The sequence below is a fragment of the Labeo rohita genome, chromosome 10 (assembly GCF_022985175.1).
Source record: "Labeo rohita strain BAU-BD-2019 chromosome 10, IGBB_LRoh.1.0, whole genome shotgun sequence".
Lineage (NCBI taxonomy): Eukaryota > Metazoa > Chordata > Actinopteri > Cypriniformes > Cyprinidae > Labeo > Labeo rohita.
The window spans coordinates 14,381,456-14,525,634 of record NC_066878.1 but is presented as its reverse complement, the minus strand read 5'-3'; the positions used below and the strand labels follow the sequence as shown (position 1 = coordinate 14,525,634).

Sequence of the window (144,179 nt, the reverse complement as noted above, 5' to 3'; positions counted from 1 at the left end):
TCAATATACACAGAGCACATGAACACATGAACATAATCTCTAGAACTGCTCTGAGAGTCACTTCGTGGGCATTTTACCATTTCTTTTGCGGAAAACTGTCGTCATGTAATGAAAACCCTAAAGGTCTACACAGCAACCCATCAAAATAAAAGTTCACTTGACAGTCAGAAATATATTAATATATTACTTAATATAAAGATTTTACTATTAATAATAATACACATATTATTAAAAACAATGTTTAAGGAATATTTACTGGAAAAAAATATTTAACAGAATTTATTTGCCAGAAAATTGTGAATTTGTAAAAAAAAAAAAAAAAGAAAGAAAAAGAAAAAGAAAAAAATATCCTATAATAAATTAATTCTTTAGCAAATCTAATTATCCTTTATAAATTCATTAGAAATGCTTTTGATTATTAAAATCACTATTAAAATAAAATAAAATGATTAAAATAGAATCTAGAAAGTTAATGGAAAAATAATAAAACGTATTTCATAAGCCTTAAAAACATGTCATTTTAATAATAATAATAATAATAATAATAATAATAATAAATTGCTGTTAAATTCTGCAAGTTTCATGATTTCAATTAATTAGACATGCTTTTTGATAAATTGGATTTATCTTTTAAGCTAACTTACCAAGATAGCAAAGATCTCTACATACCTGTAGGCTTGGTAGTTGTTCACCATAATCCTGTGTAGTGGCACTGGCATGTGATTAATATTATTTTATTTATTTTTAAAGGGGGGATGAAATGCTTTGTTTTAATAGATAAAACAACTATGGTCTCCATTTGGATCATCTATTATTCATTTACCTTTCCTGTTGTTCTAAGGTTTTTTTTTTTTGTTGTTGTTGTTGTTGAAGTATCGGTTCAGTAGTAGTATCATGGTATTTTAGTCAGGTATCGTATCAAAGTCAAATTTTGGTATCGTGACAATACTATAATGTACATCTTTATGTATTTCTGTTTCTGGCCAATTTAAATAAAACAATTAAATGATAAAAAATTTACATCACAACCAGATTAACCACTTAATTGTAGAAAAAATCTACAATTATTACTTTTTAAGTAATCTACAATTATACATTTTTTAACAGAATATTCACACAAATTTTCTTCCATGTATTAATTTTAACAGTAAAACTCTGTTTGTTTGCCAAAAAAAAAAAAGGGTTTAATTTGATTAACAATAAATAAATGTTTAATGCCTTCATCAGAAAAATTAAAACACAAAAATGTTTTGGAAAAAAAAAAAAAAGAAAGAAAGAAAAATTGTAGGGCCCTATTGTTCAAAATGTTGAAAGTGAGAATTTTGGGCTCTTTTTTTCACTGAAATAAATGTTTTTGTTATTATACAGAGTAAAGTACCGAAAAAAAATACAGTTGGGTACCGGCACCCCTGCCCCATCCATCCCCCTCCCTGTGAACCTAGGGGAAACACTGCACTGACAGCCCCTGCTGGTAGATGCTGTAACTAAACACTCTGGTTCTACAAGCGTCTTTCTTCTTTGACGGCCATTAAAGATGATTTCAGATTTTAAATCACATAAACCTAAAAGTCTTTCACTATCTTAGCAGCTGATGAATGGGAATGCTAACAGATAGCATTCATCTTTTGTGAACGCATCTCTCATGTAACCCCTAATAAATCCTCCTTTTAGGCTTCATTAATCTGAGGTTACATCATATAAGTACCGCATTATGAGAGGTGAAGTTTGTCGACGTTCATTAGCAGTGCTAGCCCAACATCTGCCCACTCCACTCCCACTCAAAACAGCTGCTGACTGGCCGTTCCCTTTCAATATCTCACGTACTGCCCGGAATAACCAGATTTCAGTTTTCTCCTCTCTATTATTCTTCTGTCACACTGATGCTCCCCAATACAATGCTTTAAAATTGTAATTATGCAGCAGATGATTGTAATTACGGAGAGCACAAAGTGAGAGGATTATTGTAGTGGAAATTAGCGAAGACATGCACATATTCAACCCAATCATGCAATGTGAAGGGAAGAGAGCAGGTAATTTGCATAATACATGGCCATAATAGAGAGGAAAGTTATTTTTGCGCATACGTTCCTCCCCATTTGTACTTTCCCGTGTATTGTAAAGACGGATGGTAAATTGCGAAATGACACAGCACATCTCACTGCTATATCCTGTAAGGCAAAAAAACACTCCAAAAAAAAAGCCCAACAAAACCAGGTGCATAAATTACCACCGAAGATTATGAGATAATTTTGGGTGTTAGAAAAACTGTGGTTAAATAGAGTAAATAGGCGTGTGTTTTCTTAGGGGCGCAAAACAAAAAAATTCTCATAAAGATGGAGCAGGAAAGTAGAACCAGAACATCCGTCTTCATTTTCCAGATGGGCATGAATATCAGGGAGATCTAAGCTAATTTCCCCTCTGCCATAGATCAGACAGACGGCTCATGGCATCACATCACTCCCGTTTCCTTTGCCTGAGCTGAGGATTCATGTTTGGACTGACTTCAGTTGACTTCATCCAAAGTGCCCGAAGTCAGCAAGCCTTTAGGCTTTGCATTCGCCACGACTTGTCAGGCGCTCGGCTTGGCTATAACTTAATTTAGCATCCACAAACATGGAGATTTCAAGGTAGCGCTCAGAAAACCGGTGTGTTTTAGTTACAGATGTACCAGTCGGATGAGTTCTTGGCCATGAGGAGTATAGATTTGTTCAATAATTCAAAGAGCGGGAGGTCGTAGGATTCAAACGAGATGCTTGGTGTAGGAAGCACCTCGGTAAAATGTCTTCAAAGCATACTTCAAAAACTAAAAACTATGGAGAGCTGCAGGGAGGATGTATTTTTGTAGGCCAAAACCCAGAAACAAGTATTTTACCACTTCCAATTCTGTCTTCCCGAAGTCATTGGGTTTTTTGAATTGGCTTTTTGTTAAATGCCTTTCATAAGGCTTGTGGTTACATTAAATACATCTGTAAAGCTCCCTTCGGATTTTTTTTTTTTAACTAGTGGCTAAATGGGACTACAGAGGTTAATGGAGGCATCATCACACACTTTTTTTATAATCACACGCCTCCAAACTATTGTAACTCAAACTTTTCAAGAAAATGTTTTTAAGTAAAGACTGAAAAAGCTGTTGAAATCGTAATGCATGATGCCGTTGCTTGATGCTTAATGGTGATGATATTGAAGTCATGTGATGACGGTGTAGTTTATTTATAGCCTGAATTTACCTTTTTACTTCTCACGATTGCATTTAGGCTTCAAAATTCATAAAAGTAGTGTTCATATGTCAAGAATCAACTTTTGTTGATCACAGAGCAATTTTCTGCAGTAATGAAAAAGCCAGTGGAAAAATCCTATTGGGTTTTTGTTTAGAAAACCAGGGTCATTATTTACTCCCCCTCATTTCATTTAAAACCTATTAAACACTTTTTTTTCTTGTAATAAAAGGCAATGAGGTCCAATGACATTGTGTTGTACCCCATTGACTTTCGAGTGAAACCAGTTGAAATTTTCAAAAACACTTGAAAGATCCTTCAAAATGTCTTCATTCATATGTTCCACAGAAGAAAGAAAGTCATACAGGCTTGGAAAGACATGAGGGTGCTGATATTTTTTTTTTTTTTTTAAATCTGGGTATAAAACCTGGAGAAAAAACAAATAAACATTTGTGATCAGAGCTGGCAAAATGAATCAAAATGGGCAAATTTTTCAAAAATGATTTATTGTAATCTTCACGTTCTCTATTATTAAAAAAACCTTCAAAATGATGTATGATTTGTTGGAATCAGACCAAAAAAATAACTGAGCTACACCTGTTTGAAATCAATCAGCAAAGTCAATTTTAAGAAAATCCAGTTTTCTGAAGTTTCCAAAACAAAATTGCTTAACAACCGTACTTTAAAATCTCTGGCAACATTCGGCACTGCAAGTCAAAACCCATATCTACAGGAAAAATGTATGTTCAAACATATGTTATGTTTTTTCTCCATGCTACCACAATGCACAGTGCGTTTTGACCAATCAAAGAAGACATTTTTGACCAACTTGCCTCAAATTGACCCTTTGCAAACAGTTTATTGAACTGACCAGGCAATACAGTGATCTGTCAGACAAACAAATCAGACACAAGAGCTTCAGTGGACTTAAACTTGAAAACAAATGTTATTTATTGTTTGATGTTTATTTTTTTTAAATGACAACATTTATAAACAAAATGTTATTTATTGTTTGATTTTTTTTAAATGACAACATTTATAAACTGTGACCTCGTTTCATACCCGAAGTAACCTGTTCTCTCGTCTGTCAGAGTGTTGTCAGTTTCTCGTGGCATGGTTTCTCATACATGGCAACAGCAGCTAATGAGGGCGGGATTTTGTGAAGGGTGAATTCAGTTCGATTATGATTGAGAGGGTAACAATTTAATTATAAGTCATTTTTGATGCATCATGATGTATATTTTCCTCTAATTGTTTTGTTAATAATAATACTATATTAACTCTTTCCCTACCAGTGTTTTTTGAAAAAAGTTGCCAGCCACTGCCAGCATTTTTAATAATTTTCACAAAAAATTCATGGCTTCCAGAATATTTTGATGTATGAATACCTGAACATGCAATAGACTAATTTGAAGTAGACGTCACTTGAAGCTGCGCGCGCATTGTGGTTGCAGAACAAGTGGAGGTAAATGGGTAAAATCCATGGAATAAAAGGAAAAAAAACCATATATCACATCAAAGACGCCATTTGAAGCTAAACACAGACGTTTAAACAGACATACTATAGATAAAAGCTGCTATGATTACTCTACTTTCAAAGCATAAATTTAATTTCAACAATAGGTCTACGTACAGCCTCTACTTAAAAAAAAAAAATAATAATAATAATAATAATAATAAAACTGTTTTGTTCTACTTTAAGCATTCTTTATTAATTGATATTTGAATATAGGTAGGCCTAAGTTTTATTTAAAAAGCAACATTTTATGTGAGCAAAAAGGTGTGAATATCACATTTTTATCAAATACACCTGGATCATATTCAGTACGATGATCAAAGCAAAGATGCAGTTTACTTCCATTAGCACTCCTAAAGCTTGCACAGTCCTTTACGACTTCCTGGATCAACATTTCACTCGATATCATTAGGCAGTTTTCATTTATATGCTGTTTATTGTTGATTATTGTTATATATATGTGTAAAAGCGTTGATAACTCATTCCTTCATATTCCTTTTAAAACCAAAACCAAAATGTCAGATGCAGGTGCTTTGCTTTCGATGGACAAATGCAACTTTTTAAAACAAAGAAGGTAGACCTCTCAGAAAATGTACAAATAAAGATCATTTTAGATGCTGGATTACTGTGTGGAGCATTGGGATCACTAGACTAGGGCTTAATAAACTCATTGTTTGTAAAAATCTCAAATTTGACGAAAATTTACATTTTTCACTTGTTGTGCCTGTAGTGTTGGGCAATATGCTCAATTTTCATATCATCCTATCGTCAGCCTGTGAGATCGCCGATACACAATATTATCGTGCTAATTTATTTAATTATTTACTTACTTAGTTTCATTGCTGGCAAATGAACCATCACCAGCATAAGGCTAAAAGCAGCCTAGCGTTTACAATATGATACCCATGGTACAGCAGGAAAGTTCCTTAATTATCACCCCCGAAATGAGAGTATAGTTCCTAGCCATATCGACCTAGAAAGTCGCAACTTTTCATCTTTCGTCCATCTTTGTACACAATGTAACTACAGAAGAGTCAAGTTTTAAATAGAAAAATATCGAAACTCCTTGGTCATTTTTGAGCGAGTCCCGAGGGCATCCCGAGTTCGAATCCCAGCTCGTGGACCTTTTCCCAATCCCACCCTTTTCTCTCTCTCTTCCACTTCACTTCCTGTCCACCCACTGTCCTATCTAATTAAAGCCATAAAAATGCCAAAAATAAATCATTAAAAAATAACATGATAACAATTTAATAGAAACATTGTAAGTTTTTCCTTAGTTCAAAAAACTAAATTCAAAAAGCAATAGAAAACAAGCAAAGAAGATTTACGTTATCAAAGAACATCATCACTGAGTAGCCTAGTCTAGTTCAAGTTTAAGCACTTTAAAAAACACTCCCGGTACCATAAGTGAATACAATAGTTTCATCACTGTATGATGAAAAAAAAATTGTACCGCTTATTTACATTGCACACGTCTGCGGCGTGAAGGGGGGCCGTTCCCCCCAAAACCAGTTACTGTGCCCCCCTTTTCCATCCTCTCCCCTCCTTGCTGAACGGGATTGATTTTTCGAAAGTGAAAGTAAAACCGAAAAAACAGCGCACATAAGAAAGCTCGCACGCTTTCGCAAGCATCAGCAACTGCGTGTAATTACAGATTGCATGCTTCCTACCTGAAACACCCCCTTCCACTCACCGTGATTTGTGCCTTTGCATTTATACCAGCCACCTAGTGGCAAGTTTCTGAAGCGCCCCAGAAGCAGCTCTGCATTGCATCACTAAAGTTAGGCGTCTAGTCTATTTTTGACGGATAACATTGTCAAAGGCATCAGCAACAGACGATGTCTCTGACTATCATCGATACACGTTACTATCGTCTATCGGCACAACTCTATTTGCCTGTAGCTTGTAATGATCCCATGCACGTTCCCACTAATTTTGTCAGCACGGGTCACATTTTAGCAGTCAAAAAAGTAGTATTTTCATTAGATTGATTTTAGAAATCAAATTTAAACTATTTTAGCCAAACACAAAGAACACTAATAGATGGCAACTTTTGCACAAGCAAAAACCACAAAATGTAAAAATTTTCAAATAATATTTGAAGCTATATGGGTGAGCTTTTACTACTTAGAAACAGTAATAAAATGAGAAGCTCTGCAATCCCAAAACACACAATGAAAGTGTGTTGACTTTCATTGTGTGAAACCAGTTGAAATATTAAAAAATGGCTGAACAAAAATCCTTTTTCAAAATATCTTCATGTTTCACAGAAGAAAGTAAGTCATACAGGATTGGAATGACATAAGGGTGGGTACATTATGTCAGAATTTCATTTTTGGGTAAACTATCCCTTTAAATCCCCTTCCGTATGACAGCACCCACAGCGTGAGGATTCCTCGCTTTTCAATCCCAGAAACACATTGATTTAGTTGTAATTTCAATGAGGATTGAGTCTTTCCCCCTTGCCCTTTACATAGTGAGGACAGGTTTGAGTGAGACTTGAGAAGATGGAAAAAATTAATTGCGTTGTTACCGCCTGAGGTTAATGAAACTGTATGGGTCTGTTTATGGATGGCGAGAGCTTCAACTGATGTGTGCAGCTGCAGAAGGATGATACTGAGGTATCGGTCAAGATAAGAGATAAGCCATAAAAGGATGGAGGCAACAGCACACACATACACAAGCTTTCTTCTTTTATACTTCAGATACACACACATACACCAAATTGCTTTTCCCTGGGATGGCTCATAGTAACCACACACATGAAAGCTTATTTCAGTTTTTTTTTTTTTTTTTTATAGATTTGGGATTGCAGGTCTTCTCGGCATTTTATTACTCTTTCTAAAAAGAAAACAACAAGAGCTCACCTAGCTTCAAAGATTATTTGAGAACTAAATTTGTAAATTTTGTGGGTTTTGCTTTTGCAAAAGTCGCCGTCCACTGTGTTGTTTGTAGGACTTCCTCCTTTCTTTTGGACTCTAAAATTGTTCTCCTTTATTGTAGAAAACACTGTTGTGATGTTTTGATTAGATCGATTCTGTTACATTTTAAAAGGTAGATATGACTTTCACAATATTTCCACTTACAAAGTGCATTTTTTAGACATTTTGAGCATTTCAAGATTGAATATGATCCCCAGGATTATAACAAACAATCCATATTACAGGAAAAAACCTTTTCTGGCCCTGTGTGCCATTACCATCATGTCCTTCTGTAATTGGACAGAATGTTTTTCTAGTGGCCTGATTGTTACACTCAAGGAATGATTGGTTGAATGATTTTGACCCTGCTGCCCTCGCCTGACTAATTGCGCTGCCACTCTGATAAGCACATCAGAAGCACAATAAGCACTTAATGTTGAGTAGAAATCAGTATTGATTGAATCAAATTATATCTGCTATTAAACTTGCTCATCTAGCCATAGATAAGACATACAATTCTCTCAAAAAAGCCGTTATCTGCTGTTTTGAACGTGCATGGAGGCTGGACAGTATTAACCCTCTGGGGCAGAATTAAACTGTATGCACACTTGAATTATTCTAACAATTATTTTTTTCCAGTAATTTAGAATTGATATCAAATGTCCTTTGTTAGTTTCACATGTCCTTAAAAAGGATAGGAGTGTTGGTGTACGTACATTTCATGGATATAAGAGCTCAAGAGCTTCTGAACCTTTGACCTACTGTGTTTTTATTTATTTATTTTATTTATTTATTTTTTTATTTTTTTATTTTTTTGGTGAGCAAAACACAATTTCACAACATGGGAAAAGAAAACTACAAAGGAAAGAAGGCTGCACAAACAATACAAAACAAAAAAATCATATTACAAAAATAAAACAATGTCAATGTTACAAAAGATAACATTAAAAAGTTTTCTTAAAGAAACATTGTCCATCAGTGAAACCAGCATGTAAAGTTACAGCGGGAGTCCACGTCTCTCTCGCCTCCCCTGAGCCCGTTGAGTTTTAACAGACAACCTATAGCATGCGGGGAGTTTGGTGGGGGGTAATTGAGAATGAATGGTGGTCACACTTAGATATAACCACTTTGTTATGTCAAAATAAGACTTAAATGGCCTGAAAACATGTTTTGCGGGAGTTTTTAGTGAGTAATCAGATTGGTGAAGTTCAGAGATGGGAAGTAGCGAAGTACAAATACTTTGTTACTGTACTTAAGTAGATTTTTCTGGTATCAGTACTTTACTTCACTATTTATTTTTCTAACTACTTTTTACTTTCACTCCTTACATTTTTACACAAATATCTGTACTTTCTACTTCTTATATTTTCAAACCAGGCACGTCAGTTTTAATCAGCATTTGGTGGATCGCCGTTCAATAACAAATGTCTAATAAATCACGGATCGGTTAGTCTTGAGTGGCAACGTGATTCGGCTCGCGCGCGCTCCGCGTCTCTGCCAAACGGTTTCTATCAAAGTAATGCAAGTGACTCGAGAATGGAGTGGAAGCACCCGGGGGATCATAGAGGCAAAACTACTGACCTGTTCAGGACTTCTAGTGCAGGTTAGTTTCATCTGTAAACAGGCTGCTAAGAGTAGTTTAAAGCTTAACTAAGTAAAGAAAGACAAAACTACAGCAGTAGTACTATAAACGAAAATAAACTAAATTACTATTACCTCTCAAAATACTCTATGCTAAAGGACATCATTATTATCTACTGTGAAGTTACAGTAGTAATTTAGCAAACAAATGTTATAAACATCGTTTTGTAATACTTGGAGCTAGGGCAGATAACAATACAACCCTTACGAAATTTAAAACGATAATCCATGGTTACTAGTTAAACCTGGGTAACCAAAAAATGAACCATGGTTTTGTTACACTAACCATAGTCTAACCATGAGATGTGTAGTAAAACTATGGTTGTAGTTAAATTAAAACAGATTGTAATCAATCTGCCAAAAATGACCAAAAAAAAAAAAAAAAAAAACATGGTTATTATACTTTTACTGTAATAAACCATGGTTAATTTTGGTAAGAGAAAAATATGACTTATGATAATGCAAAAAACATGTTCAGTATTAGGATTTTTCTGTAGAGATATTGTCATTATTGTACTAATTTTGACATTTAGGCAATTTAGAAAATATAGTTTTCTTAACTCTATAGTATTTAAGCCATTTTAAGATAAAACAATAACACCTGGTCATAATGTGATACTTTAAACTGAACTTCAATAAAATTATTACTGCAAATAGAATATAATGAAGTGGTTGGTTTGCAACAGGGTGGAGACAGTTCTGCTCATAACAGTAAATGACTGATGGGAAAAGTGACGGGTACAAAACAATTAGTGAAAAAAGCAAACACACAAAAAGTGAGATGCAGAAAGATATCATGGAAAATGAAGAAACTGAAAAGGAAATTGGAAGTGAAGGTGCAGTTCAAGAGAGAGGTTTTAAACATTTGTTTAAATGTGATGGCCATACAAAAAAATAGGGTTGTTCATGGTTTCAGAATTTGTTGTGGGAGTATGGGATGGCCTGGGTGAGTGTGAGATTTGCCGGCCTGAAATGTTGTCCCAGTTCTACATGGTGGTTGTTTAGCCTTGTTACATTCATTAGCTAACAAATTTTAAATGTAAGTTATTTTGTATTAACGTGTCAATATGATGTGAGGTCCAGTAACCAGCATGACACTAAAACAGGTGATGGTGATGTTTAAAATAAGTCTCTGTGACTGTGACCTATATTTACCAGTTTTGATGACTGATGATCCAGTAAAATTCAAAAATAGTTAAAGAGTTATTATTTTGGAATACATGTCAAATCTATGTAAAAACAAATAATAGAACTTTTATATAAGATTTTTTTTTCTTTCTTTCTCTGATAGTGTAAGTAATGTTTATTTAACCAAGAAAATGTGACTGCGACATGAATTTGCATTTAATTAAAAAAAAAAAAAAAAAAAAAAAACCTTTGAGGACTTTACCTCCTCATTTCAGAATACCACCGCATATCATTGATATATAGATATAATAATATATATAATAATACATATAGTTGAAATTATAAATTTAGGCAAAAAAGGTCATATAAAAATTACAAATAAAATATAACAATTAAAATATATTAATGAATTGATATATAGTAAAACATAAATTAAAAAATAATAATAAAAAATAATAAATTATTAGTTTTTACATTTTCAGGTAATATTTTGATGTAAAGTTAAAAAAAAAAGTATACTGGTATTGTAATGTGAGTGCTACTATATATTTCATTTACTTTGAGCAATTTACTTCCAAAATAATTTTAAATTTTATTATTATTGTTGTTATTATTATTTTATTTATTTATTTTCTACAAATATTACAGGACTCATTAAAGGAATTTATATTTCATCATATTATTTTATCAAAGTTATTGTTGGCTAGTTTAAAATGTTTAATGCAAATAATCAATGCATGTTTTTCAGTTTTACAATAAATTACATTTAATAATATTTATGTTGATAAATTATATTTAATATTTTTCATTTATATAGACCACTAACAATAATCAACCATCTTTACCTAAATATATATTAGTACTAAAACTTTTCAGTATGTGTGAACTGCCTAACAAGGACGTTCATGAACATTTTTGAGTAATGAATCAAATAAATCATTGAATCTGAGTTCTGAATCGACCGGTGACTCTAAAGGTGAGTTGATTCAAAACTCTGATTTACTGACTCTCCTGAATCACAAAAATAATCAAACAGCTTTAAAGGTTCATTAACACACAGTATAGGCTAAATGTAATAACTACATTAATAAACAACAAATAACAATGTTCTTTTTATTATAAGCACACAATGTTTTGTCCTCTGCCGCTTTGGCCAGAAGAATCATTTTCTGGTTCTAATTGGCTGTCTGTGTTGGTATCATTCCACAGTTGAAAAAACTCATTCTAGTTTCTATTCTCAGTGTATTAGAAAGATTATTACAACTTATGAGTTATCATAGTAGGTGTGCATTGTCTTTAATGGCACATTTGTTGCATGAAATCGCTAGTGAGATCATCACAAGTGTGTATATGTGACACATTGCTTAGGCCTCGACACAAAACCCACATTTTATTTTATGTCCAGTAGTTTATGCAATATTTCCACACGTACTGTGTATCCAACAGTACACCCAGTCCCCACTTGAACTGAACAGATATTTCTGGATCTCCCCCTCCAGCACGCGCTTTACAGTAGTACTCTTCTTAACATCAGTAAGGGAAGTATGCTTTCTGTCAGCTCGTTGCGCGGCCCCCCTTTCAGGACGACTCTAGCTGACAGAATAGTGTAGAACAACCGGAGGGCTGCTCGGCGCAGCAGTCAAGCAGAGAGGAAGTTGAGAGAGCTAATGATGATGTGTATTTTCCTCCTCACATCTATGGTGCGCTCTTGCTGCCTCACTGTTGGCTGCTTGTGTATACGCTGAGCTTTGTGCTAGCTGACTGAATATGCTAAGCATTATTGAGAGATCCTGCTGATGCCAGCCACCTTCATGTGAGGACTTCTGTTTTCTTTGCTGTCTGTTTAGACAGCGAGTATGGAAGTACAGACGTATCACCAATGTTGCCGAGTCACTAGCCAAAAATAGCAATACCACCAAGCTAAGTAAATTTCCAGTGAACTGACAGTTAACATGAATGTTTATTAAACAGTAGCTTTTCAAGTAACAAGCTACTGTTTTCAGAAAGAAGCAGTGTGATACAATATTAATATTCATATTAGTGTTGGGTGTAATGCATTACTAAATAATTAATTGCTGTAATTTAAGTACAGTATCTTCTGTAATTGCATTAAATGTTGTATAGACTATAGAACAATGTATATATATATATATATATATATATATATATATATGTACGGTATATGTGCTGATATGATTCCTTAAAAAAGATTTTTTATTAAAAATGTTGAAAATTCAAAGGAAGAGAAAGGAAGAGAATTTATTATAATGGAAATCTTTTCTAATAGAAATATGTTTTGCTGTCACTTTTGATCAGTTGTATTCTCACTGAATGAAAATATAAATTTCTTAAAAAAAAAAAATCATTTGACCCATCTAAACTGTTGATTTTTATACATTTTAATCAAATATTAATTGTTATATAATGAATAAAAATATAGAACTTAATAAAATATTTATTTAAAAAAATAAAAATAAATCAGCTGACCCCAACCATCTGAACTGTAAAATTGTATTAATATTATATAGTAAATATTTAGATTTATTTTATTTAACTTATTATTATTATTATTATTATAGCCTTATTATTATAAGTGTTTTATGGCTTTTTGATTATTCTAAAAATGTAACTAAAATCTGACCAAGATTTTCTTCTCTTTCTTTTCTTTTTTTTTAATCATTGGCATTTTTTTAATCTTTTTTTTTTTATTTTGACTTTATTCTTGTAATATTTTGACTTCATTCTTGTAGTATTTCCACTTTGTTCTCGAAATATTTAGACTTTATTCTCATAGCATTTTGACTTTATTCTCGTAATATTTCAACTTTATTCTTGTAGTATTTCCAATTTATTCTCAAAATATTTAGACTTTATTCTCGTAGTATTTTGACTTTATTCTCGTAATATTTTGACTTTATTCTCATAGTATTTTGACTTTATTCTCGTAATATTTTGACTTTATTCTCATAATATTTTGACTTTATTCTTGTAATATTTCGACTTCATTCTTGTAGTATTTCCACTTTATTCTCGTAATATTTTGACTTTATTCTCATAGTATTTTGACTTTATTCTCGTAATATTTTGACTTTATTCTCATAATATTTTGACTTTATTCTTGTAATATTTTGACTTTATTCTTGTAATATTTCCACTTTATTTTCTTTATTCTCGAAATATTTAGACTTTATTCTTTATTCTTAAAACATTTAGACTTTCGAAATATTTAGACTTTATTCTCATAATATTTTGACTTTATTCTCGTAATATTTCAACTTTATTCTTGTAGTATTTCCAATTTATTCTCGAAATATTTAGACTTTATTCTCGTAGTATTTTGACTTTATTCTCGTAATATTTTGACTTTATTCTTGTAGTATTTCCACTTTATTCTTAAAACATTTAGACTTTTTCTCATAGTATTTCCACTTTATTCTCGAAATATTTTGACTTTATTCTTGTAGTATTTCCACTCGAAATATTCAGACTTTATTCTTGTAGTATTTCCACTTTATTCTCATAATATTTCAACTTTATTCTCATAGTATTTTGACTTTATTCTTGTAATATTTTGACTTTATTCTTGTAGTTTTTCCACTTTATTCTCGTAATATTTTGACTTTATTCTCATAATTTCGACTTTATTCTCAAAATATTACGACTTTATCATGTAATCTTAGATTGTTTTTTTTTTTTTTAACGTGGCACTAAAATGCCGTCATACTTTAATCCTTCAATACTCATTGTAGTGTATTATTTTTTGGATGTTTTGCAATGGTATCTTAATGGTAGATGAATACCTTAAAATTATGAGCAGCCAAGCTACAGTTTCAAAGTGTCTTCCCCAACACTGCGTCCCACATTGCTGAAGTGTTGATGTTTGATGAGCCTGTGACTGGAGAGACTCATGCATAAGATAATTCTACAATAGGGTTGAGTTTTTATTCTGCATGGCTCCTTTTTGGAGGGTTTTGATTTAGATGCTACATTTCCAGCATCTGCCCTAGTTTGAAATATGACAAGATAGTGCAGTTCGTTAATTTAGTGTACCTCCTGTAGGGAGCACTTGAGTGTGCGTCACATTATTATACAGTGGCATTTCACATGCCGTAACTGGCATTCAGTAGCGTTGTAAATTATGAGGATCGGCTCCTCACAAAATAGTCACTGAAAATGACATTGTTTTCCAATGTGTGCCATTTAATTTAGAGTGTGGGCCACGATTATGAGTAAATAATTTCTTTCACCAGCTGAAAATTGGAAAATAACAAGCATGGCACAATGAGTTTGGATGATGGATGTGTAGGATGAATCGCTTCTGAAAAGGACACAAGCGGCCCCTCATAGTGGCAGGACAACAATGATAAAAGAAAAGAAAAAAAAAAAGAGGGAGAGAGACTGATCTTGCCACCCCAGTGAAAAAGCATATGGATTTAGATATCAGTGGTTTTGTGTGCATAACAACAGATATTTAATTTACCTTTTTCTAAGAATGAATAATGAAACTGGCAGTTTGTGCATCAGTGCCTTCGGGCACGATGTTTAAAGCTTTGTGCTGTATGAGTCTATATAATATCAGTCCTTCTCGACACATACAGCACCCACACGTCACAGCTCTAAATATAGATCTGACCAATTGATCATACGTTTCCTTCTCTTTCTTTCTTTCTTTTGCAACCTGGTCTCACCTGTGGGAACTTTTTCGCAAGATGCAAAATATGTACCAAAATATGTTCTTTCTCTTTCTTTCTTTTCTTCTTTCTTTCTTTTTTATTTTTTAAGAAACTTATACCACATTTGACCATCACGTTTTCTCTTTCTTTTCTTTCTTTCTTTCTTTCTTTCTTTCTTTCTTTCTTTCTTTCTTTCTTTTTCTTTCTTCTTTCTTTTTTATTTTTTAAGAAACGTATACCACCTTTGACCATCATGTTTTCTTTCTTTCTTTCTTTCTTTCTTTCTTTCTTTCTTTCTTTCTTTCTTTCTTTCTTTTTCTTCTTTCTTTCTTTTTTATTTTTTAAGAAACGTACACCACCCTTGACCATCATGTTTTCTCTTTCTTTTTCTTTCTTTCTTTCTTTCTTTTTATTTTTAAGAAACATATACCACATTTGACCATCATGTTTTCTCTTTCTTTTTCTTTCTTTCTTTCTTTCTTTCTTTCTTTCTTTCTTTCTTTTTATTTTTAAGAAACTTATACCACCTTTGACCATCATGTTTTCTTTCTTTTCTTTCTTTCTTTCTTTTTTATTTTTAAGAAATGTATACCACATTTGACCATCGTTTTCTCTTTCTTTCTTTCTTCCTTCTTTCTTTTATATTTTTTAAGAAACGTACACCACCTTTGGCCATCATGTTTTCTCTTTCTTTTTCTTTCTTTCTTTCTTTCTTTTTTATTTTTAAGAAATGTATACCACATTTGACCATCGTTTTCTCTTTCTTTCTTTCTTCCTTCTTTCTTTTTTATTTTTTAAGAAACGTACACCACCTTTGGCCATCATGTTTTCTCTTTCTTTTTCTTTCTTTCTTTCTTTCTTTCTTTCTTTCTTTCTTTCTTTCTTTCTTTCTTTCTTTCTTCTTTCTTTCTTTTTTATTCTTTAAGAAATGTACACCACCTTTGACCATCATGTTTTCTCTTTCTTTTTCTTTCTTTCTTTCTTTCTTTTTTATTTTTAAGAAATGTATACCACATTTGACCATCATTTTTTCTTTTTCTTATTCTTTCTTTCTTTCTTTCTTTCTTTTTTTATTTTTTTAAGAAACGTATACCAATGAGAATCGCTAAAAATCTTCAATATACAGTCATGGCCAAAAATATCGGCACCCTTGCAACTCTGTCAGAAAATGCAACACTTCTCTCAGAAATTTGTTCCAATTGCAAATTTTTTGGTATCTACATGCTTATTGTTTCTGTTTGCACTGCAACAACACAAAAAAACAGAGAAGAAAAGAAAAACTTGATAAAATTTCACACAGAAAATGCAAAAAAAATTTAAAATTGTAAGAAATATTTGCTTTTCAAGGATGTAATGCTCTCGTAATTTGTATTTAGACACACCTGTAGCAAGTAACAGGTGTGGGCAATATAGTAATCACACTTGCAACCAGTTAAAATGGAGAACAGTTGACTCAACCTTTGTGTTGTGTGTCACACTGAGCATGGAGAAAAGAAAGAAGTGTAAAGAGTTGTCTGTGGATTTGAGAGAAAAAAATTGTGGAAAAACATGGACAATCTCAAGGCTACAAGTCCATCTCCAGAGATCTTAATGTTTTTGTGTCCACTGTGTGCAATATCATCAAGAGGTTTACAGCTCATGGCACTGTGGCTAACCTCCCTGGACATGGACGGAAGAGCAAAATTAATGAAAAATTACAATAAGTTATTGTTCGAATGGTGGATAAAGAACCCCAATTAACTTCCAAACAAATTCAAGCTGATCTGCAAACACAGGGTACAACAGTGTCAGCTCGAACTCCATCGCCATCTTATTGAAAAGGGACGCTATGGTAGGAGACCCAGGAGGACACCACTGCTGACACAAAGGCATAAAAAAGCAAGACTGGAGTTTGCCAAAAACGTATGTGACAAAACCACAATCCTTCTGGGAGAACGTGCTGTGGACAGACGAGACAAACGTAGAACTTTTTGGTAAAGGGCATCCTGGCACTGTTTACAGAAAAAGAAATGAGGCCTTCAAAGAAAACAACACAGTTCCTGAAGTCAAACATGGTGGAGGTTCAAAGATGTTTTGGGGTTGCTTTGCTGCTTCTGGCACTGAATGCCCTGACTGTGTGAACGATATCATGAAATCTGATGATTACCAAAGAATTTTGGGGCGCAACGTAGTCCACCAGAGGTCATGGGTCTTCCAGCAGGACAATGACTCGAAACACACTTCAAAAAGCACTCAGAAATGGTTACAAACAAAGTGCTGGAGAGTTCTGAAATGGCCAGCAATGAGTCTAGATCTGAATCCCATAGAACACCTGTGGAGAGATGTCAAAACAGCAGTTCAAATCTGAATGACCTGGATCAGTTTGCAAAAGAAGAGTGGTCCAAAATTCCAGTAGAGAGGTGTAAGAAACTCATTCATGCTTACAGGAAGCGATTGATTTCATTTATTTTTTCCAAAGGGAGTGCTATCAAATATGAAGTTAAGGGTGCCAATAATTTTGTCCAGTGCATTTTTTGGGTTCTGTGTGGAATTGTATCAGATTTGACTTCTCCTCTCCGTTTATTTTTTATTTTTTTTGTGTGTGTGTTGTTCCAATGCAACCAAAAAAAATATACATGTGAATACCAAAGCATTTGCAACTGCAACAATTTTCTGAGAGAAGAGTTGCATTCTCTGACAGAATAGCAAGGGTGCCGATATTTTTGGCCATGACTGGTATGGTATTTGGGGTAAAAAGCACCCCTGCTGTTGGGGCTAAAAGGCACAATAATTAAAATGATAATTAATAGAAGACTGACTTTTCCATTTGTTGACATGACATTGTTAGATTCAGATGGTAAATATCGTATATTATGTGGGTGTCCGTCTTAGAGATAATCACCATGTTTAGAATGAAACCATCATATTTAAAAAAATGATATTAATCATATAATAAAATATCATTTGTTGTTACTACTGTAAATCTATATTAAATTACTATGTGATCTCCTTTAATGTTTTCAGAATCTTTACATTTTAAAATGATTTTGTTTCTGCATTTTAAAATCTACAGTTTAATGACAGTACATTTATATACTTATACTTTATACTTATATACTTATATACTTTGCTAAAGTGATTGTTTTGACCAAGTATTACCTTATATATATATATTTTTTTTTTTTAATTAGCCCATTGAAACAATGATTATTTAGAATGAAACTACAATCAAATCATGAGATCAGGTTTCAAAAGAATGATTAGTTGTGCTACAGGTGTGATCAGTTTAAAGTTTTGCACTAAGAGTTTTGAAAATGTAGATGTTACTTATAAAAATAGTACCAAACCAAAAAAAAAACTGTAATATTAATGATTTGTTTTAGGGGGTAAAAACAGAAAATTATGGGTAAAAACAGGAGGTGGAAATGACACGGGCCAGATTTGAACTTTTCGAATAGTAATTTATGTTTATTATTTGACATTTTATTCCAAAGGTGCATTGTTTCACCCTTTTGCTAGTGTTTACGGAAAAAATCAATTCTTTTAATAAAGCTTCTTTCTTGCTCCAGGAACAGAAATGTTCATCTTCACCTCAAAGGAACAGACTTTTGTAACACATTGTTATCTTTAACCTTGAGAGTTGCCGCTTCATCACTTTAAATAAAGGAGCCTCTATATCGAGATGTGCCGGGATGAGAGGGAATAAGATCATTGTTTGAAGTATACATCTGCTGGGTTCAAATCAATTACAACACTCATGGTTTCGCTTACCATTGATAATTATAGGAATAATCGTTTGCAAGTCAACCATGCAGTCAGATGAAATGCGATACGTGAATACATGTGACTCTGCGCCGTCTCTCTCGAGACTGGTTATGGATATCAGTTCTGATGCAGATGTATTTGTGGGTGGCCTGGCGTTTGCGAGCCGTACTTCTCGAAATTTGTGTATATGCGACTCTGTTTGTGTGTTTGTTGCAGACCGCAGAGGAAAGGCACCAGCCAGGCAGCGGTGTACTGCAATCACACATCCAATCATGACCCCCGTGAGGCATGGCATCAGGCATCAGCTGTGTTTGCGCTTGCTGGCGGGGCGGGCGGCGGGCGGCGGGGGCGTGGGCTGGTAGGGATGAGAAAACGAAGGCCAAACATGGGGCTCACGTCACCGGCAGGTCCTGCCGGTGAGTGAAAGGCAATTACAAAAGGGCCCATACCCCAGCTGATAACAGTTTGTTATCTGCCAGAGCTGACATCTAAAAAGAACTGAAACTACAGGGAGGGAAAAGGTGGTTTTGCCAAGCCTGAAGGGGAGCAGGTTTTTCAGAGCTTTCAGAACAATAGAGTAGCATGTTTCCTTCATGCAGTTACTTTTATTTTGCCTTTAATTGAGTTAAATATTTGACAAAAAGGCTATTTATACTTGGACACTTTAATTGTATAGCTGTCCAAACGTAAATAGGTGTAAATGCCCTCTGAAACTAGTGTTCATTTTATTAACAAACACTGTGATGAAAGATATTTGTTGCACGTAACCCAACCCCTGCCCCTAAACCTACACTGTAAAAAACAATTTGTTGAGTCAACTTAAAATAATTTGTAACCTGGCTGCCTTAAAATTTTAAGTTCAGTCAACTCAAAAAAAGTGTATTCAACTTGAAATGTTAAATTATACTAAGTGACAACTTAGATATTTGAGTTGAATCAACTTCACATTTTAAGGCAGCTGGGTTACTTACCCATCTGTTAAGTTTAGCAAACACAAATATCTAAGTTGTTACTTAGTACAACTTAACATTTCAAGTTGAATAAACTTATTTTAGTTGACTGAACTGAGGCAGCAGGGTAACAAATTGTTTTAAGCTGACTCAACAAATTGTGTTTTTTATTTTTTACAGTGTACCATTTGTCAATAAAACACAAGATATAACAGGCAGATACAGCTACAGTCATAGTTTATTCAAAAAAGTATTAATATTCCAAGTCTTCCGAGGCAAAACGATTGATTTCTGAGAGGAATAGACGCAATCTCCGTTCGCCGTAAAGCTCAGTCTGTTTGTGCGTAAATAAATTTAAAAAATGCCGCCTGCCAGAAGAAGCGTTATGTCAGCTTTGGTTGTGAAATACCATTGGCTCTTGTGTGTTTTGTGACCAGTTGTGTCATGCTAATGTTCGGGAGTATCTTTTTGAATGAGATGTGAGTGTGTTAATTTAGGAGGATCATTTTCAGCAATTAAAATCTGTTTTACTCTCTTCTTTACATAAAGATATTGTATGGTTTCAGAAGACTCGACTTGTTTGTAATGCTTTTAAACAGCTTGTTTATGGTCAGTTTCTGCAATAAATACCTGTGACTGATATTTGTATAAACACTGTTACATGTTTTATATTGTTGAGAAGTGGGTAAGTTTAGGGTAAGAGTGGGTTTAGGTGCTCCAATGAAAGTATGCATTTATATAAAATGATTTATATTTCTTACAAATGCATGCAAACCATTAAATTAAGGCAAACAACTGAAATCAACGGAGGACCCTGCACGTCCAAAAGTGACCCTAAAGGGGTACCTTGAGCCTCAAAAAGCGACGCCAAAGAGTCCTGGCCAAACGTCAGTATGTGACGAGTTGGGAGTGAGAACATGTACGCCTACTCAAATTAAAGTGTAATAAACTCTAAACTCGGTCTGTATTCCTTCACATGGTTGTTTGCGACTAGATCTGCTATCAAACTTGCAGTGACTAACTGTAATAAATCCAAAGATTAATGTGGTTAATGAAAAGTGCACTTGCACAACCTCTGTGCCATAATTCATTGTTGTTTTAATAGAAAAACGTGAACATAATTTGGAATTATTGGAATTAATATTAGGATCTCCTTTTTTTACTTTTGAAAAAGCTTTTGAGTTTTACAGAGTTCACAGTATGTTTATTTGTATGACAATATAATAAATTAGGGATCTAGACAAGATAAATAAGAGATTTAGATGAGTTAAAATAAACATTTATGAGTTGACATTCTCTTTATTTGTTCTTAAAGGTTCATTTCTGCCACTAATTAAACTATATAAACTCACAATTGCGAGAAAAAAAACTCAGCATGTGAGCCCCATGTTTGGCTTTCATTTTCTCATCCCTACCAGCCCACGTCCCCGCCACCTGCCCCGCCAGCAAGCGTGAGATTTAAACTTGCAATTCTGACTTTTTTCATAGAATTGCGAGTTTACATCTCACAATTCTCACTTTATAACACACAATTTTGAGTTAAGTCAAAATTGTAATATAAACTCACAATTCTGAGAAAATATCAGTCTTTTTTCTCCTTTTCTCCAAGTTATAATGTAATGTATAGTTACATTATAACTTGATATAAACTTGCAATTGTGAGAAAAATTGTGAGATATCAAACTACAATATCTTGCAATTCTGACTTTATAACTAACAAATGCAAGTTTTTATCACACAATTTTTAAAGAGAAAAAAAGTCAGAATTGTGAATTCAAAAGTCGCAATTATTCTGTTGCGGAAACGGGGTTCCATAGGACTAAGACTATATAAAAAAAACAAAAAACAAACAAAAATTAACACTATGCATAATGCAGTTGAGACAGACTGCAATCCAATCCCACACACCACTTCAGGAGGTGGTTTGAGACACATCTGGTTGTTGAAGCTACTTTTAAAAATACTCCATCCAAAATGGAAAAAGGTGTGAGAAGGTGTCATATTCATAGACTCTCAGTAACCAGATACCACAGCAAATGAAAAAGCTGTTACGTTTTACCATTTATTATAGAGTTCACAGAATGTTAATTTATGATAATTTAATAAATCAGGAATCTAGATGAAATAGATAAGAGATTAGTTAAAATAAATGTGTACAAGTTGACATTCTCTTTATTTGTTCTTATAGTTCTAATAATTCTGTATGAAATTTTTGAAATGACAGCAATCAGTAATCAAAAATTAAAATAATGGTAGTTATCTGAATGTAGTATTATGACTGAAATATGACTAAATAAATTCCTCATTAACTAAAACTTAGTACTACACTCTTAAAAATAAAGGTGCTTTAAAAGGTTTAGAAGAACCATTTTCAGTCAAAATCTCTTTCTTACCATTTTATAATCTGAAGAACCTTCTTTTGCCACAAAGAACCTTTTCTGAAACAGAAAAGTTCTTCAGATGTTAAAGGTTCTTTATGGAACCATTTAGACAAAAACGCTTCTTAAGAGTGTAATTGTGACTTTTCCCTCTGGTTTAACAGGCTTAAGCCTTGTTCCAAACTAAAATGTAAGTCTGAGTTGTTTTAACTGAAAGAGTCTTGCACTAACTGATCTTAAAATATATCACTGTCTTTGTTTTGTCTCAAGATGCACACCAGTAATGTTTTTTTATAAGGCACATTTATAAAAATTACTTAAATCTACTAATAGAACTATGATCTAATCCTGGCTTAGACAAAGCAGTGTCTGTGAAACCAGGCCTTTATCTAGCAATTCTGTCTTTTTTCCTCATAATTTTAAGTTGATATCCCAATTTTGACCTTATAACACACAATTATGAGTTATGAAGTTAAAATTGTGAGATATAAACCTTCAATTCTGAGAAAATATTTTTCCCCCTTAGAAATGGACATTATAAAAAACAAAGTTAGAATTGTGAGATACAAACTCGCAATTCTGACTTTATAACTCACAATTGTGAGTTTGTATCTCACAATTTGGAGGAAAAAAGTCAGAAATGCGAGATACAAACTTGTAATTCTGAGAAAAAAGTTTGTCTCACAATTTGATATAAAAAGTCAGAATTGCAAGATACAAGCTCATATTTCTGAAAAAAAGTTTAGTTTTTTTTTTTTTTTGAGAAAGAAGTCAAAATTACAAGATACAAATTCACAACTGTAAAAAAAAAAAAAACAAAAAAAAAAAAACAGAATTGTGAAATACAAACTCGCAATTCTGACTTTGTTTTTTTTTTTTTTTTTTTTTTTTTTTGTTTATATCTCACAATTAGGAGAAAAAAGTCAGAATTGCAAGATACAAACTCATATTTCTTAGAAAAAGTTTCTATCTCACATATCTCACAGCTATGAGAAAAAAAGTTAAAATTACAAGATATAAACAAAATTGTAAAAAAAAAAAAGTCACAAATGTGAGATACAATCTCACAATTCTGACTTTAAAACTCAAAATTGTGAGTTTATATCTCACAATTTGGAGAATAAAAGTCAGAAATGCAAGATACAAATTACAATTGTAAAAAAAAAAAAGTTTATATATATCGCATTCTGACTTACAGTATGTCTTCCATTTGTCAGTTTATATCTGACAACTGTGAAAAAAATTACAAGATATAAACTCACAAGATACAAAAAAAAAAAAAAAAAAAAAGAGATACAAACTCGCAATTCTGACTTTATAACTCACAATTGTGAGTTTATATCTCACAATTTGGAGGAAAAAAAGTCAGAAATGCAAGATACAAATTCGTAATTCTGAGAAAAAGTTTATATATATCGCATTCTGACTTACAGTATGTCTTCCATTTGCGAGTTTATATCTGACAACTGTGAGAAAAAAATTACAAGATATAAACTCACAATTGTAAAATAAAAAAAAAAATAAAAAAAACTTGCATTTGCAAATTTATATCTCACAATTCTGAGAAAAAAGATCAGAATTTCAAGAAATAAATTCACGGTAACACTTTAGAATAGGGTACACTTATTCACTGTTTACTACGACTTCTCCCTCAATACATTCCTAATTTGCTGCTTATGTTGTGAATTTGTTCCAAATTCACAATTGTGACTTTTTTGTAAATTCTTTGTTCAGTAGCGGAAATGGGTTTCCATAGGAGTAAAACTAAATGTATTTGAGACAGACTGCAATCCAATCACACAAACCACTTCATGAAGTGGTTTGAGACACATCTGCTTGTTGAAGTTATACTTGTAAATTTTACTCCTTCCAAAATGACAGAAAAAGGTGTGAGAACGTGCCATATTCACAGACTCTCAGTAACCAGATACCACAGCACTACTGCAACACGTGTCTCCACAGATAAGGCCCATCACAGATCTCTTCAGTTTTTAGTTAATTAGCATCTCTCTTCAGCAAGCACAAACGAAACTCACCGTTCAGCATCACATCTTGAAGTTCAACACACGGTCATCTTTAAAAACTAGTGAATGCTAATTTCTCCAACCAATGCAAATGACTTTTTCTGACTTCGATCTTGAAATCAGATGATCATAAATAAAATTCAATGCACATCTGCTGCTTTCAGTGACTTGAAGTATGTTGTATTAGCATAGTGTGAGGATTGGATTTATATTCATTTTGTGGTGGCACATTTATGTGCCCAATGTAAATTAAAGAATTTTACATTTACATTTATGCATTTAGCAGATGCTTCTGTCCAAAGTGATCAAAGCAATCAATCAAAGAGCTAACTATCATTGTAGTACATAATGCCATGTTCAAAGCTCTCAGATTTCGTCAAAAATATCTTAATCTGTGTTCCAAAGATGAACGAAGCCTTACGGGTTTGGAACAACATGAGGATGAGTAACAAATTTGGATAGCTAATTGGAAATGCGACTGCAAGGGAAGTCATGGGAGCATGCGTGGAGCGTTGTATTGGTTTTAAGAAATATCTATTTATAATACAAGGCTTTGAGACAATTTGCCTCAGGGTTGGTTAAAACGTCGTTTTAGTCTTCCACAAAGATCTCCTTGGCCTGAGGGGACTATTCCCTCAAGCTTAGCTTAAAGAGTTTTATATTGCACACTATAAGGTCTACCCGAGTTTCCAGGGAGCAGCTCAATGCCTCATTGGCAATCAGATTAGAATTCCAAATGCACACCAAAGCTTGGGAACACACTGCGTTCAGCATTCCATCGCCTCCGGATAAGGACGAGGATGCATTTGGCTTCCTGTCACACATCGAGGTCCCACAGGGAGTGAGGGAAAAGCCCAGAGGAACAGCCTAGGCCGCATCGTGCCTCATTACGGCTTAGGAGTTGCTGACACTGGTCCTCCTCCAGCTAGCCTCTTGCCCTATTTGCCACCTCATTACTGTCCTCTATCATGCATGCATAATCGCTGCCGGGATGAGGTGGATGAGAAATCCCCATTTGGTTTCTTGCATGACTCCACAATCAGAAGACTAGATTCTGTCTTGTTCAGACCCCTCGGTTGGACACAGAAGTTGGCCGGTCAAATAGATGTGACTCCAATTTGATTTAGAAGTTCTCATTAAGGGCTTAATAGCTTTGTAGGTTGAGGGCAGCCATCTGGCGGTGCAGCGTCCTCACTGCATAGTTGGCTTTGAGGCAGGGCTGAGTGTCTGGCAATAAGGGCATGTGAATCAATAGAGGCCTCCCATACGACCTCATTACTTTGCGGAGCGCTGTAACTCAAGGCGATAGACCTATGAAATTTTAAACAACTTTACGAGATCCAGATGCTGTACTTCTGCCAAATAAATTCCCCCAGCAGTAAAAATTGCAGGCCTCACCTTTGCTTAGGATAAACATTTATGGAGAAGAATGGAAAAGCTATTGGAGAAGATGCAGTTTTTAGTTGCACCTGCAGCACCGAGGGGGCCTCGAGCAAGTCTTTTTGATTCATCTTATCTTGAAGAAATCATTTGAGGAATTCTAGGAGAACTCAAAGGAGAACCGTGAAATGCAACAGTGCTTGGGGCTTCAACCCCCATTCGGTTTAATTGACTCGTGTTTCGCCTGTAAACAACCAAAGCAGTTCTCCACCCATTGTAATGTTCTCAGATAGCTCTGATACTGGAAGCTACTCTGGTCGTACTGTCACCCAGTTACAATTTTTCATGTGTCTGGCACAGATTGGATCTTGTTGCATGTGTGTAAACACCAAGGGGTCAGGGCTTGGCCGGTTAACATGGTCCAGTTAGTCCCTGGTGGTAAATACTTTATATATTAACACTATTAGGAAATCTTCAATTATGAATTGCATGTCTGGAAAAATAGTCTTTTATTCAAATGAAAGGCACAAAATGCGAAACAATGCAGGTGCATTTTGAAATGTTTCAACTAATTATCTTGGAATTGAATGTCAGTTCTACTTTCCGAGTACGAATTAACATATGCAGTAAAAAACAGGACAATATGCAAGCGCTGTAAAAGGTTTTGCCTTAAATTCAACTGACTGGCTTCTCTCCTGTATAATTTCAGAGTCTCTTCAGACCTTCTATGTGAACTTCGTTCCACAAATTGAAGGGGATGTCAAGCAATTACAGGTTTAATCGCAAATTAAATGCACATCAATTTTGGGTGAGGAATTACCCCCCAAAAGATCATGAAATGAGTGAAGCATTGGACAGATACTGAAAAAAGTGGCTTTAGAATGAAATATTTTGATCCAACATAGCTTGAATATTCATAATAAGTATTATTGAAAATGTGAAACGATTTAAAACAATAAATGATAATTTACTCACCCCCATGTCATCCAAGATGTTCATGTCTTTCTTCAGTCGAAAAGGAATTAAATTTTCTGAGGAGAACATTTGAGGATTTTTCTATAGTGGATTTCAGTGGGGATCAAGGTGGATGAAGGTCCAAACCACAGTTTCAGTGCAGCTTTCAAGTGCTGTACATGATCCCAGCCAAGAAATAAGGGTCTTATCTAGTAAAAACGATAGGTTACTTTCTTAAAAAAAAAAAAAAAAAAGTAATATACTTTTTGATCACAAATACTGTGATGCGCGTCTACAACTTCACGCATTGTGTAATCACATTGGAAAGGTCACGCACGGTTAGTTCTTCGTCTGTGTACTGCCGTTCAAAAAGGTAGAGTAGAGCAAAAAAACTCCATCTCATTTTCTCCTCCAACTTCAAAAACGTCTGACATTGTTGTTTTAACTTTTTTGGCAACAACCGTTTGACTTTTTTTTTGCACTTTCGCTTTGTAAACATTGGGTCGGTACTTCCGGCTATGTCACGTGTGACATTTCCAACATGACTATGTAATGTGTGAAGTCCAGCTAGTACAAGACAAGCATTTGTGGTTAAAAAGTATATCGCTTCATTTCATCAGGTCTCATTGAAGTCCACTATATGGAGAAAAATCCTGGAATGTTTTCCTCAAAAAACTTACATGTAATTTCTTTTCAACTGAAGAAAGAAAAACATGAACATCTTGGATGACATGGGGTGAGTAAAATAATGTTTTTATAATCCTTTAGTGAGGGAGTCATTTAGAAATTCATTCAGTGATTCGTTCAAATGGCTAAATCATTCACAAATTAAGCAAGTGACTTCCTTTATGAATGAGTCATTGAATCATTGACTCAATATTATATTTGCAATCATACAGATATTCAGAACAAAACAGTGCTCATGTTTGTGTGCTATATCTTATGATATAAATATAATATAAAAACGCATATGGGGGATTTTTTTTGCCTTCATATCTTGAATTTTAGGGGCATATAACTGCATTCTAATAGGCTACAACATGCAGTCAGTCACTGTACTGCATGATTTTTGTCATCAACTGTATTCAGTGTAAGATGATGTATACAGTTGAGGTCAAAAGTTTACATAGACCTTGCAAAATCTACAAAATGTTAATTATTTTACCAAAATAACAGGGGTCATACAAAATGCATGTTCATTTTTATTTAGTACTGACCTAAATAAGATATTTCACACAAAAGACGTTTACATATAGCCTATGTAGGGTAAATAATAGTTAAATTTCTAGAAATTACCCCATTCAAAAGTTTACATACGCTTGAATCTTAATACTGTGTTGTTACCTGGATGGTCCACAGCTGTGTTTTTTTAGTAACACAGTTAAACTGCACACTGTTCTTCAGAAAAATCCTTCAGGTCCCACAAATTCTTTGGTTTTTCAGCATTTTTGTATATTTGAAGCCAACTATGACTGTATGATTTTTTGAGATCTTTTCACACTGAGGACAACTGAGGGACTCATATGCAACTATTACAGAAGGTTCAAATGCTCCAGAAGGAAAATCGATGCATTAAGAGCTGGGGGGTGAAAACTTTTGAACAGAATGAAGATGTGTACATTTTTCTTATATTGCCTAAATATTAGATTTTTTTTTCATTTAGTACTGCCCTCCAAAAGCTACAAACAATACTTACATTTTTCCCAGAAGACAAAATAATTACATTTACCCTAATCTTCAAATTCAAAAAGTTTTCACCCCCGGCTCCTAATGCATTGTTTCCCTCTGATGCATTTAAGCCTTCTGTAATAGTTGAATATGAGTCCCTCAGTTGTCCTCAGTGTCAAAAGATGGATCTCAAAATCATACAATCATAGTTGGAAAGGGTTCAAACACACAAAAAAAGCTAAAAAGCCAAAGAATGTGTGGGACATTAAAGATTTTTCTAAAGAACAGCAGGCAGTTTAACTATTCTGGACAAACAAGGGACTCATGAACAACTAAACAAAAAAAAAATATATATATATATATATATATATATATATATTATTTTTTTTTTTTTTTCTCTTATGGATAATACAAACATCTTTTATGTGAAATATCTTATTTAGGTCAGTGCTAAATAAAAATAACATGCATTTTGTATAATCCCTCTTATTTTGGTAAAATAACGAACATTTTGCAAGTTCTGCAAGATGTATGTAAACTTTTGACCTCAACTGTAGTTCTGTGTGAGGGCAGGGTGCATTAATGCATAATAATTTTAACCTTTATTTTATCATAATCAATCACACAATTCGACAAATTAATTAGTATTTAAAAGGAGTCCTCGATTTAATTCTGAATGGTGCACACTCTTTTTTGTATCTGATCTAATTCAGAATTTTTCATTTACATGACATTTTACATATACAGTTTTTCTTACATGAAAGGACACAGTGTCACTAAATAAAACTGTGCAGTAGCCTACATATCAATGTCAGAGCGTTACTAGAATGATCCAGTGAAGGCATGCAGCATATAAATTTCAGCTGAGTGATTCTTCTCTTTCTGCTGGAGTATTAATGTAAACACAGTCTGTTATGTCTAAGCACATGTAAACAGATGAGGCATAGAATCAGTTGTCAAAATATTTGCAGTCTTGATGTGTAGCTGCAGTCTTTTTCAGCCCAATTTGTTCGTACACCTTTGTTATCTGAGGAAAAAAGTACACAGAGATGTCTAAGGTACAGATACGTTTAAATCTTTGACATGTTTTTTATCTTTCACAAAATGGCAGCTTGGCTCAGTTCATGCCTGTTTATTGTATTGCCAGACAACTGTAGACTCAAGCGGAGACGCTGACAGTTCAGCCGAGTCTGTGCTGTAGCCATTAGCAGAATGTGCGGTTCACACGAAACAGGGGAGTCTTGCTCAATTGTCTCAAAAGGTTGCAGTAAAAAGATGTCTATCTGTCAGTGACTTGCCGGAGCAAAAAGCAGCTATTTGTGCAGGATCTGAAGACAACTGGCAATCTAGTGCTGAGAGAAGCCTCGCAGAGTGTTTGAGCGAAGCATGCTGGCTAGCGCTCTGAGCTAGCCTAATTACCAGAGGATTGGTGAGGCTAGTCAGATGGTTTGATGATCATTTGAATTGTTTATCTGTGTCTCCGAAGACACTGTTCTTCCCCAGAAGAAGATTGCAATCATATTGATGCTTTTGATGACCAATGATAAAGGAAAGAGAAGGGAATTGCGAATGCTTTATAGTGAATTGTTTGAGGCTCATACAAAACAAATCTAAAGCAATCATCATCATTTCTTCTCTACAGGCAAGAGGCTGTCTTAGAAAATCTAAATGATGCTATCGTGTGAATAGTGAAAATTTACAGTGAATAGATTTGCTGGCTTTTCAAACTCAAAGGCTTGGCTTTAGTTTTCAAGACATTCTCTGCTTAGCAAAAAACGGACAAGTCACATAATTTATTCATAGATTGTGGTAGCTTAGAACTCTCAATCAGTTTGATTTTTTAAATTGTGTTAATTATATGAAATGCTGAATAATCACATACAGTAGAGCTATAATTGCTGAGAAAATCTCCCAAATGGTAATAATAAAATGAGTAAATAATTAAATAGATATTTTTAAAATTTATTTTAGAACATTCAATGGCTATCATAACCGTTTTTACAGACCAAGCAGTTCACAATGTCATTTTTTTATGAAATCCAATGTTTTAGATGAGTCTTACAGACAATTTTGAGCTATTTTTCTTCCTCTTGTTTTTTTTTTTTTTTTTTTAAATGATTTAATTATGTTGGTTACTTTTCTTTTTGCATTCATGCTTGTTTTCCAAGGCTGCTTGTGATTTATCCTCCTTCCCACCACTGCCTCACGGCTCTTTTTAGATGGTTTTGTAAAATGTTGAGGTCCTCAGAGCTAATGTTTATCATTATTATTATTATTACTCCCACCCCTTGCACAGATTCACAGATGTTGTACATACTGCACACAACCCTCTTGCAGCTTCTGGTCTGAAGAAAGATGTTGACTTCTGTAGACAGATAGCATCATCTGAACAGATTTGGAAAACGTCTCACCAATGCATCCTCTGCAGAGTCCAAACAGCTGATAAAAACCTAACAAGTAATCCATATGATTAACCTCTTGTGAAATAAATCCATCATCAAGACATTTTTAACTTCAAACTATTGCTTCTGGCTAAAAAACAAATCCTTCAAGTGAGCAAGTCATCTTGTTTGAGATCAGGAGAAAAATATGCACAGATCAAGCACTGTTTATAAGCGAAAACAGCCCTAAATAAATATATTGGTGGATTTTGAGGTGAGAGTACAACAGGGGATGGACTTTTTCACTGGAGGAAGCGTTATTATGTATTTTGACCAGAAGCGAATACATATAACAAAAAAAGTGCAATCTGAAGAGTCTGATGTGAACCCCGTTTTGAGAAGGAAAACATATATATATATATATATATTGTCACGGGGGCGGAGCAAAGCGACAGACACAGTGGGCGTGACGTCAAGCCTCGGAGAGGCTTTTATTAAACAATAAAACAAAGTGTCCAAAAAAGGGGGAAAAAGTGTCCAAAACAAAAGGGGGATCTGGTGTCCTCGAAGTGACGGGGTTCCGTGAAGGAGGGGTAGTGTTCCAAAAGGGAAGGGTCCAGGTAAGGGGCGGAGTCCGGCGGCCGCACGCGCTCCCCGCTCAGGTCCGGGGTGCGAGGGGCGGCGGCTTCTCTAGCGGCATCGTCCTCCTCCACCTACGCGGCGCTTCTGGGGGATAACACGGCCCGGCATCCTGGCCCGTCAGCCGTTACGGGTGCGGTCCGGCAACTCGTCCTGCGGCGCTGGTTCCCTCTTCACCCCTTCCTGGACCCACGAGGACACCAGCGTGCATGCACGGGGAAGAGACCGGTCTCCTGAGGAGAGGCGCGCTCGGCATTTTAACAGCGGCGGTGATGAGGCTTCATTCACATCAGGTGTGCCTCATCACACGCCGCCAGACCTGGATGTTTCGGCGCCCCCTCCTCCCACACGCCCACTCCCGTCGGGAGCCTGGTGAAGGGCGGCGATTACCGACGGGGTGCAGCTGACAATAAGGGGGGGAGGCAGTCGACTCGTCACATCCCCCCCAAGCGACATCCCCGTCATCCGGTCGCCGCCCACGCAGGAGTGCTACCTTCCTCAACCAGGCTCCAGCGGTCGGAGTGGGCGGGGATTCCTCTCCGGGCGACTCCCTCTCGCAACGCCACCGGACCGGGGACAGAGAAACCGGAATTTAGTCGACAGCCTCAACCAACCGCAGGGTAAGTGATATTAAATGAAACAAGTCACTTACCCCTTTAGCGGCTGGGAGGCCGTCACCGTCGTCTCTCCGTCCTCCGGGTCCGAATCGCCATTGACTTCTTTTGCGAGCGAGAGGGGATGACGTCACCAGGTGATTCCCACTGCGCTGCCTAAGCTCCGCCCATGCCCGCATTCTCCACCACTTGTCACGGGGCGGAGCAAAGCGACAGACACAGTGGGCGTGACGTCAGGCCTCGGAGAGGCTTTTATTAAACAATAAAACAAAGTGTCCAAAAAAGGGGGAAAAAGTGTCCAAAACAAAAAGGGGATCTGGTGTCCTCGAAGTGACGGGGTTCCGTGAAGGAGGGGTAGTGTTCCAAAAGGGAAGGGTCCAGGTAAGGGGCGGAGTCCGGCGGCCGCACGCGCTCCCCGCTCAGGTCCGGGGTGCGAGGGGCGGCGGCTTCTCTAGCGGCATCGTCCTCCTCCACCTACGCGGCGCTTCTGGGGGATAACACGGCCCGGCATCCTGGCCCGTCAGCCGTTACGGGTGCGGTCCTCATCCGGACCCGCGGGGTCCGGCAACTCGTCCTGCGGCGCTGGTTCCCTCTTCACCCCTTCCTGGACCCACGAGGACACCAGCGTGCATGCACGGGGAAGAGACCGGTCTCCTGAGGAGAGGCGCGCTCGGCATTTTAACAGCGGCGGTGATGAGGCTTCATTCACATCAGGTGTGCCTCATCACACGCCGCCAGACCTGGATGTTTCGGCGCCCCTCCTCCTCCCACACGCCCACTCCCGTCGGGAGCCTGGTGAAGGGCGGCGATTACCGACGGGGTGCAGCTGACAATAAGGGGGGGAGGCAGTCGACTCGTCACAATATGAAAACCATTTAACTAAAGCAAAAGGTTTCTAGCCCACTGACATGTTATATTTAAATGCTTCAAACCGTAAAATGCGTTGACGCATTGCATTATTTTCATGAAATGTCACCAAGAAAGCCTATTCTATGTTAATAGCCCACCTTTGATGCATTTTACATACGTTTTATGTTTCATTCAAATCCATTTCGTCCATTTAGATTTGAATGTCATCAGCAATGCTATTTTCAAGCCGGTTCCTAATGGACTGGGGTCATGCGGTCCAGAATGGTGCAGCTGATAAAGTGTCACTGTGGAACTTTAGGCTGGTAAAACTTCAGCGGCCTGAGTCACATCGGCTCTGTTATTACTGCTGTCTCGAGTGGGGAGGGTGGGCACAGCGAAAATGGCTTTCGATCTGCTTTAAAACGGCAGCTTGGAAAAGAGTACTATGACTCAATGGATTTTCTTGCTCTTTTGGGAAGAAAAACAGACAGCCTTTGCTTGACACAGTGACGAGCACTGTGACGTTCTGATTGAGCTGTCATTGTTATTCTGGTGTTGATAGCACTGATTTCAGAAGAATGTGAGGAATCTCCTTTTAAAAAAGCAGTGAGGAAACGTTCCAAAAATTCATTTGATTTTAGAGTCGATTGTATAATTTGGTCTTGTGAATCTATTATTTGTTCTAGAGCAGATAGTTTTGGATGAGGGAAAAATTTCATCACGTTATATTTTATAATTTTAATGCTGTGTATCAGAGCGCTGCCTTTGTACTGAATTGCCTAGCAACTTTTATGACTGTTGTTTATTAAATATTATTATTCAATAAATAGTATTTAATATAAATAACAGTAGTATTTAGTATTTCGTGATTTTAGTTACATTATTCTGCCATTAAATGTCGATAAGAGGCTGTTTTTATGAGTGATTCAGCAGTAAAGACTTTTATATTAAATGAGACTGAAACCGGGTTGCAAACACGCCAGTTATTTTTCAACAACACCTTGTAAGATGCAGCCAACAAATGCGCTGAACAGCGTTTGTCATTAGAGATCATCCATAACAGATGAAAGGAAAGTACGACAAAGATATCGCTGTCCCCAGCAGACATTTAAACTAATGTTTTATTGTGAAAATGAGATTGAGCTGAAGAATGAATGCTGTATCAGATGCAGGTAATCACACTCGCTGAGTCGAAATACTCGCAAAAAATACAGTGAGCTTTTAATATAATAAACAGTCTAAAGTGACGTTTTCAAATTAGTAACGGAGGCTTGGGCTCAGTTGTTAAACTATCAAACTGAGATTTTAAGTCATGGTTAAAGTTCCGCACAAAAAATACACTCAGTTGTTGTTTCTTATGTACAGTTGAGGACAAAAATTTACGTACACCTTGCAGAATCTACAAAATGTTAATTATTTTACCAAAAAAGAGGGATCATACAAAATGCAAGTTGTTTTTTTATTTAGTGCTGACCTGAATATTTCACATAACGGATGTTTACATATAATCCACAATTTAAAATAATAGTTGAATTTATAAAAATAAGTCCAATCAAAAGTTTACATATGCTTGATTTTTAATACTGTGTTGTTACCAGAATGATCCACAGCTGTTTGTTTTTCTTTTGTTTGTTTTGTTTGGTAATAGTTGTTTATGAATCCGTTTTTTGTCCTGAACAGTTAAACTGCCTGGTGTTCTTCAAAAAAATCCTTCACGTCCAACAAATTCTTTGGTTTTTCAGCATTTTTGTGTATTTGAACCCTTTTCAACAGTGACTGTTTGATTTTGAGATCCATCTTTTCACACTGAGAACAACTGAGGGACTCATATGCAACTATTACAGAAGATTCAAACGCTCACTGATGCTTCAGAAGAAAAAAATATGCATTAAAAGCTAGGGGATGAAAACGTTTTGAATTTGAAGATTAGGGTAAAATGAAATTCTGTCTTCTGGGAAACATCAAAGTATCTTGTAACTTCTGAAGGGCAGTACTAAATGAAAAAATATTTATATTTAGACAAAATAAGAAAAATGTACACATCTCCTTTCTGTTCAAAAGTTTTCACCCCTGACCCTTAATGCATCATTTTTCCTTCTGGAGCACAAAAATCATTGTCATTCAGTCATTGTTGAAAAGGGTTCAAATACACAAAAATGCTGAAAAGGATTTTTCATGTAAAACTATGACCAAAGAAAAAAAAAGATCTGTAGATCATTCAGGTAACAACAGAGTCAAAAAGAGTCAAGCATATGTAAACCTTTGACCTCAAATGTATTTACATTTGTGATGTTGAATATTTGTATAAACGCAATATCACTGTTACATTCATGTCTGTTTATGTCTTTGGTTTCTCCCTTTGTCTCCCCCCGTCGATCTGTCTGCTTTGGTTTTATCCTCGTTAGCGTCATCCCCTTCACCTGTTTGCAACAATTAGTTAACCTTTATAAGCCTGTTTGTATCTTGAGTTCCCTGTCGGTCTTTATTGTTGATTAGTGTTTCAGTGTGTGTGGATATCGCTCTGTGTTCCTGCCTGTTCCTCTTGAAAGTAATTAAAATAAGATTTGTTCCGTACGTTGTATCCTGTCTTCCATCCAGCACCAGCAACTACGTAACAGAAAGACTGACCTACAACAGTTTAACCGGCGGTATTCCCTTGTGTTTATTTTTTGTCTTGTTTCTCAGTGTTTTCTTTTTTGATTTATTATCATGGATCCTACTGTTCTCCTCATCATCATGAAGCAGGGGGAACGCTCTCTTGAGGACCACACCCATGATTACATCTTCCTGGCAGAACACTCCCACTTCCCGGATAGCAGCCTTTGCACTTTCTACCGTGCAGGACTGAACACCACCACTAAGGGGCTGCTATCCGTGGAGGGTCCTCGAGAGAGCCTGCCGGACTACATCGAGTGGGTGCTGGTGTCCTGTGGATCGTCATGGACTATTGACTTCGTCAAGGAGGACGTCAGCCCCACTCCAGACCCAGAACCCAGCCAACCATCACCCCGACAAGCGGAGTTGGAGCCCGAGCCCACCGCAGATAAAGAGCCAGAGCCAAGAGCGACAGAGCCAGAGCCTGACACGTCTGACCAGGTGCGAGAGCCGGACACTACATCCGCGAAGGTGGAGTGCTGCGTGGAGCAAGAGAGTGCTATGGAGAGCCCTGCCCACTGCACCACCGCTGGGGGTGAGCTTGAGCAAAACTCTGGGGACTTAATTGATTTTTCTATGGAAGTTCTAGAAAATGACTCTGGGGACTTAATAGACTTCTTCTCTGAAGTATCCATCTGTTCTGATCTACCTGTCTGTATGGAATTCCCACCCACCCTCCCTCTTCTGCCTATGTCAACGTATGTTTGCTCACCGCTGTCCCCTGACAGCCCCTCTGCTCACCCTCAGCCCACCACCTGTGCAGTGGGCTCGCCGCGGGTCTGCCAGCTTCCATCGGCGTCAGGGCTGGAGGATCCCTCAGGTCCGCCTCCAGCCTCAGAGTCCAGAACTCCGCCTCGGCCCTCCGACCCTGCGGCTCCACCACGGCTCTCAGCTTCCTCGTCTCCACCGTCGCCCGTCGGCCCACCAGCTCCACCAGGCTCCCTCGTCCCTCCGGCTCCGCCTTGGTCGGTCGTCGTCCCGCCATCGCCTCGGGACTCCACTCCTCCGGCTTTGCCTCGTCGCTCCATCCCACCGGCTCTGCTGGGCTCCTCCCTCCCTCCGGCACAGCCTCCATCCTCTGTCGCTCCGGCTCCGCCGCGGACCTCCGGATCTCCGCCTACGCCTTGGTCGCCAGAGCCTAGGGCTCCGCCTTGGCCCTCCGGATCCTCGGTGTCGCCCTGGATCTTCGGCTCTCCGTCTCCGCCTCGGGCTCCTCCGCCAGCTGCTCCGCCTCTGTCAGTCAGCCCCCTGGAGTCGTCAGCCCTTCCTCCACCATGGCTCCTCCCTCCATCGGCTCCACCGTGGGTCATCATGGCTGCGGTCTGGGTCTCCCTCTGCTTCTCCTGCTCTGGGTCCCTCCTGTTTCCTCCTTGGCTCCTTCCACCTTCGTCACCCCCCTGGACTATGTTATGTTGATTTGAACTGTCTGTCCGGCCATTGCCTCCTGTACCGCCCACCTACTCTCTTGTTTTTTTTGTATTTTGTACGGCGCTAGTCGCGCCTATTCGGAGGGGGGCGTTATGTTACATTCATGTCTGTTTATGTCTTTGGTTTCTCCCTTTGTCTCCCCCCGTCGATCTGTCTGCTTTGGTTTTATCCTTGTTAGCGTCATCCCCTTCACCTGTTTGCAACAATTAGTTAACCTTTATAAGCCTGTTTGTATCTTGAGTTCCCTGTCGGTCTTTATTGTTGATTTAGTGTTTCAGTGTGTGTGGATATCGCTCTGTGTTCCTGCCTGTTCCTCTTGAAAGTAATTAAAATAAGATTTGTTCCATACGTTGTATCCTGTCTTCCATCCAGCACCAGCAACTACGTAACAATCACACTTGTAGCAGTGCTATATGGCTGTATATTGGCACAGTTGTGATTACATACGGCCGAATTACAGCTGTGCTGATATACAGCAATATCGCACTGCTACTCCTATGATGTTACTTATATAACTCTCAAAATACATTTGGACAAAAACGTAGAAAGATTATACTCTTTTCAGAGGAAAACTAATATTAAAATATATATTTTCCTTCTCCATAGAAATATTAACACGCTTTTTCTGCAGCATCTGTTCTATGAAATGGGTTTCAGATGAATTTCCCAGCTCATACCACATTTTTTTATAATTTTGTTCTTCATACTCTTTTTCTTATAGCACTTTTTGATTCGTATTTATTTTTTATTCATTTACTCTTTTATAATGTTCTTCAGCTCACTTTTTTGATTCAGTCTTTTTATTCATTTACACGTTCTGCTATTTGCGTTTTCATGTACAGATGCTGGAACATGAATATATATGACTGCAACATCTATATTCAAAGGGCAGAATGGTGTTCTAGGGATTTTACTATGTATCTGTCAAGTCCTACATATGTTTGGTGAGAAGAATAACTCCCATTCCAATAACAACACAGCAAACAAACACAGCAACAATAAAAACTTCTCAGTCAGCAGTGGATTTCCCAGCCTATAAGGATGAACCGTTTATCTACCTCAACAAACAACATTCATCCCTCTCTTGGTATTCTAGTAGGAGGAAACCACAGCTGTTCCATCCTAGCTGTAATACACCCTCGTATCCTGTCTGCGGTGTGTTTGTGCACGGTGAGGAGAGATTTTAGCATGCTGTAGAGAGCGGCCCGACATTGCCCTGGAGTACAGCAGGGTTATCATGGAGCCCCAGGCACAGGCAGTTGTCTGTCCTTTGTCAATGAGCCTGATGCACACCACGATATGCCTTATTCTGACATTCAACTCTGGTCTTGCGAGTATTTCGCTGTGTCCTAACGCCCTGAGATTCTATATGAAAGAAGACTTTTAACTGATGAAACACACATGAGCATCTGAGTTGTAGAGGCTTTTTCAAGCCTGAATGCGTTTGGGGTCAAACACTAGATAAATTTGTCAGACGCATTGCTAACCCAAGTGCAAAAGACCACATGGCCAGAAAACATGATCTGTGTGAGTTTTTAGTGAGTAATCAGCTTGGTTAAATTTAAAGTAAATTTCTGTGTCTGTGACCAATATTTTGTGAGCTTTGATCTTTATAAAGCATTAAGTTGAGTACTTAGTTTCAGGTTTTTTGTTATTTATTTATGTGAAACTGGCTATTCCAATAAGGTAGATGGTCCAGAATACATTGTGAATGATCTCAGTGAAAAAATAAATAAATCCAAGATTGTGGATGACACGACAGAAATAGTTTAGTCTTATAAAAGTTATCATTTTTAACCCAAGATTGTGTGTGGTGTCTATTTTATGTTAATTAGAGTGTCCTATTAGCTGGTCCAGGTGCGGTGGAATGATATTAAGTTGCTTCATGCATGGTACACTTTCGTAGTGAAATGTCAAGTGAGTGGCATTAAAAGCACATCCAGTTTTATCCGAATCGCACTGTGATACTGGTAATGTTTTATGAAATTGCTTCCTGTGTGTATTGTGGCACTTTGGAAATGAAATGTCCAGTAAATAGCTGTAAGTTAAAGTTCTTTCATTGTCTAAAATAATATACCATCTGCACTAAAACCTAAACCCAACCAATAATTTGAAAAACAAAGATGAGATTTAAAAAAAACATGTTTTTCAAAGTAACCCTGTAATTATAGCTAGTCTTTCAGCTCTTTTGGCGTGACTCATGTTTCATAGGACTTGTACCCGAGTGCTTTACATCAAAAGTGCAGTGCTATATCAGGTGGGATATGGAGCAAGTTTACTTTGGAGCAAGTTTACATACAGGGTACAAATGTCTAAATTTGTTAGGTTATAAATCATGCACTATGGAACTGCATGGAACTGCACAAAAAGTTGTTAATAATCAATAACCTGCTCCTATAATCATATTTGTCTCAAAAATTTGTTTTACTGAGTGTTTAGTTCAAATGGAAACTGCAGTTAATTTTATGTAAATACATTGTTGGAGTTTTGCAAAAATGTAGGTAGAGATGTTTTTCCAGTGAGTCAAAATTGCTATTAGCTTAGCAACATGCTAACATCTGACTATTAGAAATTGGGTGACCGTACATCCACGTTTACCTGGACATGTCCTCTTTTTCGACCTAAAAAAATGAGTCCGGCGGGTTTTCAGAAATCGCCCAAAATGTCCGGGACTTCTGCTTTCTACAGTCGCTACCCAGATAGCGTCTGGGTAGTGTATCATGTATTATGTAGAGTACGTCAGCAAGATGTCTGTTAAAGATCACTTGATCTGGAAAGCATCTGCAGTGGACAAACATCTGACAGACATCTGTAAGATATTAGTTTTACAAACATTCTAAATCGTAAACATCTGATTGGAAACATCCTACAGACGTATTGCAGATGAGTTGATGATCTAAAAAATATGTCTTCCAGATGAAAATGCAGATGTCAAATAAACATCTCCGTGATGTACGTGTGCTATCAGGGTTTTCATTGTGTGCAGTTTTGTATTGAAGCCCTGCACGGGACTGTTTTCTTAATCCCGCTCTTGCTGAATTTCTGACCATTACCGCCTGCTCCCGCAAACATTTTATATATAATTTTCGCACATCAGGGAGCCGTTAGTCTCAGCCTCAGACGTCACACCCACAGACGTTGGCTAAACATCTGATGCGTAAAGTACACTTAGCTGGAAACACTTCAGGAGTTTCAAAGTCGTTATCGGATTAGTTAGATTATACAGGATTTCCGGGAAACATGCGTGTCCCGTTCTTTAAAATTCTGCCTGAAAACAAAAATGCCATAGCGCCAAACCCCCTCATGAAAGAAGAAAGCCGTCGTGTTTACAACTGTGACAACTTATGAGGATCAACTTAAACGCTTGATTTTTTAAAAGCATGTAAAAAATGTAAAGTTTGCACCGTAGAATCTTTAAAACATGAGTTTTACACACCAGTCTGTTATTGTGGCAACATTTCCACGCCCCTAAACATGACGTGGCGCAAAACTAAACGTGATTGGTTGCTTTACCTGTCAGTCATATGGCCTCTTGGGTGGGCCTTGGCCATTCGAAGTGGCCAAAGTTCCCTACGCGAGACTAGGGAGCCGCTATCAATACGTGGAGTATTTAAATCTTTTTGAATGAGCGCAAGGCTCTTGGACTTGATGCTGCAGTTAGAAGCTGGCTGCCTATGCAGGCAGCAAGGCAGCTCACGTTCACATCCCTAAATTTCAGAGACGAGTGTGAGCAAAATGTTACATCTCACAATTCTGACTTTTTTCTCAAAATTGAGAAATTAAGTTATTAAGGCAGAATTGCGATATAAACGCACAATTCTGACTTTTTTTTCTCAGATTTTTTATACTCACGATTGCGAGTTATAAAGTCAGATTAGTGGGATTTAAATTTGCATTTGCAAGAAATAAAGTCAGAAATGTGAGAAAAATGTCATATAAATGAATATAAACTCACAATTCTTTTTTTTTTCATAAATATGAGTTTGTATCTCGCATTTCTGACTTTTTTCTTGCAATTGCAAATTTATATCTCACAAATCTAAAATAAAAAGAATTGTGAATTTAATATCTCACAATTCTGACTTAAGTCGTAGTTGCATGTCATAAAGTCAGAATTGCGAGATATAAACTTGCAATTTTGAAAAAAAAAGTCAGAATTGTGAGTTTATAAAGTCAGTGTTGCATGATATCAACTTGCAATTTCGAGGAAAATGTTGCAATTCTGAGAAATAAAGTCAGACTTGCGACTTTTTTTCTCACGATTGCGAATTTATATCACATAATAATGAGAAAAAGATCAGAACTGCAAGTTTACATCTAGTAATAGTAATACAATCTAGTTTACATCTAGTTGTAGTAATACAACTGCGAGTTTATATCTTACAATTCTGAAAAAAGTCAAAATTCCAAGATGTAAACTCACAATTCCGAGAAAAGTCTGAGTTGTGAGATAAAAAGTTGCAATTACCTTTTTTTTTTTTTTTTTATTCAGTGGCGCAAACGGGCTTCCATAAATTACAGGCAGAATGGACAAAATAAATGAATTAGTATTTAAAACGTCTCAGTTACGTATGTAACCCTCGTTCCCAATTAGTTGGTCAAACCGACATGACGTCGAGAGTGACCGACTGAAAGGAAACACTGGGATTGAGATTTTATGTGAACATCAATCCTCACGAGACAACCACAGTATCAGAAATAATGATATTTTAAGATGGATTCACCCCACCCGCTCCTAGTGAGGATCACAGTTTTAATTTAGGGTGAACTTTTCCTGTCCTTCCATTTCTCTTTTTAGCATAAACCCGAGATGAAGTCATGAATATATTTCTACATGCTCGCTTCTTGGAAATTCAAATATTGACACATAGTGTAACCAGCGCCTTAAGATCAGGTGTGGCATAATTCAATTATCAAGCATAAATTGCAGCCAAACGTGTGCTTGAACCTTGATTTTAATAACACATCCGGTATGCAAGCAGAGAGATGTGATTCCAAGGATGGATACATCATTGCTGTCCTGATTCAGGGTTGCAGGCAGATTGCAAAATGGATTAGGATAATTCTGGTTTACAGATTCACTGCACTATCTCTTAATCTGATTATCACTGTGCGGCTCACTCAGGGGCGACATGCATGACTTACATTTTAAAAAATGCTCATTAAAATACACATAAGAATACAGCATCAAACCCTGTTACTATAGAAATAAAGACTGGAACTAACATCTTTGATCTCGCCCCACATTGTGGCTTTCATTTGGCCGATATACAGCTGGAGGCAAAAGTATGTGAACCCTTAAATTTTGGTGTATACTGCTTGTAAGAGATACAAAAATACACATGTTTGGTTTAATAAATAACACACAAACAATAAGAGTGCAGACTGAGGGGAAAAAATAATTATTGTCAAGATTATCAGGACATTTTTCAGTCCATATGTCCACGAACTGAGGTTTAACAGACGTTTTAGTGATGCAACTGGACAGCAACCCAAAACACTGAAGTAAATGAACAACAAAATGTCTTCAACACAAGAAAATACGCTTCTGGAGTGGCCCAGTCAGAGTCTTGACCTCAATCCGATTGAGATGCTTTGGCACGACCTTAAGAGGGCGATTCACAGCATCTATCCCAAGAATATTGCAGTTTTGTACAGATCCAACAGTTCTCAACATGATAAATCAGCACTTGTCAACATTAAAGCAAACATTGTAGCGACAGCTCTGTGTTAAAACCGTTTTGTCATTGTGTGTTTTGCTAAACAGCCTGTGGAATACGGCTTCACGTGAAGGACTAGCTGTGAATGATCCTTTGGTTAACCTTTTATTTGTTTTTCAGTCATTCGTTTTGAGGTTTAGATGTGTTCCAAGATGTCTTGTTTCAAGGAAGAACAGAATTCTATTTAAGCGCTCCTGTTTAGCCCCTGCGCCCTGCTCCACAAGTCGCTGTCAGGAACGATTCAATGGCTCATCAGTTACGGGCCTGCCACTGTCATGTGGCCCTCGATGAAGTCGTCAGTTCGGTTCACTGTCAGCTCCTTCCTGGCCTGGCCACATGTGATAAAGCCTCAGCGGATCCTGGTCCTCACAAGTTGACACAGAGCAGAGTTGACATGCCGTTCAGTGGCATCTCTGCAAAGCACATTAAACAATTCACACTCCTCACCACCCATCCTCTAGATGTGCAGGTCAGATCACGACCAATCAAAGCTTTAACTGCCTGTCGTCACTTGCAAAGAAAAATAATTGCATAAAAAGTTGCAGTGGAATGAATCAAAGAATTCAGTTGCTTTTAAATTGTCCATACATCAAAAGATCCTATAGAATTATTTTTAAATCCAACATATCAAATAACCTATATCTGCTTGTAAACTGTACATACATCAAAGAATCCTATATAATTCTTTCTAAACTAAACAAACATCAATGAAGTCTGGATGATTAAATTCGACATTCATCAAATGATCCAACTGCTTTTACACTGTACATACATCAAAGGATTCTATAGAATTCTTTCTTAATCCAGTATAAATTAAAGGAATCCATAGCTGCTTTTAAATTGTACATAAATCAAAAGATCCTATATGGAATTCTTTCTTAATCCAGCCTATTAAAGGAACCTATAGCCACTTCTAAATTGTGCATACGTCAAAGGATCCTATGCAATTCTTTCTAAATTCTGCATACATTAAACGATCCTTTAGAATTATTTCTATATCCAGCATATAGCAAAGGAACCTATAGCTGCCTTAAATTGTGCATACATCAAAGGTTCCTATGCAATTGTTTCAAAATTCTACATATATCAAAGGATCCTATAGAATTATTTCTAAATCCAACAAATATAAAAAGTAACCTATAGCTGCTTTTAAATTGCACATACATCAAAAGATCCTATATGGGATTCTTTCTTAATCCAGCATATTAAAGTAACCTATAGCTGCTTCTGAATTGTGCATACGTCAAAGGATCCTGTGCAATTCTTTCTAAATTCTACATACATTAAAGGATCCTATAGAAATATTTCTGTATCCAACATATAATTATTTCTGTATCCAACATATAACAAAGGAACCTATAGCTACTTTAAATTGTGCATACATCAAAGGTTCCTGTGCAGTTGTTTCAAAATTCTACATATATCAAAGGATCCTATAGAATTATTTTTAAATCCAACAAATATAAAAGGAACCATATGTGCTTTTAATTGAAGAATCCTATGGAATTATTTCTAAATCCAGCATATATCAAAGGAACCTATAGCTGCTTTCAAATTGTACATATATCAAAGGATCCTGTGGAATTCTTTCTAAATCCAGCATACGGTCAAGGAACCTATAGCTGCTTCTAAACTGTGCATGTCAAAGGATCCTATGCAATTCTTTCCAAATTTGACATACATCAAAGGATCCAATAGAATTATTTCTAAATCCAACAAACATAAAAGTAACCTATAGCTGCGTTTAACTGAAGAATCCTATGGAATTCTTTCTAAATCCATTATATATGAAAGGAACCTATAGCTCCTTTTAAATTGTACATACATCAAAAAATACTATTCGTTCTAAATTCTGCATACATTAAAGGATCCTATAGAATTATTTCTATGTCCAACATATAACAAATTCTGCATACATTAAAATCCAGCATATATCAAAGGATCCTATAGCTGCTTTTAAATTGTACATACATCAAAAAATCCTATATGGAATTCCTTCTTAATCCAGCATATTAAAGGAGCCTATAGCTGCTTCTAAATTGTGCATACGTCAAAGGATCCTGTACAATTCTTTCTAAATTCTGCATAGATTAAAGGATCCAATAGAATTATTTCTATATCCAAAATATAACAAATGAACCTATAGCTGCCTTAAATTGTGCATAAATTCTATGTACATCAAAGAATCCAATTTCTTTTTAATTCTAAATACATTCAATTATCCTATATAATTATTTTCCAGTGTTGGGCACGTTATGTAAAGTAATTAGTTACTAGTTACTTCTCATAAATAGTAACTGAGTTACATCATTATAAAAGTAACTAATTACCAGGGAAAGTATCTGTTGTACTTAATATATGGAACTATTTCTAAATCCGACATATATCAAAGGAACCTATAGCTGCTTCTAAATTGTGCATGCATCAGAGGATCCCACAGAATTCTTTCTAAATTCTACAAATATCAAAAGATCATTTGGACCTCTTTTGAAATCAACAGATCTTATACAACTGTCTCTAAATTTCTTATATAACTCTTTTTGAAGTATACAAGTTCTCTGAAGTGTACAAGTATACTTGAAGAGTTCAGATTCACAAGCCTCTAAATCCATCTGACGTATTTCTTTAAAATTATCATTTCTTTCTGGCTACTTTGTGTAGGTTTCTTTGTAAGTACTGGTACTTCTGATTGGGCTGAGGCTGGAATTTAGCGAGTTTGAAGTAAAAGTATTTGATGGATGTATACTATGTGTCAGGAGCATTCACTCAGTATCATTATCTCATTTTTGACCAAGATGGCTTTTAGCTGGTTTTGCATCTGAACTCTTCACATTATTTTTCAAACTCGGCATAAATCAAAAGATTCTATGCAGTTGTGTTCACATTCTGCATATATCAAAGGACTCTTTGAAAATGTATCTACATATTTTCTTTAGCATTGTGGAACTTTACTCTACCATCACTATAACATATTATCCCAACATATGCTACAGAGCAGCAAGTATGGGCGAAGGGTCTTTTCTGTTTCACGCGCCACCTGCTAAACTCAGCATCCATTGTCCCTTATGACCTCTCTTTAAATCACGTGGCTGCGGTGTTGTGTCCTCTCCCACTTACTGAAGGTTAAACTGTCAGCATTCCTCTGGAGGTGTAAAGTTGGAAGAGTTATTTCAGACAGAGGGTGGAAGACAAGAAACATCAAGTTCAAACAACATTTTTGTGGAGCTCTTCTACAGACAGATGTCACACAGATAGGTTTGCCACCATCCGATTCACTTAACACCGCTCTGCGATAAACCCTCAGGGTTGTTGTCATATGTACACAGTACATCTGCAACGATCATTGTTATCTGTAAATTTGTAGGCGCATTCAAACGAAAGCAAATGAAACAAACCGGACTTATCTTAGATGCATAAAACATGAATTTATTCACCAGACGATATCATTCATTTCGAATTCCAGGTGTTGATTCAACACAATCATCAGTATCTTATGTCTATCCTGCAGTGAAAATCAATGCGTGTCAGAAGAGAATATGTTGTTTGGTTTATCTTCGATTTTCACACCTCTAAATATATTTCACACCTTCATTTGTAAACTAGCTCTAAGGAAATTGAAGTCAGATTCAATCTAAGCAGCATAGAGGAAGTTATGTATGTGAAGCGAGGCCTAGATACAGTAGTTTGTAATAGTTTGATAGAAATGACTGCAAATGATTTGTGCAGCTAACAAAGCAAATGTTCCCACAATATTAATGCTGAACGCAGTTGCACAGCACAATTTTCCATCTTTAGACTGCCAAATTATTGGCCCTTCTGTAGGTGGACAGGATTCTGAATTTTTGGATTACTGATTAAAGTAATTTTGACATTATGCATCAATGTAAATCTGAGATTAAGTCATGATTATTTAAATTGTAGTTCATTTGCATATTCATTTTAAGTAATCCCACTACAGCTCTTACTGAGTAAATACATTGTGTGTGCACACATTTGTGTACTTGACTGTCCTCTGGTATGCTTCCAACGAAAGCGATAAAAAAACATCCATCATCTCCTCTTCCCCTGGTGTAAAGGAGTAGGATGAGGGTGAACACATAGGCTAATCAGATTACCAACCACCCACAGACTACAGCAGTGTAAGAACGCTACCTGGACGCCTTAGCACTTTCCCACCCAAAACTTGAGTGAGGGAAGGGGAAGTTATATGCTTTTAGCAAGTGCTGAGAAAGCCTGTGTGGAGTCTCATTGTGACATTCACATCCAGGGAAAGCAAGAGAAAAGGCTCATTAAACTTCCAGTTGGTTTCGTTGGCAAGATCCCTCTGAAGCTGTCGGATGACAGGGGTGGAGGAGCTCCTATAGATCTGACTTCTAATTACGGCCACATCTGTGAAGGAACTGAGACGTTTTTGCGAGACTTTAAAGGGATATTTCACCCAAACATGAACATTCTGTCTGTTTATTTGCCCTCATGTCATTCTAAACCTGATTTTTTTTTTACTTCTGAGGAACATAAAAGGAGAATTCCTTGACCACTCTTCTCCATATAATGAAAACGAATTAGGCTGTCAAGCTCCAAAATGACAAAAATATCATAAAAGTGGTTCATATGGCCAATTTCTTTTCAGAATTTTTCGAAGAATAGAAAGTTCTATCCATCTATCTATCCATCTATCTGTCCCTCCATCCATCTGTTCCACCCATCTATACTGTCCGTCCGTCCATCAGTTTTTTTTTCTATCTATCTATCTATCTATCTATCTATCTATCTGTCTGTCTATCTATCTATCTGTCTGTCTGTCCGCCCATCTGTCCGTCTGTCCATCCTTCCATCCATCATCCATCTGTTCCACCCATCTATATTGTCTATCCGTCCATCAGTTTTCTTTCTATCTATCTATCTATCTATCTATCTATCTGTCTGTCTGTCCATCTGTCTATCTATCATTTATCTGTCTGTCTGTCCGCCGTCCGTCCGTCTGTCCATCCTTTCATCTGTCCTTCCATCCATCCTTTCTACCCATCCATTCCACCCACCTATATTGTCCATCAGTCGTCCATCAGTTTTTTTGTTCTGTCTTTCTGTCCGTCTATCAGTCTCTCTGTCTGTCCATCTATTATCTATCTATCTGTCTGTCTGTCTATCTGTCTGTCTGTCTGTCTGTCCGTCTGTATGTCTGTCCATCCTTTCATCCGTCCTTCCATCTGTTCCACCCATCCATTCCAACCATCTATATTGTCCATCTGTCCGTCCATCAGTTTTTTTGTTGTCTTTCTGTCCATCTATCAGTCTCTCTGTCCGTCCATCTATGATCTATCTATCTATCTATCTATCTATCTATCTATCTATCTGTCTGTCTCTCTGTCTGTCTATCATTTATCTGTCTGTCTGTCCGTCGTCCGTCCGTCTGTCCATCCTTCCCATCCTTCCATCTGTCCTTCCATCTGTCCTTCCATCTGTTCCACCCATCCATTTAAACCATCTATATTGTCCATCGTCCATCTATCTATCTATCTATCTATCTGTCTATCTATCATTTATCTGTCTGTCTGTCCTTCGTCCGTCCGTCTGTCCATCCTTCCGTCCATCCTTCCATCTGTTCCACCCATCCATTCCAACCATCTATATTGTCCATCCGTCCATCAGTTTTTTTGTTCTGTCTCTGTCCATCTATGATCTATATCTATCTGTCTGTCTGTCTATCTGTCTGTCTGTCTGACTGTCCACCCGTTCGTCCATCTGTCCATCCTTCCATCCGTCCTTCCATCCATCCATCCATCCATCCATCCATCTGTTCCACCCATCTATATTGTCCGTCCGTCCGTCCATCAGTTTTTTTTTTGGTTCTATCTATCTATCTATCTATCTATCATTCTGTCGTTATATCTGTCCATTTGTCCATCCATCATAAAAGTTGTGTTCATATGACTTGTGTTATATTCCAAGTCTTTTGACTTCAAATAGTAGTTATGTGTAACAAAGTTGATATTCTTGTACTTAATGAGAAAAGTGGCTTATGATTCATGCACTAATCATTCTTTGAGTCAAATCTCCAGTTCTAGAATGATTTGTTGAAAATATTCTAAGGATATTCTTGTGTTCTACAAAGGAATAAGGTTCATATGGGTTCAGGATGATGTGGGGGTGCGTAAATGACAGAAATGTCATTTTTTGGGTGAACTGCTCCTTTAAAGTGGAGATGAATGTTTAGTGTGAGAGCACATGGTGAATTGTACTGACAGACCCTGAGGTACGTAGGACATGCCACATTTGTCCCTAGATGGGGAAAGAGTATGAAGAGAGAGCAAAAAAAAAAAGCACATGCTCTAGAAAATGGCAAGTTAAAAAAAGACACCGGATTCCCGGTGTGGAGCTCATTATCGGGTAATCGTATAATTACAACATATTACATCACCTTGTGTTGAAAGAAGAGTTTTTAAGATGTGTATTCATATTCATATTCATTTTCATGGGTGTCAGCATATGACAAAACAGCACTGAATACAGTTAACAGCTCATGTGTTACAATACTATAATCAATCCAAACTACAGTTAATTAAAAAGGTTGGAGTCGGTAAGATTTAAAAACATGTTTTTAAAAGAAGTCTCTCACAGAGGCTGCATTTATTTGATTAAAAATACAGTAAAACAGTACCATTGTGAAAGATTATTACAATTTAAAATATCTGTTTTCTATTAGATATATTTCGAAATCTAATTTATTCCTGTGACGCAATGCTGAATTTTCAGCAATATTACTCTAGTCTACAATGTCACATGATCCATCAGAAATCATTCTAACTTTTATTTTATTCAGGATTTCATGAAAGAACAGTATTTGTGCATGTATTTAAAAGAAATGCCTTTAATGTCTTTAATATCAGTCTTCTGAATGAAAGTTTACAGCAGGTCAGATAAGTGTTTGCAGTGTTTCCCAGCAGGAGACATTTGATGGCCTGATGGCTCAAGCTCAGAGGTCAACTGCTGAAGCAAACAGTGTCACTGAACACTCTCTGGCCCGTGAACGCGCCCCTCCTTGAAGATCGTGCATCGCATTTTCCTTTGGGCTGTTCTTCCACAGCCCGCTCTCATTTACACTTGCGGTGCTGTCATTCGTCTTATTGAGGCACTGCAATTCGCTAGTTTTAATCACAGAACACAAGACAATTCAAGCATGAATCAAGCAGATTGAAATGATATGTTACAAGCATTTTGGCTTTTCATTTGTGAGGATTTCACAGATGCAGACCAACCACGTGGTGTTATTTTTTCTTTTTTCTGCAGTTACGCAACTGTATTTTCGCCTGACCCAACCCTCTCCAGAGAAAACAGAATATCAAACTTCAAGAAGACTAGTTTTCGTTGCAATGTCTCCGAATGCAGAATCACATCAGAGCAACGGATCTCATTGGTTTCTCTGGAGACTCATATCAAATTGATCATTTCATATTTTACATCTGCAAAACAGTGTTCTGTATTCAGGAGGACTCTCACAAACATCACATGCACTCATTATGAGTTGGGAGAGAGAGACACTGCCCCCTAGTGTCAGACCATCAAAGTCGATATTAAAGGCTGGGGTACAATTGTACTTCCTTATAATCTCAAATTAAAAATGCAGAAGTATGAGGTCCATTTGTTCTCATGAAAGGCTTGAGTCAGACGAAAATAGGGTTTTATGACAGCCATCGATAAAATGAGTGTTGTAGATTAGTGTAAATAGCATGTGTGAGTAATCTTTGCTTAGTGGTACAAGTTTCTTTATTGGTGTCCTCAGTGCAATCTATCTATGTATCTATCTATCTATCTATCTATCTATCTGTCTATCTATCTGTCTATCTATCTATCTATCTATCTATCTATCTGTCTGTCTGTCTGTCTGTCTTTTTATCTTTATTTATTTATTTATTTCGAATGTAAATATAAATGTTATATTATTATATTATATTATTATAACATTTAATCTATCCATCTGTCTTTTTTTTGCAAAGTGATAAATATATAAATATAAATGTTATTTACACATTATGTAATATTATATTAATTATATTATATTATATTATTATTACATTATGTAACAATTATATATAGTATTATTACAGTATTACAATGTATAGCAATCTATCTATCTATCTATCTATCTATCTATCTATCTATCGTTTTAGCTATACTATATTATATTATATTATATTATATTATATTATATTATATTATATTATATTATATTATATTATATTATATTATAACAATCTAGCCAGCTTTATTTTGTCAAATTGATAAGTATATAAATTTAAATGGTATTTGAACATATTATATTATATTATATTATATTATATTATATTATATTATATTATAACAATTAATCTATCTGTCTGCCTATTGATCTATCTGTCTTTTTTTTTGGAAAGTGATAAATATATAAATAAAAATGTTATTTAAACATTATATTATATTATATTATATTATATTATATTATATTATATTATATTATATTATATTATAATTATTACATTATATAACAATTATATATAGTATTATTACAGTATTACAATGTATAACAATTAATCTATCTATCTATCTATCTATCTGTCATTCTTGTTCTGTCTGTTTGTATTTATTTAGTCAAACTGATAAATATATAAATATAAATGTTATAATGTTAGAAATGTTAACAATCTATCTACAACAATATATATATAACATTTTCAATTATTACACATTATAGAATTTTTATATAAATGTTATAATGTTAGAACAATCTATCTATAACAATAACAAAAACTATATATATATATATATATATATATATATGTATACACACACACTGTTCCAAATGATTATGCAACTGACATATCAGTAGGATTTCAGTAAAATAAACATTCAGATTTTAGTTTTTCATTCAAAGTGTTTATTTGTTTTATGTCTCATATATTTTTAGATAGCTGGTATCAGTTTGAGACAAGTTTGTGAAATAGTTTGCCAGGTCTTCTTAGGTAAATAGAAAACCCATTTAAAGAGGTTGTTCCACATTATTAAGCAAGTCACAGTTCTCATGCAATACGGGGAGGAAGAAAGATCTTTCTGAAGATGAAAAGCATCAAGGCATGAAAACAACTAATATTTTGCGAAAACTGAATAGAGATTAAGGTCAAAAGATTTGATCATTTAGAGCACAGAAGATCTCAGTCAGATAGAAGCTTAAAGTTTCTGCCAAACAAATTAATTGTATTAAAAGGGCAGCTACAAAAAAAAGTCACTGTTGAGCAGCAAACAAATATTTAAAGCTGCCACCCCTAACCAAAGCTCACAAACACAACCCTTTACAGTGGGTGTAGAAATACATGAATTTACTTACTAATGCATGTAAATACATATCAGTGACCCCTATCGGAGAAGATGATTGTTTCTGAGCGACTCTTATTTTAATTGCAATGCATTATTGAATACTACTTTTTACAATTGCTTTTATTAACCATCCGTTGATTAAATGAACATACACATTTTTTCGGTAGAGTATAAAATGAATTAAATTAAGGCTCTCCAAACCGCACCCTCATTCTGCACACTACTGGTCCGTTACAGCAGGCGTCCGTCTTAGCCGAGAGAGTGACAGACAGCACTAGATCAATGGGGCGCTGTGACATCTTCATTCACAGGCAGGTCGGGATCCCAATCAGCTTCAAGCCGCAGGTCCCTTCGCACAGTTAATTAAATCAGTCTGCAAGAAAAAGAAGCCCTCCAGTCCAAACCGCTGCCAATGCGTACACCACCAACTGTAATTATTACTGTTCCATTACAGTCAAGCAGATTTCATGAACATTTCTCCAGCTAGCAATCAAAGATTTCCTGGAAGAGGCGCTGGAGTGGAAAACACGATACATGAAATGGCAAGAGAGGTTTTGTTGTTTTTCATCAAGTAAAGAGCATGGCAAATTCCCTAAACCACAGGGTTTCAGCTCTTCCAGACCCAGAGACCCTCATCCAGACTCAAAGCCAACCAAAGTACACAGCGTATAAAAAATATACATTTTCCCATTAAAACTTTATAATAATTTTCCTTAAGAATGGTAACTAGTTTTGCTACATTGTACAATTCCTAAAATCACTACTTTAGTTAATAGTGCAAAAGGAGAAAAGTATATATTATGTTTTATACAACAGTTCTTTCTGGTCATCGAATCTGATTGGCTGAAAGGAGTGTGATATTCTAGTGATATCGAAACTCCAAACATTTTGTGACAATGGCGACACTCATGAACCTGCCGAGAAGAGCTTTACCTCAGTCAGATCTTCTGGAATTTGCCACTGGCTTTGATGATGTAATTCATTTTGGGTAAATCTAATAGGCAGTCTTTGGTCTCGTTAATCTATTATTTGTTCCAGAGCAAATAGTTTTGCCTGAGGGCAAAATGTCATCACGTCATATTTTTATGTAAATTATATTTTACTGTATGTCAAATCGCTGTCTTTGTACTTTTGACTGATTTGCCTAGCAACTTTAATGATGGCTGTTGTTGTTTATTAAAATATTATTATTCAATAAATAGCATAGACAATTTTATATAAATAGTATTTAATAATAGTATTTTGTAATGAGAAATGGTGTGTTTTCATGATGGGGATTTTAGTTTAGGGCTGTTACTAACGATTATTTTTGGTAGTCGAGTAATCTATCGATTATTCTGACGATTAATCGGATAATTAAAATTAATCTTTTTGTAGTAATAAAAATAGACCTAAGTGAACAGTAGTCTGTAAGATGACTTAAAATACACATATAATAGCAATGAGGAAATAATAATTAGTTCAAATAAAGTATCATAAAGCAAAAAATCATATGATTTTATTGAACAAAACTGTTCAAATAGATAAACAACATAGCTATTTTAGATGTTTTAACAAATGACTGCAGAGTGCCAACAGCCTGGCGATTATTTTTATACTTTATTGCGCAATCGAATCCATGTTTAATATTGACTAACAACATTTAATTCAAATGTCCACTTTATTTTTTAATATTTTTTAATATTTGGCTGTTTCTTTATGATAGAAAACCTACAGCCACTGTAATTTCTTGAATATGTGGACATCAAAATGTGTAAACTCAGAGTGAGAGTTTAAAATTTTATTTTGAAATGGTGATGAACAGTTAGCACATTGAGAAAGATAATGATGTATTCAGTGTTTGTGTAGGTTTATAAATGATTGACCTTGCAAATCTAATGAAAACTCACAACAACATGCAGAGATGGAGTTTGAGATGCTCCACATCAATGTAAATGATAATAGTTTGTGTAGTAGCATTTACTGTGAACAGAGATGCTCTGAGACGCACGTCCGTAACCAACACGCATGTAAATAAATTTGTGAGTTCTTAATAGCATTATGTTTTATTATGACTTTGAAATGGGTTTAATATGTGCATTGCACCACTTTGGATATTTTGCCGATTACTCAACACGGGCAAAATGCAATCAAGGATTTTTTTAAAAATGGAATACTCGAATATAATCAAGGAATCATTGCAGCCCTATTTTTGTTACATTAGACAAGAGACTGTTTAAAGTTGAGTGAGTTAGCAGAAAGACTTTTATTTTGAAAGACACTCAAACAAGGTTGTAAACAAGGAAGTTATTTTACTATTTTAACAACACCTTGTAAGAAGCAGCCAACAAATTCACTGAGCAGCGCTGTCATCGGAAATCACCCTTAACAGATGAAAGGATAGTATGACAAAGATATCGTTTTCCTCAGCGGATATTCAAACTAATATTTTATTGTGCAGATTGAGCTGAAAAATGAATGCTGTATCAGATGCAGGTAATCACACTCGCTTAGTCCATAATACTCTACATACTACAATAAGCTTTTAATAAAGAAATTCAACATTTCTTCGTTACTAGTTCTAAAATTGATGTTTTCGATTTAGTAAAAGAGGCCTGGGCTCAGCTGTCAAACTGAGATTTGAATCCATGGTGGACTAAAGTAATTTGCTCAAAAGTGGGTTTTTAAAGACACTCAGTTGTTGTTTCTTATGTAGTTACACAATTGTGCCATCAATCTGTTGTATAAACGCAGTATCTCACTCGTAGCCATGCTATATGGCTGTATATCAGCATGCTGTGATTACTTACACCACTCTGCCGCCGATATACAGCCATATTACACTTATGTGTATATTTAACATATATATATTTGTACACAATTACTCATTAATCCCTCCCTTGAGTTTGATTGTGGAATGAACATGCTATGTTACACTCGCCTTCCCTTTAACCTGAAGTTGTCGTAAGTTGAAAACAACTCATCTGAACTTTGAACGGGGTTGGAGGGGGCAGCCATGGCCTGTGTAGCGCCCATGTCAGGGCTGCAGAAGAAGTCATGCTCGGCTAGGTGGTCGGCCCCATCATGAGCTCTTTGATTAGCCCTGATGACCTCCTCCGGTTCTTCGTACACAGTGCCGACAACCCACTCAGCTCTGGCTTGGAAGTCCTGTGGATCTTCATAAATTACTTCTGCACCGATGTTCTGTAATGCGTCATTAATTGCTAATTGCTGGATGGAATCACCCAACAAGTCAGTCGAATCTTCTGCAGCCTCCATCTCTTCTGCACCCTCTTCCTGGGGGATCGCGAAATCAGACAGCTGCGAAATGTCAGCATCCGTCTTGAAAGGGTCTCTGAGAGATGCAGACTGCTGGACAGCTTTTCTCAGGTTTTGCCAATGCATTTTAGGGTCTGTAGGGGAAGTGGGTTTTTGCTGAGCTTTTGACACTGTGGCGTAAACAGGTTCCTGATTCTCGAGATCGGTGTCGATGTTTATCTCTTGACTTTCACTTTGAGGCTCTATTGCATTCAAAGAAAAGCTTCTCCAAGAAAGGCTAAGCAATTTTGATGACTGCTTAGATGGTTTCTGCATTTTCCCCTCGGGTAAAAAGTCAGACGTTGGACTATCCATGGTGTAGTTGTACGTTTCATCCGTGGCTGTGGTTTCTTGAGCTATACTTTGTTCTACATGGTCAGGGCTGATTGGCTTTCCTGTGGAGGGTCTGGGTAGATTCTGGATGGCTGCACTGACAACATTGAACAGTCTTTCACCCTGATGGGTTGCAAACTCGAAATTCCCCTCGCCGGACTCGCATCTGCGACCAGCCTCAAAGGAAAAAGACAGCTGAGGGAGAGAAAAAAAGAGAAGGGAAAGTTACGAAATCTATTTTCAGAGCAGAGATGTTTGTCCACAATCACTCGAGCGGTGATAAAGACAGGCTGTTTATTTCCCACGAGAAAGGGCATGCAAATAAAATTCAATGCATTTAAAAGAGGAAACCTCACACCTGCACGTTGACAACGCTAATGAGTTGAGAAAAATTACATGAATATTTAACCTAAAGGATCAATGTCAAGCTAAAAAAAAAAGGCAGAAAAATCTTAACAGAATGTTTGTTCAAACTGGTTTCAGATGGTTTTGAAATACTATTTTACACTGTTTGCATGTCTTTAACTTTTGATTTGTGCCCTTAGATATTTATTAATGTAGTTTTGAACTGCACAAAAAAGTTCCAGCTTACCATGTCTTGTCCAAATTTCCTAACGTAACAGTACGGCCATTTAAACAGCACTTTCCTAGTTTTAACGTCCTTCAGGAGTAAGCAGTCCAGCAGTGGAGTGATGATATATTCCCCATACAAACTGCACCGAACAGCAGCCTCTGTGCTCACTGCAATGACCAGATAATCTCGGACTGCAAGACAAAAAAAAAAATGAAAAAGTGAATATCTTGTCTTGTGCTTTGTGAACAGCCCCTAACAACCATAAAATGATTAGTCATTGTTTACACTAACAAACTCTCAAATCTCATCCAGTCTTGTATATTTATTAAAGAGCAGGTCATACTTTTTTTTTTTTTTTAAGTGCCCTAATATTGTGTTGGAGTCCTCTACAACAGGTTTAAATACATCTAAGGTCAGAAAGCATTGTGGTTTTCTCAGAATGTGCATAAATTATACATAAAGTCATTTGCCAATGATTTCAAAATGGTTCTTTGAATCAGTTTTGAGCATAATGTCTGTAAACCCCTTCCTTCCATAAAGCTACTCTGCTCTGATTATACATTAGCTGAGTGCTACCGTGACTAACTGATGAAACAACACAGTCTGTAAACCAAAATATGTCTAAGTTATATTCTTTATTATTAAACGAAGTAATTAGAACAATGATAGTCTACATTACTTAAAACATTCTTAGGAAATAGTGGGTTCACAGCGAATTCTCATTACTATTTCAGCAAGACAGTAATATCGTGGTGTATCTGGAAACCTAAAGGTGCACTAGGTATACATCAAATATTTGCACAAAAAATAAAAGTTTTACATATCAATCGTACTTAGAGGTTGTGGTTTGAAGACACTTGTTGGTCCAAATAAAGAAGATTAGAAGCCAAAGAAGATAAAAGCCAAGATTAGAGAAGCAGTCCTCTGTAAAATGATGAGCATACAACAAAAGTTTTGAATTGCATTGCTGAAAAAAGGATTTTAACCACCGATTCTTTGCATCATCATCTTTCGGCAATGAAAACAAAACAAACTTGCTTTCACAGCACAGAACACATCATCTTCTCAACATGATGTACACACACTAACTAGCAGAAGTGTTTGTGGTCAGGCTAGATTGTTTGTATTACGTGAGCAGGTGGGGATTGTGCAAATATGTTACCCAGTGAGATAGATTAATAACAGTCAGAAGATTCGAAAATATGACGACTCGTTAAAGGGGTCATCGGATGCTAAGTTCACTTTTACATGTTGTTTGAACATTAATGTGTGTTGGCATTGTATGTACACATCTACCCTATAATGATAAAAATCCATGCAGTTGTTTTTAATTAATCTGTAAAAATAATATCCCCTTTTTCAAATCGAGCCATTCTCAGATGCCTCACACTGACAGAGGCCACTCCCACGATAGTTGATTGACATGAACGTCTTACCTCAGATCAGGTGTCTCAGTCCAACCTCCATTGTTTCGATGCCAGAGCAGGGATGTAAGTTAGACAAGAATATCTCCAATTGAGCGATTGAGGTGTCGTGTTGCTGGATGTAATAATGAACATAGTGGTCGTCATTTACTTCCAACATCTGAGCCGCTGAAGATGCAGTAGATCACGTTTGTTTGTGAAGGGAATGTTCCCGATCTACATATATCCGTCTATGTTCACGCAAATCATTGGTGATCCAGCTTCACTTACAGCAGAAGTGAGTATAAGGTTTTTTTTTTTTTTTTATAAATCTTTGCGATCGCCTTTCCTAATAATGTGCTAGTTAGCAAGTTTAGCAGGTAAATGCAGCTACATGCAGCTAAAGTAAACAGGCTTGTCACTCCACAGAGAGAAGAGAGGGGCGGGGCAAGCAGAGCTCATTTGCATTTAAAGAACAATCACTCAGAATGGGATGTTTTTTGCAGAGCTCATTTTGACAAGGTAAAAAGGGTGTTTGTTTTACACAACCATTGAGAATTTTTAACCAAAATATATTATAGACTTTTCATTAAGACCCTAAAGAATCAACTTGTGGAAAATAGGCATCCGATGACCCCTTTAAGGTGATTCTGAGTCACTTTTTTTTTTTTGAGAGACAATATCTTTATGTATAACGCACTTTTTTAATTAACAACTTTGCAGAAGAGGGATAGCTACATTGCAAACTGCAAAAGAGATATTTTTTTAAACAATTTTTTTGGTTTTTGCTTGTTATATGACTAATTATGACATTAAAGGGGTCATCGGATTCCCACTTTCCACAAGTTGATATGTTTCTTTAGGGTCTTAATGAAAAGTCTATAACATGCTTTGGTTAAAATTTCTCAGTGGTATTGTAAAAAACCTTTTTATCTTCTCAAAATCAGCTCTGCAAAAATCAACCTGTTCTGGTGGATGTTGCTTTAAATGTTAATGAGCTCTGCTCGCCCCGCCCCTCTCTTCTCTCTGTGGAGTGACGAGCCTTTTTACTTTAGCTGCATTTAGCTGCGTTTAGCCATGAAACTTGCTAACTAGCACGTAATTAGGAAAGGCAATTGCAAAGATTTATAAAAAACCCTTATACTCACTTCTACTGTAAGCGAAGCTGGATCACGAATGATTTGCGCGAACATAGACTGATTTATGTAGATTGGGAGGCGCATTCCCTTCACAAACAAATGTAATCCACTGCATCTTCAGCGATGTCGGGAGTAAATGATGACCACTATGTTCATTATTACATTTGACAACAGAACACCTCAATCCCTTAGAAGCCATTCTTGTCTACGTCCCTGTTCCAGCATTGACACAATGGTGGTCGGACTGTTACAGCTCATCAGGGCGGGTCTAAGGTAAGACGGCCGTGTCAATCAGTCTATCGTGGGAGCGGTCTCTGTCGGTGTGACGTCACACAGACAAGAAGCTGAGAATGGCTTAATTTGAAAAAGGGGAAATTATTTTTACAGATTAATTAAAAACCACTGGGTGGATTTTTATCATTATAGGGTGTTTGTGTATACACACTGCCAACACACATTTATGTTCAAACAACATGTAAACGTGAACTTGGCCTCTCTTTGGTTAAAATTCCTCAATGGTCATGTAAAATAACACCCTATTTAACTTATCAAAAACAGCTGTATTCACAATGACCTGTTTCGGTGCATGTCTCTTTAAATGATAATGAAACTGCCCACTGACCCCGCCCCTCTCTACCGCTGATTGTGTGGCGCATTAACATCACAAACTAAACTAATCCACTGCGTCCTCTTATGTTCACTTTATTCAAAACAAAATTTCAAAACATTTGAGAAAACAGCGGAGAGCATACAACTGGCTGAAGGCAAAAATATACTAATACGGGACAGTCTGTTAGCGGTCAAGGGCAGGGCTTGACCAATATGATGTTATACCGCTCAGAAAATCAAAATGGCTCGATAGCTGAAGACCGTTTAGGTTTTTGGGGGGATTAAAGAAGGAGTGAATGGATTTGTATGATTGTAGGGTGGTTGTGTCCACACACAGGTAAGACACATTTATATGCGAACACGAAAAGTGAACTAAAAGTGAATTTTGCACTGTAAATCACATCATAATGGGTTAAGTAAATTACTTTAGGATGAGCTATTTGCATCCACTCCCACAAACTTATGAAATTTCTGTAAGAGTGCAGGGACAATATAGCTGAATCACTTTTTTTTAGTCACTGAAACTTAGACTTGCACCCGAAGTCAGCAGGGAACACAACTTATTGCTTTTCCTCTGGAGATAGCTTTGAAATTCAAAATTGGATGTCCACAGGAGCAGGAAGAAGCCAGAGAAGGCAGCCCTGTCTAAGTTCAGCCTTTGTTCCTTCGGTTGATGTTCACAGCTGTCATTTTCTGAGCCTCTTCCTCCTCGCTCTACATCTTCCAGGATGAAACAAGCTCTCAGACTGTTGGCTTGTTGCCCTGTGAGGCCTCACCCGTGACCGTGAATGTCAAATTTGCTTGTTTTTCCTGTTCGCTCTCGTTTGCAGCGCTGCTCAGGGGGAACGTGCGTGGTGCTCATGCTATCCGGAGATACAGATGGCACACGTGTGAAGCACGACTCTGTTAACCTAGATGAGTCACTGGACACATGCTGTAGTTAATGTCAGACTTGAAACTTATGATTTAGCTGAATGATTTTGCACCTTTGTGTGTCTACTTCATTTGATGTTTTACTAACACTGCTCTGATTAGACAACTTATCATTCACAACTGTGCTTATCTGTGCAAGCCATGTTCTTCTGCTGGATTTATAATCGTTCAGTACGCACATGATTTGAGTTAGTTGAGTTTTTTATCAAATGTAGAAAAAAAATTAGAAACCTACTGAACGACAGCTCGTTTAAAAACAGGTTTATGCAAAAATAAGCACATATGCATGCAAAAAAAATTGAATATGTGACCTTGGACCACAAAGTCTTAAGTAGCACGGGTATATTTAGCAATAGCCATAGCCAAAAATATATTGTATGGGTCAAAATGATCAATTTTCCTTTTATGCCAAAAATCATTAGGATATTAAGTAAAGATCATGTTCCATGAAGATATTAATTTATTTAATTTTTTATTAGTAAAATGCATTGCAAAGAACTTCATTTGGACAACTTTAAAGGCAATTTTCTCAATATTTTGATTTTATTTATTTATTTATTTATTGCTATCTCGGATTCCAGATTTCAATTAGTTGTATCTCAGCCAAATATTGTCATATCCTAACAAACACGCATCGCACACATCAACGGAAAGCATATTTATTCAGCTTGCAGATCATGTATAAACACCAATTTTGAAAAACTGACACTTATGACTGGTTTTGTGGTTCAGGGTCACACTTAAGTGTGTATGCAAGCAGTACACTAAGTTCTGAAACAGAGCTGCTGTCTCTTTTTTGTTCAGTACAACACCGTCATCCACTTCAACAGCCTGTATTTTAATAGATTGTCAAGAAGTTTTGTTTAGGTGTCTAAATTGTCATTTTGTGAACAATTCATGCAAACTCTCTGTTGTTATCTTGTTTTCCTCACTTGATTCGTGCAGTGGTGCAAAGCAGGACTTGACAATTGCTTTTATGTGTTCATTTACGGTAAAATGACTCCCGGTGCCCATCTTGATTTCAAGGGTGTCTGATGAGATCTGCCAAGTGTTAATCAGCCTCTGATTGTTGGGTCACTGATTAAAAAGAGTCTTAACAACCCCGGTTCATCAGCGTATTGCACAGATCACAAGAGACGATACATTAATTAGCCACGAATTTTGTGCGGTAGCGTAATTGCGCATGTGTATATATTTATTTGTAGGTTTCCTAAGTGTTATCTGTTTGCTCATTTCAAACAATGCATGATCAAAAACATTTCTGTCACTAATTGGTTGTCTTCTTTTCGTGCTCTAGGCTTTAAACCCACAGACGTATCAAAGGCCCGGCCAAACCACAGCAGCACCGCCGGTATTATTAGAGACCACCACAAGGCCAAGTGTGTGAAGTTCACCTCAATGTGAAACTGCAGCACCTGCATAAATAAGATTCAGGTACCGCACAGAGGATTCAGTAGATGAGTCGGGGGCTTCTCGGAAAGAAAAGGCCCGATAACTGCAATCCCAACTGTGAGTCGCTGATACTGTCTTGACTCTCAAACTATAGATCAGAGAAAAAATACCACTTCCTTCCTATCAAGCCCATGGGTGTTCACACTGAGCATCTATCGCCTAAAATAACAACAGGAACTACAATAGATGGGTTGCTGACCCAAAATCTATCTTAAAAAAATCTTCCTGTTGTCAGTTTTGCTATGCTTAGTGTACCACAATACTATTACTATTGTGCGCAGTGTGTGAATTGTACTTTTTTGCTTAACATTTGCTTAAATGTGTGCACAAGAGTGCATGATATGAAACACTGTATCCCAGAATGCAATACGTCTTGCATTTTCAGAGTGACATGAAATGGAAGTTATTTCAAATTTTACATTTTATTTCTTTTGAGAGTCATTGTTTGAAATATAAATAATCTTATATAATATTTTTTGCATTCATACTATATTATTTTATTGAATTATGTCTTATATACACTACCATTCAGATTTTTTATGTTAGGTCTTTTAGGTCTCTTCTGCTCACCAAGCCTGCATTTATTTCATCCAAAGTACAGCAAAAGGAGTAATATTGTGAAATATTTTTACTGTTTAAAATAACTGCTTTCTATTTGAATATATTTTAAAATGTAATTTATTCATGTGATTTCAAAGCTGAATTTTCAGTATTATTACTCCAATCTTTAGTGTCACATGATCCTTCAGACATCATTCTAATATGATGATCTTCCGGTCAAGAAACATTTTTGATTATTATGATTATTATCAATATTTAAAAGAGTTTTTCAGGATTCTTTGATGAATAGAATCCAAAAGATCCAAAGATCAGCATGTATCTGAAATAAAAAGCTTTTGTAACATTATACATTATAACAAAAGCCTGTCAGTATTATTCATTTATTTATTTAATTATTTATTGTTTTTTGCTTTTTGTTTTTTTGCAAGAAATTATAGAAATTAATGATTTTATTTAGCAAGGAAAAACATAAATATAAAATGATAAATTGATCAAAAATGATTATAAAGACATTTATAATGTTACAAAAGATTTCTATTTCAGATAAATGCTGTTCTTCTGAATTTTCTATTCATCAAAGAAACCTGAAAAATTTTACTCAGCTGTTTTCAACATAATAATAATAATAATAATAATATGTTTTTTTGAGCTGCATATCAGAGCTTTGAAATCACAGAAATAAATTACATTTTAAAATATATTAAAATAGAAAACAGTAAAAAGTAACGACATTTCAAGATTTTATTGTTTTTTCTGTACTTTGCATCAAATAAATGCAGGCTTGGTGAGACTTTAAAAAAAATAAATAAATGATTAAATGACTGGTATAGTGTAATATAAATGATGAATATTCTATCATTTATATTATCACTCATTTATTTTATATAAACATGTCTCATGTTAACCAAGACTGCATTTATTTTTATTTAAAATAACCAAATACAGTGATATTGTGAAATAATATCTATTTTCTATCTCTCTGTTTTCTATTTGCATATATTTAAAAATGTAATTTATTCCTGTGAAACAAAGATGAATTTTCAGCATCATTACTCCAGTTTTCAGTGTCATTGTTGATAATAATAAGAAATATTTCTTGAACAGCAAATCAGCATATTAGTATGATTTCTGAAAGATCACGTAACACTGAAGACTGGAGTAATGATGCTGAAAAATCAGCTTTACATCACAGAAATAAATGACATTTTAAAATACATTAAAATAGAAAAACGTTTGTTTAAATTGTAATAATATTTCACAATTTTACTTTTTTGGCTATATATTTCATCAAATAACTGAGCATAAGCTTTACTGAGCATAAGAGACTTCTTTCAAAAAGACTCACTCATGCAGTCTTCAAAACCAGTCGCAGTCAAATAAATCATTGATGCTGTTTAATGTAAACATAAGGACAGATGGAGAAAATGCTTCATCTGTCTGTTTGCTTCTGTGATTACGAGACTTTCACTCCCTCGTGAAGACGATTTAAACGTTTAGTTTCCTGCTGTTCCCAGTTTTTGTCTTTGATGTGGAGCTTCTATACAAAACATTATACACCACTCACAACCTAGCGACTTGAAACATTCTTGCTCATCCAATCAAATCTATCAGGGGGTGGTTGCAATCCAATTATCCCTAAACTGCTGCAAGCCTGACCTCTAGCATCGTTAAACTTACCATCAGTTTGAACTGAAGAGACTGTCAGCTAGACTGTAAAGCATTTCAGGTCAGTTGACAACTAGATTGAGATCTTTTCCATACAAGGATCTCTTAATTTGTACGCTTTATATGAATAATAGCCGATTTGTGAAATGAACATCAGAGAAAATGAAATATAAGGGACATTAAGAGATAGTTAAGACAAGTGTGATGAACATAATCACTTCATGTTCTGCCAAGTCAAGCATTTTGCTTAGAATTTAAAAGCTATTTGCTCAGTCCTCAACCAAGGACATGGGAAATTGAGATTATGTTCAGAATAGCATACTCTTATTTTTGCCATATACAGTCTGTAAAGTATGTTTTGTACAATGGGAATATGACCAATGTGTGTGGATCTTGTATCCCACAATTATAGAATTAGGTTAAAAATTAGGGCTGTCAGTTTAACGCATTAACTTAATTAATTAGTTATGAAAAATAACGTGATTAAAATACTTTAACGCAGTTAACGCGCTGGCCCCGCCCTAATACCTGCACACCATTTTAGATTTCATACGGTTGACTGCTGACAAATATGAAGCAGGGCAACAACTCCACAAATGCAGTTATGCCTAAAATTCAAGATATTGGTGCAAAAATGCCACTGTATGTTTTTTGTCTTATATTCATATTGTATCACATAGGCAGCAATATGCCACAAGTGTTGATTTTGTCCTGATCTATCTCGAGCTTAAAAGGGTGGTTGACTGGGTTTTTTCTAGGTTTGATTGTGTTTATGGGGTGCAGTCTAACATGTGTTAATGCTTTGTTTTTTAAAAAAACAACATAATTTTTCACATAATTTACCTTTATTCTACACCGCTTTGATAAACGATTGGATGTTTTCCGGGTTTTGTGAAGCCCCTTCCTCAGAAATATGTTCATTAAACGTCACGCCCCTCACATGCTATTCGGTTGTATTGTAAACAATGGCGTCGTCAATATTGCTCATCAATTTGAGCCCGAACGAGACCCAGAAAATATTAGTAAAGAGGATCGCGCAGAACCTGTGCAAGCACGGCTCTTACAGGACGTTTCAGAATGGAATGTGTTTTTGTTTGTTGTTGTACAGTATTATACTTTTAGATATGCTGTGATTTGTAAATGCTACTGCTTATGTTAACTTTTAATATAACTGTTACGGTTTAATCTTGATTAAAGCTTTAATACAGCAGAATACATGATTGCGTTGTAGCAGTTTTGTAAAGTAATTGTTTATTTTGTAACAGTAAGAAGTGTTTGCCAGCAAGTATTGCTCGCTACACCGGCAACTGCATGTGCGTCCATGTTTAACGCTTCTCGTAGCTATGTGGAAAATATCTGTCTGTCTGTACACAATCGCAGGTCCCCCTTGGCAGAAATCGTGAACCCGGGGCACCTAGATCAGACCGAAAGGGCAGTTTAGTCAGAGAGCAAAGGGGCAGGAGGGCTCGAGCGGGGTGTGTGAGAGAGCAACGTGATCTCATGATAATTTGTATGTATTTTACATAAAATGTGGTTCCACAAAATGTACGTTATGTTTTTACAGCAACTAAAATGTACAATACTGACTTATTTTCAGCATCTAAACATACAAAATTATGACCTATGCTCTCAATTTCAAATGCTAAAACATTAATTCATGCATTTATGACCTCAAGATTAGATTATTGTAATGCTTTATTGGGTGGTTGTTCTGCTCGCTTAATAAACAAACTCCAGCTGGTCCAAAATGCAGCAGCTAGAGTTCTTACTAGAACCAAAAAGTATGATCATATTAGCCCCATTCTGTCAACACTGCACTGGCTCCCTATTAAACATCGTATCGATTTTAAAATCTTGCTAATTACTTATAAAGCCCTAAATGGTTTAGCTCCTCAGTACCTGAGCGAGCTCTTATCACATTATAGTCCCTCACGTCCGCTGCGTTCTCAAAACTCTGGCAATTACCTAGAATATCAAAATCAACCGCGGGCGGCAGATCATTTTCTTATCTAGCGCGCAAACTCTGGAACGATCTGCCCAACACTGTTCGGAGGCAGAAACACTCTGTCAGTTTAAATCTAGATTAAAGACCCATCTCTTTAACCTTGCTTACACATAACACATCAACATATTTCTATAATTCAAATCCGTTAAAGGATTGTTAGGCTGCATTAATTAGGTCAACCGGAACCGGGAACACTTCCCATAACACCCGATGCACTCAGTGCATCGTCAGAAGAATGGCATCTACGCTAATATTAATCTGTTTCTTTCTTACTCCGAGGTCACCCTAACCACCAGATCTAGTCCGTATCCAGATCAGATGCTCACTGCAGTCTCCCGGATCCAGTCCGTACCCAGCCCAGACGGTGGATCGGCATCTAGAGACGACCTCTACAGCCCTGAATGTCAGTGGAGACCACATTGACTAGATGAGCCCCAGAGACAGATCCCCAGTGAAGACCTCGTCACCTAGACGGCCGTCGACACAAGACCATGGGAGTCCTCTGCGTCTGGCCAGAGGAGAACTGGCCCCCTGACTGAGCTTGGTTTCTCCCAAGGTTTTTTTCTCCATTTGTCACCGATGAAGTTTTGGTTCCTTGCCGCTGTCACCTCTGGCTTGCTTAGTTGGGGACACTTTTTCTTCACATGATATTGTATTTTATTTTATTGTATTTGATTAACTGCCTTTACCTGAAAATTGAGTGTTTATTGTTGCCCTTTTGCATTATTGATGTACTATTTCCTATTTAATACTGTACAGTTGCTTTGTCACAGTTCTGTATTGTTAAAGGCGGTATATAAATAAAGGTGACTTGACTTGACTTGACAAAACTGACGTATTGACACCTAAAAAACTAATCCATATATTGAAATATATTACAAAAGATTTATTTTGTTCTTTTACACTTTATATTAATCAAAGAATCCTGAAAATGTATAGTATTGTTCTAATAACAAATATTAAGCAGCAAAAAAAAAAAAAAAATGCAGCATTTATTGAGCAGCAAAACAGCATATTAGATTTCTGAAAGATCATGTGACACTGAATGGCTGCTGAAAAATCAGTTTTGCATGATAGGAATAAATAATAGTTTAAATATATTAAAATTTTATATTTTAAATTGCAATAATATTTTACAAGATTACTGTTGTAATTGTATTTATTATTATTATTATTATTATTATTATTATTATTATTATTATTAAATAAATCCAGCTTTGGTGAACATAAGAGACTTCTTTCTTTTGTAAACAGAAATCTTACCGACCCCAAAAATTTTACTGTGTATTCATATAGTTCTTTTTGTAATATGTATCAAATATATATTTTCTCATTCTTGAAGTGGAGAAGTCAGTATCTAAAGAACTGTTGTCATGGCATGGATTACAGCAAAATGAGGATGTGATGCGTCACCCGTCCTCAGACGAAAATAGAAACATGTTGAAGTTCATGAAGTACTGATTTACAGTCAGACAAGTTTCATCTCCCTCGCTTCCCCACTCTCTCACTCGCTCTCCTCTCCTTGTGTCATGTCTACATGTGCTGCTCTAAAAACTTGCACAACGGAACCCAGATGAAGCCCTTATGACAGTCTGAGAACTTTCACCCAAAGTGATAAAACGGAAGTTAGAGCTACTTTTTGGCCGGCTGCCCTTCCAAAATGAAGTTAGATAATGTCACATCCAATTTGGAAATTTTGAACAACGTCATTAAATCTATTTTCTAATGGAAACGCAAGTGGCGCTTGCCTGTGCAAAAGTCACAGACACTTTGCGCTTTGCGGGTGGTTTCTAGGTCATTGCTAAGTGTTTTTTAGGTTGTTCTTGCTAGCTGGTTGTTTGCTGATTCGTGTGGAAATGCTATCAATGATGTTCTGTTTTCCAAGTGTTCCCCAAGTTCCTTATTCAAAGCAAAACTAGAAAATGTCTTTTCACAGAATAAGTGTCCGGAATAAGTTGCGTACTAAAAACTAGCAGCGGCAGCGATGCTTGCCTCAGCGAGCGCCACAAAAGAAGTGCCCTTTGTCAATGATACACAAGGGCCAATAGAAATCTTGAGCTAGATGAAAAGGAAGAAGCAGGAAGTCAATAAGAAGTGGCCTCGGGTGAATCTGAGGACAGCTTGCATCCCTCTGCTTCATTTCATTTGTCGTCTCCCCTGAATGAGCTCTCTCTATACATACACCTGAAAACAGTGTCCCCTCTTTCCTGTCCTTTAATGGAATCAAGGTTGGCCACCTGTGGCCCAAATGGGCAATTTGACTCGAGCCTGAGGTTTCGCTTGAAAAAGAGGCTGTTCGTCCTTGCAATAGGACAAACTAAAATAGCATCTCTCTCCTCTCTGTCCCTCCAATATCACTAATATTACCCGTTAGGGTGAGATACACATTAAAGCGTTACCCACATAAAAAAAGAAGAACACTAAGTAGGTAATTGTTGTGTATTAAATTAATAACATAATCAATAATATATATATATATATATGTACTGTATGTATGTATGTTTTTTAAGAAGTGCTCATCAAGGCTGCATTTACTTGATCAAAAATACAGAAAAAATATTATTACAGTTTAAAATAATGTTTTTCTATTTTAATATATTTTAAAATAAAATTTATTCCTGTGATACAAATCTGAATTCTCATCAGCCATTATGTCAGTCTTGTGTGTCACATGATCCTTAAGAAAGCATTGTAATATGCTGATTTATTACTTTTATGATCAATTTTGGAAACATGTTGCATGGAAATATGCTACTTTTTTTTTCGGGACCTGTGATTCTTTTTTTTCAGGATTCTTTGATTAATAAAAACTTAAATAAAAGTTATAGAATAGTATTTATTCAAAGTAGAAATCTTACCACATCCTTGCTGAAAAAAAGTATTAATAGCTCTCAAAAAAAGAAAGAATAAAACTTTACTGACCACAAACTTTTAAATGGTATAGTTTATATTGTTACAAAAGATTTGTATTTTAAATAAATGCTATTGTTTTTAAATGTATTAAAGAATTCTGGAAAAAGTATCATATGTTCCAAAAAATCTTTTCTGGAATATCATGTGACACTAAAGACTGGAGTAATGATGCTGAAAATTCAGCATTGCTTTACAGGAGTAAATTACATTTTACAATATATTTAGATAGAAAACAGTTATTTTACATTAAAATAATATTTCACAATATTACTGTTTTTTTTTTATCAAATAAATGCAGCCTTGATAAGCATAAGAAGCCTCTTTAAAAAACACTACAAAACTTTTAAATTGCAATATATTACGTTTCTAATTGTCTTTAAATACATAAAATCTGAAAAATAATAATTATACATGGTGACCATGTATTACAGTTTTAATTTAAGTAAATAAATAAATGGTATGCTATTAAATTGATATAAAATTTATATATACTGAAAGCACCAAGTTTTTTTGTTTTTTTTTAAACACAGGCTATATGAACCTACATTTTTGTATTATTATCTACCATGTATTATTCACACTGCATGAAAGAGTTAAACTGATGTAATGATGAAAAAACAAGTTTACCCTTGGATTTGCAGTATTTTAGGATCATGATAATGCTTGTGCAACCCATTCCACAGTGGTAAATGTATATCAGTTGTAAGGAACGTGATTTTGTTATCATTTATAACTTATATTTAGGTTGTTAGTGTGACATTAACTGCCTTACCACTTTCTGCCGTGTCATAAAGTGAGTTCTCCTGCATTTCTCTGGCATTAGAACTGATCACAGGTTCAGAATAAACGCAGCTCTCTCTCTGTAATCTTTGTTCAGCCTCGATGTCCTGAAAAAGCATTAAGTGGTTTTAAAGTGAGACATCTGTACCTGAACATGTCCATTATGTATTATGAGCTATTAGCTAATCGCTCATTATTATGCGGTGTGATTTGATGTGATTCAACCTACAGGGAACGCCTGCTCGCACAGGCTCTTGATCCAGCCCTTCACCTCTGAATGGGGGGCAGCAAACATGTAGAGTTTTTCTGAGGTCTCGAGAAAAAAGGCGGCGCAGTCTTTGGGGCAGTCAGCCATCTCACTTTCTGATACGCGGATGCATTCTCGCAGACGGATCACCTGCTTGTAGTCGGGCTTGCGTTTGCTGGAGCCCTGTTTCATGGAGGACTGTTTGCTTTCGTACACCTCCAGCCGTGACACGCTGCGTCTGCCCTCCGCCACCACCACGCACCACACTTTCTTCCATTTCTGAAGAACACACACGCACATCATAGTCTGAAATATGCTCGCTTTGTGCTATTTTAAAAATATACTTCAAAATCGCACATGTTATTGCCTTACATTGCAAATATCAAACCAAGCAGCATTTAAAAAACGAAAAGCACAAAGACACTTTCAAGTAAAATATTTTAAAAATACATTTGTAAGTGATATTCAAAATGAGTACAAAAGGTATTTTGGACATGCTTCTATGATTTGAAAACGCGTAAGGAATCGCGGAATCCAATCATAAAAATGAAATTAACCATAAACGCGGAATGTCAGGGAATTTGCACAATTTTGGATGGATAAACAAATGTATGTCAGAACACTTAAATCAAAACGTGATATGGATTAGTGTCTGTGAATATTAACCCTCAAAAATACAATTCAAATACAATCCTGCATATTCTGCATGTCTCTTTGTGAATAAGGATAACTGTCACAGTTTCGCGCCGTTTCCTTTACTACACATATACTGAAGCGCGCCAGACACTCCCTGTTTTCAGCCTCTGACGCCTCAACATATGAGTACATGAACACATAAACATAATTTTTAGAACTGCTCTAAGAGTCACTTCATGAGGATTTTACAATTTCTTGTGAGAAAAACTATAATCCTGTCATACACAGGGTTGCCAGGTTTTCACAACAAAACCTGCCCAATTGCTACTCAAAACTAATCCAGTTTCGAGGGGGGTCCCCGTTAAAAATCACGTTCCCGGGGATAAAATACAAATTTCTTTCCCCTGTTAAATTCGTATTTCAGGGGCTAAATATGATGTTATTGGGGTCGCTTCAACACATATAAAAACAGCCTGCGTCAACAGTATTAAAGTAGCGCAATTCTGCGGGAAAACTGGCAACACTGGGGCGCCCCGCCAAAAGTTCAGTTTAACTTGAAGAAACTGTCACAGAAATATATTACTTAATGTAACGATAGTACTACTACTACTAATACAATTATTAAAACATTATTTTTACAGAATATGTACCAGAATTTATTTACCAGAAAAATGTAAATACATAACAGTGTTTTCTTTTTCTTTTATCAGTTTTTCTGGAAATAAATAAATCAATAAATTAGTTTTCTTTTTTATTAAATTCACTTATTTAGAAATAATTTGATTACTAAAATTTGGTTTAAAAAATAAATAAAATTTTATTTTATTTTGAGAAAAAAATAAAACGTATTTCATAGGGCCTTAAAATGTCATTTTTGTTAAACCTTTAATAAATTGCTGTTAGATTTCATGATTTCAATTAATTAGACATGCTTTTTGATTAATAAAAATGTATTTTAACAGTTTAGAAAAATTAAATGGAAAAATTGAATTTGAAAAAAATAATTTCATGGGGTCCTGCTACTGGTTGCTAAAAGTTAATGACGTAGTCATACAATGCTGGGTAGATTACTAACAAATTATGATCTGTAACTGATTACAAATTGCATTATATAAATTGTAGTGAGTAATGTACTCTAGAGTACTCATTTTAGGTAATCTGAGTACTTTTGGATTACTTTTAGAATACTTTTTTATACAATACAGATTGTCTCAAAGCTTTACAGTGCTCTACAACTTTACACACTCCATGTGTTGTTACATATTTAATATAGTTACAGTCATGTATACAGAGGTGAACTGACAGCGCAGAAGCTCTTTCATGAGATTTTAATTCTTTTAATTCAAATCTTTGAATTCATTTGCTTTTACCTGTATATGCAATGTGATATTTTAGATATAATTGATCATATAAATGTACATCATGTAAATCACAATTATGTTTTTGACTTTTTAACATTTTGTATTGTCTTTTAATCACCTTTATAAAATGATAAAATAACATTTCTTATTGTTATCAACATTGAAGAAGGTTGTTCTGCTTAATTTGTTTACGTATTGCCATGTCATTTTATTTATTGTCATATCATTATCATAATACTATTGTCCTCATTTGTAAGTTGCTTTGGATAAAAGCATCTGCTAAATGATTAAATGTATATTATGTATAGTTACAGTATCTATCTATCTATCTATCTATGTATCTATCTGTGTTATTGGGGTTAACAGTTTTGCTTGTACCCAAGGCCAATAAAGCGTCAGCACTTCTTATCTTTGCCGTTGTCAGTCTGCTGATGTATGCTGAATGCAGAGCCATGCAAGAATGTATTTCTTTAGTTTAACTTGCGAAAATAATTACACTGCTTATATAGCTCTGAGAAGGACATTGAGTCTCACCTTGCCGAAGCGTTGCTGATGAAAATAAAGCATCCCTTTTCTCCTGATGTCCTCCTCCATGGTTCCTCAGCAGGCCTTTATCTTGTTTTTCTCTCACTCTCTCTCTCTCTATAGGTTCCCTTGATTCCGGTTTGCTTTCAAACTGTTTGAATGACTATGAGAGACATTGCTGTCAATGGCGGACTGACCTTAGGTACATTGTCAGTCTAACTTCCTGTCTAAGATGAAGTCTAAATCTGTCACTTGGAGAAGTCAGATGAGTGGGCGTGTGTCTGTACTGCTGTGGTGGGGTTGGTTTCCTACGCATATGATTCTTCCTGTTTGACACTATTTAGGGCTGAAGACCGTCTTTCTTCTGTGAAAGTGTGAATACGTTTAACATCCTACTAGCACCTCGTTAGAATCAATCACAGGGTCATGGGCACATGAGACTTTTCCTCACTCTCCAACTCTCCTGTAACTGCAAATGCTATGAAAAGTAATGCATCAGTACAAATGTCAGTCCAAATTATATGTGCACGATCTGCAAAATCTGCATTTTCTAATAACAGGATATAAAACTGATCAAAAGTATTTGTGTACACCTCAAGTTTCAAGTGTGAAAACAACACTTAGGAAACTGGTCAGTGAATGTCAAATGAATACAGCAAGGTTTCTTGTCACAGGCCTACAAGGTCTGATGGTGTATCTAGAGTGCCCCTTTGTGACCAGTGGAGGCTATTACAGCACATTCACGAACATCAGCAAGTCCACATATGAATACATTTTTGAAGAAAAGCACATAGAAATGTCCATTTTTAGCCTTTTTTTTTTACAAAAGATCAGAGCTGAAACACTGTGCAAATGTCATCTTTGGTCATGTGATATCCTGCTGTCATCTGGCCAATCAGAAGAAGTTTTACATAGTGGGGTTTATATATATATATATACTTACGCCTAGGTTAGGTAGATAACGAAGTGCTTTTAGTAAACATCCTGTGGTGGACATGATAAATTCAATGATGATTTTAAATCTGTGTTATTTTAGAATTATTTATAATTTTTAATAATATTTCAATAGGTTTTATTTTTATATGCTTTATTTTCATTTTAGTTATAGCCATTTAATATCTATTTTTATTAGTGTTTTTTTGTGTATAGCTTTAGCTAATTTTTATTTTAGTTTTAATTCGAATAACTTTAGTACTTCATCTCAAAACTCTAATTTCTTTTAGGTTTTTATCTGTCAACTATTTATTTAATATATTAGCTTTATTTTAGGTACTGAAATGATTTTTAATAGTTTTAGTTTTAGTTAAAGTCCCCCTGTAGTCAAAATTTGTATCCCTTAAAACTGATCTTTGATCATCAAAACGACATATTTAAATGTTTTTTTCTTGTGAAAATAATTTTCCCATGCCTTAAAACAGCTTGAATGTAAGTCTGCCCCCCTTGCCTCATTTACTATATGCGTATCTATGAATATGCAAATTAGCCCCACCCACACACAGTCACACCAGCCAGCCACTAACTGAACTGTCTTCAGTCGTAAAGAAATCATGGTTTTTAAGGAAAGCATTTCAGGATTTTTCTCCATATAATGGACTTCTATGGTGCCCCCGATTTTGAACTTCCAAAATGTAGTTTAAATGCAGCTTCAAAGGGCTCTAAATGATCCCAGCCGAGGAAGAAGGGTCTTATCTAGTGAAACGATCTGTCATTTTTTTCAAAAAAATTATATACTTTTTAAGCAAAAAAAAGCTTATGTAACACTAGCTCTGGGATGCACGTCCACAACGCTACGAACTACAGAATCACAGAATAGTCTGACATTGTTGTACCTTTTTGTTTATAAACAGTGTTTGACTTACTTGCACTTCATTAGTCTTTGCACGTTCACTTTGTAAACACTGGGTCTGTAGTTCCGCTTATGTCACATGTGACCTTTCGACATGATTTTGTAGTATGTAGCGTAGTGGACGTGCATCCCAGAGCTAGTGTTACACAAGCTTTTGTGCTTAAAAAGTATACAATTGTAAATTTTTCGAAGAAAATGACCGATCGTTTTGCTAGATATGACCTTTCTTCCTCGTCTGGGATCGTTTAGAGCTCTTTGAAGCTGTATTTAAACTACATTTCAAAATCGGGGGCACCATTGAAGTCTATTATATGAAGAAAAATCCTGAAATGCTTTCCTTAAAAAACAGCATTTCTTTACGACTGAAGACAGAAAGACATGAACATCTTGGATGACAAGGGGGTGAGGGGGTGATACTCAGCAATGGTGTTGATTAATGGGCTGGCACATGGTTTGTCTAAAAGCATATTAAAAACACCACATAGACAAATAAACAACATAAAAATCTTGATTTTCACTACAGGGGGACTTTAACAAACAACACTGTTTTAAACACTATTTTTGTCATTATTTTATTTTTACATGCAGCTTTTATACATTTTATGCTGGGAGACTAAATGGAACATTTTGTATTTTAAAATAATTAATTTTCATGCAAATGGGACATTTGAAATGAGATTCTGATACTTGCTGTAAATTTTAACCTAAAATGTAGATGTTTGTTTAAAAAAAGTCCTTGGAGATGTCAATTACTCAGGTGCAAAACTGCTCTATAGTCACAGTGTGATAAATCCAATACAATAACAATCTCTGGATGAAAAAGCATCTAATCCTGTCGCTGTCTCCACGCTCTTTTTCACTTCAGTGAATACTTTGAATGAGCTGTTAGCTGGCACAGCTTAATCTTAGTGAAACTGTCAGGCGTAATAAACTGTGAATATCTTGTAGTTTAGCAGAGAGCCTAAAAGCTGTCAGTTTAGCCATCTTTAAACCTCTGTATTGAGTTGACTGTTTATTCTCCTGATCCAAAAAAGCAACCATCAGGTCTAGATTATTTTAATTATTAAAATTTGGTAAAAATAATAATAATAATTCTGAGAAAAAAACAACAGATTTCATAGGGCCTTAAAAATTTACTTTTTGTTAAACTTTTAATAAATTTCTGTTAAATTGTCTAAATGTCATGATTTCAAGGTAGACATGCTTTTTGATTAATAAAACTTAATTTAACCATTAAAACAAAGTCCAGAAAAATTAAAACAGAATTTGGAAAAAAATAAAATGGAATTTGGGGAAAAATAAATCAGATTTAATAGGGCCTTGCTTATGGTTTCTAAAAGTTAATGATGATAATGACCAATGATGACAATAGAGCTGGGTAGATTTACTAAGAAATTGTAATCTGTTACTGATTACAAATTACCTAATGAAAAAGTAATGTAATCTATAGATTACTCATTTTAGGTATTGTATACTGACTACTTTTGGATTACCTTTAAATTACTTTTTACTTTTTTATACAATACAGATTGCCTAAAAGCAGCTGTATAGTGTTAAATAACAAAATAATCTTTAAACTTCTGTATTACTGAGTTGACTGTTTATCCTTCTGATACAAAAATACAACCATCGGGTCATCAAGATCTATTGGTAAGTTTAACCCTCTGATGCTATTTAGTTATTTTTGACTAAGAAATGTTACATTTTGGATTTGTAGAATTTTTTTTTCACTTGGTAAAGGTTTCTTCATTTGCTATGTGAAGAAAAAAATGGACATGATTTGAAAGGTTAAAAAATTAGTCTGACTTGTACTGTCAGAAAATGAAAAATGATCGCATTGGAAATGAATGGGAGAAACATTTGGTACTGCACCCAATCAAAATCTTAATGAAAGCTCATTTTTTGAGATTTAAACGTCAAATTAGGAACACAACTTAGATTTATGGCTTTGATTTTTATGTTCTTAGTTTTAGAGTAAAACATGTTTTGAAAAAAAAAATTTATTCCATGTAAAATTTTCATGTATTTAATTTCAGTAATGTGTAAAAAGACTATTCTCATAATGATCTTGATAACATAAAGGTTATAAGGCCAACTTGGCAACCAAACACAGATTAAATCTGCTCAGAATTAAAAAAAATATATTTTTTTACTCCTCATTTTCTTTTCCCAAACACCTCCCTAGCTAGTCAGCATTTTTTTTTTACTGAATTTGTTAAAGAAAAATAAATATATTAATCATAACTATTTATAATAATGTTGTCCTTTTTAGTGTACTTATATAAACACATTAATAGTTATTTGTGGGTTGTGTTTTATTAGGCTGAACTGTTAACAAACTGTAATGTGACAAATAAGAGTGTTACAAACCATAGTGATAAATCACAGAGGTGAGAGAAAATTATGACTACAGTCCCATTAATTAATTTATTTGTTTATTCATTCTTTAGTAGGTAACAGGACCATCTGCTTGTATTTGCTTATCATACTGAGCTTTTATTATGAAATCCATATGTCTCAACAATCCTTGGTCCCAACATTGAAGTCACTGTGAAATCAAAATGAACACTTATTATAAATGAATATTTGCCACAGACCTTGTATTAGTCATACTTTGAAAACTTCCATCATAAAAAGCCTTAGGAAAATCCGAAGGGAACTCATGGCAAATTAATCTTCTGGGTTTTACCGTCACTGCTGCAGCACTCTATTACTGTGTTTGTTATAAATGACTTATTCATGCAAGTTCAAGTCATTATTTATTTAAAATCATTATTCAGTTATTTGTTATTTTTAAATCAGTTGCTTAAATATACATCACAGTAGAGAAGAAAAGATGATGAACAAAAGCTTTTGTTTCGGGATTGACTTAACACTGATTGAATTATTATACAGTTGAAGTGAAACGTTTACATACACCTTGCAGAATCTGCAAAATGTTAATTATTTTACCAAAATAAGAGGGATCATACAAAATGCATGTTATTTTTTATTTAGTACTGACCTGAATAAGATATTTCACATTAAAGACGCATACATATAGTCCATAAGAGAAAATAATAGTTGAATTAATAAAAGTGACTCAAAAGTTCAAAAGTTTACATGCACTCGATTCTTAATGCCGTGCTGTTACCTGAATAATCCACAGCTGTGTTTATTAATTAATTAATTTTTTTAAGGGAGTTGTTCAAGAGTCCCTTGTTTGTCCTGAACAGTTAAACTGCCTGCTGTTCTTCAGAAAAATCCTTAAGGTCCCACAAATTCTTTGTTTTTTCAGCATTTTTGTGTATTTGAACCCTTTCCAACAATGACTGTATGATTTTGAGACCCATCTTTTCACACTGAGGACAACTGAGGGACTCATATGCAACTATTACAGAAGGTCCAAACGCTCACTGATGCTCCAGAAGTAAACACAATGCATTAAGAGCCGGGGGGTGAAAACTTTTGGAATTTGAAGATTAGGGGAAAATGTAACTTATTTTGTCTTCTGGGAAACATGTACCTTCTGTAGTTTAAGTCTAAAGTCTGTAGTCTAAAGGGCAATACTAAATGAAAGAAAAAAAAAAAAGATATTTAGCCAAAAGAAGAAAAATGTAAACATCTTCATTCTGTTCAAAAGTTTTCACACCCCAGCTCGTAATGCATTGCATTGTGTTTTCTTCTGAAGCATCAGTGAGTGTTTGAACCTTCTGTAATAGTTGCATATGAGTCTTTCAGTAACTCAAAAATCATACAGTCAGTATTGGAAACGGTATTTGGCATTTGGCAAACAAGGGACTCATGAACAACCATCACAAAACACAGCTGTGGATCATTCAGGTAACAACACAGTATTAAGAATCTTTTGAACGGGTTCATTTTTTTATAAATTCACCTATTATTTTCTCTTGCTGACTATATGTGCATATCTTTTATGTGAAATATCTTCATGTCAGTACAAATTAAAAAATAACATTAATGTACAATTCCTCTTATTTTTGCTAAATAATTAACATTTTGCAGATTCTGCAAGGCGCATGTAAACTTTTGATTTCAACTGTACATAAAATGTATTTTTAGTGCGGTTGTTACTAAATCAGTCAACTGTATAACACGACTAGTCACGTGATGGCAACATGGCGGCATCCCTACGGAGGCAACCCGCTCCATGGAGAATAAAACTACTACAAAAAAATACTAAAAGGCCGATATCTAAAGTCTAAAGCCTCATTAAAATGTACATATTTTTAATAACGTTCTACGTGTTTAATTAGGTTGTAAGTGCACGTTTACAACAGGTGTAGCCTCCAGCATCAGAACGCCACAGAAGCCTCTTTGAACGATTAACAGCATTATTTCTCAACTTCACAATAAACACTGTCCATCACGCTTAGATATATTTAGAATCATAAATCCACGTGACCTCTAATATCTGAAATCGTAGTTTCACTTTAAGAAGCATGTAAACAAAGGCTCTTTTCGGCGTTGGCTTCGGCGGTAGCCGTGTGCCGTACCGGGATTCACGAAGCCTCGAGCGAACATCTGGCTTTATCACTGCGTGCGTCAATTGCGTAAATGTTCCCGTGATCGTGGGCAGATGCGCGCATGCTCATTGTCAGGGGGAGTGAGAGGAGCATGAATGGAGCAAAATGGCGGATCATGTGCAGGTAAGTAAATGATTTTGTTTTGTTATTATTAAATTAATGAAATATGATCCACGGCAGGCTAGCGATAGATTCCGAGGCTTGTTTCAGCGATGCGTACGTGTTTGTTTTGAATGCACGCGTTGCGCGGCGGTAGAGGTTGACTCGCATGCTTTATTGGATGCGATTATCAAGTGTTGACTTGTGGCCTGTCATCATGTTGATTTTAACTCTGTGATCCAGGCTAACACACAACTCTGCAGCATGGGTGAAAGTTGTTTTGAAGCTAAATGTAAAGTGTTTAATTTTAACCAGCAGAGATCGGTAGATCCCGAGAGATCGTTTATATTAAAGTGCATTGTAACTCTATAGCGACAGTGATGTTTTACATTGTAAACAAGGCATCATCCTTCATCCAACCGCTTGCATTGCAATGAATACACTGGCCTTGCGATAGTAACTCGAGCCCAGCAAAGCTTTTTCCAAGAGAAAAGCCTCTCGGTGAGCCGTAAAGCATATTTGCATTCAGTTATCTGTCATTCTGTTATTGCTGGAGGCAAATGTGTCCGGTTTGCTGAGCTCTCTCGCTGTTAGCCTGTAGCTCGCTTGCTAACTCATGAGATTCTCCCGCGCGTCGCCTCGCCAAACCAAAAGCCCGACTAAAAAAGAGTTTTTCCTCAAAATTATAAAAACGAGATGTACATTATAATCTCCTGCGAATTGTAAAAAGGTAATAGCGTTTAAAGCAATCCAAATATATACATTTCTAATAGTTTTAATCATCTATAGTGGTTAAGGACAGTTGAATGATTGGATGTAACGTTAGTGAAGCCAGCGAACCAGAAATGAGCATTTTTCTCTTTATTATATATATATAATATTTACTGTTTTATTTTTTTTGTGAATGTTTGTTAATCGAAATTCGTTTTAATGAATTTAGTTGTAATAATATTTAATAAAACATCCTGATAATGATCTTGATATCACAAGGGTTAGTAAGGCCAACATGGCAACCAAAGTCGCCTCAGGTGTAGTTGACAGATAAACTGCTCAGAATTAAAAGCAATTGTTTTTACTACTCCACTCAATATGGCTTTCCTAAAAACCACCCTAGCTAGTCAGCATTTTTGGACAGCACTGGTGGGTTTAACACCGTGGACCATGTTTTCAGACACAGCCGCTGCTTGTCATCTGTCAGCTTGTTCACAAGCTGCTCATGACAAATGACAAGACAGGTCATACTCGAGGGCAAAGGTTAAGGAGGTCTCGAGGTTAAACACAGTGTTGAATAACTGCTTATTCCCAAGAAATTTAATGAAGTGCGGGACGATGCTTTCGTTAACCTGACTCTCATGTGCGCAGGCAGCAGTAAACATGAGCTTTCCAGTGTTGTTGTCACGCGTCCTGTTACTCTGTAGGTGGTGAAGAAGCCATCCCATTTGCAGTAATAGATTATTAATTACCAGCGGAGCAGCTCTATGTCTTAAAGGCCGTTTGAGTGTTGCCGATCACATCTTAGCATCTTGTTTTAGACCTAAATAATGCTTCAGTATATGTGTGTTTACATAATTATCAAAGAGCATGTTGTGAGGGCAGTGAGTTGATATGACTCAGCAGTATATCTGGCTTGTAACATTCAATTCCTTTCTTGTTTGGCAGCTTTGTTTTTTGTTTATTGTAAATTTGTAGTATAATTCAGAAGCGTTAAAGCGCGCTTAAACATTTGATATGGAATGCTTAAAGCATGTTAATGGTGATTATTAACATGTTATAAATGGGTATAAACAGGTTGATGGTGGTTATAGATGTTTAAGTAGAAACCCATGTGTGGCGTTTTCATCTTGGGTTTTTTAATTTAGAGGTGTCTTATCTTTTCTCTGCAGTTCCTAGCAAGTACAGCTTGCATTTTATCTTGCATTTTTTCTTGCATGTTTAGGGGTCCTCCCTGTTCTTTCAGGGTCTCTTGATTCAGTTATCAGCAGGTTGCATCAAGTATATACGTCAAAATTGTTTAATTATCAAAATTGTTGAAATTCACTGGAAAGCGTGTTTTTAGGGTATTAAACTTTATCTAACGTGGGCTTTAATATTTATGCACAATAAAAATGTACAACTTCATAGGCTACTGAGTTCATTAGTTCAGAATTTTTTAGCATAATAAGCTTGATGTTTTTCATTGAGGCTGTGCATTTGTTGCAGCTGCTGTTTTTCTGCTGATGCTGATTTTGTATAGCTATGCTCCACGAGGGAACAAAGAACTGTTTAGAGTCAGTTGCTTGTTGCTGCATTACACAAGTTAGCGCTTTCATTGCTCCTCTATGTATTAGCAAAGTGTATCGCTGAGTTTTTTCTCCAGTCACCATATAGTCTTTCATGCATGCATGAACCAGATACTCCCTTGGTGACCTAGAACAATAACTTGTGGATGTGCTGTCTGTGCATTAATTTGCTTAATGGAACATTAGTGTCTAGTTTTTCATAAACCTGATGTTTGATGTTGTGATTGTACAAGAAGATACTGAAGCTCTCTGTCTTAGGATAGTAAGACGTAGGGTACTTAACTATGTTTCCATCACCCTGTTCTTATGCGCATTTTTAAGTATGGCATCAGCAACGAATGATGGAACTGGCAAATTTCGAGGAAAAAAATCCTGCAATTGGAAAAAAAAGTTTTTATGCTTGCTTGAGGTGGTTTTTGAGGGTTTGTGCAAATAACGGGAGATGGAAATGAATAATATGAACTGAGTAAATTCCTACATGTGCATCAAAAAAGTCATATGACTTTGCACAATGGGACGGGATAACTTGACTAACCAGTGGAACAATCTCAAATGTTGTTCTGGTCGTTCTGCAGTTGCAGACCAAAATCTATCACCAAAGTTTTTCTCTATGATTACAAACCTGGAACTGTCTTACTCGACTGCATTCCCAAATAGCAGGCATCCGTCTCTGAAAGCAGTTTATCAGAAAGCGGCGATTTTGTTTTCTTTGTCTCGTTGGATGGAAACTGTTCTTTATTCGGTAATGTTTTATGCGATATTCCAGTTTTGTGAGTAAGTTAAATTCGCAACTTTGGATGGAAACCCAGCTAATGATATTTCAAATAGTGTTATTTGTTGAGGAGGTGTGCTATTACAGTTCTAAGCAATTTAGTAGTTTAATGACAGTAAAAATGTCATGTGGTGTAACCAAGTAAAAATTAATACCAGATAATGATAAAGATTCTTTATCATTATTTTCAGAAATGTAAATATTTTAGGTAAAAGTATTCTTATACATATATTGTCAATTATTAATTTATAAATGTTTATGTGGAGTTGCACCACATGACATTTTACAACCTGAACCTGCCTTGTCATAAACAGGTCAAGCTGTTTGATATTTTAGGATACTTATTGGTCTTGAAAGTCATTAGCTGTGTTTCCATCACCCTGTTTTTATGCGCATGTGGTGTAACCAAGTAAAAATTAATAAAGATTCTTAATCATTATTTTCAGAAAATATTTACATTTTTAAATATTTTAGGTAAAAGTATTCTTATACAAATATTGTCAATTATTAATTTATAAATGTTTTTGTGGAGTTGCACCACATGACGTTTTACAACCTGAACTAGCCTTGTCATAAACAGGTCAAACGATTTGATATTTTGGGATACTTATTGGTCAGAAATGAGTGATGGCAACGGCAAATTTTGACACAAAATCCCTTAATTTGCAAAAAGTTTTCACACTCACTTGAGGTGGTTTTGAAGTGTTAATGTGAATAATAGGAGATGGAAATGCATTTGGCGAAAAAAAAAAAAAAATCCTCCATGCACACTGAAAAAAGTAATGCGACTTTGTATTGTGGGACGGGATAACTTGACTAACCAGGAAGTGATGATTTTCTTCTCTTTGACTCGTTGGATGAAAACAGTGCTTTATTCGCTAATCTTTTATGTGATATTCCAATATTGTGGTTAAGTTAAATTTGCAAATTTGGATGGAAACATAGCTAATGATATTTCAAATTGCGTTATTTGTTGAGGAGGTGTGCTATTACAGTTCTAAGCAATTGGAGCAATTTAATGACGCTAATAATGTCATGTGGTGTAACCAAGTAAAAACAATAATAGATGATGATAAAAATTATTTTTTATTATTTTCAGAAAGCATTTACATTTTTAATTATGTAATTTATAAATGTATTTGTTGAGTTGCACCACATGACATCCTGAACTAGCCTTGTCATTAACAGATCAAATAATTTTATATTGTAGTATACTTGACACTTATTGATTCAAAACGACATGACTTCATTAAAGCAATTTTGTCAAATTTATATTTTAAAGAGGTTATTAAAGATTGCCCTACTATGTTTAACTTTAATCACCCTAACATTTTTTAAAACTAGTATTAAAATACATTTTCATGCAGATATTAAAAACATGCTTATGTCAGAATAGAATTCAAAATCATCATTGACCATATCAGTCATCTCACTTGAATACTAACACATTTTTGTAGGACTTAGTTTATAAATGTAGTTTAGATGTGTGAATATTTTAGACATAGGCGTTCTCTCAAATATCCTCAGTGTTTTTTCTTGCTGACACTAAACTCATTTTGGTCTGTTTTTCAGAGCCTAGCCCAGCTAGAGATCCTGTGCAAGCAGCTATATGAGACCACAGACACCACCACACGCTTACAGGCCGAGAAAGCTCTGGTGGAGTTCACCAACAGTCCCGACTGCCTGAGTAAATGCCAGTTGTTGCTGGAAAGCGGAAGTGTAAGAATGAAACTTTTTGTAAACTGGGAAGAACAGTATATCTACATTGATCTGACAGCAGTCTTCTGTCCATTAGTTTGAGTTTAGCAACTGTTTAACCTGACACTGTGTTTGTAAAATCTTTTACAGTCCTCGTACTCGCAGTTGTTGGCTGCAACGTGTCTCTCCAAATTGGTTTCTCGTACAAGCAACCCCCTTCCCCTGGAGCAGCGCATTGACATTCGTAAGTTTATCAGATCAGCAATGAGATTTAGAATGCAAAAACCCAGAAAAGACAAAGTTTCGGAATAAATGTCACATTGGTTCCTCAGGAAATTATGTTCTCAATTATCTGGCGACCCGGCCAAAGCTTGCTGCCTTCGTGACACAAGCCCTGATCCAGCTCTATGCCAGAATCACCAAGCTTGGCTGGTTCGACTGCCAAAAGGAAGATTACGTCTTCAGGAATGTCATTGTCGATGTGACAAGATTCCTGCAGGTATGATGCATTTTATAGTATTATTAAAAAATGTAATATTCTTGAACTTTAGAGTTATAATACTTGAAAATTTTCTTAGTTTTTTTTGTCTTCTCATCTTTAAGGCAAATAGGGATGCACAAATGTTTTTGATGTTCATCCCAATTAAAAAAAGAATTGGTACCACTTAGCATGCACACATTAACACTTTACGTAAGAATGGTTTTATAAACCATTTACACAAATTTATTGCTTATGTTTCATGAATGCGAGCAAATGTCTTCACAAAGTTCAAGGTGATTTTCATAATCACGTCAAAAAATATCAAACAAGATATTGTCTGTATATCTCAAACAAGACTTTTTTGAACACCATTGACAACTGCAGTTTCCATGTGAAAAATCCCAGTGAACTTGGATCATTCTACTTGGATGTTTTATTACCTCATTAAAAACTGTTGAAGTTGAAGTTTCTTTTTAAATAGATTATTTTGTAACAAATTAGGAAACACTATTCACTATTAACTAATTGCTTATTAGCATGCATGTTACTATCATATTGCCTGTTTATTAGTACTTAGAAAGTATTTCTTCTGCATGACCATATTTTAAATCCCTTTATCCTACCCCCATACCAACTACCGTACTATTTATAAGTAACAGATTATTGCGACAAAGTCATAGTTAATAATCAATATGTTTTCTCTAATCTAAAATGTTTTCTTTAAAAGGAAAAAGAAAACGTATTCATATAAGATCATCCACATTCATTTGGATTTTTAATAAGGAAACTGCGGTTGATTATGGTGTTCAAAATACAAGTCTTGTTAGAGATATATTGACAATGCAGCCTTTGATATTTTTGATGTGATTATCCAAATCACCTTGAACTTTGTGAAGACATTGGCACTCATTCATCAGGAAACATGAGTAATAAATTTGTGTCAATGGTTTATAAAACCATTCTTATGTAATGTGTTGCATTAAAGGACTTCACTTCCAGAACAAGGGGAAAAAATTCAGGAATGTTCTCCATATAGTGGACTTTAATGGTGCCTGCGTAACGTCCAAAATGCAGTTTAAATGCAGCTTCACAGGGCTCTGAGCGATCCCAGCCAAAGAAGAAGGGTCTTACCTAATGAAATGATCTGTTAATTTAAAAAAAAAAAAACAACAATTTATATACTTTTTAACCTCAAATGCTCATCTTGTCTAGCTCTGATTTTGAAGTTGGAAGAGAAAATGACATGGGAGTTTTTTGACATACTCTAACTGTATTGACCTGGAATGCACAGAGTTCATGCAGATCTAGACAAGATGAGCATTTGAGGTTATAAAGTATATAAATTGAAACTTTTTTTTTTTAGAAAATAACTGATCGTTTTGCTAGATAAGACCCTTTTTCCTCGGCTGGGATTGTTTAGAGCCATTTGAAGCTGCATTTAAACTGCGTTTCAGAAGTTCAAACTCACATGCACCATAGAAGTTCACTATATGGAGAAAAATTCTGAAATGTTTTCCTCAAAAAACATAATTTCTTTACAACTGAAGAAAGAAGGACATGAACATCTTGGATGGCAAGGGGGTGAGTAAATTATTTGAATTTTTGTTCTGGAAGTGAACTTCTTTAAATGCAAGGTAAATCCACCCATTTCCATAGAAATGATTTACACACATTCAGTACTCAAAATCTATTGTTTTGTGATGGGGACATTTGAGCGTAACTGCACAACAACTAGATAATTATTATATAATTATAAATAAGTCTTTAGAACCGTTTGTGTTGGAAAACACCTGACGTTTGTTTTCTCAGTCTATGATATGATTCAAATGCCAGTGCAAATCACATCTCTGTTTCGGTTTTGGTGTTTCATTTTTAGTCAAAAAATTTGATTACGGTACGTCACTAAAGCTGAGTTGTGTCATGTGAAGTGTTTGCCAGCCACACTTTCATACTCAGCATGATGCATAAATGATGACATTGCATGTTTAAAGGCAAAAGCTAAAACTGGTTGACGTAAAATGCGAGTAATGTTCTAGAAGTTATAATGTTTGCATTTTTAATATGCCGGTTTTTTTTTTTTCTTTCAGGATAGTGTTGAACACTGCATTATAGGAGTCACAATTCTTTCCCAGTTAACCAATGAGATTAACCAAGTAAGTTTTTCCGCTCACTGTTTATATATTTATTTAGTCTTTCCTCTGTTTATTTGGGATTGATAACTGAAAGTTGCATAAAAGATAGATTACTGATTCCTTGAATGTTTCCAATTCTCCAGGCAGACTCAACACATCCACTAACGAAACATAGGAAAATTGCGTCATCATTTCGAGATTCCTCTTTGTTTGACATCTTCACCCTTTCCTGCAACCTCCTCAAGCAGGTAAGGGTAATGTTTCAGAGTCTGTGCAAAAGAACTGTGTGTATATTTTCTTCACCACAACCGCTAAACCAGCCTGCTTTAGATTTATGTCAAGGTCTCAGTGATTTGTTCTGTATGTCTGCAGGCATCTGGGAAGAACTTGAATCTAAATGATGAGAGCCAGCATGGGCTACTCATGCAGCTACTCAAACTGGCCCACAATTGCCTCAACTTCGATTTCATCGGCACATCCACCGATGAATCCTCAGATGATCTGTGCACCGTCCAGATCCCCACCAGCTGGAGATCAGGTGATCTGGCCTTTTCTGGCAAATAATGGATGAATGGTGCATCTGTGTTCCAGTGGTTGTTTAAAGAGGCTGCATTCAGCAGTATTTTAATTTTTAGGGTTAGTTCACCCAAAAAAGAAAATTCTGTTGTTAATTATTCGCCCTCAGGTCGTTCCAAACGCATAAGACCTTTGTTCATCTTCAGAACACAAATGAGGATGTTTTTGGTGAAATCTGAGAGCTTTCTGGCCCAGACAACCTTAAAATTAAGGTTGCAACACCAATGTCACATGGACTGTTTTAAGGATTTCCTTACTTTCTGGGCTTTGAACTTTGTACTTGCATTGATGTCTATGCAGGATCACAAAGCTTTCGGATTTCATCAAAAACATCTTCATTTGTTTTCTGAAGATGAACGAAGGTTTTACAGGTTTGGAGCAACATTAGGGTGAATAATTAATGACAAAAAATGTCCCTTTATATTATATTATTAACCTTCTTTAGAATTGCTTATATAGTCAAGATTTCTTGCCACAAAAGGTGTTTTTTTTTTTTTTTTCTGTTTTGCTATTGTGACATGAGACTTAATTTCATGATTGCCTCACCTTTTTAGTAACATTTAAAGGTTTGAGGTCTAACATATGGCTGTTTTTTTTATTTTTTATTTATTTATTTTTTTTATATAAAACAGTAGTAGGTGCTTTTACTCGACAAGGACACATTAAATTGATCAAAAGTGACATTAAAGACATTTATAATGTTTTTCCATTTCAAAGTATTGTTTTGTACTTTCTTTATATCAAATAAAAAAATAAATTATCATGGTTTCCACAAAAATATTAAGCAGCACAACATTGATAACAATAAGAAATGTTTAAGTAGCAAATATTAAAATGATTTCTGAAGAATCATGTGACACTAAACACTGGAATAATGGCTGCTAATAATTCAGCTTAATTAAAATAGAAAAGAGTTTAATTCTAATAATGTTTCACAATATTAGTGGTTTTACTATATTTTTAATTAAATAAATGCCGCTTTGAGCATAAGAGACTTTCAAAAAGTCCTTTTGAGCTGTAATGGAGTATTTGTGTTGAATTTATGCCTAATTTTGTAATTTCTTCTTTTCTTGTCTGCAGCCTTTTTGGATTCCTCAACCTTGCAGCTGTTTTTTGATTTGTATCATTCCATCCCTCCCTCGCTCTCTCCCTTGGTGAGTGACAGATAAACAGCATGACATGCGTGTGAAGATAAGCAAGCCTTCGCCCTGTAGATAATGTTAAGACTCTTCCAATAAAAATGTGAATTGTTTAATATTAAATGTGTTGTTTGTCTTTCAGGTTTTGTCGTGTCTAGTCCAAATAGCATCTGTTCGGAGGTCTCTCTTTAACAATGCAGAGAGAGCGAAGTTCCTCTCCCATTTAGTAGATGGTGTGAAGAGAATATTGGAGAATCCTCAAGTATGCTCTTCATCCTAATATTAGTCATTATTTATAATAATACAAATTGTCGTTTTAATATTTGGATAAAATTTATTTAAAAACCAGTTGAATAATGCTGTATATTACATGTGTAGCCTGAACATAGCTGCTTTAAAATGTTAAATCTATTTGCAGCTGTTATGTGGTTGATATAGTAACATGGAAATACTAATGTTGATTTATTTTTTCCTTTACATGATCTGCAGAGTTTGTCGGACCCAAACAACTACCATGAGTTCTGCCGACTGCTGGCTCGACTCAAGAGTAACTATCAACTGGGAGAACTGGTTAAAGTAGAAAACTACCCTGAGGTCATAAGACTGATCGCCAACTTCACCGTAACTAGTCTGCAGGTGAGTGAACAACTTGGAATGCTAAACGTGAAGCTAATATGTGACCCTGGACCACAAAACCAGTTATATGTGTCAGTTTTTAGAAATTGAGATTTACGCATCTGAAAGCTGAATAAATAAGCTTTCTATTGATGTATGGTTTGTTAGGATAGGACAATATTTGGAGATACAACTGTTTGACAATCTCAAATCTGAGGGTGCAAAAATAATCTAAATACTACGAAATATGCCTTTAAAGTTGTCCAAATGAAGTTTTTAGCAATGCATATTACTAATCAGATATTTATGGTAGGACGTTTACAAAAAATCTTCATGGAACATATTTACTTAATATCCTAATGATTTTTGGCAAAAAAGCAAAATTGATCATGTATTTTTGGCTATTGCTACAAATATATCCACGCTACTTAAGACTGGTTTTGTTGTCCAGGGTCACACATGTGATTTCTTCAGAAGTTGAACCAACTTGACTTTAATTATTTGGTGAAATGAATTGAAAGTGAGCCACCAAAACCGTTTCAAAGACTGATAACTTTGGTGTGTCCCAGCACTGGGAGTTTGCCCCCAACAGCGTTCACTATCTGCTGAGCCTGTGGCAGCGACTAGCGGCATCTGTCCCTTATGTGAAGGCTACGGAGCCCCACATGCTGGAGACCTACACCCCTGAGGTGACCAAGGCCTACATCACGTCCCGGCTCGAGTCCGTGCACATCATTCTGAGGTAGAGTGAGCACGACTTGAAGTTACAATTAGATCCGATAAGCAAGAATGTTATAATTGTGTGAATATACAATATCCATTCTATGCAGGGATGGTCTTGAAGACCCCTTGGACGATGCTGGCTTGGTGCAACAGCAGCTGGACCAGCTGTCTACTATCGGACGGTGTGAGTATGAGAAAACTTGCGCCCTGCTGGTCCAGCTTTTCGATCAGTCGGCCCAGTCGTACCAGGAGCTGCTGCAGTCCACCAACTCCAGCACAATGGACATAGCAGTGCAGGAGGGTGAGCTTGAAACAAAACTGAATATGCAAATCAATTAGGGCTGTCACAAACCATTATTTTTTTGTAATCGAGTAATCCCTCAATTATTATGATTAATAGAGTATCAGATAATTATAATTAATTTTTTTGTGATTTATAAAAATAGACCTAAAGCGGACAACATCCTTTAATATTACTTAAAATACATAAATGATAGCAATAAGGCAATAATAATTAGTTCAAATAAAGTATTAAAAGCAAGTAATCATATGGTTTTACTGAACAAAACTGTTAAAATACATGTATTATAAACAATAGAGCTAATGTACATTACGTATGATGATTGTTTTTACATTTTGCAGCATGATCTAATCCTTGTTTAATATTGACTAAACATCAATTTATTCAAGTGTCCACTTAATCTTTAATATTTGGCCATTTCTTTATGATAGAAATGCTACAGCCACTGTAATTTCTTGAATATGTGGACAAAACTTGTAAACTCAGAGTTTAAATTTTTATTTTGAAATTGCGATGAACGGTTATCATACTGAGAAAGATATTAATATATTCTCCTGTGTTTGAGTAGGTTTGTAAATAATTCACCTTACAAATCTAATGAAATGACGCATGTTGCGTTCTCAGATGAATGTTTTAATAAACCCAAACTCACAGCAATATGGAAAGATGGAGTTTGAGATGCTCCACACTTGTGAATGATAACAGTTTGTGTGGAGCAGCATTTATTGTGAACAGAGCAGTTCTGAGATGTACGTACCTAACCTGCTCGCATGTAAATAATTAAGGTGCCTTTATTAAGCCTGCATAGCATATATTTAATTGGATCGTAGCATTTGTGATGTCATAGCATGCTTTATTATGATTTGAAATGGGTTTAACATATGCAGCTTTGAAAAAGCTTTTTCACGGTTTCTTGTCCGCCACTTCTGGTATTTTCCCAGTTACTCAGCAAGGGCAAAATGCAATTGATAATTTTTTTTTTTTTTTTTTTTTTTTTTTTTTTTAAATCGAGTACTCAAATTGATTTAAGGAATCATGACAGCCCTAAAATCAATATACTGTATCAGAACTTAAGTCGGATATACAAGCCTAAGTTTTGATACAATGCTTACATTACATGTGTGTTGTCAAGGTCGCTTGACGTGGTTAGTGTACATCATTGGCGCAGTCATTGGAGGAAGAGTATCCTTCGCCAGCACAGATGAGCAGGATGCCATGGATGGGGAGCTTGTCTGTCGGTAAGTAATCGCCCCTTAATGTTATATTAAATGTGTAGGGATGTTAAATAATGTCTATTCTGACCAGTGTTTAAAAAAAATAATAAATCAGATGGATTAAATGAATATGTAAAGTCATTATTTGACAGTAGGTGATACTTACAAAAAAGCACTGCACAGCTTTCCATTTTTGACACCCTCAAGTCAAACAGCATTTACATATTTTCAAAAAGCCGTTCAGATTTCACTATGATGATTCAAATTTTTCCTCTGCTGTTGGCTGTGGTTTCACAAAATAATCTGTACATGAGTGCCACCAAGTTGCGGTTTTATGTAACAGCAGAGGCTCTGGATATGTGACCAAAAACACAGTCTTATCGGTTGGCCATTTTTTTGTTTTCAGTGCAATAACATTGTGAAAGGGGGAAAAAACAGAACACTTGTCTGTTAAAAAAGGCTATTTTTTTTTGTTCTTAGTGTGAAAAGATGGTGAAGAAAAAAATAGAACGCTCGTCTGTTAAAAAATGCCCATTTTTTTGTTCTTAGTGAGAAAGATTGTGAAAAAGATTGGAACATGTCTGTTAAAAACAAAAGAAATCGCATTGGTCTGAACAGTTCCATTAAAATTAAGTAATTCAAATTAAATTGTTTAATACATTGAATTTTCACACAAATCATTTGTCAACAAATGTAATGTAACGTAACAACCTAATTTTTAAAAACAAATAATTTAATGACACTGTTAAATATGATCTTCTTTGAACGTTTTTCTATTTCTAATTGTGATTCTTAGGGTGTGTTCACACTTGTAGTTTGGTTCGTTTGGTTCATTTGGTCGGGACCAAAAAGGAAAATGATACATTTGGTCCTGGTCTTGTTAGCGTTCACACTAGCGTTTTTGACAGTGAATCTAAAGATACCGAACCTAAGGAATACATTCACAACCTGATTGGTTGGGTTGAGTGACGTATATTTTATGTTTACCAGATACTCCAAACAGAAGGAAAAGTTGTGTGAAATCATGTTGCGTAGCATCGCATTTTGTCAGTACTTCCTGATTTTTGGTTCGTTTAGAAGTATTTGGTCTGTGTTGCATTCATATTTCACTCATACCACACCAGAGTATATTTGGAAGCGGTTTGAGAGCCAACTTTTTAGAGGTCTCGGTCCGCTTGTTTGCTGCGCACCAGGATTCGGATGGCAGTGTTCACACTTACTCAAATGAGTTCATTTTAATCTAACCAAACATGACCAGTGTGAACACACTTTCTTTTTTTCATTTATAATATTTTTAAAAGAAAGTGTTGTTTTATTTTATTTTTTTTTATTTTTATTTTTTCCCCCCCCTGTCATTAATTACTCACAGTCATGTCATTCCAAACCCGTAAGACAAATGAACACAAATTAAGATATTGTTGATTAAATCCAAGAGCTTTCTGACCCTGCATAGACAGCAATGCAACACGTTCAAAGCCCAGAAAGTTAGTAAGAACATAGGGCTGGGCGATAATTCGATAACGATAATTTTCAATATAATTTTCCTCGATAAAACGATATGAGGAGTTAGATAAATGTTCGATATAACTTTTATGTGCCAAAAGCGGAATGAAACAGCGTGACTCATTTGAATCGTGCCACATGGACCGTTTATCCACTAGGACAAAAGTTCAGACATTTGAAATAACGAACTTGAACGTGCAAAAGACGCTGTGAGATCCAGTGTGAAACACTTGAATTCAGCGATGAACACAAATGACTCTGTGATTCAATCTAGTTTAAAGCTGTGTGCAACGAGACAGTCAGAAAGCTTTTCAATCTACCCATCGCCATCATTTACCATGGATTTACTGTAGTAACACTCACTGCACCATGGTATTGTGGCAGCAATGTGGGATATTTACATCAAATTTTATTACAGGAGTAATGGTATCTAATTATAGTATGTGTGTATTTGTGATTAAGCTATAGCATGTGTGCATTTATACTGAATATTTTTAGGCTACCATTTTTCATACAAATAGGCTACCTATAAAACCATGTAGTTATATTTTTACCGTGGTATTGAGGTACCATTATGTGTGGTTTTAACTGTGTTTATCATGATTTAAAATGTATGGTTGCTACTATGGGAGACCAATGCTTAATTAAAAAAAACAAAAAAAAAACGGTCAGAATAAATTTAACCATATAAAACTGAGGTTGCTACAATTTTTACATATGTTACTGATTGATAATGAACAAATTTACCTCTGCATCCTCAAGCTACTATCAGATGTGCCTTTCTAAGAGACAAAAAAGTGATATTATTACTATTATCATTATCAGACAACCCAAACCTGTTTCTTGATTTGAAACAATATAACTCATTAGAACATGCAGAAATTAATTTTTAACTTTTAACTTAACTAGACTTTTCATTTTTGGGTGAACTATCCCTTTAATTTGAGTTTTCATTTTATTTAAAGAGTCACTTGAGATCATGGTTCTCTCTTCTTATTGTTCATTCCTTCATATTCACATTGATTTCAAATTTTGTCGTTTTCAGAGTTTTACAGTTAATGAACCTCACAGACTCACGGCTGGCTCAAGCAGGAAATGAGAAGCTCGAGTTAGCCATGCTCAGTTTCTTTGAGCAGTTTCGCAAAATCTACATCGGTGACCAGGTGCAAAAATCATCAAAGGTAAATGCAGTTATGGTATATTTTGTCTGTCTGTGTGAGCGTGAACTTCAAGCTGTGGTTTGTTTAGACAGCAAATCTAAAACAAAAACATCAGCGTACTTAGTAAATTAATTATTGATCTCGCATAACATTCACAGGGCTTTGCCTTTGAACTCTCAGAATGACTGAAATTTGTGATTGTGTTGTGTCTGGGCTTTTAAAAGAGACAGTTGATTCTGCTTTTTTTTTGCATGCTTAGTTGTGGTTTCACTCTTAGTCTGGCTTTCTAAATAGACTTGTAGGTTTGAAAACATAGTTTTTTTATGTTGGAGATGAAAGTGTCCTGTCTCAACTAACCAGAAAGCTGAAGTTTTCTCTCCTGTTGCTCAGATTCCAAACTGTGAACAGAGAAGATAAGTGCATGTAGAAAGACTAGCTCTTCCTCTAAACCTGTCTTTAGTTCCGCTTTACACTCTTAAAAATAAAGGTGCTTCACGATGCCATAGAAGAATCTTTTTTTTTTTTTGTCTAAATAGTTTCATAAAGAACCTTTAAAGGAGAAGTCCACTTCCAGAACAGCAGTTTACAGATAATGTACTCATCCCCATGTCATCGAAGATATTCATGTGTTTCTTCAGTCATAAAGAAATTGTGTTTTTTGAGGAAAACATTTCAGGATTTTTCTCCGTATAATGGACTGCTATGGTTCCCCCCGAGTTTGAACTTCCAAAATGCTGTTTAAATGCAGCTTCAAACAATCCCAAATGCGGTTGTAAACGATCCCAGCTGAGGAAGAAGGGTCTTATCTTGCGAAACATTCGGTTGTTTTCATTTAAGAAATGTAATTTAAATACTTTTTAATCTAAAACGCTCGTCTTGTCTTACTGTGAAGTTGAGGGAGAAAATACGAATGGAGTTTTTTGACATACCCTAACTGTTTTGAGCTAGAATACACACAGTTCAGGGAGAAATTAGCCGATCGTTACGACTGCATTTTGCGTTTGAAGCTGCATTTAAACTGCGTCTAGGAAGTTCAAACTCGGGGCACTATATCAGTCCATTATATGAAGAAAAATCCTGAAATGTTTTCCTCAAAAAACATAGTTTCTTTACGACTGAAGAAAGACATGAACATCTTGGATGACAAGAGGGTGAGTACATTATTTGTAAATTGTTGTTCTTGAAGTACAGGGTTCCCGCGGGTCCTTAAAAAGTCTTAAAATGTCTTAAATTAAAATCCGGGAAATTAAGGTCTTAAATTGTCTTAAATTTACCGTAAAGTTGCTGTAGGTATTAAATTTTCAGCCGGTGTGCTTAATGACGATAGGGAAGCACAGTGGTCCACCGTAAAACATCTAATAGTTGATCAATTTAGTATGTGTGAAACAGGAGTGAAATAACAGTCTCCGTGATTTATTAGCTTATTACGGTAGGTCGGTTACAGACGCTGACGTCGGTCTGCACCTGCGTGCTGCCATTACGCGGTTGTCGAGGTAAGGTTCAAAATGCAAAGATGGGAAAGTGTAAATTTAACGACAAGTGGATGGAAGAGGATGCATTTAGGAGGTGGTTGGCGCCGGCTGAAAATAACAATGAGGCAATGTGTAAATTCTGCAAAAAGACCTTTTCGTTAGGGACCATGGGGCTCAAAGCCGTCGAGTCGCACATGAAAGGAGGAAAGCACCAGCGGTACGTTGCAGCAGCTAGTCATAGCGGGTCCAGGTTAATCCCTGCGTTGTTTGCAGCTCGACCTAACGATGTTACTAGTTCAGACGCCACCTCACAGTCGGCTATAACAAGTTTCATTTCACCGCCAGACACCCAAAAGGCAGAGGTACTGTGGGTTCTCCATACTGTGACGAGGCACAATTCATTTAAATCTAACGAGGACATACGTGACATCTTTGCTGCCATGTTCCCCGATTCGCAGCTTGCAAAGTTATTCACCTGTGGTGAAAATAAAACTGCATATGTCGCCAAATATGGCATCGCTTCATTCATCAAGAAGGAGCTATCGTGCAGCGTTAGTGAGAAGCCATATGTCGTCATGTTTGACGTTAATATCCTTTCATCTATTAAGGGTGATTTTGCTGCTCAATGCATTTGTTTCGCTGCGTCAAGCTGTTGTTAAAACTGAAAATAACTACATCACAAAGGAACAAAAAAAAAGAAAAGAAAAAGGTCTCAAAGAAAAGTATTTTTACTTTTTTATTCCAAAGAAATTATGAAATTTTTGGGTCTTAAATTATATTTGTTGAGGTCTTAAAAAGGTCTTAAAAAGCATTAAATTTTACTTTTAAAATGGTGCAAGAACCCTGAAGTAGACTTCTCGTTTAACATCTGAAGAACCATTCTGTTTCACAAAAGGTTCTTTGTGGCAAAAGAAGGTTCTTCAGATTATGAAAAGGTAAAAAAGAGATGGTTCTTTAAAGAACCTTCGACTGAATAGTTTTTTGTGGAACCAAAAATGGTCCTTCTAAGTCATTGCTATGACGAACCTTTTAAAGCACCTTTATTTTTAAGGGTGTAGCCTGTTGTCCTTGGAATTGTAACACCTTAAAAGTGCTCCTCCTAACCTTCACAGAGTGTACAACAATGCAGTAATTACTGTGAAATCAGATTGGATCTTTATAATTGGATGTGTTAGATTCAGTGGAGAATTGTCCCAAATGGCACACTTAATTTGGACCGTAGGGATGCAGACTTACAGTGTGCTGTTACCCATCAGCCCATGCAGCAAAGTGTAGACTCAGAGGAGCATGCCATTTGGGACTGGACTCAACAATAAGAATTCTTTGCTTCCAAGATTGTATTTTTTAGCAATGCATTTTTATTTTTGTTAGTAAAAATATTATGCGGTGTTTGTCACTAAATTTTACATTGAAATTTTTAATTTGGAAATTAAATTGAGCTGCTTTCCCCCCTTTTTCTGACAAAATCTATATAATTTATGGATTTGTGAGAACTTGTGAATTGTCACATTTGCTTGCTTCTCCTGGCCTTACTTCCCAACCTGTTTTTTAGTAGTTTAACATACTAAATGCTACATTTATAAAATGGATTGTTTAAGCTAAACACCAGTTCAACATGAATATAAGATGACAGGAAATAATACTATTGTTTGGTCCCTAGTTGTATCGAAGACTATCAGAAGTTCTTGGCTTGAATGATGAGACCATGGTACTCAGTGTTTTCATTGGGAAAATGTAAGTATATAATAAGTGATAGGTGATAGGCATAATTATTATGACTTGTTTTGACAAAAATGACAATTGAAAATGATGTTTTTAACATGGAGTTTTGTTTTAATGCAGAATCACCAACTTGAAGTACTGGGGACAGTGTGAACCAATCACATCTAAGACACTACAGCTCCTCAATGACCTCTCCATTGGATATCCTTGCACACGTGTTGTTGGTTTAAATTTGAAACCATATTAGCATTGTTATTCGGGCTGATCGACTTTAATGTAAATGTATAGAATGGCCTGTGATGTTTTTGATATAGAATGGCCTGTGATGTGATATTTTTGGCAGTGAATATGTTCTGGTCTGTTTCCTTAACATTATTTCTCACGTACAGCAGTGTTAGAAAACTTGTGAAACTCAGTGCTGTCCAGTTCATGCTAAACAACCACACAGTAAGTGACCAACCTAAGTTGTGCTGTGCAGCGGTTAATCGCATCCAAAATAAGTTTCCGTTTGCATAGTGTGTGTGTGTGTGTGTGTGTGTATACTGTGTATATTTATTATGTATATATAAATAAACACACATATAGTATATATTCTGAAAATATTTACATGTATTTACATTAATATTATATATAAAGTAGGGCTGTCAAACGATTAATTGCGATTAATCGCATACAAAATAAAAGTTTGAGTTTGCCTAATATTTGTGTGCGTTATGTATATATAAATGCACTCAAATTAATGTGTATATTTAAGAGAAATGTTACGTACAAAATATTTTTTTAATATAAATTATGTAAAAATTATAATAAATAAATATACTTATAAATATTTCTTAAATATATACATTGTGTTTGTATTTATATATACATAATAATTACACACACATATATTGGGCAAACTCATACTGTTTTGTATGCGATTAATCGTGATTAATCATTTGACATCCCTAATACAAATATTTTTATATAAATGTTTTATATATAAAAATAACATATTTTTCTTAAATATGTCCATGCATGTGTATTTGTATATACATAATAAATATACACAACACACACACATTATGTAAACAAAAACTTTTATTTTGAATGTGATTAATGAAGCACAATTAATGAACAGTAACATTTAAGAGCCTAATTTGTTTCTTGTTTTTTTACTTTTTAACACCTTTTTGTTTTTACTTGTCATTTTATACTAGTAACAAGTTGACAATGTCTTGTTTTTCTTCCTTGTGACAGAGTGAGCACTTTTCTTTCCTGGGTGTGAACAATCAGGCCAACCTCAGTGATATGAGATGTCGGACCACCTTCTACACAGCCTTGGGGAGACTTCTTATGGTAGATTTGGGTAAGGGTGTACCTATTAGATATAGCATATAAGTACCTATAGATGTAGCATATCAGTGTCATGTTGAAAGGCGTCTTGATAGACATTCTGTGTCTTAAACAGGTGAGGATGAGGACCAGTTTGAACAGTTCATGCTTCCTCTCACTGCTGCGTTTGAGGCTATCGCTCAGATGTTTAGCACCAACACCTTCAATGAACAAGAAGCAAAAGTAAGATGATGTATTTTTATCATACAAACTACGAAATAGCTTGTTTTCTTATTTTTTTGCTGACCTTCTTAATGCATCTCTAGCCTAGTGTTTTCACACTTGAGAGATGAACAAATGTGTTTTTTTTTTTTTTTCTCTCTCTCTCTTTCAGAGGACGTTAGTAGGACTGGTGAGAGATCTGCGGGGAATTGCCTTTGCCTTTAATGCCAAGACCAGCTTTATGATGCTCTTTGATTGGATGTATCCTTTAATATGTTTTTATGTTCATTTTATTAGTGTAATTTATGCACAGTTTTATTTGTGTAATTATATATTCTATTTGTGTAATTGTGTGTTGGTTTTTTCCCTTTGTTATTTACATTTTTGTTTCTATTTGTTTATTAATTTATTTTTGAGACTTTATTTTTATTTTTTTTTCTTAACTTGTGTTTTTATTTATTTATATTTTTTGTTCTTTTTTTTTGTTTTGTGTGTTTTTGTTCATTTAATTTATGTAATTTAGGGCTGTTGCGATTCCTCGATTCAGTTCAAGTACGTGATTCTAAAAAATCCTTGATTGCATTTTGCCCATGTGAAATAACCAGCAAAATACTGGAAGTGGTAAACCGGCTGCATGATATATGTGACCCTGGACCACAAAACCAGTCATAAGTAGCACAGGTATATTTGTAGCAATAGTTAAAAATACATTGTATGGGTCAAAATTATTTGAGAAATGATTTCTCTCTTATACCAAAATCATTAGGATATTAAGTAAAGATCATGTTCCAGGAAGATATTTTGTAAATTTCCTACTGTAAATATATCAAAACTTAATTTTTGATTAGTAACATGCCTTGCTAAGAACTTCATTTGGACAGTGTTAAAGACACTTTTCTCAATATTTTGACCTTTTTGCACCCTTAGTTTTCAGATTTTCAAATAGTTTATCTTGGCTTAAATATCGTCCTATCCTAAAAATCCATATATCAGTGGAAAGCGTATTTATTCAGCAGTATGATTTGCAGAGTATAAATCTCAACTTTTTGGTTTTGTGGTCCAGGGTCACATATTAAACCCATTCAAAAATCATAATAAAGCATGATGTTATTGTAAATTAAGAAGCTCTATGATTCTATTAAATATATGCAATTCAGGTTTAATATATGCACTTTAATTATTTACATGCGTGTAGGTTACCTACGTGCATCTCAGAGCAGCTCTGTTCACAGTAAATGCTGCTCCACACAAACTGTTAGCATTTTCCTGTGAGAAGTGTCTTAAACTCCATCTCTACACATTGCTGTGAATCTTTCTAAATATGCCAACTATTCATTGCAATTATAAAATAAAATCTCAAAAGTTCACACGTTTTGATGTCAAAAAATGACAGTGGCTGTAGCATTTCTGTCATTAAGAAATTGCCAGATATTGAAGATCAAGTAGATATTTGAATTAAATGTTTAGTCAATATTAAACAAGGGTTAGAGCACAGTAAAGTGTAAAAACAATCGATCAAATAATGATAAAAATCCATGCAGTGGCTTTTAATTAATCTGTAAAAATAATATTCCCTTTTTCAAATCGCCGTTTTCTCAGATGCCTGTCGTTGTGGCGTCACAGAGGCCGCTCCCACGATAGTTGATTGAGCGTCTTACCTCAGACCAGATGTAACAGTCCACACTCTTTGTTTCAATGTCGGAGCAGTGGATTACATTTGTTTGTAAAGGAAATGCACCTCCTGATCTACATATATCCGTCTATGTTCGCGCAAATTATTTGTGATCCAGCTTCACTTATAGCAGAAGTGATTATAAGGGTTTTTTTTATGACTTTTTGCGATTGTCTTTCCTAATAATGTGCTAGTTAGCAAGTTTAGTGGCTAAATGCAGCTAAAGTAAACAGGCTCGTCACTCCACAGAGAGAAGAGAGGGGCAGGGTGAGCAGAGCTCATTTGCATTTAAAGCAGCCTCGAACAGAATGAGATGATTTTGTCAAGGTAAAAAGGGTGTTGTTTTACACTACCAATGAGAATTTTTAACCAAAGTATATTATAGACTTTTCTTTAAGACCCTAAAGAATCATATCAACTTGTGGAACATGGGCATCCGATGACCCCTTTAACAGTTTTGTTCAATAAAACCATATGATTACTTGTTTTTGGCACTTTATCTGAACCAATTATTATTGCCTAATTTTTATTAATTATTAGTCATTTTAAAGGCTATTGTTTGCTTAGGTCTTCAAAAAAAAAGTGTGATTATCTGATTAATCGTCAGAATTAATCAACTGATTACTCGATTATCAAAATTGTTACAAATTGTTAGTGACAGCCTTAGTGTAACTTTATTTGTTTGTTCACTTATTTGTTTTTGTTGTTATTTTCCTATTTATTACTTATTTTAATTTTTAAACAAGCTTACAAGTAGATGATATAAAACTGATCTCTTCAGTTAATTATGATTGAATGCCAATTTTAATGCGTTCCTTAACAGATCTTAGTTACCCCTCTTACATGCCCATCTTACAAAGGGCAATAGAGCTCTGGTACCATGTACCTGCCTGCACCACACCGGTCCTCAAACTCATGGCCGAGCTCGTCCACAACAGGTAATCGAATATTACATCTCACATATGTCACTGAGGACTTAGAGTTTAAAGGTTATGTATGATCTCTAACATAAAGTGTGTTGTTTTTTTATGTGAAGGTCACAGAGATTGCAGTTTGATGTGTCGTCACCGAATGGAATCCTGCTGTTCAGGGAGACCAGCAAGATGATTACAACATACGGTACATCCTCTTCTATAATAACGCAGTTTTCACATTTCATACTGTTCCTCTGGTATGTTGTAGCATTGTTAAATCTAAAGAAATTTAATTGAATAATCATTGTTTTTTGTTTCACTTGAAGGGAATCGGATCCTGACACTGGGTGAGGTGCCAAAAGATCAGGTGTACGCACTAAAACTAAAGGGAATCTCCATTTGTTTCTCCATGCTGAAGGCCGTATTAAGCGGCAACTACGTCAACTTCGGCGTCTTCCGTCTGTACGGCGATGACGCCTTGGACAACGCCCTGCAGACCTTTATTAAGCTGCTCTTGTCCATCCCTCACAGTGACCTGCTGGTAAAGAGCGTCAACAATCAGCATCAGAATTGTGTCCTTCAACATTCAGATTGGTTGATTTTCTTCTTCTTGTTCCTGCAGGACTATCCAAAGCTTAGTCAGTCTTACTACTCTCTTCTGGAGGTGCTAACCCAAGACCATATGAACTTCATCGCCAGCCTGGAGCCTCATGTGGTCATGTACATCCTGTCCTCCATATCAGAGGGTCTCACAGCACTTGGTGAGGACCATGTTTAGCATCACTTTTTGTATTATTTAATCTCATGAACCTTCCTGCTGTTTCATCAGGTGTTTAACCTGAACTGTGTTTCTGTTGGTCTCCTCACAGACACAATGGTATGCACTGGTTGCTGCTCAAGCCTGGACCACATAGTTACTTATCTATTCAAGCAGCTATCACGCAGCACGAAGAAACGAGCGGCGCCCATGGCCCAGGAGAGCGACCGCTTCCTTCACATAATGCAGCAGCACCCTGAGATGATCCAGCAGGTGAGGCTTTGACCCAAGTCTTAATCATTAAATAAATACATTCATCATATTTAAAGCATAAGAGGAACAAACTTTGTGATTTTTCACAGCATAATATATAGAATATATTTTCTTAAAGTGTATTGGAGATGCTTAACCTGACAAGAGTATCACAATCTTATCCAGATGCTGTCCACAGTGTTGAATATCATCATTTTTGAAGATTGTAGGAATCAGTGGTCAATGTCACGGCCGCTGCTTGGCTTGATTCTACTCAATGAGAAGGTATGTGATAGAATTTAGACTTTTTTTGTTTTTTAAGTCTCTTATGCTCACAAAAGCTGTTTATTTTTAATCAAAAATACAGTGATATTGTAAAATCGTACAATTTAAAATAACTGTTTTCTATTTGAATATATTTTAAAATTTATGTGATGCAACTCTAAATTTTTAGCATCATTATGCTAGTCTTCAGTGTCACATCATCCTTCAGAAATCATTCTAACGTGCTGATTTGTATTGTGTTTGTAGTATTTCGCCGATTTGAGGAACAGCATTGTGAACAGTCAACCACCAGAAAAGCAGCAAGCAATGCACTTATGCTTTGAAAATCTCATGGAGGGCATAGAGCGAAACTTGCTGACCAAAAACAGAGACAGGTAATTTGATTTCATGAGAATTCCAACTTACTTTGCATTTAAAGGGATAGTTCACCCAAAAAATTCTGGCATTAATTACTCGCTCTCATGTCGTTCTAAATCTGTAAGATCTTTCTTTGTCTTTAGATACACATTAAGATTTTTTTTTTTTTTTTGATGAAATCCAAAAGCTTTCTGACCCTGCGTAGACTGCAACAAAACTGACACGTTCAAGGACTAGAAAAGTAGTAAGGACGTTGTTTAAGAATAAGAAAATAAGAATGTGAAGAAGCTACAAGAATACTTTTTGTGCACAAAGAAAACAAAACTAATGACTTTATTCAACTTTTTTTTTTTTTTCTCTCTTTCACTCCTGCGTCAGCAGTACCACATGTACGCGTCGTGGTTAGGATTGGGTATTGTTTGAATTTTATCGATTCTGCTTATCGATTCCGATTCTTAACGATTCCTAGTTTCGATTTCAATAACACAAAAGTCAATCAAATGTTAAGTCAAACATTTTTATTGTTGTTTTGTTTTTTTTTCTTTCTTTTTGTTGCAGCTGAAAAACATAAGCAAAAATCAGCAGCCTACAGAACACTTAGGCCTAAGAAGAACTATTGCTTATGATTTTAACAAAAAAATACCACAGCAAAAACAACTAGACAAACAAAACGTTCAAACATTAAATTGTTAAAGGGTGCTTTCACGCCTGTAGATCGATTGCTTTGTTCCGAAACGGGTTAAAATTATTACAGTGTTGCTTTTTATTCAGGTGCTGTTCACTTTCACACAGCAAAGTTTTAAAGTGCCCCTATTATGCCATTTTAAAGGTTGCTAATATTGTTTTAAAAGACTCCCAAAACAGGTTTACATGTATGCAAGGTCAAAAAACACTTCAGTTTTCTCCAAAAATAGATTTAATTTTACCCCATTTCTAAATTATACATAAACGACTCGTGCGAAGCAGTTCGAAGAATCAGTCTCTCTAAACCCCTCCTTTCCGTGAGCCCTCATTGCTGTGATTGGTCAGATGGCGCAGTCCTTTATGATTGGTCTATTGCGTACGGTGTGTCGGAAAACGAAACGCCCATTGCCATAGCTGACTGACAGCCCTGGAGACTTGTCAATACATAGAAAAGATCGCATCGATTTTACCATAACAATTCCAGCCAGAGTCTGATGATAAAACGGCTGAAGTGGCTGATCGACAAGTTAGCACAGTCTACCGTGGAAAGTGCTCGCAATTTGCTTATGTAAGCGAACCGGGCACACCTCTATGTTGTAAACTTCAACATTGTATAATGCATTAAGGCGGCTTTCACACCGAACGCAGAAAGCGCTGCGCTGGCCGTGGGGTTCAGTGCAGCCCTTCAGAGCACAGCGGCAAAATTTCATTTGAACAACTCATTTGAACTTTGTCTGCGGCGTGCGCTCCACTGCGGTTGAGGCAGAAACAAGCCATCCTCATGCGGCGGAAGCAATTAAAACGAATGGGTTTCATAGCACAGCGCTTTCCGCATTCGGTGTGAAAGCCGCTTCATGCGCCATCCTTTATCATTACTCCAACTAATGAGACAGACAGACAGTCAAGCTGCATCAATCACAAATTGTCAGACTACAGTGGGTCCACAGCTGAACAACAGAACTACAGAAGCATGATTTAGCAGGTTAGCATGACGTGCAGGGTTGTTACACAACATAACATACACAACTACTTATTTTGAACGATCGCTAGAAAATACAATCTTTGTAGATTCATCATCTTTTGGAAGAGAATATAAACCAATTTTACTCACAGCGTAGGATACAGCTTCTTCCGTATAATGTACGTGTAAATTGCCATGTGATGTAAACCACATGGAATTTTATGGGCGGGCAAGTTGTTGGCGACATAGAACGTGGGTGGACATTATGCAAATCTGTTACTTTGTGACGTGTGGCCGTAACAGAAAAAGATTCGAAATCCTGACGACTCGTTCAGGCAAATGTGAGCCGACTCTTTTTTGAGCCTTTTTTTTTTTTTTTTTTTTTTTTTTTTTTTTTTTTTTTGAGACAGTAACTTTATTTATCGTGCACTGTCAGCTTCACAACTTTGCAGATAGTTTATGTTCACATACAGCTACATGACACACTGCATGAAAGATCATATTTGAAAAAGCATAATAGGGGCACTTTAAACGAACCAAATGTGTTAATACAAGTCACACGCCAGTAAACTGTCCTCTCATTGGTCAAAGTTCCACGTTTTTTTCCGGGATTCTGCTCTGCTGTCATCTGTCAGGATGGAACAACAACAGCTTTGCGGGTTTATTGTTGCATTTTTTTTTTTTTTTTTTTTTTTTTTTAAGGTATCGTTATATTAATCTATAATTTTGAGCAGGAGTCCAGGATTCGTAAGGAAAACACTTTTAAAACACACCTCTTACAAACAGAGCAGTAAGACGGCATTATAAAATGAAAAGGCACGCTTTGATTTTGAATGGCGCAGACAGACACAGGTGCATTTTAAGTGGTATTAGCAAAACAACAAAGCTACTGCTGTTCATGGAACTGTAATTACCCATTATACAGTGTGATAAAGCCTGGTTCGTTGGTCCATTGGATCGGATTGCTTTCTCACTACAACCGCTCCAGTGTTCGTTTGAAAGCGTACCGAGACCACCTCTTCAAGGAGGTCTCGGTACGCTTCTTTGGTCCGCTTTTGGTGCGCACTCGAGTGCAATTTGCTACATTCACACCTGCCCAAACGAACCGCACCAAGAGGGTAAACGAACTCTAGTGCGATTTAACCGAACTAAATGAGACAGGTGTGAAAACACCCAAAGACAAGTATACAGTCAGTAATAAAACAGGAACAAGCAAATAAATTAGCAATAGCATAAATAAATACAACTGAACAAGAAATTTAAATCAAAAGTTTAAAAACGCTGCATAGTTTTCTTTTCCATTAATACAATCTAGATCAATCCTCATTAAAGTTACGAAAGATATTCAGTCAAGATCAGTGAATGTTTTTTTTTGTTCTTGGATTAACATTAATGACAGGCGGCACGTTTATTAGGCTGCTGTCTGTTTAACACCAAACCCACGCGGATCTAAAAATACTGTTATGCATGCCTTTTCTTTTTCATCTGTTTATTTTCACTTTAACTTTTGACAAGAAACGGCTGTGTTTGATATACTGATGTATTTTTGTGCTTATTGGGCGGTAAATGTAAAAAAGAAATCAGATTCAGCCTGGAACGACCTTTTCTGCAGTGGAAATGCACTGAACGGTTCGAGAACGGACACAGGTCCGGAACCCGGACCGGGACTGTTGTTCACTGTGCTTGCGCTTCAGTGTGTGCGCTGCCCCCAAACAGTGCTCTCTCCCTTCTTGTGCTTAAATCGTTTGATTTTAAACTTAAAACTCACATTAAAATGTGAACACAGGAATCGTTATGCAAAACCGGAATGCACGTGTCCTATTGAATACCCGGTTCTTGGAAATATGGAACCGGTTCTTGATACCCAACCCTAGTCACGGTACTGTTATGAATGTGCGTCGAAGACTGACATAGAAGAGAAGAAATTGTTGAAAGAAATTGTTCGTTTTGTTGCACAAAAAGTATTCTCGTAGCTTAATTACATTAAAGTTGAACCACTGGTGTCACATGGACTATTTTAATGATGTCCTTACTACTCTTCTGGGCCTTGTAGTTGCATTGCTGTCTATGCAGGGTCAGAAAGTTATTGGATTTCATCAAAAATAACTTAATTTATGTTCAGAAGATGAACGAAGGTCTTGCAAGTTTGAAACGACATGAGGGTGAGTAATTAATGACAGAATTTTCATTTTTGGGTGAACTATTCCTTTAAGCCACTTAGAAGTGGGTTCTGTATAAAAGACTGATGTAGCACAATTAATGGTGTTTCTTATGGCTCGTTTCCACTGAGCGGTACGGGTCAGTACAGTACGGTCCAATTTGGAATGGAACACCCTGATCCAGCTTGTGTTTCCACTGCCAACAGTACCCTTATTTGGTATATGCCAGAAAGCAGCGATTGATGATAAAGTGGGACAACAGCCGTTTCTCAATATGACATAAAGCACAACTCTGCCTCTTTTTGTTCAATGTCAGCTTTAATGAACAGTAATAGCCATTATAAAAGCATAAGTACAAAGTATAAGAGGAAATAGACAAAAGCAAACAGTTCAGTCAAACATATGCTACAGAGTCAGCGCTGTTTAAAATAAGTTAAACAACTTTGTGCTCAGCCAAAATGACTAGGAGCAAATAATATATTCATGAGACCAGCGATTGCCTATTAGATATCAGGGCTCTACAGTGCGACCATTTCAGTCGCATTTGCGTGCGTGTATGCGACTATAAAAATATATTTAGGAGCGCCAGTGCAACTGACCTGATCAGCATATTTGTGTTTGTGCTGAGGGAAGCTTCAAAGGTTTCTACGTGTTTTTGCAGCATTGAGTAATGCGTCACAGACATATCTAGAATCCTTTCATAAAGTGTAGAGAGAGTGTAAATAAGAGATTCATTGTGCAGTGTAGAGAGCTTCGTTAATTTTAATATAACTTTGTTAGATTGTGATGAACTAAGATGAGTGACAGCTTTTAATGATTATTGAGGGAGTTTACAAATGTGATATTGATTTAATACAACAGTTAAATAAACAAGTTAATATTAAGTGACTTACATTTATCTGGCTATAACACTATTGTTGCTATAACACTATTGTCGCTGCGCATCTCCATTCAAACACAGCTGTGTTTTGTTTATGAATGAACCTGTGTTTTTAAACAAATCTAGTGAGTCAATGAATCAATTACCCATTCATAAAGACAGTCACTTGCTTTATTCCTGAATGAATCAGCCGTTCGAATGAATCAAATGAATGAATGATTCAGAAATAAAATCAGAGACTTTCTGCCACCTACTGGCAGTTTTAGCTTCATTTTTCAAGTATCTTTTCAGTTTTTTAAATTATTTAATATTTCTATATTCAAATTTTTATATTTGAAACATCAATCTCAGCATGAATTTATGAATTTCTTTGTACTTTTGTACTTTTTTGGAGCATAAGGAACAATATTTATGAGGCAGTTCTTGTCAGATTTCATTGAGTTCAAATATGAAATTTAATCGTAGCTTGATGAACAGTTTTGGGGAATTTGATGTTTCCCCATCAAAGAGATATGTTGCACTTGCCTGCCGAGTGAAATGACTTGCCTTAAAGGGACTTTCTTTGAAGGTGCTCCTAAAAATAAATGTAAGCGTAGAGCCCTGGACATACCCAAAATGAATTGCATCTCATGTTTAATCACTACAGAGAGATCAGAGCCAGCAGCAAATGTCTGAAATGAGCACTGAGCAGCCGGTGATCGACTGGAGCTCACATCTCCGAAATCAGCATAGCCAATTTTCAAATAGGCGCAATCTTTATAAATAAACTGCAGATTTGAGTTTTAAACAGCTACATTCTTGCCTGAAAAACTACATTTTATCACACAACAGTGATATTTTGAAAATTATGCAGAATTTTGGGCAATGACTGATGACATTTCACAAGTCCACAAGAACAGACAAGAATGCATATTGAGAAACGGCTATTGTCTGTGTGAAAATGTAAAATCATAAAATAACACTGTTATATTTTTTTGTTTGTTTGCCCACTGATGTAAACAAGCCTAACACACATGAACAGCATAGAGGAACAAGTAAAGGAGATGCTTTATCTCACTGTAGCATGCACAAGTGACAATTCTAGTCAACCAATCAACGTCCTGCAGTGGGTTTAGCTCCACCCTTTTGGGACTTTTTGCTGTGCTAGGTACCCCAACAGAAGGGTACCAAAAAAGTGATATGGTACAGTTTGATATTTTGGTACCTTTAAAACTTCTGAAAATGGAAACGGAAATAATTGCGTACTATACTGAACCCTGAGGTGCGGTGGAAGCGAGTAGTGACCACTAAATCACTGATGCCTATTATTTACGTGTTTATGTGCCCTATAACCGATATGCAGAACCGATATTTATTTACTGTTACAAAGTAAATAAATGACTGAGTGAAGTAAGTCCATACTTCACTTTTTTTCCTCCTTTCAGTCATTTAAAAAAAAAGTGTTAAATTATCAGTCTTTAATGTTAAATTTAATCTTCATATTACAACATTAAAAACATTTTATTTATAAAATGCATAAGCTGCAACACTAATAAGCAATATTGTAGAATATCTAATGTTTTCAGATGGAGAAAATAAATAAAGGACAGAAGTCATATCAACTTCATTTTAAACTACAGTTTACAGTTTATAAGCCGTTTAATATAAAGAGTGAAGATAATTCACTGGATAATGTTAATTCACTGAATAATATTCTCTGAAATATTGGACTATAAATAAAACATCATATTGTATTGCATTTCTCAACTGGTATATTATGCCCGCACTTCTCTAAACACCCACAAGATTCACGTTTATCGGTGAATCTGATATTACAAAACCGATAATAGATTATTGTAAAATCCTTAAATATCTCTAAAAATATTGGTAAATCGATGTATCGGTCGATCTCTAGAAACAAGCCATTAGTGTGAAATACTCATGTTCTTTAACTATAGGATTTAGAGTATTAAACTGGATTGCATTATTTATTTGTATGTCTATGTGTATTTTATATATAGAATACTATTTTAGCAAACTCACTTTTTTTCCCCACAGGTTTACACAGAATCTTTCAGTATTTAGAAGAGAAGTCAATGACTCCATGAAGAATTCCACATACGGGGTAAACAGCAACGATATGATGAGCTGACATTCCATAGAGCACCAGGCCCCGCCCACGTGGACCGGCCCCGGCCCGTACTCCCACCCGCCCCTGGCCCGGCTGCCGGGGGACCACCGCTGCGCAAGCCTGCACCTCCCGCTCCCCAGTCCCTAAAAATACCCCATTACCTCTCTTCCTCCACACCTCCTCCCCCACCCCTTTTTATATATATATATATATAAATATATATATACACATATAAATATATACATATTTTAAAGCCAGTTTCTAGAGGTCATTCTCCTTGACCATTCTCTTGTCATTTGGGGCTCAAAGTCCAAAGAGAGAGAAGAGGGTATGGCTGGGAATGGGTTTGGGGTGTGGGACGGCACCAGGGTGGACTCTAGAGTGGGCGGCGCACCCGAACCACTCAGAGGGACGATGGGAAGTGGGCGTCTGTGTGTGCGTGCGTGTGTGTGAGCGTGAGTGTGTTTGAGAGCATGTCTGTGGGAGGAAGGGTTAGGATGAGCTGGTATACATAGTGCTCTGCTTTTGCCTGCCTTGTATAGAAACACATAAGAAAAAAAAAAAAAAGTGTACATTTTTTTCATAACATTTTCAACAATGTTTATAATGATTACGATTTAAGACAAATAATGAGTGTGATTGAAAACTTTTTACAGTCTAGTACGTTAGTGCAACTGTGCTGAAGTGTGGGTTTGTCTGTATGGAGAGAGTCGTTTATATCTGGGATCGAGGCGTGAGTGCTGGGATTGACACCTGTCCGCAGAGGGGGCGGGATGAAGCGTCGAACAGGATCACAAGTTGTACATTTCTTATTTTCCCCCCTCAAACTGACTCTACGGAACACAAACGGGAGCTCTGTAAATACACGAAATGTCTCGCGTTAACGTTTTCAGAAGGAGTACCGTTTCCCTTAAATCTTGGGCATGATGAAGTCTGTCTTGCGTCAACCTTTAGGTCACCTCAACATCCCCCACCACCTCTGTCGCCGAGGATGTTCTCAGACCTGCTCGCCGCCGGGCTGGGAGCGGTCCCGAAACGACCCCGTCCTCGTGCGAAATTCATCGGAGAACGCACGCGTAACCTTTCGCCTTTTGTCTCTGAAGGGTTCGATCATGTCGTCTGTGGATTTGATTAGATAAAGTGACTTGGTTGTGGTGAAGTTGCTCTCTGAGCTTTCGTCAAACTGTTTTCCCTGCTTTTTAATCTCACAGGCTTCCAGTCTCTCGTGGCTTTATTGTTGATCTGGCGTTCTTCGGTAGTGGAGCCTATAGAATGTAGCCGTGTCCTTCAATAAAAAGACCCTGGTATTCGAGTCATCGTGACAGGATCACTTTCGACAGTTGTCTCTAGCTTTAACCCCCGTTTATTTTTCGTTCTCCCCCCTGGATTCCAGTTTTATTTTTAACAACCGAAGCGCATCAGAATATGGTAGATTTAAACACAGAGGCCGAATGGAGTATATTAGCAACTTGTGCTACTCAACAGATGTTGCTGCTAACTGTTTGTGAAGAACTAGCTCATCTCTTAACCATGTCCAACACTCATGGATGTTCACTTTCTTTTCTTGGTTCCCTGATGTGAATGTGTTTTTTGGCGACTGTGTGTTGGGTCCATTGAGTGATAAGGTAGCTGGTTGAATTGTTTGATTGTTTGTTTGGATGTCTGCTACATATAGTGTAAGCATTGTGACTGCAAAATAAACATCATTGGTTTGTACTAGTATGTGCACGTTTTGTGACCGCAACATTAGACCAAACAGTCGTGGTCGGAGATCAAATTTGACCCTTTTTGAAATAAACACTCCTATTCTTAAAACCAGCGGGGCTCCCATGGTCATAGAAAACTTGGAATTTCCTGTAAATCAAAGTCTTTAGTGAACGGAATCTGCGCAACGTTTTATTGGATGGAACTTGCTTCTAGAATAATCCGAGTAAAACTAATAAGAGCCAGAATATGCCATGCCAAATAATGACGAAATTGAAAAATCAGCATTGGGACGTTCTCAAGGCTTAACTTTGCACTTGAGCCTCCACATCCCATCAAAATCCTCTTCAAAAGCAGGTTCTGGAGGTATTTGTAATTATATTAAGATCCATTTTAGTGCTTGATATTTAAAGCCATTAATTACTTTGAAATTATGCTCAAAATTCTGTTTGACTCAAAAAAAGTACTGGTAGGGTGCAAATGCAATTTTGTCTTTCAAGCCTTGGCAATTCTAATTATAATACAATCAATTCACACAATACTGTAGGAGTTTTTCACGTGGAAATATGTACTGTTATTTATTACAAAGAAAAGGTATCAGACAATGCAGGAAAAACAAAACTGAATTAACCATTCAACGTCTGAATACAAATGAAAAAAGCAACTCTTTTACACATTTACATTATGGGGGGAAAAAATGATATTTATATGTTTTTCCACTGTTTGTGTAGAAAGATTTCTACACCAACAAGGCCACTTTAAATATTAAGCTATTATGATGAACTCTTATCTTTTTTCAGTTTGGCTTTTGAACTGGCGTTGTGGACAAAGTCATTGTATCCTTCCTTGTTTCTCGCAATCTCAATGGCGTAAAACTGGATCCTTGTTGCTGAAATGAAAAAATTAGGGCAAAATTAGGCTTTTTGCACACTTCCTTATTCTAATCCACCTTATTTTTTCCCTAAAAGTGGGCGAAGCCATTTGTAAAATTGATGGGTCTGGCTTCCAGTCTCATCACGTCCAGCTATTTTTGCTGCTTGATATTGCAAATTGGTATCTGACCATATTATTTTAATGTATTATCTTAATTATGAACACACTGGTTTGTAGTGCAAACAGTTTTACTGTTTACTTCATGTTGTTATCCTTATTTCCCAATAGCGGCTAATGAACAGGAAGTCTCACCCACTGGCTTATTTCAATGCTGAAAAATAAGGTGGATAAGTTCTTGATTTGTTTAATGTGGACTTGTTTGTTTGTATGTATGTAAACTACTAAAAGGAGTGCATCTGTAGTATCACATACCAAATATCGTGTTCTCCTCCGTGTAGTCCTTTTGACAGTCTATACGTAATAATGTGCCATAGTTGAAGTCCTCTACAACTCCTTCAAACTGGTTACAAAAGGGCCTCCATTTCTAGAAAAAAAAAAAATGGATAAAGTTCAACCAACTCGCCGAGAGTATAAACTATTATTGAAACACATGTCAAACGTGGGTGTGACGTCACGCACCTCTTTAGCGTCTGCGGACTTGAGCAGCTCCGGGTCCAGAACTTGAATACTGAGGTCAGGAAATGCTTCCCGGAATTTCGTATATATCTGCTCGTCTGATTTAGTTAGTTTTAGAAATTTGGGGTCAACTGAGGAAATAAGCTGTGGAGGAACAAACCATCAGTGAAAGACGACATTCAAGTGATTTAAAGGGACAGTTCACCCAAAAATGAAAATTCTGTCATTAATTACTCATCCTCATATCGTTCCAAGCCGGTTAGACGTTTGTTATCTTCTGAACACAAATGAGGATGTTTTTGATTTCTTTGCACACCAAAAGTATTCTTGTAGCTTCATAACATTACGGCGAATCAGTGATGTCACATGGACTATTTCAACAATGTCCTTACTTTCTTTCTGGGCCTCGAAAGTGTCAGTTGCGTTGCTGTCTACGCAGTCAGCTCTCGGATTTCATCAAAAATATCTACATTTGTGCTCCAAAGATGAACGAAGGTCTTATAGGTTTGGAATGACATGAAGGTGAATAATTAATGACAGAATTTTTTATAATTTTTGCATGAAATGTCTTGCTAAATGACAGGATAGATTGTGACACTCATTTACTTACATTAAAGTACACTTCTGCGTGATTGTAAGCTTTCATAGCCCACATTACCTCCAGTTGGGCCTGATATCAAAAATGAAATACTGTTAGTGTTTTGAAAAGGTGATGGTTTTATGAAAGGTTCAGTATTTGTCATTTCTTATTAATTTGCGAATATCCCAACTCACATCATTTCCATACGCCTCTGCTGGAAGAGACAGCGCATGCGCAGCCGCGGTGGCTCCCTCTACCCCCTGTTTATTAAAAACAGAAATATTAATTTCAGTGGAAAAATTAAACATAACAGTCTATAAATAAATATATTAGATAAAAACCGTGCCATTATAACCAAATACTACATCAAAAGACAACAGCTGTCAAGTACCTTTGTTAAACTAGTGAATCACTACCGAAGCAATTTAAACGTGGAGGAATATAAATATCAGTGATGATTAAAGAAAATTATTTCTTGTTCCTGACCTATTCCGTTATTTTTGCCACATGCTCATAAACATGCTTGTTAGCACGCAGGCTAACCAAGATGTATTACTCTATGTATTACTCTGTACAGTTATGAAAACTCACTAACTGAGAGCATCGGTTCAATAAAATACTGCTTTTGTATATCACGTTATTGTACAGTGCTTCGTGTTTGTTAATAAGTTAAAATATCTATTCGCCTACCAAAGATGCAAGAACATCCCCCGTGTCCATGCTGACGCCTTCTGACCCGGATAAGCTACAAACACGTCATGACGACAGGTCATGTGACTTAAATGCGCTGTGTTGTTTTCGGTCCGCTGTTCAAAGCAGGTGTTTCTGCAGTGCAATTCGTTTAAAAATAATGTTAAGAAAATAATGCAAAAGAAAATGGAGAAATATAAAATGAAACAGCGAATAGTGCGATTACATAGTCTTTACTGCGCCTTCTAGTGGTTACATCTTTCGTTTTTTTTTTTTTTTTTTTTTTTTTTTGTGAAAGCATGTCTTATCCGTTTAAATTTTTGATCTTATTTAGAGGTTGTGGAACATGCATATTTAAATAATAAAATGCTATATGCAAGCTATGTAAATGCCGTTAGTGGAATACTACATAAGAGCTGTTTTGTAACAGGTTTACTAACAATTTCACTTTATTTATTCATGTGCTAAGCAATTAAAATAATTCGAGCTATATAATAAAATATATTCACGTAAAATGTAAGTTACTTGTCTAAATAATAACAGGTCTTACTGCGCCCTCTAGTGGTAACTTTCCGATTTATGTATAATACGCTATATTTTCTTTGGTATTTTTTTTTTTTTTTTTTTTATTGCTTTTTTTCGACGTGGAATCTAAGTTTAAGGTTTTGCTTTATTTCCAAAACATATAACCTATAGGTTAACGTCAGAGAAGGCGAATTAAGTTTAAACGCAAATAATCACAGGTTTGTAAAAGCAAAGGAAGGACAAAATATAGCACACATCCTTATCAGTTCCAGTAATTCAGCATGCCATGCTTAAAAAAACAGTCAGTTCACATCCTGAGGAAAGTGCTCTTGTGAGGAGAACAGGACGGTCCCATCTTGAGTTCATTACAGCTGTTTTACACTTAATTTCTCTGATTGGTTACTGTAAAAAGATATGTTTTACCCATTTTTTTCCCCACAGTGGCTATGTCTCAAAAACTATAGACTGCGTTTTTGGGATTAGGCTACTGTGTTTCGAGTCAGCTGACGCTGAAAGCGACTATGACGCCCAAAAATGCGGTCTAGGTAGGCAGCTCACTGGTGTTTGAGACACGGCCAATGTGGTACAGGCATATGAACGCGTAATCCACGCAATGATCTTGAGTGAGTGTTTAAGAGACCTTTGAATTTTCACATCTCCGGACGGAAAGGACAAAATAAACCGCTGCTTTACAGTCTCAGGTATGATTACGCGACATGTTTATTTGACATCAAATAGCTGGGATGTGGTTCGAATGTGCAGGATGTGTTTAATTTATTGATGTGTATGGATTTGCTGTTGCTTGATGTACCTATCGGTCTACTGATGGATGTATTTGTTCATGTTGTATCATAAGCATCAGTGGAGGTTGAAGCATCATCACTTGTCCTTCTAGTTACATGCATAGAAAAGCCTGGCGATCTCCAGAGGACAATTATAGCTGTATTTGAAAACGTCGAATCTGGATTTAAAAGGCCTGGCTAGAAAATAAAATGTGTCCTTAGGCCACGTAACCTTCAGCAAAATCCTGAGACGTGAAAAAGAACGTCTTCTGTATAGGCCTGTCCTTTAACTGTCCTTATTCATGACTCGAGTCGTGTTATTAGCAATATTCAAGCAGTTTGCATTTGCAAATTGTACGTTTCAGTGAAATTTCGCGCTGCATAAACGTTTTTGTTTGGTTTAATAGCGAACTGTGTTTTACTCGTGCCCTTCTAGCGTGCTGAGGTAACACAGAGATAAAACCAGAGTAAATAAATAAAGAAACCAAAGGAAAACAGCAACAGTCTGATTGCTGGCACTTAAGACGCGCCACCGAACATCTGCGCGTCCCCGCTGCTTCAGTGCTTTCCTGTCAAAACAACAGGAAACTACTGCTTCCGTCAGTCCTGCATTTTTTTTTTTTTTTTTTTTGAGGAACACTTGTTGTTTATTATAAGGGCAAGTCAATTAAATGTACCACAATAGTAGTAATAAGTAATTATTATACATTAACTGTAGACTTCTAAATAGACTTTTAAATGTATATTTGATTTTTACTAGTGGGAAATTACCAGTGGTTGATTTATACTAGCAGCTGTGATTCATATTTGTAGAAATATTCATCAAAGGACTGAATGCAGACAAAAACAAAAACATTTCCTCATGATCACACACTGTGAAGTGACAGCATTGATGGTGGCTGTGCAAAGGCTTTCTCGTCATCAGATAAAAGGCTGTAAGATGTTGGGAGCAAAGAGTCACGTGGTGATTGTCTTGATCCAGAGATTCTTCAGTCTTTGGCATATTCCTTGCTGGTATTTTATGTAATATTTTCACCTAAAATATTGTATGTGTTTGTTTTGTAGTCCCCATGGCATGTAATACTAAAACAAATGAAGATGAGTAGTGATGGTGCATAATGAAACTATGAAGCAGACTGAACATCTGTTTAGTTTTCTAAATCCGGTTGGACTGTAGATGATCTCCCCTTCCTGCACTGTTTCACTTTGATTGGATTTACATGGAAGATCACTTAAGTAAAATTTCTATTCTACTCTACTCTATTCTGACATGGCTAGTAATTTTTAAATTCAATTTAGAATTTTTAAGATTCTATTTTCTTTTCTACTTTTTCCTGTGTGGTCTTTTCCCTTCTAATATATAGTGTTCTACTTATTCCTGTCATATTCTATTCTATTTCATTCTATTCTATTCTATTCTATTCTAGGCTGTTTTTCATATTGTAGTTTAATCTGTTGCATTCTATTCTGTTTTGCAATTTTTGGACAGGACTATTCTGCCATATTCTTTTCATTCCTGTCATAGTGTATTCTATTCCATTTTGCTATTTAGGACTATTCTATTCTGTTCTAGTCTAATCTATTCTTTTCTTCCTGCCTGGTCTAGAGCTATTCTCTTGGCCATATTCTATTAATTTTTGTCATATTTTTATTTTACTCCATTTCAGGACAGTCTTTAGGATATAAATATTCTGTTCTATTCTGCCATATTCTATTAATTCCTATCATAATGTATTCTATTCCATTTTTGCTGTTTAAGGACAAGACTATTCTGTTCTAGTCTAGTCTGTTCTTTTTTCTGTTTGGTCTAGATCTATTCCCTTCTTTTATTCTATATGGCCATATTCTATTAATTCTTGTCATATTCTGTTTTTATTTCATTTCACAGTCCTTTGGACAGGAATATTCTATTCTGCCATATTCTATTTCTCTCATTCTATTTCACTTTTTTGATAGTTCTATTCTATTCTACTGTATTCTATTCTATTGTATTCTATTCTGGCTGGTCTAGATCTGTCCTTCTGTCTTTTTTTATTCTATTCTGTCAATTTTTTTCTTGCTTTCAAATTTGATTTTCCTTTCTATTCTATTTAGCAGTTTTTAGGACAGGACTGTTCTATTCTGTCATATTCTATTAATTCCTTTCATATTGTATTCTATTCCATTTTGTCATTTAGGACAAGACTATTCTATTGTGTTCTAGTCTGGTCTATTCCTTTCTTGCGGCCTTGTCTAGATCGATTCCCTTCTCTTTTATTCTATTTGGCCATATTCTAATTATTGTCATATTCTATTTTTTTCCATTTCACAGTCCTTTGGACAGGAATATTCTATTCTGCCATATTCTATTTCTCTCATTCTATTTCACTTTTTTGATAGTTCTATTCTATTCTACTCTATTCTATTCTATTGTATTCTATTCTGGCTGGTCTAGATCTGTCCTTCTGTCTTTTTTATTCTATTCTGTCTTTTTTTGTTTTTTGTTTTTTTGTTTTTTTCCTTTCAAATTTGATTTTCCTTTCTATTTTATTTAGCAGTTTTTAGGACAGGACTGTTCTATTCTGTCATATTCTATTAATTCCTGTCATATTGTATTCTATTCCATTTTGCCATTTAGGACAAGACTATTCTATTGTGTTCTAGTCTGGTCTATTCCTTTCTTGCTGGCTTGTCTAGATTGATTCCCTTCTCTTTTATTCTATTTGGCTATACTCTAATTATTGTCATATTCTGTTTTTATTTCATTTCACAGTCCTTTGGACAGGAATATTCTAGTCTGCCATATTCTATTTATCTCATTCTATTTCACTTTTTCGATAGTTCTATTCTATTCTACTGTATTCTATTCTATTGTATTCTATTCTGGCTGGTCTAGATCTGTCCTTCTGTCTTTTTTTATTCTATTCTGTCAATTTTTTTCTTGCTTTCAAATTTGATTTTCCTTTCTATTCTATTTAGCAGTTTTTAGGACAGGACTGTTCTATTCTGTCATATTCTATTAATTCCTGTCATATTGTATTCTATTCCATTTTGCCATTTAGGACAAGACTATTCTATTCTGTTCTAGTCTGGTCTATTCCTTTCTTGCTGCCTTGTCTAGATCGATTCCCTTCTCTTTTATTCTATTTGGCCATATTCTAATTATTGTCATATTCTATTTTTATTTCATTTCACAGTTTTTAGGACAGGGATATTCTATTCTATTCTGCCATTTATTTCAGTTTTTTCTATTTCAGAATTGTTTGATTATTCTATTCTATTCTATTTCTATTCTATTCTATTCTATTCTGTCTGGTCTAGATCTGTCCCAATGCCTTCTTTTATTCTGTTCTGTTATATTTTTATTTTTTCATGTTCTATTCTATTCTGTTCTATTCTATTCTATTTAGCACTTTTTAGGAGAGGTGTACTCTTTTCTATTCTGCCATATTCTATTCATTCCTATCATGTTGTATTCTATTCAGTTTTGCAGTTTTTCATTCTGTTTATCCTGTTTCACAGTTTTTAAGGCAGGAATATTCTATTCTATGTTATATTTTATTCTTGCCATATTATGCACACTTTTTAGGATAGTTCTATTCTATTCTATTCTATTCTATTCTATTCTATTCTATTCTTTCCTGTCTGGTTCTGATTGATTTTGTCATCATTTATTCTTATCAGTTCTATTCTATTCTATTCTATTCTATTCTATTCTATTCTAGGACATGACTAGACAGTTTTTAAGGCAGGGATATTCTATTCTATGTTATATTTTATTCTTGCCATATTATGCACACTTTTTAGGATAGTTCTATTCAATTCTAGTCTATTCTATTCTTCTATTCTATTCTTTCCTGTCTGGTTCTGATTGATTCTGTCATCATTTATTCTTTTCAGTTCTATTCTATTCTATTCTATTCTAGAACATGACTAGAGTTGTTATAAGACACTTTCCGGCCACTGATGGCCTCTTCCTGTCATTTGGATTACTGTTAAGTGGTTCATTAAGAGTGGGAACTGAGAAGCATTGCAGGTTTAATCAATGGAACACTAATCTGATTGAACAAATCCAGCAGTCAGTCTCTCCGCTGATCTGATCTTCACAAGCTTGTTGGCAGAACTAGGCAAGACAATCCAGTGCTCTGCTAAACCCCCAGGCTTATGACCTGGATAGCACTACATGCGGAATAAAGCTGAGTCTGAAATAAAGAAACATGGCTGCCCGGACCACGTGCACCACATCAGAAGTGATGGGGAGGAGTTAGGAAGAGCTTGTTATCTAGGCCGTGATGTGCAGCATGGCCATTGTTCTATCATGAAGGATCTTCAAGAGGAGGGCTTCCTCAGTTTGTTTTTGTCAAGCCAGAAACAAGCTCCCCAGCTCCTCACATCATGCTCCCAGTGGAGCAGCAAGTCCTCACAGAGGTAATGGATCCCGTATCCATCAGCGTTGCTTGGAGAATTCTCCTCAGATAGAGCAGAGCGTTGCCCTGGTGACGCAACCGACGGGTCTGATTGGGCGTTGGCTGCTCTTGGTCTGCTGAGATAAGTGCATTTCAGTTTGGGTGGAGAGAGAAGTGGGTGGGGTCTTCAAGGCAGCGTGCATAGAGAGAGAGAGAGAGAGACGACAAGGGCTGAGGATAGCGGGAGCGGGATGACAGGAAGTCTGGATCTCTCAGCGTAGGATTTCCTCTTCATCACAGAGCTGGAGCTGAGGTGGAATCCTGGTGTGTATTATGGCTTGTTTTGCCTCCGAAATTACTGTTTCCTTTCAGACTGATTACAGTTGGTTCTGTGATCCCTTTTTTTTTTTTTTTTTTTGATGAAGTTATGGATTCTTGGTATTTAGTCCTGTGCAGTATATGACTTAAATTAGCAATATGATTATTAGTTTTTTTTGTTGTTGCTGTTATTTTTTGTATCATACCATAAACTTGTCACTGGTTTCTTCTGTTTACGGCAGTAAACCAAACCGAACCATTATTTATATTAAGGTTCAGATTAAAATCTGGTTCTTTTCCAATTAAAATTCAGCTGATTTCACAGAAAATATAATTTATACTCCCAAATGCTGATAAAAACTTACTTGTGTGACTATGCTGTGCTTACAAGTGTGTTGTGATGGTGCTAGAAAATGGAATTTTTGCCTCAATACGTAAGATTTCCAACAAGTTTTCTACTGTCCTACCAAAAATATTTTCTTATCAATATTTTTGTCTTGTCTTCCAGTAAAAATCCATCTAAACATCCTTAAAATAAGAGAAATTTGCTTGAGAAGCAAAGTTGTAGTCTGTATTTAGTTTTGAGACAAATGCTGATTAAGAAAATTATTTCTTTGCAGTGAATAAGGATCATATTCCCTCCTTGCTTACTCATGTAGGCTAAAACTCCCTGTCTGATGGGAGATAAGGGCTTTCTCTGGATCTCATGAGTGCGCTGCCTTGCTTCCTTATTAACAAGCACTGTTTTCTCTAATGCTTGCCTTGAAGGAAGTCCATTAATAGTGGTCTGACACACTGTGCTGTCTTTAACAGAGTAATGTTAGTAATGGTAGCTCATAAGCTTCTTTCTGGTTGATCAGCATGTTTTGTGGTAGTGTCCATGCTTTTATCCCGCTTTAGCATTTCCTGATAAGTGAACTTATCTTTCTGATAAGTTTAGGACAGGATGAATTTTCTATCCTGCCATATTATATAAATTCCTGTCATGTTGTATTCTATTTCGATTTTGCCATTTATGACAGGACTATTCTATTCTGTTCTAGTCTAGTCTATTATTTTCTTTGGTCTAGATCTGTTCCTTTCTCTTTTAATCTGTTTTGCCATATTCTATACATTTTTTGTCATATTATATTTTATTCCATTTCACAGTCTTTAAAACAGAAATGTTCTATTCTGTCAAATTCTAGTTCTCTAATACTCTATTTCTCTTTTCTATTCTATTCTTCTTTCTGGTCTAGATCTGTTCCCATATTTTTCTGTTCTATTCTATTACATTCTATTCTGTCTGGTCTAGATCTGTCCACATATTTTTTTGTCTATTCTATTCTATTCTATTCTATTCTATTCTATTCTATTCTATTCCATTACATTCTGTCTTGTCTTGTCTAGATCTGCCCCCATATTTTTTTCTTTTCTATTCTATTCTGTTCTATTCTATTCTATTCTATTCTATTCTATTCTATTCTGTCTGGTCTAGATCTGTCCCCATATTTTTTCTATTCTATTCTATTCTATTCTGTTCTGTTCTGTTCTGTTCTTTTTCTGTCATTTTCTATTCTATTCTATTGTATTCTAGTCTAGTCTAGTCTAATCTAGTCTATTACATTGCATTACACTACATTTTGTCTGGTCTAGATCTGTCTCCATATTTTTTTTCAATTCAGTTCAATTCTATTCTATTGTATTCTGTTCTGTCTGATCTAGCTCTGTCCCCATATTCTTTCTATTCTATTCTATTCTGTTCTGTTCTGTTCATGTACATGTTATTCATATGTTCTTATTACATTATTAATTCAGTGGAATAGAATGTATTCTAGTCTAGTCTAGTCTAGTGTAGTCTAGTCTAGTTCAGTCTATTCCTTTCTTCCTGTTTGGTCTAGATATATTTCCTTCTCTTTTATTCTATTTGGCCATGTTCTATGAATTTTTGTCATATTTGATTTTATTCCATTTCACAATGGAATTTTTAATTCTCTTCTATTCTATTCTGTCTAGATCTGTCTGTGTATTATTCTATTCTAGTCAAGTCTAGTCTAGTCTAGTCTATTCTATTCTGTCTAGATCTGTCCCCATATTTATTTATTCCATTCCATTCCATTCTATTCTATTCTATTCTATTACATTACATTCTGTCTTGTCTAGATCTGTCCCCATATTTTTCAGGTTCTATTCTATTCTATTCTATTCTATTAAGTCTGGTCTAGATCTGTCCCTGTCATTTTCTATTCTATTACCTTACATTCTATTCTGTCTGGTCCCATATTTTTTCTATTCTATTTTGTTCTTTTCTCTTCATGTACATGTTCTCAGTACATTTTTAATTCATTGGAATAGGTGAGTTTTAAAAGCTCTTCCTGATAAGTTTAGGACTGGTTGAATTTTCTATTCTGCCATATTCTATTAATTCCTGTCATATTGTATTATGTTCCATTTTGCCATTTAGGACAGGATTATTCTATTCTGTTCTAGTCTAGTCTATTCTTTTTTCCCTGTTTGGTTTAGATCTGTTCCCTTCTCTTTTATTCTATTTGGCCATGTTCTATTCATTTTTGTCATATTTTATTTTATTCTCTCATGTTCTATTTCACAATTGTGGATAGTTCTATTCTATTCTATTCTATTCTATTTTGTCTGGTCTAGATCTCTTCCCATATTTTTCTGTCATATTCTATTCTATTACCTTACATTCTATTCTGTCTGGTGTAGATCTGTCCCCATATTTTTTCTATTCTATTCTATTCTATTCTATTCTATTCTCTCTAGATCTGTCCCTGTATTTTTTCTATTCTATTCTATTCTATTCTATTCTATTCTATTCTATTCTATTATTTTATCTATAGGTTTGGTAAAAGGTAATGGAAGTTGTTGCTTATTGTTTAATTGTATTTATTTACCTAAGGTTTCATTTGTTAACATTAGTTAACTATATTAGTTTACATGAACTAACATTGATAAATGCATTATCAAAATCAAAAGTCCTCTTTGCTCCGCATTGCATTTTTCACTATGTGAGAACATAATGTGTTTCGTGAGAGCACTATGGCTTGTCAGAGGTAGCAACAGAGGTGGATGGGTCTTTGTGAAGGGTCAGTTCTTAAAATCCAACTTTGCTTCATGACATTTATTAACTCATGAATAAGCGTTAAAAATCTTCCTTGCATGTATTCCTTAGACTGTTTATTATTCCTGACATGCTAATTAATACAGTGTAAAAGAAGAAAAACGTTATATTAAACTAATATTACTTTCTTTTAGGTGTCCTTTTTGCAATAAAGTTGGTAAATGTCTTTTGACATTTTCTCTGAAGTCTTGTTAACGTAAATATTGTGATCGAGTCTATTGACCATTATGAGTATTTCACCAAAAGACAGCAGATTGATTAGCAGTAGTAGAGCTTCATTTGAAAAGCAAATCAATCAGTCGTCCCCAGTCTCTGCTGTGTTTTGAGGTGAAGTGTGCGATCAGATTCCTGCTGGAACAGCAGATGGCTCAGTTTTAAGGTTACCTGTAATGTGCACCACAGCACAAGCTACAGCTTAAAAACACAATGAAATGTATGAAATCTCTATACAGTAGAAATCTGGATACTAAAAACCATGCAAATGAAAAAATCCCCTCGCATGCAATGTAATTATTTAATGCTAAATTATCTTCCCAGCGAGTGCATTAGCAGTAAATCAAACTTTATTTGAGCCTGGTGCTCAGGGACTCTTCTTAGCCAGATTGAACTTGAATTACAGACAGCTTGATGCACATGGGTCCCTTCATCTCCAACGACAGGCCATTTACATTGTGCTCAGGGTGATCAATCATGTCAGTTAGGAGGTGCTGAGGGTCTCAGCACAGCGTCCTTTACGCCGGAGTAAACCTGACCTGAGCCAAACTGATCGCTAACCCTCCTAACCAGCAGGGACAGCCGGCTATGGCTGAGGTCAGGCCAGGGTGGAAATGATGGAGGAAAGAAAACTAATAGTGATGTTTAGTGCTACAGTAGATCTCTGTCTCACTGGCTTTTGTGTCAAAGCTTTGTTTGAAAGGAAAACATGGAGGTTTTGTCTTTAGAATAATCAAAAAAGGAAGGTTCAATATGCTGTTTAAGGGTAAAATGCTTGAAAATGACAAAAAATATAATACAATTCTTCGTATATAAATAGAATTGCCACGTTAGAGTAATATGTATTTTTTTTTAATTTTGTTTTATAATATGAAATGTAATTAATTTATATAGCACTTTATACAATACAGATTGTTTCAGATCAACTTCACATTAATAAACAGGAAAATAACAGTGTTAATCTCTGCTGAAAAAAAACATCTAAAACCAGCCTAAGATGGGTTGGCTGGTTTTAGCTGGTCATAGCTGGTCAGCAGGCTGGTTTTAGAGGGGGTTTGGCCACTTTTTTAGCTGGTCAGACTGGTACACCAGCTGGAACAACCACCTAAAACCAGCTTGACCAGTCTAGCCAAGCTGGGAGACCAGCTTAAACCAACTAAAACCAGCCAACCAGCTTAGACTGGGTTTAGGTGTTTTTTTGTGTGTGTTTTTTTTGTTTTTTGTTTGTTTGTTTGTTTTTTTGCAGGGTAATATGTGAGTAATATGCATTTTTTTATTATTTTGTTTTAGAAAATGAAATATAATTAATTTATATAGCTCTTTATACAATACATATTGTTTCAAATCAACTATAGATTAATAAACAGGAAAATAACAGTGTTAATCCCTGCTGAAAAAATAAAATGGGTCGGCTGGTTTTAGCTGGTCATAGCTGGTCAGCAGGCTGGTTTTAGAGGGGGTTTGACTACTTCTTTAGCTGATTTTAGCTGGTCAGACTGGGAGACCAGCTGGAACAACCAGCTAAAACCAGCTTGACCAGCCTAGCCAAGCTGGGAAACCAGCTAAGACCAGCAAACCAGCTTCGACTGGTTTTAGTTTTTTTTTTTTAATTTATTTTTTTTTTTTTAAGCAGGGTAAATAAAGTGAATTACTGAAATTATTAAAACTGAAATAGATTTCAATAAAAGCTAAATATAAATATTAATAATAATAATAATAAATTATAAATAACAAAAATAATAGCAAAAAAAATGACACATAAGATCATTAAATCTTAAACTAAAGTTAAAATGAAAACTAAAAAGATAAATGTAAAAAATTATTCAAAATATTAATAAATACTTTAATAGTATATAAAAAGAATGCTAAAATAACATAACATGACTGAGCTGTTTTATTTTTTTTAATCTAATTTCGTTAATCTCATTTTATTACAGTATTTTTGTACGTATTTTATTTTAATATTTGATTTTTGAACTTCATTACAGTATTAAGAATTTGAGTGGGAGTGTGCATAATTGTCATGAAAATAGTGTAACAATGCACTGTTGTTTTATTTTTTTCATTTGGTTTTTAGATGAAATATGACCCAGATATTTCGTTTTGAGATCTACCCATAAGCATTTCCCTTGACATTTTGTCTCTTTTCCCCTGAAGCAAGGCATGAGCAGTCAAAACAAAGCGGAACGCGAAACCTCTCGCGTTACCTCAAGTGAACTTCAGCAAACCAAAAAGCTGTTTTTGCTAAAAGAGCATCTTTTTGCATCTTAATGCAAGGAAATGGATTCAAAACGCCTTGAGGCTTATTCTCTGCTCAGAGTGTTACTTATGCTCGTCATGAAATATTCAAGGCTCATCCTTATATAAAATTGAAATTACTGTTAAAACTAATTAGTGCATTAACCGTCGCCAACCCGAAACCATCTGTACTGAGTATACTCGTCTGATGTTTTCTGATGCTGGAAGCTGATTAAAGCTATGGTCAGTTCTCAATTCTCTGCTCATGGTGAAACTGGATGAGCGATCACGATGTCACTTCCCCTCCCCCACACTAACAGGATATTGTCCCTGCATCTAATGAATTAACATCTCATTTCATAAAGAAACAAATCCACTGATCCTATTAGTGAAGATCAGACGAATGCAGTAACTGCTCTCCTTTATATTTATGCACACTGATAGCTGCTTTTAAAGTGGATTCTTCATATATTTTGGCAAAAAACAAGCTATTAATTCAAATATTTATAAATACTACAATATTATATATAATATTGAAAATCAACTTACAAATGGCTTTACTCATAGTTGTTTCTGCATATTAAGCTGAGCTAGGAGAAGGTATTTTAACAGAAAAATGATATACTTTGACTTTAATATTAATTTTTATGGTACATCTCTTCCATAAAACAGATGATATGCATCTCTGGAAGCTGCGTGTGGAATAAGCTTGTTATGCGTGTATGGTGTGATGAGTGCTGAATGTGTGTGATATCGGTGGGCGTGTTGAACGCCCTCAGTGGGAGGCTAATTAAATGGATCACCTCAGACTGAATTTCTGGACCGTTCCGCTGATATAATCTGCTAATGTGAGGTCTTTCAGCTGTCATATTTCTACAATTGTGATTTATATCAAAACAGCATTCAGGACCATTGCTGTATTTCATTTTCAACTTGATTCTGAAGAAAATGTGAGTGGTACCACAATGCTGGGTTGTTGTGGTGTGTCTGCAAAGCCATTGTTATGTGGTTGTTAATGTGTTCTGAGCCGTTTGTAGCACGATTTCTTAGAGTTCCTATGGTTTTTAGAAATCGAGGTTGCTAAGTAAAAGTGAATATATACCTAACCCCTTAGTATGGGAAATACCTTACAAAATATTGTTTTTCACTAAAAATTTCTAAATATGACAAGATTTAGTAATATTTTACAATTTATGTCAGAGGAAATTACAATAAAGGGTATTAAATAAAGAAAAATGGTATCATTTTAATGATTAGAATGATATAAAAGTTTAGGGGCAGGTGTTTTTTTTTTTTGTTTTTTTTTCGGAAGTAAGAAGGAATATTATGGAAGCCCGTCTCCACCAATGAATAAAAATGTAAAGAAAAGGTTAATTGCAAGGTTACATCCCGCAATTCAGACTTTGTTTTCAGAATTGTGTGATATAAACTCACATTTGTGAGTTATAAAGTGAGAATAGCGGCATATAAACTCACAATTGCAAGAAATAAAGTCAGAATTGTGTATTACAATGACTTTTTTTCAGAATTGCATGATATAAACATTTGCGAGTTAAAAAGTAAGAATAGCGGGATTTTTATCTCATAATTGTGTAATAAAGTCAGAATTCTGAGATAAAAACTAATACAAACTTACAATTCTGACTTTTCGTAATTGCATAATATAAACTTACTTAATACAAACTTATAAAGTGAGAATAACGTGATATAAACTCACAATTGCGAGAAATATAAAGTCAAAATTGTTTATAGTTTATAGTTTAAATCTTATATTTATTTTGTAACATTACAATAATCATAAATATGGAAGCCTGTTTCCACCACTGAGTAAAAAAATCAAAAAAGGTGATTGTGACGTGATGTGAGTTTATATCTTTTCATTCTGACTTCATTTCTCAGAATTGCATGATACAAACTCATCATTAAGAGACATGAAATCAGAATTTAACACAGTTAAAATAATAATAATAATAATAATAATACATTTCTAAATTCTAATAAATAAAAATAAACTTAATTCTAGAAATATTCTCTAAAATAAATCATAATGTCTAACACATTTTTTCTTTCTCAGTTCTTTTTTTAATAAAACTAATTACATTTTTACTGAAAAAAATTGACTAAATACTGCTCAACAAAATTTGTTTGTTTGCCTTAATCCCACTTTAGCGTTGTCATTTAGCATGTCTACATATCCATCTAATAGTTCATTATATATAATACATAACCTAATTTGCTTCTACTTTGAATTCATGTTTGGCCTTTTTGTGCTTTTTTTTGCAGATCTGTGTAACTGGAAGAACAAAGAAGGGAGTTTTATAGTTGACCTCAGTCATGCAGAAGGTAATATATGTGGATGCCATCATGCTTGATTTATTATTTTTTTCCCCAAAGTTCATTTCACCTTAAAGGAATAGTTCACCCAAAAATGAAATTTCTGTCGTTAATTACTCACCCTCATGTCGTTCCAAACCCGTAAGACCTTTGTTCATCTTCAGAACAAAAATTATGATCTTTTTAATAAAATCCGAGAGCATTCTCACCCTGTGTCATGGTACTCTTGTTGAATAAAGTCTTTTTTTTTTCTATGCGCACAAAAAGTATTCTTGTAGCTTCATAACATTACGGTTGAGGCACTGATGTCACATGGACTATATTAAAGATGTCCTTACAACCTTTCTGGGTCTTGAATGTGTCAGTTGTGTTGCTGTCTATGCAAGGTCAGAAAGCTCTCAGATTCAAAAAATGTCTTAAAGGGTCATGAAACCCCCCTGTTTCAGCACTGGTTAGTTCTCATTACAGTTTTGAAAAATGTTCCATAAGTGGGCGTGGTGCACTTCGGATTTAGACAGTTTCATTTCGCTCATACTGAGTTAACACAACGTGCTGTTGCACCTCTTTTAAGGCTTATTTTGCGGCGCTTATAATCCTTTTGATGGGTTGCGTCAAGGAGTTGTATTACATGCTATTACACTCAGTAATAGCATGAATGAACCAAGTTTGTGCCGAACTCTTACAAAGCAAACAAAAACAAACACTCTCCTTCGATCCATGAACGTTTCTCTCAGTTAATATATGCAATCTCACAGTAGCAAATCAACACAGGCTGTCGTGAATAATTAGGCGAAGCGTCTTCTCATTGGATAAGAACGCGCAGCCTCATGAATAATTAACCAACGCGTCATCGAAGTACTATGGTCCTTTGCCACGTCACAAACTGTGACGTCAGCACAATGTATTTTCATGTAGAAAATAGTGCAAAAAACCTAAAAATTAACCAGTTTTCTCCAACAATTAAAATTAACGGATGCTATCATTGTCATCTGTGATGTGCAACACAAATATCTCTGCTAAAATCTCAGAAAAAATAGTCTGGGGTTTCCTGAACCTTTAAACTGTGTTCTTAATTGTAATATTTAAGTAGCTTTTCTCAATTCCTGACCCTGGACCACAAAACCAGTCTTATGTTGCACGGGTATATTTGTAGCAATAGCCAAAAATACATCGGAAGGGTCAAATTTATCGATTTTTCTTTTATGCCAAAAATCATTAGGATATTAAGTAAAGACCATGTTCCATGAAGATATCTGGTAAATTTCCCACCGTAAATATAGCAAAATTAGTAATATGCATTGCTAAGAACTTCATTTGGACAACTTTAAAGGCGATTTTCTCAGTGTTTTGATTTTTTTGCACCCTCAGATTCCATATATTGAAATAGTTGTATCTCAGCCAAATATTGTCGTTTTCTAACAAATCATACATCAGTGGAACGTTTATTTATTCAGTTTTCAGATTGAGAAATTTACACTTACGACTGGTTTTGTGGTCCAGGGTCACATATGTGGACACTAATCTTTATATGATCTTTCTGTCAAAGTAAAGCCATTAAAATATGATCAGATCTTCAGTGGGGGTTTTTTTCACTTAGTGAGAATGTAAAGGGGGCGTGGCTGAGTGACACATCATCAGTTTGATTGATGATATTACTTATAGATCGTATTTTTCATTAACAAAATGTCACTGGATAGGAACAGTTAAATGATGACCTTTGACCTTTTTGCTCTGCTCTCCCGCCGCAGGCAGGGACGGCCCCGTCCTCCCGGGGTCCAAGTGCTCCTGGTTCCCCAGCCACCTCCATTGTGGTAAGTAAAACTAGCAGAAACCATTCAGTTTCACAGATAACACATGCGTTGTGTTATCTACCATAGAGCACATGCTCGATATCCCAGTTCCTAGGAACCCCGTGAGGCATTTCAGAGGACAAGCGTTTCTTTCACGGCAAACTGAACACAGCCTCTTTTTTTTTGAACTCTCCAAAGGCACGAATGGACAATCAGGTCATTGGATATAAAGACTTGGCCGCCATTCCCAAAGACAAAGCCATTCTCGAGGTGGAACGGCCAGATCTGATGGTGTACGAGCCGCATTTCAATATCTCAGCGCTGGATCGTATAGGTCTCTCCAGAAGCAGAGAGGTTAGAAAAGACCGAGTGACTCTTTAGATCTAGTCTTTGTGCTCATTGCACCGCTGGGAAGCATTTAAGAAGCTTTATTGTACGTTTTACAACTTCCATTTAAAGTGGAATCAATATATGTGTTTTGGCAAACAGCAAGCTGAATGTAATGATGAGATGTAGCTTTAATGTTATTAGTCAAGCTTTGTTATGCGTGTGAAATCATTTGTGTGTGTTAAAGTGATACAGAGCCATTGAATGTCAGGTGTTGAAGACGATGCATGTATGTGTGTGTTCTGTTTTCTCTCCTTGTCTCCTCCAGAGATCAATGTCACCTCATTCTATCTCGCCTCCTCCTTCTCCTGAGGTGAGACATCAAGCCTTTGTTGATCAGGACGGACACTAGTCACCGATCACTAGCTTTAACTACCACATTTATCTTCCAGTTTGATTGTTTTACGGAGCCACTCAATTAATGAAGGACGCTCTCTCCGGAAATGATTTTAGATTTTAGAATTACGTTTCTATGTTTGCCAAAGCAAATATTGCACAATGTCTTTGTTTATATGTAATAATAAATTAATGTAGTATTAATGTAATAATGTTAATAATAATGTAAATAACACAGCAGTTTTTACAATACAGATTGTGTTAAAGCAGCCTTACAGTATTAAACAGAAAAATAGTGTGCTGATAATAGTAATGTTAATAATAATGTTAATAATTACATGAATAATTTAATATTAATAATTCATAATTAATTAATATAATTAATTAATTATATTAATAATGAATTTTAATATCATGTTTTTATTGGTTATTTATTGGTCACAATGTGAAAATAATTAGCAACATATAGAAATTTAATGATTTTATTTTTATTCATCATAATTATTACTATTCATTATGTAGTATTCTATTTTTATAAACTGAATATTAATTATTACTATTAATTAAAAAAATGTACATTACAAAATTAATTGTAGTATCTCCACTGATCAATATTATTAATTTGAACTTATTATAATAATGTAAATACAAATGTGTACTTAATATAATAATGTACTTTTTTAATATTTAGTAATACTAATTGTAATACTGAATATGAATTAATAATATTACTTATTAAAATGTAATAAATATGATTTATTTTAATTCATTATAATAATTATAATATTATATTTTATTGTAGTATTCTAAGTTTTAATATTGAATATTAATTGATAATATTAATCATTAGCATTATTTATCATAATTCAATTTTAGTCCTTCCAGTGATTATTATTAGTAATTTGTACTTATTAATTATTAATACTTTTAATTATAATAATGTAGTTTTTTTTTTAGATTTTGTTGTTATGCTGAATATGAATGAATAATATTATTAAAATTTAATGAATGTTTTATGTTATTATTTATTTATGTTATTTGTGTTTTATTATGTTTTGTATTGTTATTTTATATTATTTTATATTTCTTCATTATAATTATTACTATTAATTATAATATTGTATTGTAGTATTCCGTTTTTTATATTGAATATGAATTAATACTATTATTCATTAATATTATTTATCGAAATAATGGTCTCTATTGTAGTCTCTCCACTAATTATTATTATTAATTTACACTTATTATGTATTAATACTAATAATTATAATAATGTAGTTTTTATATTGTTTTAATACTGAGTTTAAATATTACTAATATAATATGACTTATTAAAATGTAATTTAATTAATTTGTCACATTATTGCATCACAGACATTTAAAATTTAAAAACATTGTTCAAAAAAATCATTATTTAGCAATGCTTATGTATAATAATACATGAATGTAATATTAATGTTAATAACATTAATAATGTAATATTTAATTTAGTATTTGAATTTTAATATAATCTTTTTATTGGTTATCTTTCACAATGTGAACATAATTAGCAGCATGTTGTTATCATACAGAATTTTAATATGATTTTATTTTTATTCATTATAATTATTACTATTCATTATTAATTATGATATTCTATTGTTTTTTTAATCGAATGTGAATTAATACTTTTATTCATGAATATTATTTATCAAAATAATTAAATTGTAGTCTCTCCACTGATTATTATTACTGACTGAATATGAATTAATAACTTATTAAAATGTAATAAATGTGATTTTATTTTTATTATAATAATTACTATTAATTATAATATTTTATTGTAGTATTCTATTTTTTATTGAACATGAATTAATACTAATAATCATTAACATTTGTACTTATTATTAATGCTGTTGATTATAATAATGTATTTTTGTAATATTAATATGAAATAATAATATTACTTATTAAAATGTAATTTAATTACTTTACTTTCATTTTTTTAACTTACATTATTGCATCACACATATAAACACTGAAAAATCATTATTTAGCAAATCTCAAGAGGAATACCCACTTAAGTTATTATACATTAAATATTACATTTTACTTATTAGTGTTTAATTTAAAACAAAAAAATATATATACTGTTGCATTTTAATGTATTTAAATATTGAATATGAATCTGAATTAATAATATTATTCATTAACATGAATATAATCATATTATTAAATATTATTAACTATAATCATTTTATATAATATCATAATCTACAATGTAGAATTCTAATATTGTTGTAATGTTAATATAATAATTGAATGTCTTTAATTCATATTATTATATGAAGCAGTCATATAAACATTCAAAAGGAATATTCATTTATTATCCACATTATATTTCATTTTAGTTTGAAAAAATACTGTTTAATTTTAATATTGAACCCTTATTGGTTATTGGCCATAATATGAAAATAAGCCTCTTTAAACGAATAAGCGAATTTTAACATTATGTAATTTTTAATTAATACTATCTATTTTAATATGATATTGTAGAATTCAAGTATTTTTAAACATTGATTATGAATTTGGATTAAAACTGTTACAGCATATCTGTATCAGCCAGAACTGTAATATCATATTACACACACACAAGATTTAAGCTGCATATGTATCGTATTTGACAGTGTTTGCAGTGTCATATTATTAATGCAGGCAGTGAAATATGATGGTGCTTAAATTATGCCCACTCTTATGATCAGGATTAAAACATCAAGTCATCATAAGCAAGTGCTTCATTAATTAGCACTGCAGAATAATAGAGGGCTTATGCAGTTCCCCTGTTTCTTCAGATATTTGCCTCAAAAGAGTCAAAGGAGTGGTCAGAGCAGGGCTCTCCAGGCGGCTCCAACATGGGCTCCACGGTGCAGCTCCGCAAAATCAGCCCTGCCTCTAAAGGGCCCATGCAGCACTTCCACAGGCCAGGTACTTCATAGTACAATGACATGTTTCATAATCATTCAAATGTGTGTGTTTTCTAACTGCACATGCATTTACGTTTCAGACAGTGGCACAAACATCTATAAGAAGCCGCCAATTTACAAACACGGTATTAGTTCTTTTGTTATTCGATGTAAATATCTTTACCTCACTTTAATGTAGGATTATTGTCGTACTGAAATATGAAGCGGTCACATTATGCTGGTGATGTTTTGATGTTTATCTCGTCCCTGTCCAGAAAGACAGACGGGAACGTCTCAGAGTAAACATGATGTCATCATTGAGTCCTCCAAGTTCCCAGCAGCCCAACCGCCCGATCCCAACCTGCCTTCAAAGATAGAGACAGAGTACTGGCCCTGTCCACCCTCTCTAGCCACTATGGGTAAATGCTCACCAGATTCATATTTCTGTCACGTCGGACAGTAGCTCCTCCCACACTGACATATCATTGGTCCAAACTTCTACTCCACAAATGTGCATGTTGAAAGTGACATCACTGAAATGTGTCAGTCTAATGCTAGTGCAGCTTTAGAGTAACAGAAATGGCAGAAATGATTAGTCTTTATTTCTCATGATCAACTTTTTAGCATATATGTGTTTAATATATAGTCGTATTAATATCATTATATAATATTATTATTTATATCATTATTTTTATTCATGATAATATAATGGTTTAGTACTTTAATATTATTGTTATATTAAATGTAAATATGAATTAATACTATTCATTAATAATTTTATATTTTTATATTAAAGTATTAGTATTGTAATATTGTAATTTTACATATATAAATAAACATTAATTAATACTGTTTAATTACTGCTATTAATAATAATTATTAATAACATTATTGATCATAAGAATTAACATTTAGTATTTCTTCATGGATTAATATTATTATTATTTAATTGTAAATAATATTATGTGTATTATATTCTGATTTTATTGTAATATTTTATTATAGATTATTGTAATATTAATATTAGGTTTTCTCCACTGATTAATTTAATTTTTATTACTTTTTTATTACACAATATAACATTATATATTATATTATAGTATTTTAAAAATATATAAAAAATCTTTAAATATAAATACTAATATTAATTACTATTACTGATTAATTACTGCTGTTAATAAATATTATTATTCATATTACTATTAACATTATTAAATGTAAGAATTAACATTTAGTCTTTCTTCATTAATAAATATTATTATTTTTAATTACAATTAATAATATGATGTGTATTATATTGTAATTCTAATTATTATTATACTATTTTATTATAGATTATTTTAATATTAAATATGCTGATTATTAGCATTAATTATGAGTTTTCTCCACTGATTAATTTAATCCACTGATTTATTTGTATTTTTATTGCTATTTTATTATACAATTTTGTATTGTATTGTTGTAGATGAAAATATTGTAATATAAAATATAAATATTTAAATGTAAATATTAATTTAATTATGAATTAATAATATTAGTCAAATAATATTAATAATATTATAATAATAATAATTCAATTCAATATCAGTTAATTAAATATGCATATTAATATTATAATACTAAATATTATTTACAAAAGAGTCAAAGAGCATTTATTTTTAATTATTCACATTATTTATAATAATTTACATTTAGTTTTCTCCACTGATTATTGATTTAATTTGTATCATTTTTATTATACAATATTTTAATTGTCATTGTAATACTAAATATGAATATATAATATAAGAAAATATAAATATAAACATTAATTAATACTAATAAATTAATTACTGCTAATAATAGTAATAATAAGTATTATTATTATTAACATTATTAATTATAAGAATTAATATTTAGTCTTTCTTTGTTGATTAATATTATTATTTTTAATTGTTATTAATAATATTATGTGTATTATAGTGTGGTATTCTGATTGTTATGGGAATAGTTTATTATAGATTACTGTCATATTAAACATGAATATTAATACTATTAATTATTAGAATTAATTATAATAATTTAAATTTATTTTTTCCACTGATTAATTATTTAATTTTTATACATTTTGTATAATATATATATATAATATAATATAATATAATATAATATAATATAATATAATATAATATTGTAGTATTTTAATATATTGTAACACTAAATATGGATATTAATTAACATTATTATAATATTTATTATTAGCATCATTACATATACTATAATTAACATGATATATTGTAGTATTGTTGTAATATTAAAAATGAATAAAACATAAATGAAATGTACTACTTATATATTAATATTAACCTTATGATGTGATCATAGAAGTTTTGGTTCAATGAAATGCTCCATAAAAAGAGTGTGAATTGATGAAGGAAACATCATCTTGAAAATATACACAACTCCTGTGAACTCCTGACAGAGATCGAGTGGAGGAAGAAGGCAGCCGAGCAGGGCAAACCAATCGAGGACGATGAGTTTGAGGACCTGACAGAAGATGCAAAGAGACTCCAAGAACAGGAGCTTCAGAAGGTGAAAGCAGGACTCACTGCCCCACATCAATACATCAGTACTGTTGAGATGAATATCCCTCACTGTCTGGAGTTTGTCTACATCAATCAGACGCTGGGCTGAGAATGTTTTCTCTAAGTCTGGATGATTAAGTGTTTTGTTTAAAGGGAGTGCTGGAAGGATACGCACGCACGACACGAGGCCAGCGCTTAATGGAGCGCGCTAATCATGACTGGGCCGTTTGTTTTTCAGATACAGTCCAACTTGGGCAAACTGATCCTAAAGGAAGAAATTGAGAAATCAGTGCTCATCCGCAGAAAAACACGTTCCCTGCCGGACGGGACAAACATACATTTGGGTATGTCATGTCTGTTTTAGTCTTAGTGCACTTACAGCAACATACAGTAGGTGCTTTGCTTCATCTATTGAAATTTTTATATTTGAGTTCACACTCTTAAAAATAAAGATTCTTAATTGCCATCTGTGGTTCCATGAACCTTCAACATCTCTCCATTGCAAAATGTTCTTTACACTAAGGAGGAGGTTTTTTCTGTTAACAGAAAGGTTTGGGAAATCACTGTAAAATATCCTTTATTTTTTTATATACGCTGTATTTTGCTGATCTGTCTTTATACATGACAGTGAATGTATCTCATGCGTCTCATGCATATTGCTCCTACCAGCAGGCACTGACGACACCCAGTGTTCAAATGATGAACTGCATTTGTGTGAATAGAAAGTCTATTGAGGAATGAATGTTGTGCTTAGAATTAAATGTTTCATTCATATTCATTGCAGGATCAACAGCCAGTGCTACTAAATCCGCCTCTTTACCTCCCTGCAGTCGAACAGGCCTCACAAGGGTAATTTATCTTTGAATTTATCTTCAATTTTCATCATAATATAAGTTTGCCTATGATGTTGATCTTGTTTTTTTTTTTTTTTGCATTTAACATGTAAAATTAATAAATACTCTAATGTTATTCAAATATTACATGTGAGTATTAATACTAATTGTAATTATTATTAACCTTAATTATTAATTGTTAATAATGAAGTATAGTCTTTATATATAATAATATATAATATTAATTATCAACATTAATTTATTAATTAAACTGTAGTCTTTTTTTCTGACTAATGTAATACATTTTTATTTGTAGTTTGCCTATAATGTTGATCTTTTTGCATTTAAAATTCATAAATACTCTAATATTATTATATTACATGTGAATACTACTACTACTACTACTACTACTACTAATTATTATTTTAATATTACATTAATTGTTAATAATGTCTTAATATATAATATTATTTATTAACATTAATTTAATAATTAAACTAGTCTTTTTTTTACTAATGTAAAACATTTTTATTTGTAGTTTGCCTATAATGTTGATCTTGTAAAATTCATGTAAAATTCATAAATACTGTAATATTATTATAATATTAATTGTTAAATGTAATTATTATTATTATCATCATTATTTTAATATTACATTATTATTTGTTAATAATGAAATTGTCTTTATATATGATTAATTATTAAGATTAATTTGATAATTAAACTGTAGTCTTTTTTTCTTACTAATGTAATACATTTTTATTTGTAATATTATTTCATATTAATTATTGTCATTATTCATTGCAATAATTAAGATGTAGTCTTTGTTTAGTAATGAATATACATTGTTAATATTATTATTATTACTATTATTATTATTATTATTATTACTATTATTATTATTATTATTATTATTATTATTATTATATTACATTAGTAATTGTTAATAATGAAATTGTCTTTATATATAATATTACTTATTAACATTAATTTAATAATTAAACTGTGATCTTTTCTGACTAATGTAATACATTTTATTTGTAATATTATTATTTAATATGAATTATTGTTGTTATTAATTGCAATAATTAAGATGTAGTCTTTGTTTAGTAATTAATATACATTTATTATTATTATTTGTTATTACTATATTACAATATTAATTGTTAATAATGAAATTGTCATATATATATATATATATATATATATATATATATATTATTAACACCTATTTAATAATTAAACTAGTCTTTTCTGACTAATGTAATACAATTTTTATTTGTAATACTATTATTTACATTTATTAGTAATTATTATCATTATTAATTGTAAGAAATACATTTACATTTTTTACTGATTAATGTTATTTCCTATATTTAATATGAAAATTAATCATATTAATTATTAACACTATTCATCGCAATAATTAAAATGTAGTCTCTGTTTACTAATTAAATATACGTTTTAGTACTATTAATTAAAATATTACATTATTAATTGTTAATAATGAAGTAGTCTTTATATATAATATTAAATAACATTCAATTAATTAATTAACAAACTGTAGTCTTTTCTGACTAATGTAGTACATTTTTATTTGTATTATTTAATCATAATTATCATTATTATTAACTGTAAGAATTACATTTTATTTTTTCTTTACTAAATAATATTATTTGCTATATTTAATGTGAAAATCAATAATAATATTAATTATTAATATTATTCATTACAATAATTACAGTGTGGTATTTGTTTACTAATTAATATAAATTTTTATTATAATTAATTATTATATTAGATTATTAATTGTTAATAATGAAAAAGTCTTTATATAGAATATTAATACTAATACTAATATAATACTAATATAATGTTAAATATGTGTATTAAGTCATAATATTAATTATTAACAATATTAATTGTAATAATAAACATGGAGCCTACTGATTATCATACATTTTCATTTGTAATATTAAAACTTAAACCTATTTATTTGTTTATTTATTTGCCTCTGTACCTTTAAGAGTGTGTGTAAATTTGAATATGTAAATACTTAATATGTGGGTTGCTGCCATATTCAGTACAGTTGGGATGGTAGAAATATTGACACGTCACCTGATGTTTAAGATGTTCCTGTGGCTCTTTTGAGTGTCTGACGAGTGAAATTGTTTCTCATGTAGCTGCAGTCCGCAGACTTCACCTCTACAGACAATGGAAAAGCAAAAACAGGTATGGTCAGCGTTTTTACTATACATAAGCAGAGTATTAACATTCCCATGAGTCATATAAATGTTCCCGTTGTCAGCGTAACTGCATAACAACATCATTTGAGTGAGAATTTGAATTAAACCAACAGTGAATATGGATATGAGAAATGATTGAATTTAATGACTTATAATGTCACTGTATTTTTCCGAATATTTCTATTAATCTTTCTTGTTTCTGTGTTCCTCAGGTGTCCAGGTAAGATGTCTTTGCTTATTGGATTTCCACAAGCATGGCTATTGGGTTTTCTAATATGCCAGCAGCAGCTAATAGGCTCTGACATGGAAACCACATCCTTTTCCGGCTACTAATGTATCTTTACCCTGACATTAGCCTACACTCCTTTTTCATGGCTTCTGACTCATTTGATCTCCACACACTGTTTGCAAACTTAATAATGAGTCAAATGAGGCTAATTCATTGGAATGTACCTGTCTCATATTGATCTCCTTTGTCCCGGGGGGCATTTTTCGGGGCTGGGGTGGCGTCTTCATAGAATGGCGATTCACAGAGTGGGAGAATGGACAGAGGAAGCTCTCTTCCTAGTATTCTGGAGCAGAAGGTGAGGCAGATCTTACGAGACCCTCCAAAGTTTTCATGCTCTGGTGCTCTATTCTAACATCATGCCATGCGTTCACTCACATCCTTGTTGCTTGTAAGCATTGCATCCATCGAATGCAGAATTCAGTACGGCAGCGTCGCTGAAGACGATGTTGAAGTGAAAACTTTGGAGGTTGTTTGTGTGGTGAACATTCTCCCTTGAGCGAACCGTTAATGTCTGTCAGCCTGTTTTCTGTGTCCAGTGAATCAAAAAGACATATGATATATATAATGTTACCAAAATGTGATCAAATCTCATCTCCCTTCAGATATATCCATATGAAATGCTGATTGTGACCCACAGAGGGCGCAGTAAGCTTCCTCCAGGTGTTGACAGGACCAGATTAGAGGTAAGGCACAAAATCTTTGAGTGTCTTTGCCACCATATGTTCATAGGAATTAGCATAAATAATGATTCATATTATTGTTTTATTAATAAAATATGAATAATAAATTATTAATAAATTATTGGTATTGTTACATTTAAAAAATAATTATAATTAGAAAATGTTTTGAAATTAATTTATTTGTGGCATTTGTAAACATAATAATAATAATAATAATAATAATAAATTATACATTTATAATAATAATCATGATAATAATGACAATAATAATAATAATTATTATTATTATTATTATTGGATATAGTAACTGAATAATAAAATATGAATAATAAATCATTGTTAAAATATTGTTATTATTACACTGTATAATAATAATTTGAAAATAATAATAATAATACATTATTGGATATTGTAACTAAACATGTAATAAGTATTTATTTATTTATTTGTGATTGCATGTTTGAGAGAAAATAGTAATAAAATGTATTAAAATATGTATTTATTTTAGGAAAATGTATAAATATTTAATACATTTTCACATTTCTTCTATTCAATTTTATAAATAAATATTTAATATTTTTTCAAGTCGTTTATTATTAGTATGCTTTTTTTAACACTCCTACCACAAACACATAAATAAAATGTAATACAACCATATTTATTAATTTTAATATTCAAATATTTTATTATTATTATTATTATTATTATTATTGATATAGTAACTGAACATATACAAAATATTTTTTATTTATTTATTTGTTATTTCGTGTTTGAGGGAACATAATAACTGACATTTATTAAAAATATGCATTTATTTTATGAACAAAAAGAAATATGAAAATTAATAAATATTTCATAATAATTGTAACATTTTCAAATAGTTTATTATTATTGTTGTTATTATTATTATATCGTAAATGAATAAACAGTTGTTTTTATTTTTTTATTTATTTGTGATTGTGTTTGAGAGATAATAATAATAATAATAATATTTATTAAAAACATTTATTTTATGAAAATGTATAAATATTGAATACATTTTCATATTTATTTTTAAATTAAAGAAATATGAAAATATCTAAATATGTCTTAATAATTTGTAACATTTCTTTATTATTTTGTTTTCCAGCACTCCTACCACAAATACATAAATAAATTTTAATAAAGCAATTTTTGTGAATTTTAATATTTTCAAATAATTTATTATTATTATTGTTACTATTATTATATTATAAATGAATAAACAGTTGTTTTTATTTATTTATTTGTGATTGTGTTTGAGAAATAATAATAATAATATTTACTGAAAAATACTGAATAAATGTTCATATTTATTTCTGAATGAAAGAACTATGAAAATATCTAAATATGTCTTAATAATTTTTAACATTTCATTATTATTTTGTTTTCCAACACTCCTACCACAAATACATAAATACATTTTAATAAAGCAATTTTTATGACTTTTAATATTTTCAATTAATTAATTATTATTATTATTACATTTTAAACAAATAAATAAATAAATAAATATTGAATCAATTTAAATAAATGCAAAAATAAGTAAATTATTTATTTTTTTTACATTTTCAAATAGTTCATTATTTACTACATTTTTAATAATTAATTAATTAATGTAATAAACTAAATATTTTTATTTTAATATTTTCATGTTTAAATATTTTGTTGACATCATGATGCCATACACAATACCATTCTTAAATATTGTAAATAATATTGTAACATAATTAAACATTGATTGCAACACTTGCGGACATTAAATATGTTTTTTCCCGTTCCTTATAGGATTTTGTCTCTGAGCTCACATATAAACTGTCCGTTTGTTTTAATTTTGTTTTCAAAGCGGCATCTGTCTCCAGAGGAATTCCAGAGCTTATTCGGAATGTCCATCACAGAATTCGATCGTCTGTCACTATGGAAACGGAACGACCTGAAGAAGAAAGTGTCCCTTTTCTAACATTTGGACAATTGGACTTGGACACTGAACCCATCGCCCTCCAGAGACGCCAGTAATATCCACTCTAATCTAATACGGATGCTATGCAGACATTTCAAGATAAGCAAGGAAGACAACGCCACATTACCAGATGTTATTTCACCCAGTCTCTGTACGTCTCTGGTGTACATAATAAAGACAGGACAAAGATTCACACATCCCTCCAGTCACTCCATATCAGAAAAAAATCGGATTATAAGTAATGGAATATCAATTTCATAAACCGCTTCTTTACGCCTTACATCTATTTCAAAGTTCTTAAAGTGCCCAGAGATGTTTATAATAATAGGCCTATATATTTACACAAAGTTTTAATCGTAAACCATCACTTTTTTTAATTGAGTTCCCTAATATTACACTAGAACTTAATTTATTGTATCCCAACCATGTATGGCACTGTACATACCTCATGTTGTTTTGATTTATTCTTGGTGTTGATATGTAAAAGTTCAGCTTTAACGATCACCAGATGAACATTTCTAACGTACACCAAAATGAACATCAAGCAAATGTTCATCAAAGATCATTTAAAAAAAATGCATGGACACTAAGTCTACATAATTTATTCAGTTTTACAGATAAAAGCACTGCGACGTATGACTTCTATTCGTGCTAATAGCAACAGTGTTATATTGTGGACTAATATGAAATATCTAAGCTCAGACTTTGCTGGAAAGCTCTGGCTTTCGGTTCTCACACACTGGTGGTGCTTTATACAGTAGATTGTAATTACTGAACAACACTAGAAGATCTTTGTTCCACACAAAGCCACTCTTTTTCTTGGATTTCGAATGTCTGTTGTCGATGCATACATGTGTTTTTACTGCCTTTAGTAGTTGGTCTCCATTGCGGTGTCTTTTGAAACAGCATAGGCGTTATCGAATCATGCTTTGCACGCTTACAATGGAGACTGTCCAACGATTATGTGTCTGTTCATAGTTCTGTGTTTCATCACCGTTTTTATGTAACATGGTGTAATGTTCGAAAAAAAAATAAAAGCTTCATGTTAGAATTTGTGTCAAGCAAACATTTATTAGTAAATTCACTGAAAAAAAAATGTTGCATTAATATAATATAAAAAAAAACACCACTGTGCAAAAGTTTGGGATTTGTAAGATTTTTTAAATGCTCAACAAGGCTGCCTTTATTTGATCAAAAATATCAAAAATAATAGTAATGTGAAATATTATTACAATTTAACATAAATGTTTTCTATCAGAATATATTTTAAAATTTATTCCTGTGATGCAAAGCTGAATTTTCAGCATTATTACTCCAGTGTCACAATCCTTCAGAAATCATTCTAATATGCTGATTTAATTCTCAAGAATTTTTTTATTATTATTATCAATGATAGAAATAGTTGTCCTGCTTAATATTTTTTTTGTGGAAACTGTGATACATTTTTTATTTGATGAATAAAAATGTTCAAGAGAAAAGTGTTTATTTTAAATAGTAATGTTTTGTAACATTATAAACATCTTTACTGTCATTTTTGATCAATTCAATGCATCCTTGCTAAATAAAAGTAAAGTAAAAAATAACAAATAATGAATTAAAAAAAAAAAACTTGGTAAATTTACACAGTACATTGTTACTTTTCAAGCTTTATTTTTTTTACATGTATTATATTTTATATTATAATATACATTTATTATAATTTTGTATTTTTTTATATTTTTATTATTTTATATGTTCATTTTTAAGTTTATTAATTGTACATTTACATGTTTCAAATAAAATAACTTTATCATATACACTAAAATCTATGTAAATGTAAGCAGTTACAATAATTTATACGTATTATATTTTGTTATGTACATTTTAATATAATTTTGTATTTTTTTATTCATTATTTTACATTTATTTTTATTATTTAACTATTAATTATATGTGTATGTTTCAATAATAAAATAACTATCATATACACTGAAAACCATGTAAATGTAAGCAATTACACTAATTTACATGTATTATATTTTATGTTATAACGTACATTTTAATATAATTTTGTATTTTTGTTTTATTTTTATTCATTATTTTGTTTATTTTTATTATTTAACTTTATTAATTTTACATTTACATGTTGTTGCAGTGATAAAATTACTATCATATACACTGAAAACCATGTAAATGTAAGCAATTACAATCATTTACATGTATTATATTTCATATTATAACATACATTTATTATAATTTTGTATTTTTTTATATTTTTATTATCTTATGTTTATTTTTAAGTTTATTAATTGTACATTTACATGTTTCAGTAATAAAATAACTTTATCACATACACTAAAAACTATGTTAATGCAAGCAATTACAATAATTTACATGTATTATATTTTATATGTACATTTTAATATAATTTTGTATTTTTTAATATTTTATTCATTATTTTGTTTATTTTTATTCAACCTTATTAATTTACATGTTTTAATGATAAAATAACTTTATCATATACACTAAAACCATGTAAATGTAAGCAGTTACAATAATTTACATGTATTATATTTTATAACATACATTTTAATATAATTTTGTATTTTTTAAATTTTTTGTTCATTATTTTGTTTATTTTTATTATTTAACTTTATTAATTTTACATTTAC

At 34.5% G+C, this 144,179-nt stretch overlaps 4 protein-coding genes across 7 annotated transcripts; 2 read left to right on the top strand and 2 right to left on the bottom strand.

Annotated features, from left to right (window-relative positions):
- Positions 1-54,040: 54,040 nt before the first annotated feature.
- On the bottom strand, positions 54,041-72,508 carry LOC127172039 (docking protein 2). Its single transcript, XM_051121081.1, has 5 exons — positions 72,269-72,508; positions 69,720-70,016; positions 69,483-69,597; positions 56,049-56,221; positions 54,041-55,651 (listed from the first exon to the last, which is right to left on the bottom strand). The coding sequence occupies exons 1-5, from the start codon at positions 72,326-72,328 to the stop codon at positions 54,737-54,739; spliced, it is 1,560 nt and encodes a 519-aa protein (XP_050977038.1). The 5' UTR covers positions 72,329-72,508; the 3' UTR covers positions 54,041-54,736.
- Positions 72,509-78,531: 6,023 nt separating this feature from the next.
- Positions 78,532-129,292, top strand: xpo7 (exportin 7). 2 transcript variants are annotated; one of them, XM_051120270.1, is made up of 30 exons: positions 78,532-78,754; positions 83,354-83,500; positions 83,630-83,723; positions 83,812-83,978; positions 86,048-86,113; positions 86,236-86,340; positions 86,465-86,630; positions 87,749-87,822; positions 87,950-88,069; positions 88,297-88,443; positions 88,992-89,164; positions 89,253-89,446; positions 90,579-90,684; positions 93,209-93,344; positions 96,456-96,529; positions 96,638-96,718; positions 96,901-96,964; positions 97,757-97,865; positions 97,968-98,074; positions 98,226-98,314; positions 100,556-100,663; positions 100,762-100,844; positions 100,966-101,180; positions 101,262-101,400; positions 101,509-101,669; positions 101,835-101,933; positions 102,180-102,307; positions 109,012-109,078; positions 127,433-127,492; positions 129,232-129,292. In XM_051120270.1, the coding sequence occupies exons 1-29, from the start codon at positions 78,737-78,739 to the stop codon at positions 127,469-127,471; spliced, it is 3,276 nt and encodes a 1,091-aa protein (XP_050976227.1). In that variant the 5' UTR covers positions 78,532-78,736; the 3' UTR covers positions 127,472-127,492; positions 129,232-129,292. The 2 variants fall into 2 exon arrangements, with proteins under 2 accessions (XP_050976227.1, XP_050976226.1); XM_051120269.1 differs by lacking the exons at positions 127,433-127,492; positions 129,232-129,292 and having other exon boundaries at positions 78,722-78,754; positions 109,012-110,800.
- On the bottom strand, positions 111,338-113,669 carry pbdc1 (polysaccharide biosynthesis domain containing 1). Its single transcript, XM_051120273.1, has 6 exons — positions 113,568-113,669; positions 113,072-113,137; positions 112,908-112,967; positions 112,301-112,441; positions 112,094-112,205; positions 111,338-111,677 (listed from the first exon to the last, which is right to left on the bottom strand). The coding sequence occupies exons 1-6, from the start codon at positions 113,595-113,597 to the stop codon at positions 111,562-111,564; spliced, it is 525 nt and encodes a 174-aa protein (XP_050976230.1). The 5' UTR covers positions 113,598-113,669; the 3' UTR covers positions 111,338-111,561.
- On the top strand, positions 114,714-142,579 carry dmtn (dematin actin binding protein). 3 transcript variants are annotated; one of them, XM_051120272.1, is made up of 15 exons: positions 114,714-114,793; positions 127,433-127,492; positions 129,232-129,294; positions 129,472-129,627; positions 129,929-129,973; positions 132,828-132,960; positions 133,040-133,084; positions 133,214-133,357; positions 135,400-135,509; positions 135,741-135,846; positions 136,287-136,351; positions 138,519-138,578; positions 139,100-139,165; positions 139,473-139,553; positions 141,415-142,579. In XM_051120272.1, exons 2-15 carry the CDS (start codon positions 127,484-127,486, stop codon positions 141,526-141,528), a joined length of 1,197 nt encoding a protein of 398 aa, XP_050976229.1. In that variant the 5' UTR covers positions 114,714-114,793; positions 127,433-127,483; the 3' UTR covers positions 141,529-142,579. The 3 variants fall into 3 exon arrangements, 2 of the variants coding, with proteins under 2 accessions (XP_050976229.1, XP_050976228.1); XR_007828531.1 differs by having other exon boundaries at positions 138,519-138,567; positions 138,794-139,553; positions 141,415-141,482; XM_051120271.1 differs by lacking the exons at positions 114,714-114,793; positions 141,415-142,579 and adding an exon at positions 119,495-119,583 and having other exon boundaries at positions 138,519-138,567; positions 138,794-139,552.
- The last annotated feature ends 1,600 nt before the right edge of the window (positions 142,580-144,179 follow it).

Bases quoted from the DNA above. Each gene is read 5' to 3' on its own strand.
- LOC127172039 (XM_051121081.1), bottom strand. From the start codon at position 72,328: ATGGAGGAGGACATCAGGAGAAAAGGGATGCTTTATTTTCATCAGCAA. The intron at 70,017-72,268 runs GTGAGACTCAAT...TGTGTTCTTCAG, and splicing joins ATCAGCAACGCTTCGGCAAG to AAATGGAAGAAAGTGTGGTG. The intron at 56,222-69,482 runs GTAAGGCAGTTA...TTTGTCTTGCAG, and splicing joins TTATGACACGGCAGAAAGTG to TCCGAGATTATCTGGTCATT.
- xpo7 (XM_051120270.1), top strand. The intron at 89,447-90,578 runs GTGAGCTTGAAA...TGTGTTGTCAAG, and splicing joins GGACATAGCAGTGCAGGAGG to GTCGCTTGACGTGGTTAGTG. The intron at 101,401-101,508 runs GTGAGGACCATG...GTCTCCTCACAG, and splicing joins AGAGGGTCTCACAGCACTTG to ACACAATGGTATGCACTGGT.
- pbdc1 (XM_051120273.1), bottom strand. From the start codon at position 113,597: ATGGACACGGGGGATGTTCTTGCATCTTTG. The intron at 112,968-113,071 runs GTGAGTTGGGAT...TTTTGATATCAG, and splicing joins CAGAGGCGTATGGAAATGAT to GCCCAACTGGAGGTAATGTG. The intron at 112,206-112,300 runs GTGCGTGACGTC...TTTTTTTTCTAG, and splicing joins AGTCCGCAGACGCTAAAGAG to AAATGGAGGCCCTTTTGTAA.
- dmtn (XM_051120272.1), top strand. The intron at 133,358-135,399 runs GTAAATGCTCAC...AACTCCTGACAG, and splicing joins ACCCTCTCTAGCCACTATGG to AGATCGAGTGGAGGAAGAAG. The intron at 135,847-136,286 runs GTATGTCATGTC...TATTCATTGCAG, and splicing joins CGGGACAAACATACATTTGG to GATCAACAGCCAGTGCTACT.